Source organism: Diadema antillarum, unplaced genomic scaffold (assembly GCF_040938485.1).
Source record: "Diadema antillarum isolate AM-2024a unplaced genomic scaffold, OU_Dant_1.0 seq00000035_RagTag, whole genome shotgun sequence".
Lineage (NCBI taxonomy): Eukaryota > Metazoa > Echinodermata > Echinoidea > Diadematoida > Diadematidae > Diadema > Diadema antillarum.
The window spans coordinates 1424233-1555035 of record NW_027271149.1 but is presented as its reverse complement, the minus strand read 5'-3'; the positions used below and the strand labels follow the sequence as shown (position 1 = coordinate 1555035).

Genomic DNA, 130803 nt, shown 5'->3' with positions numbered 1-130803 from the left:
CCAGAAGTATTTTGTGGGTACTGAATTTCTGTGCTGCCTTCTCTCCCCCCCCCCCCCCCCCCCCCCCCCCCCACACACACACACAGAATAAGACACATCTATCAGGTTTTTGTTTGGATATTGCATTTTCTCTGAGAATACATTGTGTCAAATCATATCTATCATTGCTCTTATAACTGGCAGTGAAAATGGAACTTTTTGAAGGAATTTCTTTCAATTTCAACGGAAAACAGAAATTACAGTATACACCACACATCTCAATATGGAAGAAAGGTGTATTTTATGCCTGATGAATATTGTATTTAGAGTATGGATTAAGCACTATCACTTTATGCCACATATTCAATCATTACCAGGGCTGCATTGAACTCATTTTATATGACATTTGTATGGTGTTGCAAAATAGAAGGATTTTCTTTTCTTTTTTAAATTCAGATTTAAAACTCAAATCACTATGGCATATTTCATTTTAGTGCATCAGATACTGAGCCACAGTCATAGTCACAAGTGGAAATGGCCATTCTGCTGTAGGGGTTGTTTGAATCTCTCTCCCTCCCTTTTTCTCTTTCTATCTCTCCCTCTCTTCCCCCTATTCTCTCTGCATGTCCGTCTTGTTTCCCTGTCACTTTTGGAAAGTTACTCAAACTGTCTTCCCTATTTTGACCAATGGTACCTTCCTGAATTTTCTGCACAAGCGATTGGAGTGTCACCGCTGCGTTGTGAATTTTGTCAATTGCATGGCTTGTATCTTGTTTTGTCTGTGCTACTTAGTTATGTTTTCCACACCTCGTCTCCTATTGCATATTGTTGTGCTTTTTCACCAAAGATTCAAAAGCTTTTGCAGAATTTTGCACCACAATATGAAGAGATATACTCTGAAAGTTTGCAAATTAGTATGTATATGGATACAGCAGAGTAGGAAAGAATAATTTGAAAATGACTGTGGAATATGGATTGTAGAAATCTGGCTGCATTATATCATTTATGAATGTGGCAATTCGATTTTTTTTATTCAGAATGTGAAACATATGTGCTACAGGATTCAAATCATTCCCAAAACTGCCAAGGCACAAAATTATTCATTCCTGTGAAGTAGAAGTGCACCAAATATGGAAAAAGATACAGAAAAGTGTTGCATCTATGTGGAACATTCAAATGTCAAAGAAGTCTTTTTTTTTCTTTTGCTAATGGAGACAGGGAAAAGTAAGCAAAATGGCTGTGTGTTCTGTTTTCAAGAGTTGAAAATGTACCAGTATGTGATGTCAAATTTGTGTCTTCCATCGTAATGAACTCTCAGTTTTGAGCCAGCATGCCTCTGTAGATCATACGTATGAACTTGAATCGTTCTCACCACATTGAGTGATAGATTTAAACCATGGCTGAAATAATCAGTGCTTTGTCTTGGTTCCGGACAAGCCCCTAAATTTTCAATAACAGCTACATTTTGTAGCTCTGTGCAGGGTTAAGGCTGTAGCGCACCACAGAAATTCATGTGCTGTTTAAACCTTTAATCTTTTTGTGTATTTTGGCTGTCACAAATCCACCCACTTTCAATCTTTTTGATGCCTCTCTTTTTTATGATGTGCTTGATCATGGAAGAATAAATTCCTCAGTAATTTTGTTGTAGGTCTGCCATAGCATCCTGCATGTTACATTGTATCACATGAAAGCAATGTCATGCTTTGAAGAAATTGGAATATTGACATTCAGGATGAATCCTCTTTGTAATTTTTTTTTTCTTCACAAACAGAACAATTCTTCATAGCATCAGTGGCATAATCACGCTTTTGTTTTGTTTGCTTTATCACAAACTTCACTCTATAAACTGTACTTAATGCCAAACTTGTTATGGGTTACAGATCTGAACTATGCATGTGTACATAATATATTAACTTCGTACATCTATTTAATGTTCATGTCATGAAACAAGAAACAAACAGGGAAATATGGGACAGGCCTACCAAACTTCTGCTAGGTATCGCAGTATGTAAAAATGGTAGCATTGATGTATCTAGCATGCACCTTGTTTTTATTTTTGCAGCCTGTAGTATTTGTTTGCAGTGGTGAATATAAAATCTCATGTGACATTTAATCTCTCAATTTTGTATTGGAACATCAACATATTGGAAAAATCATTTTGAAGTTGGTTTATAAAGGATAATGACAGCAATCTGTCTTAGATCCACATCTTATAACACTCAGGCGAGGTATTCTGTTTTTAATGTTTATGCTTCTGTATAAATCATGTGAGTGGACCGTGATTTTGAGCCCGCTGTACATGTATGTCTATTTATTCGGTATCATGCAACTACCCCTTCGCCTATCAGCAAACCTGTTTGAGTCCATTATCCATCTTGAGTACATTCCCTCTTCTATTGTACATTCTTTGAAATCTGAAGGGATGAATTGTGCCTCTTTTTCAAACTTTATACCTATTGGTTATCATCATTCCCCAGAATTAGAGTCATGTTATGAAGCTTAAGCTGTCTGAGAGACACAGTGGGCAATGGGGCTATGTGAAGCTCTCATTACTGACAACAGTCAAATATTTACTGTGAGGATGCATATTAAACTTTCTCAAGAAGGGACATTGGAGGTTCTTCTTATTTACTATCTATAGTTCATTTGCAATTATTTAATCAATATATTACGATATTCATGTGCAACTTATTTAAGTAGTTTGTTTGTTTGTTTGTTTTTTCCGAGTATAATCTTCATCATCTCTCTGTACTCTGTGGCCATGCAGTGATTTAAAACTATGGTATTGTCAGGACTTTAACTACATGTGTACCTTGATGATGTGCCCAAAGTGCTGGCTTATTTTATTGCCGTAGAACATTATGCTGGTACAAGCCTGAGATGACATATTCTATATTCCAGTTACTGATGTGTGGGTTGACATTGACTGGTATATCCATTCATTTTTTTTTTTTTTTTTTTTTTTTTTTTTTTTTTTTGGGGGGGGGGGGGAATAGTTGAAACAGGCCAGGGCCCAGTCTTGTAAAGATATTTACAGTCACCGTATATTACAGCTACAATCTGGTACAGTTTAGTAGTTATTTTTCTTCTTCTTTTCTTTTTAAGCCCATGTAGGAACTATGATGTTAAAAACACATGTTTTAGGGTGTGTGTTTTTTTTTTCAATAACCAGGATGCTAGTATTGCTTGCACTTGAGTTACCTTTCACATCTTCAGTGCTGTTTTGGGTAAGAAAACATACTCTTGGGGAAACTATTCCAGATTCTAAACAAATTAGTTTACAGTCAAAATCTCATGAAGTATCAGAGTTGGTGAGAAGCCATCAGTAAAATAGGCTTCAGAAATTTAAAACCAGGTGTCTAACTCACATACAAGTAATGTCATCATATGTTAATGAATTACATTTTTGTTGTACTGAAAAATATTGTTACTGATTTTTTTTTTTTTTTTTTTTTTTTTTTAAAGGATGTGGTTGCTTCACCCCTACCTCATAACTTTATGTTTCACGTGACGTTTTGTATCAAGACGAGCCCACTTGGAACGCAGTAGAAAACTTTGCAAAAATTTATGCTGGTGGTAATTTCCAAAACGCGATGGTGGAGTTTTGGAACAAATATCTCTAAACCCTTGTGAAGTTTCAGTGCAGAGAATGCAGGTGTTTGAATTCACTGCTTATGCTGCGTTCACTCATCAAAGCATTTAACAAAAGAAGAAGAAGAAGAAAAGTTCAAAAGTCTGTTACATGGCGATACTGTAAATTAATTAAATATATGGTCTTTTTGCAACTGATGCTGTTTGTAAAACATTGGGGATAACTTTGGTATAGACTCCCACTCAATAACCCACATAACCCCCGTGTCTAGGCCCAGAAGAATGAGTTATATGCAGGCTTCTTTATTACCTTGAAAAGAAAAAATTGAATTTTGTTTTATCTGTGGGGTCATTTCGAATGAGGCTATTCAGATTTTCATTTGTTTTCTCTTACAAGAGCTGAGGGATATAAAGACATCAAGAAAAGTTTATTTGAAATAAGATACAAGTGTGGGTAGTGTTCGTCTGCGGGTACAGACACTTTGTAAACACCCTCTTGTTAATGACACGAGTCTAGATTTATGAATGCCAAAATCTGTAACTGTTAGTAAGGGTCTTGTTTTATTTCATGAGGAATAATGAAATGTGATTGTATGAGCCATACTCTATTGATGAGGGTGGATATCAGAATAATTCCTATGTGATACCATATGCCAGTTTATTCTTTGATGAGGTGCATGATAAAATCTTAGGCAGAACTCTGCCAGTTGTGTGTGATCACCCTTCCGTTTGTGGAGATCCACGTTGGCTTTGATTGTGCTTGTATTCCTCCTTGCTTGCGTGCTTTTTATGTGCTGCTGCTTTATGATGGCTGGGCAGCAAACAAAGGTGATGTGTGCAGTGATTTGAAGTTATGGACCAATTTCTCTTTTTATGGGAAAAGTCCTCCTAATTTCTCATGCATTATCTCATAAAAGAATATGGCACTTCATTGCATATTTTGAAAGATTTCTTGCACAGTTTCTGCTTCTTTTGTTTTTGCTTTGTTTGGTTTTGTCTTTTGCTACCATTTTATATGAAATGCTCATTTACAAGGCGTTTTGATGCTGAGATGTACCTTATTTTGTTGTAACTCATTCAAATTGTATTTATATTCTATTCAGAAAACATGGTAAGCTTGTGTTGCTGTTGTAAAGACGTGTGGCGAACACGGGATAATTTTTTTCCGTCTGAAAAAAAAAAAATATTAATTTGCAAGAGAATTCCAGCAAATATATGAGCAAAGCTTTACTCTTATTCAGCATTTGTAGCTGGCTTTATGTTTACAGGTGTCTGTACATATTGGGGTCTAACTGATGCGCCAAGTGTGAAATGTACAGATATAATATAGATAAATGATATTTCAAATTGGATTGTATATCATTTGTACGTGAGAAGTGCTCGTATTCTGATGGCACATCCAGCATAGAAGAAAGAACTATTGAAAAGTGAAAGAAAATGTTACCAGGTGGCTTTATTACAAATGAAAATCTTATATCAATTGTAGGTATGTATCAATTATGAGGTCATTTCTAGTCGATTGAGATTTTGTCTTTGTTGGTTTTGTTTCTTACTGTACCTTGCCTATAATATGACTAATCTTACCTTTATCTTGTGTTGAGGAGAAATAAGATGTATCTTCCTATGTGATGATTTTGTTCATAGCTGGTTAGTAGTGGCAACCATGCATTCAATTCCCAGTTATTCTGCAGATGGAAAAAATCTATTCTTATAGTCAGAAAATTAAAATAAAAAATCTGAGAAATTATAATGCTACCCAGTGTGCATCTCTTTTGTGGTGTGATGTATCCTGTTAGACATACATGGTTTACATGTTTATTTTTGGTTCATCCCATGGTGCTTGCACTTTAAACTCTTCTTGCCCATCACTTTAAAAATCAATACATTGTACAAACAAAATGACAGTAAAAAAAAAAAAGAAGATAAGTAGTATTCTTTAGTGTTACGAGCTTCTCTTTTAATAACAAGCTGTATACGTGTACTTAATTAACCTAACTAGTGATGGGATTGCTGAATTCAAACACTACCATATCCTAGCCGTCTCTGGTTATTTCATTGTCATTTCTGCTCCATTTACCAGTTCTTCCAAACCAGGCAGGTTGTCATTTTTCTCAGGTTTGTTTTTGTTTGTTTGTTATTTGTTTGAATTTTGTTGTTTTGTTTTGTTTTGATATTCTTCATCTCTTTGAATAAGCAGCGTTTGTAAACTTTTATTCACACAATTTCAATGTAAGGGGGGGGGAAGCACACACACAATCACAGACACAAATTGTAATGTATATCAGGGAGGTTTACGACTAGCAATTGTGGTGGAGATATGACAATTCTCTTTCACAGATTCCAACACATGTGGCGTGCATTCTCTCTGAAACCTTGAATGTACGGAGGGCAACTACATAATTGGGTCATTCTTTGCTAAGTGTATATTTTTGGCCTTCCAAATGAGTCTTTATGGGTTTTTTCCTCATTTAAAGTAACTTTCAATTTTTAGTGTCATCTCGTCACTTTTCGTGACGGAGATGACGGGTCTCATATCATCTTCCTAATCCATTCACCTGCGGTAAGAACTGTGTGTACTGGTAGAGGGTATGATCTTCTTTCCCGTTATGCCATCAAAATTATAAATTAATTTGATTTGATATGTAATGGAGATGATGCTGAATAAAGTTACGACCTGGCTTTTGTCACAAATTAAAAAAAAATATATAACTTTCTTGATTAAAATAGGGGAAAAACCAGGTGAGTTCTTCAACTTCAGCATGTAACTGACATGTAGCACTAAAATCGATACCTAGGGTACCCGAAAATTTTTCGTTAATGGCACCCTAAATGTTCGTGACGGAGATGACGCAAAATGGCGAGACACACAACTTTGGAATATTGATTTCATTTTTTTCTTAAATCGTTTGATATTGGTGTATCTTGTGCTAATAATTTGATACATTGTAGTATGCTCTGAAATGAAATAAATTAGCATTTAAAAACGTTTCAACATGCTTCCATCTTGAAATGCGACATAAGAATATTTATTTGTAGTACCACCGGGACATGGGGTTTTCAGTGGTACGGATACGGGAAAATTAAAATACATGTAGTAGGTCAGGATAAACAATTCATCCCCTTTTTGTATGTTATCTTAATTACATGAATGTAAATCATTGTAAACAGAACAGAAAGTAATGAAATGACTTTTTATTTTTGTACATATTACCTTTAAACTAGAGGGACACAGAAATATACACTTAGCAGAGAATGACCCATTTATGTACATGTATGTTGCTGTGACGGCTACAGTTCAGTTCCATTTTACGCTCAATGTGCACTGAAATCCAAACAGAACGTTTCCACATGTCTGACAGTTTCCCTGTTTTCTTTGCCCTTGCCTTGAATGCTTGCCCAAATACTTCTTTATTCTACCTCATATTATCAGGCTGCCAACTCTGAGCACAAGAAAACACCAGAGACTTCATTCTCCAAGCATTCAACATTGTTGATAACTTTTCAATCACAAGTGCCAATTTAGAGAGGTTCCAAGACATACACACACACACATAGGACGCCAGTGATATTCATTTTTTGATTTAGCATTTATTTACAATGTACCATAGTGTTGTACTATTGAGAAGGGGTGGGGTGGGGGGGGGGGGGCTGAATACAAACACATGACACATACTCTTTATATTGACCAAACCATTTCCTGGTGAGAATACACAGAACATACACTAGCCTTCTCCTAAAATCTGACGTGTGAATTAGCCACCTCGTTGTCAGAAGGCATCGAGGGGAAAGACAAACAAGCAAAGTGCACATACAACATTGTACATTTGCATAACATGCTGAAGGGGCTGTGGTTGCAGGGGGAAAAAAATGATATTGTCGTGAGTACAATATAAGGATGCAAGCCATACTACATTTGTAACATTAACTACACTATGATAGGGGAGGTGAGACTTCCACATACAGTTTATATATTGCAAAAATGCTACTGCTCCATAGAATCTTTTTATGTCAGATGGGCTGGACTGTTGTTGCTGTTGCTGCTGTTTGCTTGTTTGTTTTTGCATTTTTTTTTTATTAACTATGCCTGTCAGAATAGCTATAATCCTATTACTTGGCTTAGTTTATCCTTGCTACCACACCTGGTAGTTCAATAATTCAGTTTGTGTCAGCAAGTCTCAGTATGACTCTAAAACTCACAAGCAATTTGGGCATAACTGAGACAATTAATCTACCGTATCAGTATATTAAAAAATAATAAGAAGAAAACAAATCCATGTTTGACAACACTACTGTAGAGTATATAATGCAAAGAGTGTATGATCTTGAATGCATTATATAATAGATTACATGCAGGGTAAATATATACTGATACTCAGTCTTATTCAACCATGGTATATGTGGCAAGCATTTAACCAACCACAAGTCCAGAAACAAAGTACAATTTTAGGATGCGCCATTCACCTATTTTGCAATGACACAAATAAATGTGACAAATGTTTACAAAGATCTTTGCAAGGACCAGGCTTTTGTCTATATGCCAAAGAAATGCCCTAAATGGTTGTGCATTACGTCACCCTGGCAACAACTCACAGGATGTTAACGAGTTCCCTTCAAATGTCACGCATATCAGTACAGTACATGACACGCTGATGGCATATGTGCAACGACATCAAATTAGTCTGACAGGTAGCTCTTTCTTGCCAAGGAAACCTACTCCCTCATTATCTCAGGCCAAATGTCAGTCTGTCTTTGAAACTATCCCACCTCCCTTCCCCTTTACAATACATGTGATCCCACAGGTATTGGCTGTATATGCACCTTACAAGAACTGAATGTTACATTTAATGAGCTTATTTTTTCAGATTTTCCGTGAGCAAGTAAAGATTTCACAACAACAAAAGCATTAAACAATCACCGTATTTTTTTTTCCTTATGGATTTCCCACAGGCTCCATTTAGAACAAGCTCTGCATCTTCTCATCAGAAAGATACAGTTTTTTAATCCGGGGGGTTAACAATAGGTTGCCCTGCTATTAAAGACTGAAGGGCTTTTTACACTTGTAAATTTTTGCTTAGCCCGGACCAACGGTGGGGCTAAGGGGGGGCCTTAGCCCCACCGTTGGTACGGGACTATCCTTAGCCCACTTTCTGTTTACACTCGTTTTTGCCAAAGTGGGCTAGCCCCACCGATAGTACGGTACTATCTGGCCCTGCAAAATAGCAGGGGTTAGCACCGCAATTGCGGTGCCAAGCAAGTGAGTGTAAACAGAACGAAAAAATAATCCTGGGCTAAGCGACGGAGATGAAGTCCGACCCTCACTGACCAATCAGAAACGAGGTAATCAAGTGCTGCCGGTGCGTGCATGTACGTGTACAGTACACAGCGTAATTATGAATATTCATGTGGTTAGGAAAGTCCGGGGCTAAGAAATACAAGTGTAAAAAGGTCAGTTTTCTCCTTAGCCCCGGACAAGAGATAGTACGGGACTAATTGGCGAGTGTAAAAAGCTGAAAAAATTGGTACGGGACTAACGATAGTCCTGGGTCAGAGAAAGTCCGGGGTTAAGAAATACAAGTGTAAAAAGCCCTTGAGGGCACTACAACTGTCAGCTATCAGACAACAGTCTGCCATTCTTGTTTCCTCAAAATTTATTCAATATATTTTGCGATATTTCCATTAATTTTTTACTTAGTGCTTGCATTGCAAACGAATCTTTACAAAATACACAGATGCATCAAATTGATTAGGTTCATTAAAATGTGAAGAGCAATCTGGCAAGTGCTAGCCAGACCCAAAGAAGGCTTTTATCCAGTCCTCGAAAAGAACACAACATAATACTAAATACAAGTATTGCATCACGAGTAATGGTTATGAATTCTTTTTTTATGTTATGCACAATGACTTTCCTGAACACTTCAAAGACGATATACCATAACACCTCAGTACACGACACTCGACTTACTAGTAGCTACAACCAGTAGTACCTTCTCTACGCTGTTATAGGTAACAGGAATCTATAGTTTCTCAATCTTACCGATGAAATCGAACTCCACAATCAAGACCAGAGAATGGACGGAGCAAGCTAAGAAGCATCTTTACTGTTCTGAGAGATCAAACACATGAAGCATATTCGTGAATTATATTCACAACATCGCAATGCACACACGGAGTATGACATTTTTTTTCTTTTCTTTTCTTTTTTTTTTGTTTGTGCTCCAGTTTAGTTAGGAAGAAACTCAGAATTTATCAATGCAAGATACAAAATGAATTGTGAAATGACTGGCCGTTCTCTTGAGTAACAAAGCTGTGCTTTTGCATTGATTAGCCAAGATTGTCGATTTAGCAAACAACAAAACCCACCAGCGTGTTTCTACATCGGAACACATTTTACTGGCTACTGGCTCTTGGTGGGTACTGTAAAACCAGAAATTTTTGCGCGCATAAAACTTTCGCAAATTTTATGAGGAGCCAAGATGAGGAAAAGTAAAATGCACATAAAAGTTTGGTTCTTTTTTCTACACAATGCACTGAGTGCCAGAAACAATTCACGAAAGTTTCATGCCGCGAAAACAGTCGGCGGCTCCAATTCGCTAAAGTTTCATGCTATGAAATGGCTCTGGTTTTACAGTAGTGCCCTACAAACTTCTTAAACTACAGCATTGTAAAGATAACATGGGTGGTGACAAAACATGCTAATTTTTTTCTCTCTCTTAGCAGATCAGCAGTCTCACTACTTATACACACTGTGAGGGGAATACGTGAGGATATTTCATTTTATTCAAAGTAGAATTCCACTACATGCTCAGGTGACTGCAATGAACACGGTGTAGTCACACAAAAAGAAAGGTATGTGTTTCAACAAACTTGGCTATAAAAAAGCTAAGTTATGGGTTATAAATATAAATCATCTCCACTGAATATTTCATCTCATGACATAAAATGGATAAAGCATGCCTTACACTGTCATCCCTAAGTTTAGCAAAGATGGACAAGCGATAAAGGAACTTTTCAAATTCGGCACTGATCGTTCAAGCATTGCACCATTCATGTGGGCATAGTAAAGGCCATCGTATATATCCCAGTGAAGCTTCTCAGGCTGATAACACCACATAATACTTGCTTCAGCTATTAATTGGCTTTTGATCAAATTCAGAGCCAACTTGAAAATTCCATATTTGTATTGCCATCTTGCGTCAACTTCAGGATAGTGTGACAACAGCCAAAGGAAACTAGTATTTCTTTTTCTTTTTTAATGTAATCATTGTTGTGCTCTAATGATCAAGCAATGATTACTCAGTCGGATCATATTCACAATCAGTCACTCAAAAGGAGAGGTTACAAGACATCTTCAGACATCTTAGCATTTCATGCCATAACAAAGGAAATTGGTACGCTACATACGTATACTGCCAAGCCAGACCATAGGCTTGTTGAGCATAGAATAAAACAAAACAAAATCACAAAAACTGTAGTATTCCCCACTCCATATGTTGACAGATGTGAAGGATGCACCAAATGCAAGTACAGTTGAACCTCTCTTATCCGGCCTCCCTTTATCCGGATCTCTCTATTATACGGACGCAATCTCGCCGTGATTTTTTTTTTAATAATTACTGGAGGAAAGGGGGATTCCCAACTCCTTGAGAACTCCTACACAAACACACATGAATTACATATACTTGATACATTTCTTAATAATTATTTAGGTAAATCATCCCAAGAATTTATAAAAGAAAATGATTTCATTCTTGCAAACACGAACCTCTATTTTGGGGTCTGTTACTGAGTGTAACAATGAAAAGGTTGCAGTATACACATTACTACATGTGGTACTACAATGGGCTACATCAGTACATGTGTATGTATATGTACATGTATAAAGCATTGAGTCTCCCGTATCCGGCCAAATCCCTTATCCGGATGAGCCCCGGTCCCAACTTGTCCCGATACGAGAGGTTCAACTGTAGTTGAATCATTTTGCATCTTTTCAGGCACAGAAAATGACATGCTGGTACTGTTGAGATGACAATAATTGTCTGACACAGGTGAACTTAGAATCAATTATTTGTTCTGCACAGACACAGCACATGGCCATGTTGTGCTGTACTCATACTGTATTACACTATTATTTATTTTTTCACGGCAGTTTCATTTTTGCTAATTTTCAGTCAATTAATAACCTTGAATATCAGGACACAGCAATATGCTGCATCCCCTTTACCCAAACATGAGGGAATGTGTTCATAGCACTTTCAAACCATGTGATTCCTGGTAACGTTTTGAGAGCCAGCAGACTTTTCATTGGCTGTTTTAGGGATAAATTCTTCTATACAGCACTTCAACTTTGCTTCTCAATCATACTTCCTCCACCTGAAATCAGGCCTCTACTCTTTACGAGTTGCTCGCGACTTCAGTATGATCACATTTGCATTGGGGGCATAAGTGTTATGCAGCACTTGCATGAAAGGTCCAAAATACCCAAACAAGGTGTAAAGAAGGAGGAGGGGGTAGGAAATACAATGTATACACTCTTGTGATGAACACGGACAGACAGAACAAAACCGTAGTCACAGATACTTCCACAAATAACTAAGGCATCCAAGTTCATCCCCAAATATACCACATTTGGCAGATTCGACAATCAGCACCAAGAATTAATCAAGCGACAATCTGAAATAATTTTTCTCTTAACTTTTCTCTACATGACAGCACACATACCAATCAGTTTTCCTCTACTTTAACAGAAGTTTCATTTGTACTTCTCTTCTTTGATAATAAATAGAATATTTCTACTTGGTCACTGATTTCTACTCTTGAATACTACGCTAATTCATTTCTGCCCAAGCATGAATGCATCTATGCAAATGAAGCTCCATCTTGACAACACATCTGTTGCCCATAAAGAAACACCAATAGGAGCAAGTTTGTTCCAGAATGAGCCTTCACACGTAACATCTGTATCTATTCTGCCTCAAAGCTAGGTCTGGTACGGATATCAATCCGTAGTACATCCTACAAAAATAACAACCCTGCAGCTCTCAAGTCTACTCATACACAAGGTAAATGTAAGTCGCTGGTGCCTCTCTAGTAATTAAATACAAGTCTCTGAAGTTTATATAAAACTGTACATGTATTTACACAGTCTAGTACTTATTGCATGCAAACAACTCTCTACACACACAAAAAAAAAGAAAATCATGGAAATTAGCGATTATCAAATAAATGTATTCAATAACGTTACGATGCAAATGACATCTTATCAATTTTAGGCACATGAAAATAGTGAGGCAAAAAAAAAAAAAAGAAGAATGAGGATAAACCTTAGAAAAAACAAAACAAACTCCAAGAATACTTACAGTACATTTTTCTCTGGCAGAGTGAGAAAAAAAAATCAGAAAACATGCATCTCTTTACAAGAGATAATTCAAAGTGATATTGTAAAGATTACTGGGAGGGGGCAACATTTTTTGAGAGAGATATTTGCTTCTATGCAGCTCATCGTGATATTGTAATACAAACACATATTGCAGTCCACATTAGACACAGTCTGTAGGTTTCTGTAATAAGTAAATGTCTTACACATTCCATCTTTCCATTGCATCCACTGAAGACGGAATTTGTAGACTTGTTCCAGAACTTGCTCATATATTAATACTTGCAAAGCTTGCAGGAAGCTTGCCCGCAGCAATGAATATCGCACACGGTACTGCATTCCACAGCATCAAATACATTGAGTAACAACCAACAATCGATTACCCCATTGCCTGACCTCTTAGAGATAAAAGGATCTGTGTTCATATATTCACAGCCCAGTTTCTACATGCAACCTGTCAAAAAAAGAAAGAAAAGGAATAAATAAATGAATATGACTTGACAGTGATAAATACAAGAAGTGACAAATAAAAGAAAAAAATATATATAGATTGGGGTAAGAGAGGAGTCTTGGCTAAGGCTAATTTTTAGGTAGGCCCTATAATTTGGAACATGAACATGGTTCCATTGTGCTCCCTGAGCACACATCATCAGTGAGGTTCCCAAGATACAACGTAGATTGTACAACTTTGAATGTGTCTTCATCCTTGTTGAGGAAAATACAACTGCAAACAAAAACAACAACACTGGAGCACTGCTAACTTGCCATTTGCTCTAAAATATTTCAATCTGTTGTATGTTTATTTTAATAGTTACATTCATCTGGCTTGTAAAATGCCGGTAAAGTAAAAACCCACTAGAAAATGGCATTGGCACTGATGGCTGTGGAGTGCGACATAGACCACCCTACTCTCAGTATCTCAGCAAAACTGAATGTCACTCAATGCAAATCATTCTCAAATGCATCCAACACATAAAGGTATGTTTACAACATGGCATCACCAAAATGAGCCATAAAATTTTCCATTTATCCTATGAGGAGAGTCAAACTACAAGGCTGATATCAATCTCTGTACCTCTTACATGAGGTAAATCCACTGGGGATAGTGAGGGGTGGATTCAAATATTTCTTGAAAGGGAACTCGGCTCTACACAGGAGGACATATTTGGTAGTCACTGAGTGTGCAGCCCAGAAGTTTAATACTTTATGTCTGGTTTATATCAGCATTTCACATACAAACAAAAAAGCAAAAACAGACTTCATTGAAATGACCATTTAGATCAATCAATTTAGATCAGTGAATACGATTACTGTGATTGTGATTGTGATTATGATAATAATCAATCAACAAGGTTTCAAGGTGAACGGCAATTTTCTGCAATCAAGGTGGTTGTGTAGAAAGAGTAACCGATTCAAAGACCCAAATTGACAAGGTAGAGTAAATCAAATTCCATGGTTTAAAGTTATGTTCATGGACTAAATGAAGCACAAAATAGGCTTATCTTTAACATGCACGTATCAGCATGTTACTTATTGAATGTCAGTTGCCACAGGTGATCTGTAACACATATTTATGCAGATAAAATTTGCATAATCCATGGACAAAATTCAAACAAACTTTGTGAATATCGGCTAAATTGTTTGGTATTCTCTTGCTTCACCTTAAAAACAACAAACAATCTTTAAACCTTCACTCATTCTGCCCTTTATAAAACAAACCAAGTATAGAATTTTGAGTCCGCACCACTGAGAACTGAGCAGTAAACTGGCCTTGGTTTACACACAAGACACACCACTCCAGACCCATTTCCACGGTAACGAGCAAATTGCAATGGATGCGGTCCGACATTACACTGAACGATTCTTCTTTGTTCTACTGTCAAAATGGCACATTTGTGCATCTTTCTGATTTTGTGAAGATGTTATGGACTCTACCAGTCCCAACAAAAATCAAGGCAGCAAATGTTGCCAAGGATGCGAAGGGATATGTAAACAAGTAACTCATTTCCCGGGCAAAAATCAGATCTTTGAAATTTGTTCTTGGTGCATCATTGAAGCTTGGCACTCGTCACAGCAGAAACCACCTTTAAGAGGAACTGCATGCTAAATTGCCTACCCCTAACTGCATGAACAGACATTTTGCCTCAGACAGGTAATACTAGGAAAGAGAGGGCAAATTTCTCTGTCTGACACTTGAGAAAATGCAGAAATTCTATTAAATTCCATTAAATCTACTTACACAATTTCAAAATGTACCCTAGCGTTGAACAAGTATTGTTGTTTATTTAATGGTTTGATGCAAGCATTTGAAAGCAAATTGAGCAAAGTAAAAGTCTAGACCATAATTTGTTCATATCACCATCCTTCAATGTTACCTCACAAGAGTGTTTCAGGAAAAAATATATATGTGATATATATACATATGCAACACATAATTTTAAATGTTACTGCTTACATATGGTTGTCAAGCATTTTCAGAATGCAGGTTGTGTCATACGTCTATCAAGTCATAGCAACACTTTGTTAATATTTCCTTTTCACTACACCGCACAGTTCAAACGTATTTTAAGCCTTGGGAACTATTGATGTCTAAAGACAAGTTCTTCAAAGAGTTCAGTGTGATCATAATCACCTCACTAAGTGTTATCTATCACTTCTACAATACTTTTATGCAATGAAGAATGGCATTCCTCATACTGCATTTGAGCAAGTAATCTTGGCTTTAGGCAGCAGTGCTCCAAGAACCAACAACCAACCAACCAACCAACCAACCAACTATAAACATTGCCTTTGAGGTATATTTTCCTCTTTCAACCTCTTAGTGCATTGATAAGAAAGCTCAGTTGAATAAGTTGAGCCCTCTACTGCATTGGTTTTGTCTTTTACGAAAAAAAAAGGAAAAAAAAGATATGCTTCTACATCCACACTATTCCCTCATCATATATCTTTACAAAAGGGCATATTGATCCCAATTTCAATTTTCCTTGGTCAAAGTCACTCAGACTACACAAACCTAAGCCAAATGAAAAGTGGAAAGATTCTCCTACTATCAAGGAGCACACTTCCTTTAAAAGAAAGAAAAAATAAACAGATGAGACAAATATTATCACAATTCTGTTTATCGGTAGAGACATTAACAATCTCGAACATCTTTGAAAGGCAGGAACATTTCAACGCCGTCAATGTGACAATGCAATCACAAATCACGGAGCTGAACATTTTAGGATAAATAACATCGACAAAAATAGAAGGAATTCAAAACGAGTATTTCATGTTACAAAAAAGAAAAAAAAATGAGATGGTGAGACCCAAAAAAGAAAAAAAAAAGGATGTTGACACTTGGTTTTTGTTGATGGTTGAGGAAAAACACTGCAGATGAAACTTTTAGCTGTTGTTGTCGTCTGGTCTTCTTCCACTTTCCTCTCGTTGAATTTCTCGCCCCACCCTGCTGCTGTGGCAATACAGCATCTGGTATAATAAAACAGGCATGGGATGGCCCAAAGAGTCCAATTCTTTGCAGGGCTTCTCTCCGCTGACGCCTATCGTCGTCACGACGACGTGGAGGGAGCATCATTGGCACTTCCGTTCTCCTTGCCCTCTGAGTTTGTGGCTGAATCGAGGCCGCTGTCTGGTGAGAGCTTTAGGTCCTCCATGCCCTGTACAAATTGATGACAGAACAACAGAGAGAGAATGAGCCAAAGAGGACATGTGAACAGATCTATGTACCAATGGTCCTTAAGCTTGCTGCTTGTGCAGACCCAACCTAAGCCCTTCAACGAAAAAACAAACAAACAAATACACACACACACACACACAATACTGTATAAACTGTTATTTCCACTTTATAAGCCAAAGTCACATAGACATGCCGGATCACCCCGGATCTGATGTGGGGTGATCCGGGGAGAGATCCGTGTTGACACCTTGGACATCCTTGGACATCCGGGAGGTCAAACACATCCGGCGTCATCCGGGGACTGCCGTGTTGGCAGAGCGATCTGGGGTGGTCTGTGTGGCTGCCGTGTAGCTGCCATGTTGATCCGTGTAGATGCCGTGTTGATCTGTGTAGCTGCCGTGTCGATACCATGTGTACAGTCATATCGACGCTCGTCGACGCTCCATCGGGGTCGAAACTATCTCGGAACTCCCTGGATCATCGTGTAGATCCGTGAGGATCCATGTTTATATGTGACTGGGGCCTTACAGATATTTTCACGAATGAGGACGCAGACATTTTTGTGAGATGATGTTCCTGCGAATTGACACTGAAGCTATCATTAGTGCACTATGCTCACAGTGCATGGTGACATTTTCATGTGATCTTGTTAAATTCGTGGTCCAACAGTGATTTGCAAAATTCCCAAAAATCAAACCCTTGCGAAAATAACAGCTTGTACAGTAGCTTAGGGTTGAAATGAAGTATAGAAAGGTAATCTCAGAATCACATAGACTACCAAACATGAAGTGTATGACATTTGAAATAGTAATTGTCATGTGAAATGCTACATGTGTCCACTTCTGATGCAACACAAACTGGGGGGGGGGGCATTTCATGAAGCATTTTGTCAGATTTTTTTTTTTTTTTCTGACAAGCTATTATACAATTTGTAAGCTACTGAAATCTTTGCATCTTATTGGCGGAGAGCAAATTTGTCAGAATAAATATCTGACCAAAATGCTTCATGAAATGCCCCCTGGGCTTTCTCTGAACAGGTGGGAAAGAGGGCTAATTTTTTAATTTTCAAATATCTTGGATTCCAAAAGAGTGAGTTCCCGGTGAACATGGGTACATAAAAGAGGATATATGGTACCTGATTTGAAGGGAAATATTTACAAAGAAACCAAATATGTCTAGAAAATTATCAAAACTAGAGTCAATTCTTTGCCTTGGAGATGGGTGGAGTGGATACAAGATATCTAATTAAATAAAGACATGACCTCAAATTTGCACTTCGCAAATCACACCAGTGTTGTGGACAGAATATGCATATCATCTTTATATAATTACAAGTGCCTGTTCTTGGGTCAGTGTGTACATCATGCATAAATATGCACTCTGCAAGAAGCGGAAGACAAAACACAAAGAGAAAATGGGAGGACTGTAAATCGGCTCAAGTTACCTCTAGCTCCTGCATGATCTCGTCCATGAAGTCTGTCGGGTTCTCCTTGTATGACACAGCTACTTTGATGGCTTCACGGAAAAGCTGTAGGGGGTCAAAGGTGAAACACGATCCTCTTTGTCACCACGCACAGAGTCTCATGAATGTTTTGAAGAGGAGTCAATGTTCATTACTAGTAAAAATAGCTTGAGATGGTTCATAATAATAATGATAATATGATATGAAAACTTGTAATGTGCAGGAATCCATCGTAAATACATGTGTACGTATGTACATGCTCAAGGTGCAGAGAAAGGCAGATAAGATATCTTTGAAGAGAGATATGAAAAGAGGAAAAAAGGAAACATTTACAATTGTACAAAAATGCCTCTCTAGACAACCGGGTTTTGAGTAAAATCTTAAAAAGTTACTAGGAGTGGACAGAGTCATGTATTGTGGGAGTTCATTCAATAGGAATAGACCAGCATATAGTAATAATTGATCACCCCAGAATTATGAGTTTGTGGCACTGCAAGCAGGAGATGAGTCTGACGACATAAGGCTCTTATAACAATAATGATAAGGTCTCATTTATCCAGGGAGTCTCTTAGTGTTGTCACTGCTCTACCAGAGGGCCCTGCCATCATCATTACCCCATCGTTGCTAGGTACCCATTTATACACCTGGGTTGCGATGGACATAGTGGGTAAAAACATCTTGTCCAAGGATGTAAGCACTGGGCGGGAATCGAACTCGGGTCCTCCGAATGGGAGTTGGGAGTCGTATCCATTATGCCACAGCGCCCCCAACTACATGTAGTCCTAGAGGGATTGTATGAGATTATCAAGTGGATATTATCTCGAGTCTCTCCATCTCTGCCAAAATGAAGGCATAGAGAACTCAATGCAAGGGCATGCATGTGTGTGTGTGTGTATGTGTGTATGATTACAGGGGAATGTGTTGAGGGGATAAACATTAATTTTCACAGATTTATAGGCTAGAATTCACAAAGGTGTTTATTGTTGTTGGTTTTTTTTTAAATCAAATTCCATGGTTTAGATTAAGTCCAGGGACTAAAAACATATGCAAACATATTCACAAATTGAATGTCTGCTCCCATACATGATCTACCATGCACATTTATGCAGAAAAAATTTGCATGATTTGCAGACTGAATTTGAACTACACTTGTGGAATTTGGTCAATATGGCTACTTGTTCAAAATGGAGTTTGACCATGAACAGCATTTCTTGCAGTTATATTCACACTCATTTGGTAAGAGGAAACACATATCTGTTAGATATGTACACAGGCTGCACATGTAACTAACCTTCACGACATTGGTGCCATCCGCTGCCGACACAAAGAAGAAAGGTAAACTATGTTTCTTGGAGAAGTTGAAGTTCTTCTGCGTGATCTTGTAGTCAACTGTGTGGGGAAGAGATAAGTAGGGATAGGATCACGGTATGTTCTGCTCAAAATGAGATTCCAAAGTTCACCACATGCCATTCTAAGATTCTACCCTCTGATGATATCCCAATGAAGGATTTCAAAAATGAACAGAGTTACACGTATTTACAGAAAAATACAGCATTCAGTCTACTCGGATGCCTTCGCCTCCTCAAACAACAGCTGTGGTCCCTTACAAGTAGGGCCCTCCATTTGCATTGGATGAAGTTGCTTTATCTTGACCTTTGACCTCAATAGATTGACCTTCACCCCCTTTTGAATACAGCATGGGCTAGAAAATGACATCTCTAGACAGAGTTCAGACACAATGACTAGACCAACACTCAAATTCAGTGCTGGTAGATCTGAGGTAGCATTCCTGGGGGCATTTCATGAAGCAGTATGGTCGGATATTTTTCTGACAAACTGTTACAAGGTACTGAAATCCTTGCATCTGACTGGCTTAGAGCAAATTTGTCCGACATCTTTGTCAGACAAAATGCTTCATGAAATGCCCCCCAGTCTGGGCTAGTTAACAAGAAGACCTGCCACACTGGGTTTTTCTTATTTTTCCCCCTTTTTTTTTTAATTGTGTAGGGGAAATCTGGGACAGGAGGACAGACGAACAGACAGAAAACATACAGCCTCTGGCTTCCTTTTGGGGCAAGTTCTCAGCACTTGACCTTTCCGAATGTGCATTAGTGATTCAAAGGCTGCAAATGACGTCAGGCTTTGCTCGCACTTCTGTCATCTTGCATGATTACGGGAACACTGCATGTTTTCCTTCTAGTTTTATGTGGCCAACAGATACAACAACAACAAAAAAGTGACATTTTCGGTTTTGCTTTAATTGTGCAGAAGCCCCTCAAGTCAAACCAAACTGATAACTATATGGGAGGTGTCATTGAAATCTTACCAATTAGCAAGTTTCTGGCTTCTTTCCAGCTTCCTTCAGACATTTTTCCCTTTTTCCTATGGAATCTGACCAGCTGTCTGATAGGTACTGTATGCCATATATTTTGTGTGTATAATATTTTGCAAATTGGGACCTGTGAGATATTTCCTCGCATGTTTGAATTTGCGATTGATGTGAACCACATTGACAGAATGGGAAAGAAATATTATCACTTTCCAGAAGAAAACCGAATGATTCCTGACCCGAGTTTCGATGAGCAACACATTTTGTGTTGCAGGAAGAAATAAGTATCTATGTGGGAGCTGTTTACGTCAGAAATGCATACTAGTAGCTGTCGACACGCAAAATTTGAGCACGATAAGAACATCACAAAATATACCATTATAACATACAACTGTACCTCCTGGCAACATTTTCAAGCATTGTCCTTTTATCATAAATTGCACTTCATTGTTATCCCTAGGGCCTAGCCTCATGAGATTATATTTCATCCCACAATGTTGTCCCTTGCCCTTCCATCTCACCTATGTAAATGTCAATTTGTGTTTCAACTGTTATGCACTGTATTCCAGTATAAAATTAATTCAGTCCATCACTTAATTAAATCTTACAATTTACATGGTCATATGAGGTAATTACCTCCACCAAGAAAGGAGTTATGTTTTCATCAACATTTGTTTGTTTGTTTGTTTGTTTGACCGTGCGCAAAATAACTCAAACAATTAAGAACGGACTTGGATGGAACTTGCAGGAAAAGTTCATAATGACACAATGAACAGATGATTAAATTTTGGTAGTGAGCTGGGAATTTGTATGAATTATGGATGGACTTTTAATCTTTTTGGCATGCTTATTGTAAAGGGTCAATGAACTTGGGAGTTCAAGTTGCATATATTTGAGGTTTGCATAAGCCCTCTAAAGCACATGCTCTGCTAAGGCGAGGTGCCACACAGCTGGAAGCTGATGATGTAAACAAAAGGCTTCTACATGTATCTAGCTCTGATCCACCAAAGTCCTGGGATAGAGTCGCATCAGTCATTATTATTTCGTGATCCTTAGATTGGCAGCTCTGGATTTACTGCATATGTCATATTGGGGAAAGATTAGACGGGACTGGTTATATCCATTAAATCTCTGTACAAAATCAGAAAGACACGAACATCCCCTAATTTATACATGAACAACAAAAGGCTCAGAATGAAATAAAAAAAATGTTTGTTCTCTATTTCATGAAATATCACTAATAAATAGTAAAAGTTTTGATATAAAGACACAGAACAAAAAAAAACATGAATTAGGATTTTTGGGAATAGACTGTTTAAAAGTGAAAGTTTTAAGTGTAACTGTCGGCCTCTGATCACTGGCCTTCACAAAATTTTGCCCACGAAATACATCTATCGCTCCACTGCACTCTTTCCAGGTACATAATCCAATGGAGGAAAAAAGGTCTAGGTCTATATTTTGTGTCAACGTTGCCAATTTTATAAACTGCTCTTTGACCTGTCACTACTGCAATATGAGCAAAGTTCTCCCAAATTTATCGATCTCTTGTTGTCACGTCATACTCAAGCCTTAATGATTTAATATGACGATCATTCCATTTATTTTCTTGTTGTGGCAGAAAGAAGAAACGCCACAGACAGATAGGCATCAAGACATCATCAGAGCAGAGGCGCTAAAATAAATGACAAATTTCATGCCAATCTACACTTTGTAACGAGAAAACGGATGAAGTTTGCTTCATTGCACAGTAGCTGGGATACGAGGGCCCCGTTATCTTTACAATATGCCTGTCACAAAGTCAAGTATGATGTCTTGGAGTAAACACTTGGGCCATCTGGTCATCATCGATTCAGAGAAATTTATGGCAATTCTGTTCGTCATCATGTGGAACTCGACTACAGTGTGGACAAAAATTAACTCTGGACTCCGTTGACAGAGGGAAGGAGAATATGACATGAACTCAACTCGTCCGTGGACAAAATTAACTCTAAAGTCCACAGGAAAAACAAAAGAGAGAGAATATACTTGGCGTGGCAGTTGGGCAAACACTAAAAGATCATGCATTCTTGCTGAAGAAAACTAAACAGTGTAGTTACAAAATGCATGTAAATGAAAGAGAATTCAACGTTGACTTTTCATCATGCGATACGTGTAGTGGGGGGGGGGGGTTGGAGGGTGGGGATGGAGCGAGGATAAGACATGTCCCATACTTGTTGTTTTCACCATCCCCTCTCTTTACTACTCATCACTGAAGATATTAGATATATCCAATATCATCTAATCTCATCTCATACTAAACACTTTTGAGTAATGTCAGACCCAAAAAATGTACTTGTTACCTCCACCAAGGGAGGAGGTTATGTTTTCGTTTAATACCATTGGTTTTTTTCGTTCGTTCGATCATTCGTTCGTTCGTTCGTTCGTTCGTTCGTTCGTTCGTTCGTTCGTTCGTTCGTTCGTTTGTCTGTCTGTAGATAACGGATTGGGATGAAACTTGCAGGAAAGGTTGAAAATGACACAAGTAACAAACGATTAACTTTTGGTAGTGATCAGACAATTTTGGGGGAATTTATGAAGGATTTTTGATATTTTGGCAGGTAGGGTCAATGAACTTGGGAGTTCAGGCTGCGCGTATTTGAGGTTTGCATGCGCGCACTAAAGTGTGTGCTCTAGTTTCTGCTAGGGTGAGGCGCATTGTGCAGCTGAGGGTTTATGACATAACAAAGGCTTCTACATTGGGAAATCGGGAGACTTTCAGCACACTATTATAAACACTTTCAGCATGCTATAGTAAAAGTATGTATGGGTGGAAATCACTGATATATCTATGGAAGAACAAGATCAGTAATGGAAATGAGTGCATGCTTGGCGGAGGTCTGCGCTCTCAGAGTGCTTCTCTAGTAATGAAAATGTTATGCAAGCTCAACACTATACAGAGGTAGCTACAATCACACTGGCTCTCACCATCAATTTTATTGGCAGCTAATAGGCACGGGATTTCAGATCTGTATTCCCTCAGCTCCTTGTACCACTGTGACAAGTTCTTGTAGGTGACCTTTCTTGTGACATCAAAGACCTGGCAAGAATGGGAACCAAAAATCAGTCAATTTTTACATTAATATTGCAATATCGACAAATCACATCATCCTTTCTATGTATAATTTGAATGCATGAACAAAACATGATTGTTCTCTACCATATTATAGTAACAGTGATATATTGTGTCCCTCTTCCTCCTTTTCATATGAAATTCACAATGTGCCCTGACTGATGTCATTTGCTGACTATTACTAGTCACCTCAGGCGAACCACGAGGGGTCAGCATCATTTGCCCATTTTTTCGGTGTAGGCATGTGGACAACTTCACCGAGTTTATAGTACAAGCCTGCTCATTGCGAAGTGAATGAGCGAAGTGAATGACGAAACAATGACTGTAACGTGACTCTGGGAACCAGAGTGTGCAGACCTCATGTGGCAAGTTGAATTATGGGATTAAAAAAAAGATAATAAAATCTAGGTTTTTTTTAATGTGCTGTTATTATACACTGCAAGGGGCATATTATCAAAATTTTGTGTTTGTTTTTTTTAATCAAGCTCCACTGACTTTTGCATTAAGATGCGCATCAAAAGTGTTAATTTTCTTTTTCCTCCACACACAAGAATTGATAGATTTTGTTTGTTTTGTTTTGTTTTGTTTTGTTTGCATCGAGTTGCCAATACTGATCTTAAAAGACCATTTCTTTCTAGTGGGTGTGAACAAGACTACAGACTCACCAGTATACAGGCGTGTGCTTGGTGGTAATATGATGGGTGCATGCTGCTGAAACGCTCCTGACCTGCGGTATCCCAGAAATCTGTAGGGGGTGGGAAGAAAAACTTGTACAAGTACGAATGTCAAACAGGACTGTCATATACATTTTGTTCGTGAACGCGTAAGTAGTCCAAGATTTGGAGCAAGCCAGCTTACTTCGCAAGACAACAAATCTTGCATAGTCATTCAGCCAGTAGACAATATCAACAACTCACTCCCTCTCTCCTCAACTCCCTCAACTCCTGAAAATCCACACTAGCTCGACATCACTTCATTCCGTTATAACAATAGAAAAAAAAAGCCCTCACTTATACAAGGACAGTGGAGTAAAACCTGACGTCTGATAATCAATGGGAGATTCCCATTTACTAGAGAACATCTCACTCATTTTGATGCGGTACACCGGTACATGACAGGTAGCATTACTAATGGCGCCACCACTGGTTGCTAGGAGAACTGAGAATGATATTTACAGCATGTCAGGCTCTTACATACAGCACATCACAACTCCTAGATTCATTACACAGTCATGTCATCTCACCCCCCCCCCCCCCTCGCCAATTCCCTCATGTGCTGGTGAAAAAAACCAAACAAACAATGATAATTGTTTGTCGAAGAGCACTCTATCCATGTATGATGAATTGCAATTTCACTGACTGACAGGGGTATGTTATCTATCAGAGTACTTATATATGCATCACTATACGAGTTCTGTACTGGGCCGTCATGATGCTGAAAACATGAGTTTCACATAGCAAAAAAAATAGATCCCTACATCAATAGTATTCCTTTTACATCATGAATTATTTCAACCTCTCTGTGAGATGCAGTGTAGCCAAGCATATAGAACCATTCATTACAGACACAAATGCACGGTATGAAACCAGCTAAATCTCAACAACTGAAACCGTGGATTCTCGGATACCATGGCAACTTGGGGCACACAGAGAAAACAATATCAACACATGTACACTGTTGTAACCATACAAAGGCAATCATGTCTCATAAGCAGTTTCATGTTCACTTTGTTTGAGAGATGACTTATGCTTTTATGTACGGAATACATCACTTAAAGCAAAAATCAAGTTAACAAGTTTAAAAATGTCATCATCATCTGAGTAAGCTCATCTTTCCACTAATAATTTATATTCTTTCTGGTCAATTTATTCTTGTCTTTATTTGTTACAAACTCAAAAAGCTGCATCACTTCGGTGATCCCTCGCATTTATCCCCAAGTTGAATTATCCTTCTGGTTTATGCCAGGTTTACGTGTGTGCGTGTGTGTCACACACAAACACACTGCTATAGCTTCTGACCACCCGAGCATTGAGAATTAAGGGTTTCTGGGACGAATACTGAACTAGGGCTTTCTAGTCAGTAGAGCACCGGTCTAGCAATCCGGAGGTCTCGGGTTCGACTCCCGATGGAATCCCATTTTCTTTGCTGCTCATCTTTCCACTAATAAAAGAAAGACTTATAAAAGTTGCGGATTTTCACAACCACATGATGTTTTCACATAAAAATCAAGGAAATCACTCACAGTCATCTTGTACAATAAACAACAGAATTAAAAGACTACTTAAATGCAAAGGATACACCAATGCAAAGGTGTAAAATCTAATTTGCCTTTGGCACACTCTAAAACTTGATACAGGATATGGGTGATTTCGCTACGTGGGAGGGGGAAAAAAATGTTGGTTAAATGCAACCAAACAGAAGCAATATGCTGAGTAGATTACAAGTCAACTAAAGCCTACTGGGAGAATATCCTTCTAGATCTTGCATCACAACATCAGCCATCACCACCGAGGATTGGCGGGGAATGAGCTGTGGGAAGAGAGAGAGTTACTGTCATCTAATAATGGATGGCACAAGGGCGCTGAATAATGCACGGCAACAACCACTTTGTGCCACGGTAATTTGATGCTGCACACCAATTCATTGCATGCATTTCTTTTTCCTCCCCCCCCCCCCCCCATCTACAATTTGTACACGTGTACCTAACTATGAAGCTCACTGCGATCACTCTCTCATCCACAATGCACTGACTTTGAGGGGGTTTCAGACTGTCACAATTCTCGTTTGTTACCATGTCTCTGAAACATGTTTCTCATCATGTAATACAGACTTGACTTGCTGTTCACAGACTGCACTGAGTCTTCTCGCATTCAAATGATATTTCAATACGACAGGTTCTGTGTCACACAGTTTGTCAGCTGTCAAACAAAACATGAAACTCAGCACTCATATTCTCAGACCAGAGTTGGCCAAGTATGATTTGAGAAATTTAGAGCAGTGCATTTCAGAAACAAATAAAATTCTAGTTTATTTTCAGACAGGAAATTAGCATGAAACACATTTCTTACTCATTTGTTTGTTCTCTTGTTTGTTTGGTTGGTTGGTTGGGTGTTTTGTTTTGGGTTTGTTTTTTTTAACCAAACGGCTCATTTGCCAGTCTGAAACCTCCACTGAGTCTGAAACAGTGATATCCAGGATGATGCCAACTGCCAAATCTACCCAATTTGTTCTCTGGTACCTAGGTAACCATGTTTGCATCACACCATGGGTGGAACACTTGCCAGGTTTGTGCAATTAGCTACATAAAAGTTGAACTCCATCACAGACACATTGGTGGTGGAGTGTACACACCTGCATTACTGTTCAAACATTTGCAGTCATTACAAGCATAAAAAAACACATCTGTGTGATCCTGCTTCACAAAACCAACAAAACATCACCAAACACGGAACTTTAGCAAGGGGCAGATTCTGAATTGAGCAGACGGTAAGCTTTAATTGATACAAATGGATGTTCCAACCTATCTAAATAATGAAAAGAATGTGCACACTCTTGGAAAAGTATTTACTTTAAGGAAAGAGGCTTTGAAGTTTAGGGTTTATTCATGTTTATTCATGATAATGATTCCATTACCGTACATCAGTTCTAACATTCACGCATAATGAAGTATGACGTTAGAAAAATAAGGAACATGAAATGAGGACTAAAGTATCTCATTGTTCTTCACATTTGACCTTCACTAAAATTCCCCAGAAAGTTTATGAGCTTAATTGATGATCTTCAACCTCAGCAGCTGAAATTAAAATGTATGGACCTCTCACTGGACTTTGGAAGACTGAGAAAAGCACATGGTCACGGTAGCTGTAAAGTGCTAGTCTGATGCAAACATTTGCAATGCTCTTCACCCTTAAATGCCTCTTTCTATAGATCTCTGAACATATGAAATGCACTTTTTCATACCGTACAGAACTATTGTGCAAGTTGCAGGGAAATCATTACATGAGGCATAACATTACCCCCCACTCCACTCAATATGTGCTTCTGAAGAGAATGAATATACACCCATGGCCAAACGAAATCAGAATCAACCAACCGAATCAAGTATTTTTGGAAAGATTACACCCTCGAGTGATCACCAATTGCCTCCACATGGCGCACATGTTTTTAAAAATCAATCTACTCGTGATTAATTTTAGTACGCCGTGTACATCCTTCCTTCTTTTTGACCTTCTTAGTACCCTGTTATCACCAGGCTCTGGCACAGACAAGAGCATTGATGCTGTGAAGTGAGTCCATCACAGACATCAGAGTGGATCAATAATGCAGAGCTAGAAGCACGATGCATGAGCACGCCCTGCTCTTAACGTCTGTGGATAGCCCTTAAACGGTGATCATAAGTTGCCTTTAGGAGATGGTGGCTGAGTTTATTTTTTCTTTTTTTTTTCTTCAGAAAGGCACATTATGCATACTTCCACATACACTGTTCTCTCACTTGTGGGCATAGGCAGAACAAAAGCTTCTTTTCCTCACTACAGACTGTATACGACACAAATTTTTGCAGAGTATTTAACATTTTGCAAATGGAGACTTTTAAGGACATTTTTTTATTTTTTTTTATGCAAGAGGCTGAATTTGTGATTGAGAACCATATTGACAAAATGAGAAAGAAGTGTTACATTGATCATCTTTCATGAAAAGAATTGGCATTTTCCCAACTTTGACACACACATCTGTGTTATGAGGGGCTACATTATTGCGAGTAACAGATAAGCAAAAATCAGTCAACTCGCCAAAGTCCCATAAATAAAAAAACCCCAAAATATTGCATAATATACATACAGTATATGTTGCATGATATCAACAGGAAATATGTATGTGCAACTAGCATCATACTCTGGTTACATATTGACAATAAGTCATAAATCTGACCTTTGTTGTGGTTGTTGTTGTTTTGTTTTGCTACAACATTCTTGTCATTACAGTGCTCGTAAACATGTATTACGTAATCAATATTCACATGATCGTGACAAGGAACTCATGATTTCACAAACTTGGACTCAGTCACGGAGTGCTATGATAATACAATAAACACCTGAGTAACATTTCCACTTTTTCAACAGCTTTCTATAGAATGCATAAGGCCAGAAAATTCAGTTGATAATCTACTGTAGTAACATGTACAGTAGCCATAATCTACAGTAATCTTCTATCATTTTAGCATCACAAATCAAAGCATCGCCACATTTCCCCAAGAAATATTCAGGCTTACTATCTAAGAAATCCTAAATGCTGTAAGAAATGAAACTACTCACATACCTTAGCAAGTATCGAACACCAACATCTGAAAAATATTGTACAGATCAATAGTCCTCCAAAGTACCACTAGTAAGCAGTCTTGAATTGAGGTTAAAGGGATGGTATAGTATTGGCTGAGGTGAGGATTCAGCTTTTAACATTTTGCGAGATATTTAGAAACCACTCTATGAAATGTGGAAGAGCATAAAATTCTATGAGGAATTGAAAGTTTATCTGATGAAAATCAGATCTGAAATGACTGAGATATCCAAAAACAAGGTAAAACAAAGCAATCCTAATAAAAGTTGTGGCCTGTCGCATTTTATTAGGATCACTTTGTTTGGATATCTCGGCCATTTCAAAACCAATTTTCATCAAATAAACTTTGAAGAAAGAAGAATTACATGTTCTTTCATTATTTCATAAGAGGTTTCTTATTATCTCACAAACACACACACACACACACACACACACAAAAAGTTGAAAACCTACACACCATCTCAGGGGTCGCACTTAACTTTTTTTTAAACTAGCCAGGCGGACTACTTAGAATCAATTTTGACACTCAAGCAATATTTTGGCTAGCCAGACGGACTAGTAACTTCAGAATTTTACGATTTTTAGATAGTCCGACGTGATTTTGGGTGGCCAATGGCCAGCGGACCATCGCCAATTTCAAACCCTGCATCTAAACCAAAACTGTACCATCCCTCTAGAGGATGAATGGAAGAAAAATCAGAATAAAAAGAAGTCTAGCTGTACTCACCGACTACAATTTCTTTGCCACCTACTTTCGTGTTATACCTAAATAGTGTTAAAGCAAATGTGGACAGCTGCTGTGGTTGGCTGGAAGAAAGGTGGGGGAAAAAAACCTTGGTTAAGGAAAACAGAAAATATGGTACATTGTGTCTTCATCCCTTCAAAATGTCATCTTATCGCCTCCCTCTTAACAAAGTTACAGTTGTATGACGTGTGGATTATACCAACGCACAAGGTGTAACCTTTTCAAGGTGTAACCTTTTCAAGGCGTAACCTTCAGGCACAGATTCACACTCTTCCTAGTTAAGTGTATCTTTGCATTAGGATAAGGGTCAGGGTTATATTTGCGTGTGGAATTTATGTTTGGCTATAAGTAGTGTGCAGATATTTCATGGGAACAATTGTCGCAGGAGCAAATGTCACAGAACCACATTATGGTGACACGACCTACTACAATTGCTCCAGTCTTATTTTCTCCAAGAACTTAGGGCTAGGGTTAACGTTGTGATTGGGTTTTAGGTTTAGTTTGATGAGAGGATTAGGATGGGGGTCAGGGTTATGTTTGTGTGTAGAATTTAAGTTTGGTTTAGTGTGCAGATATTTCATGGGAGCAATTGTCACAGGAGCAAATGTCATAGAACCGTGCATTTTACGTAGGTATGCAGTGTGCACAGGTCATATTACATACCGGATACATATTTTTACGAGGGCTTACACCCTAAATTTGCAGTCTGCCACAGGAAAACCAGAAATATTCATGTCATAGAATTTTCGCAAATTGAGAGCCGATGGCCTTTATCACAGCATGAAATCTGTGCAAATTGCCACTGGCATTCAATGCATACTGAAGACAAGAACTTTGGCGTGCATTCTAATTTCACGAATCTTGACGAAAAATTCGAAAATTGAAATTGCACACAAAAAAATTCTGGTTTCACAGTAACTAAAAAAAATTTATTCACATTACTGGCAAGAATTTCAACTACATTCAGGAAATTCCTATGACAGCCAATTTATAACAACAAAATAATAAAGAAGATAGAAATAAATCATATACTGTATGTGTTTCCTGCAGTTGAAATTCTAAGTATTTGTATACAGCTTTGAGAAAATACTGACCATTTTCACATTTCTTTTTCCATTCGAATAATTAACAAATGTGTACATACCTTCATAAAAACATGATGCACATTCAAGGTAGCTACTAGGACAACTGATTCATCAATTTCCACTGATACAAGGATCCTGTTAAATCAGAGTTTTCATTGACTGACACAATAATATTAATACTGTAAAACATGATATATTCGCAGCATGAATTTTTCGCGAATTGGAGCCGATGGCCTTTTTTGCTGCATGAAATTTTCGCGAACTGCCATTTGCATTCCATGCATACAGTGTAGACAAAAACTTTCGCGTGCATTTTAATTTCGCGAATCTTGGCGCTCGCGAAATTAAAATGCACGCAAACATTCTTCGTTTTACAGCACGCAGAATCTGAATGGACCGTTGTTATGTCTTTTCAGGCAATATAAGCTATTGGTTTTCTTGTTGTTTTATTAACTTTTGCTGTCTCTGTATTTTCACTCAATCTTTCTGCAGTAGTGGCCTACAATGTTTTAATCTTTATATGTTATATACTTGTATGTATCTCAATATATTATTTATCCATTTATCTATCCATGTATCTATCCATCACATGTATATCACATTGCTCAGGAGTGAGGTATTGATGCTGATCATATATTGTGTAACATTAGTACATGTAGTTCAGCACCTCTTGTATTGCATGGTAGTGCAGCAAAATATAGAGCACATTCTATTGTATGTACTGTTGATGAGGAGGCCAAACAGTATTATAAATAGAAACATAATATCAATAATAACATGCCTCCCGGCAGCATGTACTTAATGGCTCTGCTTCTAATGGCTACTTAACGTCTGTAAGGAGCAGATGATGACAGGGATGTTACAGGCATTGCGATGCATTATGACAACTGGTTGATTGTCATTGCCCCCAGTCTATGAGCACTGCCCATGGCAGGCCAAGAAGAATATAGACATCGTGCCACTACAAAATTAGTTCCCCTACACAACCCTCCTTCTTTCTCTGAGAACATTGTCCTTCAAACGATATTTGCACTTAAGAGAGATTACATCCATCTTAAGTGAAATTGATATCCTGTGTTGTCGTCTTTGTTGTTGTTTTCAGCTTTGAAATTGCCCACACAGGACAAACTTGAATTTAATCTTCATTCCAGTTAGATTTTGATGTTTCATTAGTGTCTGTTCTTGTTTGTTGTATTCATTTTAAGAAGGATGAAGACCTCTCAGCATAATACTGCTAGTGCTATTCTAGTACCTCCTCATGAAATTTTACATAGTTTTCACTCGATGAAAATAAAAAGTTATGACTTTGGAAGAAGCGAAAAAATACCCGGTACATGTACTGTACCTCAGTTAGATCACACACAAATGCTTTTAGAGTTAATAGTACACAAGGTTTAATCATACGCACATAGTATTACGGAAATTGAAGTTCTCACATTTTCACTTAAGAACTTTAATCTACTCGCACCATGTATGAGCGAGATACAAGACCCTCAAGGTACAATTGTAGATTAAGTGGTGGTATTGGACTACAGGGAACAAAGATACCCATCAACAGTGAATAAAGCATTAGATCTTCTCTCCCACAATAATACCAAAGGGAGGGGAAGGGGGCATGGAGAATACACAACATGAACCTCATCACAAATTTGATGATGACCATGTGCCACCACTTCATATGATGAAATCTAATTTTGATGGCAAGGGTACAGTGGTTTGAAAAAGACACAGAGGACTACATTTTGGCATGTAATGACCCACTTCCTCATTCACACAGCATTACCATTCTCTAGTTTTTATATCTTTTTAGACAAGAACAACAATTTTATGCTTCCATCAGCCAAGTGCACTTGTGTACCATAGTATGCATATTTCAGTTCCAATCAACTTAAAACCACAATGAAGCATGCACAATGTGTCCTAGGTTTCTAATGTGAGGGGTATCACACTGATATATTTGCACACATTTTGTTCATCGGAAGTTGCTAGAAAACAGCAAGTATGTAAGCAAGCAAGCAAGCAAGCAAAAAAACAAAAACAAAAACATGAATATTCCAATTTTCTGGTGGTGCATATGATACATTGAACAATTGCATTTATTCCCACTCCCATTTTTTTTTTTTTTTTTTAGTACAAATGCCCCTTTTTGATGGAGCTGAAATGCTGAAGCTCAGTGACTGTCATAATTCTTTTTCCATAGCCCAAGTTCAGCTTTCAATAGGGTATGCCTTCATTTCAGAGACAAATTAAAACCTACAATGCAACCAGTCCAAGAAACCACAATTCCACCGTTTAGAGCGGTATCCTTTTTATCATGAATGATTTGGACTACTTCTTTTCGGTATTTCAAAGGGTAGATGAGAAAATCATTTCATTTAAGGTCTTCAATGTTCATACTTGTTTGGCTGCATTTATCTAACATTTATTACGATTACCAAAATTCTGATGCCAATGAGCTGATGTTACTTTGGAATACAGACAGCCATAAACTATGTACATGTTTACTATGTTTGGGGGGTTTAGATTTTGGTATACCATTCTGTTTTTTCAACAAGACACAAAATATCATGTCTGCTAATACACAGAGTATTCCTTTGCACTACAAAGTAGACATCATTTCTGCAAAGGATACTATCCGTCCATGAGAAACCGCTCCACCAATCTGAAACAATAATAAAAGAGAGAGGAGGTTAATAATGACAAATATTCACAGGGTACAATAATCATGATTCTATTCATCACAATGGAAAACCTTGATAATATCAACATTAAAAACCACTGAAGACAATATATCAGTGAACAGGCCATGCCATGTAAATGGGAATTCTAGTCCAGGTGAAAATCTGACTGAATAGAAAAAGTGGTACCAGCACAACACTGAAAATTTCATCTAATTCGGCTCTATGAGAAATTTGAGGGATTTCCTAATTTTTGCAAAACAGTTCTTGAACAGTTGACATGAAATGTAAATGAGTGGGCTGATGTCATTACTTCACAATTTTCTATTTACATGTGAGAGAGAGGGGAAAAAAATGATGAACATTCATTTCTTGTGTTACAAAAGTGTAGCAAATAACACACATGTAATTCCTGGCTGAATAACTTCAAAACAATGATCAGTCAGATACATTCCAGGATTTGAGACCGAGACATGGTTTAATTGCATATAAGAAAAAAAAAAGATAAATAAATAAACTGTAAATTTGAAGATTTCATACTGGTAGATGTACAAACAATGTAATAAGTTGTGCGGCAATGACGTCATTGACTGATAGTAGTACATCATGTATACTCATTCTACCTGTCCTAAAACCTTTTGTGAAAATTAGTGCAAGCTCACAATTTCATAACTTCCCAATGTTTGTTCAACATTGATCAGATTTTCACTATTGTGCTTGTCAAATTTTGCTCTTTCTTTTTAGGCTAACTCTTAACTGGTCTGGGAGTCCTCTTTTGATAGCACAACAAATTAAAGCACATCGGGACACATGTACACACTGATCAACATCCAACAATCACACACAGAGAAATATTCAAGAGTGCAGAGTTTAAATGCTGCACGCTCACTCTCCAAAGCTGATCCCATTCCATCCTCAATCAATATTTCAGCTTGCCGCTGGGGAAAGTGTGAGGCTGCCTTCGTGGACTAGCTCAGTGAAAATGTCAGAGGAAATGTAAGTGTTAAGAGAGTACAGTATTTTATTCTTTACTCTCAGAGAAAAAAAAAATATCACAAGTTCAAGCTTTCTTCTTTCTTGATAGTCCCCCCTCCCATTAAAACAAAACAAAAAAATTACTGTAGGTAGCTAATTTTCATTTAGGCAACAATAATAAACCATGTGTTACCACTCTGAAAAAAAAAAGACTGTGGAAGAGATACGTACATGGCAAGTACAATGTCATATATGGGGACTTGCATTTTAAAAGAACAAAATTATGGAGGAGCATTCACTCTTTAGTAGATCGTTGCTACCAAAAATAAAAAAATCTTCATTGCAGTTTCTTTCTGGGCAGCTGCAACGGTCATCTGAGAAACGAAAGTCACAGTGAAGTAATCAAATCAGCTGCAATGGTCATCGAAGAAACGTAAGACACAGAGAAGTAATCAAATCAGTCACTTGAGGCATCTGCAAGATACCTTTGGCATTTAGAGAAACTGAAAAAAAAACCTGAGAACTTAGTTTCTTCCTCATTTGTAGAACTTGGATGAGGGGGGGCTAAATCTAATATTTGATATCTGCAACTGTAACTTTTGTAACTGCACCCCATACTCGATATTTTGGTAACAGCCGGTGGGGTGGGGGCGTTCAATGGTGGAAAAAGAGGTGACTGGAAGGGGATTTCCAAAAAGTTGAGCAACACCTTTCAGTCCAGGCTTGAATCATCCATCAATTCATTGTGTGCTCTTGCGAATGCAGGGATGTGTGAACTTGAACAAACAGTGCATGGCATTTGATAGACAGAGTCCCCCCACAACCTCCGGGTATTGAAGTTAAGAGGAATGAAAAGCTCAAATTGAATCAGCAGACACAGACAGAGAGAGAGGGAGAAAGATCGGCCACGCGAGGAAGGCAATGTGGAACAAAGCGTGTCTCTCCATGGAAACTGCTTCCGTTTCAAATGCCTGATGCATAATGGCACCCCGACATGCGTGGAGAAGGCCACGCAATCGGCGGGAGATGAGCAGCTTTGTTGGCAGTCCAGAAATTCATGTGATACTGGTCACGTATGCTCAATGATCGGCAGCATTCAAAATTACAAATGAATTTGTTCAGTGGCTCCCATTCTCATGTGCTAGGCGACATTAGATTCATCATTATCAAACCAAACTGGACAAGTATCAAACACACAGTTCATTTCATGGTGCATTCATTAACATTTCTCGAACAATGAATTGACAAGTTCATAAATGATTGGCTAATCATTATATCACAAATCCTTTTCTTCTGAGCTTCACTTACAGTGTAGATGGGTAATTTTGTGCAGAATACTGTAAAAGTGGATTTTTTCACACGACTAATTTTTTTGCGCTCAGCCGGATAAAAAGAGTTTCAACTGTTTTTAATTTTGCGGAAACAGGACACCAACTACTGGAACATATGGCAAGCAAAAATATTTGCATGCCTTTATTTTTGCGCTAGCTTCTGGTTGCGCGAAATGCGCGAAAATCTCAACATTGCGAAAATTTCTACTTTTACAGTACGGAGATTTGAAATAGAAATCCCATATGAAGGATTTTCACTGATCAAAGCCAAGTCATCTTTTTGTTTCAACTTGTTATTTCAAACAATACCATTCTTATTCTATATACACCTGCTGTAAAGCTTGGCACAAACTACGGTATCAACTGCATACTGCAAAAGAAAGATTTGTGGTCCTGGAGAGATTTTTTATCACTGCTTCTTTACTGAAGTATAGAATTAAACAAACAAAAAGAAAAAAATGAGTAATGGTATGGCTTTTAACAACAAATCAAGTCCTCATGGCTACAGAAATTGCCAACTTACAAATAGTTCCAGAAGGATTTCATTCGTCACTTGCATGAGAAAAGGTGAAGGAAATGAAAATCAGAAAACAAGACTAGCCATGGACGCCCACACACTTTAACAGCATGAAAACAAAGAAGTCTGACCTTATGATGGTGAGCAATTATCAGCCAACTCAAGGAGAGTTCGTTCTGACATTAAAAAAAAAATAGCTTCCAACTTAAGCATTCTTGAGACATCTTTAGATAGTCATTTGAGTAGTAATGAGACCATGAAGGTGTTTGTGCAGTTATACATGTATGTCACCTGTCAGACACACAAATGATTGCCATGCAGTAACAAATTAGTGCCTTGATAGAAAAAAGTTTCTTGCATGATGTTGCTCTGCCTACAGCATACTTTGAAGGCAACATAATTTTTCTGAAGTACTGCCTATTTAAAAAAAAAAAATTACCTGCTATTTCTGCACTTCATAATGTAATAATGGGAAATACAACAAAAGTGAACAATACATTGTTGCAGCACAAAGTCAGCTTAGATGCTTCGGCCCTCTTACACAATTGCAATCTCTATATTCTGTCATACAAATGGCGCTCATTTACATATACAGCTGTATACATGTGTAGCGTTTTTCCCTATTTGATGGTGGCGAGGGTGTTAGGGAACAAACGCTATCAGAATAATTACTATTACGCCCTAATTAATGCTACAATAATGGCAAATATGCTCAGCGTCTATAACTTACCGTTTCTGAGCAGCTGCTCCAATTGCCAAGCGCAGGTACAAGGTAGTCAATACTTGCAGTAATGTCAGTGGACGGGGACGAGGGACAGTTGAGGTCAAGGGAGGTCCTGAGCCGTTCTCTGTCCTGTCCTGGGTCCGTCTGTCTCTCTGTCCCCAGGTTACCCTCCACGTGAACTTTCCGTGCGTGCGACCGGTGCGTGCACACACGTTTGTTGGGAGTTGTGCTGTCCGTCAGCCTGTGCTGGCACATACGCCGTTTACCGGAGGGTGCGCGGCCGTATGGCCAAGCTCCATACCATAGTGTATGCGTGGCGACGCACGGTGCTACGCACCGGTGAATCTAATTACTAGTATGTACCGCGGCACCGGTATTGGCTTGTATATTCGCGGTGGCAGATATATTATCGCCGACCGTATATGTTATATACTCCTGGTGGCCGATATATTATCGCCGACCGTATACGTCATATACTCCTGGTGGCAGATATATTATCGCCGACCGTATGTGACATATACTCCTGGTGGCAGATATATTATCGCCGACCGTCTGATATGTGATATATATTCCTGGTGGCAGATATACTATCGCCAACCATATATATACTTCGGGTGGCAGATATAATCGCCATCCATACAACCAAACCGAGTACCAAGCACGGAGTTCAACCTGTCTTACTACACTCCCCCCGGTCCTATAGATTGTCACCTGTATGGCGACAATCTTCACACAAAAAATAATTTCCCCCTTCTTTTTGCCTGTGGAACTTCAGTTTGCCGGAGTGCCGATTAACGGCAATTCTAGCAGAATGCCTGTTAACGGCCATCCCGGCAAAACTACATTTTCCATTAAAAAGCATGATTAGGTTGTTCTGCCGAAACCTTCAGTTCACTGGAGGAGGCAGATTTAAAGAAGAGTTACCTGAAGGGGAGTCCAGTGGAGGGAGACAGAGAGACATTTTCAGGGTGAGTAGTGACTGACACCCCGGACCTTCTCCTAACTGAGCATATATGTCTATCATATATGCGCAGTTCCAAGTTAACTTCTGTAAGCTTCTCTGACAGAAATTCATAACATATATGGACATATTTGTACTAATTACACTACAGATATATACATATATACAAGGCCAGATAGATGGAATTAATGGCCATAGAGGCGGTGCCCGTTGGCGAGGGTCTCCGCCAGCAGGGTCGGCAGAGCCACCCCACGGATGTTCGCCACCACCTGGCCCACATCCCCGACAAAGAGTGGAGTATTGTACCACATGTCGGGATGGGGTTTCAGGTGGGGCGAGTCCGTCTCCAGCAACAATCTGTTGCTGGGGATGGCCCGCACGGCCTCCTGCTGGACATGCCCAAAGGTCCGGGCCAGGCCAGTTATCCCAAAATAGGCATTCGGGAAAAACCGGCACCAGTCCCGGACGAGGGCAACACTCCCACCGAAACAGTGGAGGTGAATCCTTTGGAACCGCTGGCATCTCTGCCTTAGCAGGCGGAGAGCCAGCCGGTGGGGCACAGTGCTGCAGATGTCCGCAGCACTGCCCCTGAGGTGCATCACTAGGACGAACCCCAGGGTTCCCAGGTCAAGGATCCTTTTGAAAAGGTCCTCCTGGGGCCCCACCTGGTTCCTGGGCATTGACAAGTCAAAGCCCAGTTCGCTCACTGCAACAACCCGAGGGTGCTGCAAGTGGCGAACAAAGGATTCCCACTGTCCGGCGGTGAATTTTGCTGCCTTCTTTGGGTGGATTCCCACCGCCACTTTGTATTTGAGGGCCTGATGGAAATGGCCCTCAAATCCGGCCTCGGTGAACTTTTCTGGGTCACAAAAGTTCACCACCCCACCGGCCAGTCGGACCGGCATCCTTGGTGCCCTCCCTGGGGTCAGTGTCCTGTCCCCGGGGTTTTCCAGGGAGTCCATTTGGAGCCGGTCTAGATGGAAATGAGCGTCGTACGCCCAGACTGCCGGAGGAGATGGTGCTCTTTGGGGTGCCGGAGCCCTCCTTGGCTCTGCCACCTCTGGAACCCCAGCACCCCTTGTGTCCATTACGTTCACCGGGCCTCGGGCGGGGGGTTGGGCTGTCTCCTTGGCCGGCACCCCCAGCTGCTGCTGCAGTGTTCTGGGAAGCCGGCCGAGAAGAAAGGCCATTATACGCCAATGAATCAAGGCTGCCGGCGAGTTTATGGGGGAGATGGAGGGCACGACTCTGGGCCAGTGTTCCCTGGCAATCATGCTCTCCATTTCCATAAACACATCCACCGGTATGGTGGATGTGCCGGCCTGCCAGGATCCATTGACGTGGGCCACCAGGTCATCCAAACTGGCTCCTTCCCCCATCAGATGCCTGGCTATCAGCCCAAGCCCCTCCACCCGCCGAGTCACCGCCTCCGACCACCTTGGGCTCAGGTGGTCCTTATGGGGGCGGAAGTAATCCGGCAGGTGGTGGTAGACATGTCCTCGCAATTTTTGCGTGACATGTTCGCACCCCACCACCGGACACTTCCGCCCCCGCCCGTGGCGTGGTTGTTTTGGGGGGGCTAGGGGTGTGGCCTGGGCTTGTGTTACCCTTCCACGTCCCCTGCCCCCCTCTGTCACTACCCCACCCTGGCGGGGCTGCCCAGGCATACTGTGAGCCCGAAGGCTCTCAGCAGCCCGGGTCCGAGCCCTCTGTTGCCGCCGCACCTGCCAGCGCTTCCAGTTTTTGTATTTTTTGCTGCCTTTCCTTGAACCGACGAACCTCTTTATGCCTGTGGAATGAGGCTGTTCTTGGCAAAGAGTGAGGCCGCCGGCATAACCGGCAGGCTCTCGTTCGTCAGTCTCTGGGAATGCGGGGGCTGGCAGGGGCGGCAGGCAGTCCGTCGGAGTGGGGGATGGAGTGGGGCTTTGAAATAATTCAACCAGCCCCATCTCCATGTCCAGGTCGTCGCTGGCTAGGGTGGTCAGTTCACAAGTACCCGCGTCATGTGGTTCCATCTGCAAAGAAAGAAATTCATGCATTATTGTTGTTACTTAATTACTACTGCATCTTCTCACAGAATGGGCAATAGTATTTATCAATTACCATGCCCTCTTCCGGAGTTATTCTAATGCAGCTCCCATGGAACCACTCGTCGCATCCATCACACTGAATCATGAAAGAGCCATCGTCTGGCCTCTTACAGAAGCAGTAGATGTCCTGTCCACTGGTTCTCTTCTCAGGGACCGGGCTATGATCGGTGCACAGCTTCAGGCGGTCGTGGTTTACGACGTGGGCCATGTTGCGGTACACCACCCGGTACAGGTAGGGGGAGAGTTTCTTGATTATGACGGCAGGTCCTTTCCATGGGGATTGTAATTTCTTACTTTTTCCCTTGGCGACCGCCGAGTCCAACAAGTAGACTTTATCCCCCTCATAGAATTCCCGGAGATGAGTTTTCATGTCATAGTCCCGTTTCATCCGTTTCTGTGACGAATGAAGGGTCTGGCGTGCAGCTTCGTGAGCTTGCTGGAGTGTCTGCGCCAGAGTTATGACATACTCCTCCATTGATCCTGAGAATGCCTGGTCAGGTACTGGGTACATGAGGTCAGCTGGTTGATTGACCTCCCTCCCTAACATTAGCATGTTTGGGGTGAATCCCGTGCTTCGGTTCACGGTAGAGCGAATTGCCCCTGCGATTTGGGGTAGGAACTTATCCCACTGGTGTTGGGATTTACCAATGTGGCACCGTATTGCGTCCATGAGGGTCCGGTTGAATCGCTCAACTTGCCCATTAGCTGACGGCCGGTACGGTGTTGTTTTGGCCTTGTGGATCTGCAATACTTTGCATAGGTCTGCAAACAGGCGACTTTCAAAGTTTCTACCCTGGTCCGTAAATATTTGCAACGGACATCCAAATCGGCTGAAGAATTCGCCCACGGCTGCATGGGCGGTTGCCTCCGCCGTTTGGGTTGGCAAGGGGACACATTCTACCCACTTCGTGAACTGGTCAACCATCATCAGAATATATTCATTTCCGTTGGGTGTCTTGGGGAGGGGGCCAATAAAATCGAGATGAACTCTCTCCATTGGCACCCCTGCATGGTAATTAACCATGGGATGTTTCCCATACCTCCCGGTTTTCTTATTCTGATTGCACACTGCACAAGACTGGACATACCTTTTCACGTCTCGGGACATGCCGTACCAGAAGTACCGTTGCCTCAGTCTGCTCAGAGTGCGGTCGACCCCTGCATGGCCCGCTGATGGCAGGTTGTGATTGTGCTTAATCACTTCCTCCTGCAGGGACACGGGGATGACAAGGATGGGCTTGTCCCCATCTGTTCTGCAGATGAGGCCATCCTTTATGTCAAACAGGTCTCTGTTGGTCCATAGAAATTTACCAGCGGGGTTCAATAACATGAGAGTCCCTTCCTCTGGTTCTTCCCTGGTTAGTAACCAACTTCGGAGGTGTGTTAGTTCTGCATCGGTCTCCTGTTCCTGTTTTACTCTGCCGGAGGGGGTTTCACCGTCCAGGGCAAGAGTATCAGAAGGAACCGGCGCAGATTCGGTACTTACTGTGTCGCTTGCTCGTGTCACGCCATTGATGGAGATAGCAATATCCCCATTGATGGCAGTGATATCCATGTGTGTTACATGGAATTCGGCAGGTGCTACACTGCAGACCGTTACCTCTGAGACCTGTTTTGATTTGTAGGCTAGTGGAATTACATCATCCACTTCGTTGGCAAAGCTTGACCAGTTTTGGTGGGCCTTACGACAATAAGAGCAGCCTCGGCACGGGAGGTCATCAGGATGCATACCGAGGTGGTATTCTTCGCACATGAACTCACTTGTTGGGATTCGCGAGAGTGCGTCTGCATTCTGGTGTTTTTTCCCCGGCCGATGCTGGATTTTCATGTCGTACTGGGCCAACTCCTCCAGCCATCTTGCCAACTGGCCTTGTGGGTCTTTGAAATTGAGCAACCATATTAGGCTTCCATGGTCGGTTCTCACCGTGAATGGCTTGCCGAGAAGATAGTGTCGATACTGGCGTGTAAACCTGACCACTGCTAGAAGCTCGCGTCGAGTGACGCAGTATCTACGCTGCTCTGGTGACAGAGACAGGCTGGCATACGCGATAACCCTCTCTTGTCCCTCTTGGAGCTGCAGTAGTTCAGCACCGATTGCTGTGGCAGACGCATCAGTATCGAGTACAAAGTGGTCCTTGTCATTGGGTAGTGCTAAGACTGGGGCAGAAGTCATCAGCTGTTTAACATTGTCAAACGCTGCTTGGTGCTTCGCCTCCCAGTGGAAATCGTGCTTACCTGTCAATTCATACAGGGGACCCACCGTCTTAGCATAGTCCTTGAGGAAGACTCTGTGGTAGTTGACCAGACCGAGAAATTGTTCAATTTCTTTTGTGTTGGTCGGTACTGGCCAGTTTACCACTGCTTGAGTGTGGTCTTCTTTCAAGTGTAGACCTGAGCTGTCTACTTCCCTGCCAAGGAATTCCACTCGTTTTTGGAATAGTGCACACTTCTTGGGTTTCAGCTTTAGTTTGTAGTCCCGGAAGCGTTCAAGCACTTTCCTCAGGTTGCTCATGTGGTCATTGAACGAAGTTCCCAGCACTACCACGTCATCAAGGAAGGCGAGGGCGATGTCCCAATTTAGTCCTCTGAGAACGAGGTTCATCACCCTCGAGAAAGTTGCCGGGGCGTTGCACAGACCAAAGCCCATGCGAACAAACTCAAACAGACCATACCTTGTGGTAAAAGCTGTTTTTTCCCGGTCTTCTTTCTTGATCTTGACCTGGTAGTATGCCGAGTTAGCGTCCAGCTTCGAGAACCATGTGTTGCCCGCAAGCGTATCAAGGCACTCTTCGATGCATGGCAGAGGGTAGACATCTTTCTTTGTCACAGTGTTAAGACGACGGTAGTCAATACACCACCGAACACCCCCGTCTCTCTTCCTCACCAGCACCGGAGCTGAAGCCCACTCTGACATTGAAGGTTGAATCACCCCGGCTGAGAGCATTTTGTTCAAATGTGCTTTTTCTTCCTGCACAAAGTTCTGGGGGGTTCGCCTCATCTTTTGTTTGATTGGCTTCGCCTCCCCAGTATCGATCTGATGCGTTATTTCTTTGAAATCGCCTAGATCGAATTCGTCCTTTGCGAAGACTCCCTCAAATTCTATGAGCAACTCCCGCAGCATTTCTTGCTGTTCTGGGTTTAGATGTTCGCTTGACTCTGCCCATAGGTCCATTAACTGGGCAGGCAGTTGATTACTAGTGGGGAAATCAACTAATTGTACTTTCTTGCCCTCCCGAGAGGTATCCGCTTCCACAGGATGGACAATGGAGACTTCCATTGCCTCCCCTATGATCTTGTCCCGTTTCCAGCGGATATTATTACCTGTCGGGTTTAGGGCAAAGATTTCCATGTCTGCCTCAGTTTCGTGGAGTGATCGGGGGATGAACCCAACTAAATCCCTGCTTGGCTGTACCAGGAACTGATTGAGGGGGTGACTCATTCGGCACTTCACCCTCTTAATGGATCTTGGGGGGATTACCACAGTTTCTGATACACGAACCGTAGTCATTGATACTGTGGGTTGCCCCGAGTCTATAGGGATGTCTTCGCCTTGGATAGACAGTATGGATTCCGGTATGTTGATGTTAGCTTTATGTTTTCTGAGGATGTCTACCCCCAGTAACATATCGTCGTCAATTGGTGCAATGTATACAACTTCACTGAAATTGACATTGCCCAATGACAACTCTACCGGTCCGACTATCATACCCGTCATTTTCATGTTCCTTCCCGCAGTGTTGAGGGTTACATACCTCAGCACTGCTGGTTTGGGGGACAATGTGTCGTACACCCTATCTGACATGATAGTTACCTCTGCAGCTGTGTCCACAACTGCTCTCAGTGCTCTGTCACCGACCTTCACATCCACGCCCAGCATTGAGTTGGATTTCAGTCGGCAGACAATTACCTCGTCAGCGGGTGACATGTCCCTCTTCTGGCAGTCCGGGTCTAGCTCTACCTTGTCAGTAGGAGGGGGCCACGGTGGTAGCCGCCATGATTTCGACGAAGGCAGAGGTGCGTCCTCGCCTACCGTGTCCTTCGTGGCGCCACCACTCCCTCCAGCTGATGGCCATGGTGGTTGCAGCCACGGTTTTGACGAAGGCAGAGGTGCGTCCTCGCCTACCGTGTCCTTCGTGGCGCCACCACTCCCTCCAGCTGATGGCCATGGTGGTTGCAGCCATGGTTTTGATGGAGGCAGAGGTGCATCCTCGCCTGCCGTGCCCTTCGTGGCGCCACCACTCCCCCCAGCTGATGGCCATGGTGGTAGCAGCCATGGTTTCGACGGAGGCTGAGGTGCGTCCGCGCCTGCCGTGTCCTTCGTGGCGCCACCACTCCCCCCAGCTGATGGCCATGGTGGTAGCAGCCATGGTTTCGACGGAGGCAGAGGTGTGTCCTCGCCTACCGTGTCCTTCATGGCGCCACCACTCTCCCCAGCTGATCTTTCACTCACCACAGATGCCAGAAATGAAGGAATGAAGGCTGTCTCATCTTCTCTGGACTCTTCAAGTTGTGCCTGCAAACTCGAAGGTTTCTCCAGAGGTTTGACATTGGTGCCGGATTCGACTTCCGGCAACCCTTGACCCAGATTTACTCGGACCGGGTCTGGGTCTGATCCACCGATCCGCGACCGTTTCCCTGATCCTCGTCCACAAACGAAACTGACTTTTCTGTCTTTTTTTCTAGACAGTCTCGCTTGAAGTGCCCAGTTTTGCCACAGTTGTAGCACTGAATGGTCCTACCGGGCGAAGCGAGTCGGTTAGGGGACTGACGAGGATAGGCTGAAGTTGCCCTCGTGAGATCTTTGAGGGATAATTGAATTCCCTGGACGGCACTTTGGATTAGGTTGACTGCCTCATAGATGGAGTCTACCTTCCCTTCCAGGGTACTTACCCGTTTCTCCAGCCTTTCCACATGGTCTGAAGGTTGAGGACGCTGACTGGTGGTTGCTGGTGAAACCTGCCGGATTTCAAAGTCCCGGCCAGGCCCTTCCGTCATTGAAAGCTGCTTTACTTCCTTAGACGGCTTACCATATATTGCACAGTGAGTGTGCTTGTACCACCTCACAAAGTCAAGTGCCTCATCCAAAGACCTAGGCCTGGAGTTCATTGCGTACTGGCCGGCCTCCCGGTCCAGCGAGCCCTGACAAAATCTGAGGACTACTTGCTTCTGAATGTGGCTTTCAGGCAAGTCTGGGAAGGCATAAGTCGCGAGAGTCATCAAGCGGTCAGCCCATTCCACAGAAGTTTCCTCTGGGTTTTGTCTGGCGTAAGTGAAGTGCATTTGTGACACTTCTGGCAGATCTCTACGGGCAAACCTCTTTTCCAGACGTTTGGTCAGGTCCCAGTAGCTTATGTCCGGTTCCCTTTCGATGAGGAGGGCATAGAATTCACTAGCCCCTCCCTCCAAGGACCAGCATAGTTGACGCTGCCTCTGCCGGCTATTCCATCCACAGTCATCGGCGAAGGTATTGAACTTTGCCATAAAAGCTTGCCAACTTCCCTTGCCGTCGAATGTGATGGACTTCGGAATCAACGGCCGCGTAGGAGCTGTGGACCTACCAAAGTCATCTGGATATCTTGCTCTTGGTGACCTCTCATACTCCCGATAGTCTCGGGATGGAAAGGCAGGAGAAGACCGAACCCTGGCAACCGGTGGAGGTGCCACAAATTCGGTACTTCTCGCCTCTCGCTCATGGAAGTAGTGTCTGGGGGCATACCTATCTCTGTAGGAGGGAGGTTCATAAGGAGGAGCTGTCCTCCCATATTCCTCCCTGGGGTTCACAGACTGAGGCTCGCGCCTTTCCATAGCCTCCCAATCCCGGTAACGCGTCCTCTGGGTTAGTCCAGGGGACGGGTACCGGTCACGTCTGTGATCATCTTGCACCCTATGATCAAAATTGTAATCCATGGTTTGAGTACCATGGCTTCCTTTCCCATACATTTGAGCTGCATGGTACTCACCTTGCTTCCCTGCCACGCCGGGAGGTGCCGCACACCCATCCCTCCCTAACGATCTGGGCGGAGAGGTGCCGCATCCCCGGCTTACCGACTCAGGGTTCTCCCTAGTGGGAGATCGCCTCTCTGCAGGGGCTCTGAGTTGGGACTCACTTTGGGTTGTACGTGGTGGAAAATAATCAAAGGGATAGGGCATTGGATTATTCTGATCGCTCCCATCGGCCGCAGCATGCTTTGGTGACCTAAGGTCACGCTTGCCGGGACTAGATGGAGAGAAATCAAAATAATCCATCAAATTTGGAATGTTCCTCAAATAGGACATAGAGGAGAGCAAAGTGGGGGAAAGATCCCCCTGCGCCTCTCTCAAGTCCAAAATACGCTGGGCCAAAGCACTTCCAATCCCTGGCACCAGCGTCAATTCATCTTCCGTGCAAAAATTAATGCGAATCTTCGACATTATTACCCTGTGTACTTATACTATAGTGCAGAAAATAAAAAAAGAGAAAGAAAAAAAATGCAATATCCCGATATCCAAACAGTCGACAGTACTCAATAAATAACGACTGAGTATAATACTCGGTGAATACCGGTCAAATGAAGCGCAACTATGCCGTATACTCTTGATCAGAGCGGTAGAATAACGGCAATAATCGCCCGGTATACCACCTTAATTACCAACAATTACTAACATAAGGAAAAAGGAAAAAAAATCTATGCACGGTATCGAATATTCTGACAACAAATATATCTATTTGCCACCAAAATAAGAGGCCGGTAATATATATATAGGTCAAGTGACCCTAGTATATACCGATCACCTATGCGCCAAATAGTAAACAACAACAACAAAAAAAAAATCAAACAGTTCACTTAGGGCTGCAGTTCCTATCTGCTTGCCCAATTGGCCGCCTATAAAACTGCGAAGACGCACCACAAATCGCGGAAAATCACAATATATTACGACAAAGTAATAATAATAAACGTATTATATAATTATGTTTGAAACGCAATTACGTATTTTGATCCAGTGACCAAATATACACATCCGCCTAATAGCGAACAAACACTAACAAAAAATGCATCAGTTCGGCAGCACATTTACCCGCTATCCCGATGTCTGGCAGCCTCTTATTAGAAAGGCGCCGGACTGACCACGTGGATGTAATACGTGATCCGGAAAAGTCAGGTTAGGCACGCTAAATCCAAACTGGTTGCAAGAAATTAAGAGAAAAAAAAATAAAATACAAATTCAACGCTTTGCTTTCCAGTTTCTTAATGCGGAAGCAATTATGCGGTAAAGAAACAAAGAACGAAGGAAAAAAAAAAAATACCACGCAAATACGAACGCGCGATGTTACCAGCAAGGGGCTGAATTTACGTGAACGATGCAGAAAAATGTTTTCCAAAGTCCACGAAAAGTCAAAGGTGATATACTAGTACTTGGAAAAGAAAAGGAGAAACTGGAGAAAGAAGCAAAGCAAGACAAATACAGGTATACGATAAAGCAATCAATATATATCCTCCAATATTTGGATCATCCCTTATAGTGAAATTATAATCACTTTAGGACGTCCAAAATGTGGTGGAACGTTAACAAATGCGCATGCAAAAATCACTTTATGAAATCAACAAACACATAAATTATTTTCAAACAATTCTCGCAACAAACAGTCGCAACAACAAACAGAAATTGCGTGTGCAACATGTAATCATACTCTCAGCAAAGCATGCAAAAAACATATAACATTAGAGAAATAGGAATTGCATCAAGAAAATACATGTATAAGCGTCAAGAAAAGCATGAAAGAAGATTGCATGAAAGAATATAACGTATGTGTCACCAGCGATTCAAAGCAATCAAAAATCAATCATCAAACGCGCCAAACAAAGATACAACAATGTACAAATGCAAACATGCAAACGTATAAAGTATATAAGGATGCAATACAAATGCGAGAAACGAAACATATAAGGATGCCGCGATTGCCTGGTTTCAACGCGATCTATTTACCGCGGTCATTCCGAACGGCGCAAGCAACCGCGAAAATCCAACTATCCGCGAAAGAGAAAAAAAAAATCTATCCGAATCGGAAAACGAAAAACGCATATAAACATGTAAGTACGGCAAGCGTTGAATATGCTGCCGATTCTCACACTATACGATGGTATATAAACAGAAAGGGAAAATCTAACCCTTCTAGTTATACATGAGTAGCGAGAAAGACAACAACAAAAAATCACAAGTGACTATATAAATCAACAACGAGCTGTCAAAAAAAAAATACGATAATTCACAAAGAATTAAACGCTACTCAGAAAAAAAGAAACTACTGCTATACATCACATACAAATCAATCTTACCAGCCTTACTTCAACAAGAAAGCGAAGCGAAATAGAAAAAAAAAAGTGTACGGCGTACCGTATAAGCAACGAATTGGGTAGTCAAAATGTTCGTATTATTTCCTACCCCAGTGCGTTACTGAGCGGAAAAAAGAAAACAAAGAAATACAAAGCGAGCGCTCGACACTAAACGGTGCGACTACGCTAAAATCAGTCGGTTTAGTGTATAAGCCTGCACGTAAGGTGCAGTGAGAAAAACGAACAGAAAATGAACATGAATCTGTGTTACTACAAATCAGGTTAACGAATGTGTCACATTACTTATAGTACGCCACTTCAGCGAAAAAAGAGAAAGAAAGGAAAAAGCAAGAAAAAATAAGAAATCTCGGAACACGTTAAAGTGCAGTAGGACGACGCACCAACTATAACGATTGCCGAATATGCACAAAACGTCACTTCAGCAGCCGGGTATAATACGGAGAAAGTATAAGAAAGCAAAATACAAAATAACTCAAATTGCTACTTACATTCGTCTGGATCACCGGTGCTGTGCGGAATTGGGGTTTTGTTTAGCTCCCCAAACCAACAGGTGGATGCTCAAGAGGTCGGAGCTAAACAAAAGGAACTTGACCGCGGGATCGAAACCGGCGCGAATCTTAGGTCACCTGGTCTAAACGGCGCGCTTCCAAACAATAGCGGCATCCGCACGTGAACTCAAATGTTACGAAAAATCCCAAAATCACCACTTAACTAACATAAAACTAAACTTAATTTACCTAAATTAACAATTTCCTTTCTCCATAAACCAAAAAGAGAATTTTTTCCTGTTTCTGTTGTGACTTTCTGGTCTGCCACACCCGTACGTAATGGGTTGGCAAGACCAGAATTTACCACAAAATGTTACAAATTAAAGACAACCGGCAGCAGTAAGCGCCGGTATTTGTTCCCGACCGGAAAAAATAATACAACTAATTTGTTTAGAAAGAAGCCTCAAATGTTTGAAAAACAAACTCGTTAAGAGTCGGTATAAATTACTTGAAAAATACTCCAAAATACTAACATCCCTTAAGCTACCTTACAGTTTCTTAGGGTTTTCAGAGAAGAAAAGAAAAAGAACATATATCCTTGCCGCCCATGTAAATTGGCGGCAAATTCTAAATGTCTAAGATAATTCCCTCCCGGGTTCAAAAAAAGAACATCCTCGTCGCCATTGTAGCGTTTTTCCCTATTTGATGGTGGCGAGGGTGTTAGGGAACAAACGCTATCAGAATAATTACTATTACGCCCTAATTAATGCTACAATAATGGCAAATATGCTCAGCGTCTATAACTTACCGTTTCTGAGCAGCTGCTCCAATTGCCAAGCGCAGGTACAAGGTAGTCAATACTTGCAGTAATGTCAGTGGACGGGGACGAGGGACAGTTGAGGTCAAGGGAGGTCCTGAGCCGTTCTCTGTCCTGTCCTGGGTCCGTCTGTCTCTCTGTCCCCAGGTTACCCTCCACGTGAACTTTCCGTGCGTGCGACCGGTGCGTGCACACACGTTTGTTGGGAGTTGTGCTGTCCGTCAGCCTGTGCTGGCACATACGCCGTTTACCGGAGGGTGCGCGGCCGTATGGCCAAGCTCCATACCATAGTGTATGCGTGGCGACGCACGGTGCTACGCACCGGTGAATCTAATTACTAGTATGTACCGCGGCACCGGTATTGGCTTGTATATTCGCGGTGGCAGATATATTATCGCCGACCGTATATGTTATATACTCCTGGTGGCCGATATATTATCGCCGACCGTATACGTCATATACTCCTGGTGGCAGATATATTATCGCCGACCGTATGTGACATATACTCCTGGTGGCAGATATATTATCGCCGACCGTCTGATATGTGATATATATTCCTGGTGGCAGATATACTATCGCCAACCATATATATACTTCGGGTGGCAGATATAATCGCCATCCATACAACCAAACCGAGTACCAAGCACGGAGTTCAACCTGTCTTACTACACATGTATTGTACATTGTAATTGATAGACTTCACTGATTTTGAGGTTTTCCCCTCTGACCTCTGATCTTTTTGCACAAAGAAACTAACTCAATTGCATTTGTTTTTACTTCTAGTCTATGTAACAAATACTAGACTCTATTCAAGTTACAGCTCTAGACAAAGGCGTTTCTATACCAGAACCTATGACCTTTGACCTTTTGTCCCTAGCATGTCAACGAAGTAATGTGTACATGTTTCTTTCCTTCCTGTTCTTTTACAACCAAGGTAACAGTTCACTGAACTCTTTCTTAATTAGTCCATCTACATCTCAAAGACTGTATCTGCCCGCATTTCAAGAAAAAAGAAACCTAGGGTCTATTCAAAATTGTGTTGAAACATCAGAGCATGAAAGGTGAAAGGACACACATTATAGTGTACAACCACCCCTTGGACAGTTCTAAGCATTTTGAAAACAGGAGAAACTGAACATATATATAAAAGCAAAAATGTGAAAGACACTTTAGTGACACAAGACTACTATGACTGATTTCGAGTATTCATTGGAAATGATGCAGGCATTTACACTGAAAGTCATTTACCTTCCTCAGTACAGCTGTACCAGTATCTATCCATCTCACTCACAGGCTCCCCCATCATGTACACATATCTCTAACTTACATGTATATCACCTCATTGCAATTATTAACTTTACTTTCACAAACTCATATTCTGCCATGAAATAATACAGTGTGTACACATGTATGCATTAAATCTCAGTAATGTCCAAGAGTTTTATAAGCCAAGACTACTTACAATGAATATAAACATGTGATGTTTCATGTGCTAATTTACTTTAATATGACTTCCTTCTTCAACACAAATTATTCTCATGCTATGTTACAGTAGTGATACCTGGTTTAAAAGGTATTTTCATCTGTAGAGTATGCACAAGTGGCTTTTTTATCTCATAAGACATGTTTAAACTGTAGCTACGGTACACATACTAAAACAGAATTGAGCACAGATACCATGTACATTTGTACTACAGACTGATGGTAGTATACCACACAGATCACTGTGGGCAGATAATTCAAGGCTTTGCCTAATGAGGCATTAACGCCATCTCTCATCCTTACCCATCCTGAAATACCTTGAGTTGATCCCACAATTTAACTTATTCCCACTTTATTTAGGGCTTCTAGTGTTTTTGTGGGGTTTTTTTGTACTAAAGGAAGAAAGATATCACATCTATCTGAAATACAGACACCTTTCAAATCAGGAGGTAAACATTAACTGCCCAAGATTTTGTAAGGAACCATCTGGGTAGGTGTGTTAGTGTTTTGCTCACTTAAGTGACTACAAGATGTTAAAACAGAGATGAGAAATAGCAATCCCTACGATACTCTATGATTCTAGTTACTCTTGACTGGGTTCCCTGGCAGCAACAGCGCTCAAAGAAAACAAAAGTTGACTAAAAAGAAGCCAAGAAGGACCATACAATGCCATAGAACACTGTAATAATCTTCATAATGCAAAGTAGGAAATGATGTGCAGAATACTACTAGATCGAGATCTACAGTAGTCAGTCCTTTCATAATTTGCATGCACGAACACAGCAGCAGTTGGTACATTTGTTTTGTTGTAGCATTCTAATTCTAGATCTGATCTGATGAAGAATGAGAATGTTTACTCTTTTAGCCGAGGTGTGAATGTTTGCCCAATCAAAAGTCCCATGTTCAATTATCAAAACATTCCATTCACACTTCAATCATCCCCATGGCTGGGGCATGCAATTTACAATATGATAAGGCCAGATGTGACCACCGATAGTCATGCTACATGTACTGTAAAAGTGGTTTCTTTCGCGTACAGAAACTTTTGCGGTTTCCATCGGTGCGGACTTTTTCGCATGTGTTTAAATTCGTAGTCGGTAATGATAGCATTGTACAAGCGACGAGTTCAAAACATTTTCGCGTGATGTTAAATTCGCGGTTCAACCTCAAAGCGCGAAAATAAAACCACCGCGAAAGAAAGCACTTTTACAGCAGTTAGTTAACAGGATTGCTGCTTGTGGCACACGCCACAGAACTCTATGTGGTGCATGCACAGCGCACGTACAGCCCTGTCACGTTGTGTACAGCGACAGGGCTGTGTATAGTTAGTGTTCCAGTTCTGCAGGCGGGTGTGTGGGATCTCATCTTGCGCTGGATGTGTCGATACATGTGCGTAATGAAAGCACTTACAGTACGCCACACCGATGCTCTAATACCCTTCCCTGTGCGGTATGATCGAGCAGAGACAGGATGCTGTGCATGCATGGCACCCAATGCAACTCAACAGTCGTAAACTTTTGTCCCTCATTCATGATTTTAAATGAGTGGATACTCCTTTGCAGGGGATCACTAATTACTGTTAAAGTGGAAATTTTCGCGGTGTTGAAATTTTCGCGCATTTCGCGCAACCAGAAACTAGCACGAAAATAAAAGCACGTGAATATTTTTGCATGCCATACGTTCCAGTGGTTGATGTCTTGATTCCGTGGAATTAAAAACACACAAAAATCTTCTCGACCGGCCAAGCGCGAAAAATTAGTCGCGCGAAAATATCCACTTTTACAGTAACTTATTGCAGAGGGCATATATCTATTGAACTGTCCTTGGCAAAATTATTTTGTTAAATAATGAACAAACAAAAAAATCAACAAAATATCCACCGATCCACCGGTCTGCTTCTGTCTGCACAGTTACCGATTTACAGGCAGCCATTATAACTTTAAGTACACACACATACACACACACACAGAGGCAGTACACATACACACAAGCCTCTCCGGCCTGCGACAGGTGGTTTGCACGCATTGTGTTGGCAGCAGACGGATGAAGGAGACATTAAAATACCGTATTTGCGTATCTAATTTAAAAGATGTGACTAGCTAGCTAGGATGATCAAAAATGGAAGCTACTGACTGGTAGAGGTCTACTGTAACGCAGACATCTTCACACTTTGCACCATGGCCATAGCAATTTTCTGCAAGAACATTGTAATGTTAAACGTAATTTAAGCAAAGCTCGATAATCCTGCACTCTGACTGCAGTGGATAGCAAAGACACGCAATATGGCGCAGTGTTTGATGAGTCAAAATCGCAGGGTGAGGACAGCTTTAGACTTGACGTAATCACTTGTCAAACGGCGTTCCAAACAACAAGAGCAGCTTACCGGCTGCTCAGTGCGTGGTTCACGGGATATCACCTTGGCACACGCACACAGGGAATGAGGTACCCGGTACCGATAATATCAGTTCGGGAAACCCACTCACAAGGGGGGCCCCTCCTTATAAGTAACCCGTCCCCCTTATAAGTAACCCCGTCCCCCTTATAAGTAACCCCCGAGGCACCCCTTATAAGGAGTCTCCACGCTTTTTTGCAATGCAATGCAATGCAAAAATGAAAGGACTGCGGCAATTCGCTTGATTATGTCCATAAAGCTTCACAAGTTTCCTAGTTACTCACGAAATTTGAGCAAAATCGGTTTGAGGCATCATATCTAAAATCATGGATTTAAATGCGATGTCAAACGACCCATGCGAATGCTGAAATGCGAGCGATTACTGGCGTGAGTGTCGCCAGGCGCGGCGGCGCGGCAATGCTTGAGTGCAGACGTGGCGACCGAGTACGGAGACTTTCGTACTCAGTCGCCACGTCTGCACTCAAGCATTGCCGCGCCGCCGCGCCTGGCGACACTCGCGCCAGTAATCGCTCGCATTTCAGCATTCGCATGGGTCGTTTGACATCGCATTTAAATCCATGATTTTCGATATGATGCCTCAAACCGATTTTGCTCAAATTTCGTGAGTAACTAGGAAACTTGTGAAGCTTTATGGACATAATCAAGCGAATTGCCGCAGTCCTTTCATTTTCGCATTGCATTGCAAAAAAGCGTGGAGACTCCTTATAAGGGGTGCCCCGGGGGTTACTTAAGGGGGACGGGGTTACTTATAAGGGGGACGGGTTACTTATAAGGAGGGGCCCCCCTTGTGAGTGGGTTTCCCGAACTGATATAGGGCTTGAAAGTGCATGAATGCCACTTTATTATGAGAGACAGAAAAACTAAAAATACTTCCGCAAGTGACTGACAATAACATCTCCGTCTAGGACAGGTAAACTGGACTAAACGTAACATTAGTAACAACTTTTACTAGAATTCTAGCAGTATGTTATTAATTCGGTACGAGATCTAGCTAGACTCTAGAACAAATTATCACAAATATCACTAGGTTCTAGTAAATTACTAGGCCTACTACACTAGCAGCGAATGACTCAATGGAATGGCAAAGCCAAGGTCTCGCAAGGACAAGACAAGGGCCACATCTCTATTGCCACTGCTGGCTACCACCACACAGGCAGCAGCAGAGCGAGCAGCGGAGTATAAAGACCGGTAGAAAATTCCAGTGGCAGTGCAGTGCAATGAATGGGAGTATGCGTATGGGTATGGACAATGCATTTCATCCGTGATAGCGTGATTAGCAACGCACGAATGGCAACCGTTATCTATCTGTAGAGATTGAATTTCTTCGTCACTCTAATATACAATGGATGAATAAAAATGGCAGAGCGATACTCACTTTGATTTACCAACAGCTGAGTCTCCTAGGCATATAATCTTCACACCATTTTCGGCTAATTTACCGTCCCCTTCCGGGACTGTCGGCGACTTCGCATGGTTCGCCATCTTTACGTACGGAAATATGTTAGTAATGCATTTTGGGACAAGAACATTGCATAATCGGAGCGGTAGTCTACTGGACGCAAGATGGCGCTCGACTAGAAATTGCTTCGGAACCGTTTTGGCTCTGGATATTGCTTCAGTGCTACGTACAACAAAAAAAAAATAATAATAAATGAGTAATAATAATAATCATGTGTGATATATGACTATGAATATAAACATGTGATATTCTCTTTATATTTTCATGGCAGGCTTATTCGGGTTTGTTTTTTCCTGTCAAATCGTGAATTGTAGTTTGTTTGTTTTTATCTATAGTAATGATTGCACGTTCAAACCAAATCTGTAAGTTCATAATACGGTTGAACGGATGGTCAGATATTTGTTCAAATTTCATTGATTTGTTCCAACATTTTGCACTAATTGAATCCATATACAGATAGATTTCCCTTTCAGGAATGCAGCAAAAACAAAAACAAAACAAACAAATAAAGATGATTATTCCAGTGTCATTAAACTCGGTCCCAAATTCGGAGTTATGGAATCTGAAATTTCACTTGTTTTCACATATAGCCTCAGAATATTCAGATGAGCATGCAGTTATAGATGTATTAAGGTGAAATGCAAGGAGATTGTGAATTTGCCTGCATGTCTCGCAAGTTTATCATTTACCAGCACACAAACCTTTACTGAGTTTCCCTTTCTTTCAATTAAATCGAAAGGGAAACTTTATTTTATTTTATTTTTTGTATTTATTTATTTCCCTTTTTATTTTGCCTCGCATCAAATAATCAAATATAGCGAGCTTTAGGTCTAATAGAGGTAATGGTTATGGCGGGCCTATACTCCAACAGGCTCTGTCACCCGCATGTGCTGAACAACAAGTTAAGCCTAATAGCCGCGGCGTAAACATTTAACAGCGTCGCAGATTAGCAGCTCGCTAATTACTTTCAGAGGAGAGGTTGCGGTTGCTAAGTCATTGACCCAAATCATGAATAACTACCGAGTATAATATTTTCTGTGCCCTCTCTCAACGTGATTGTATACATTGGAGAGTTGGGATCGACGACTACATAAGCTCCTGAACTTTGTAGACGTGCATATTTCCATATTCGACGCGAACATGTAAACCTTCATTGTGTTCGTAATATGACATATACTCACTCTTTATCGGAGTGTGATGGAACCTACACAAACCCGTTCTCCCGATTTCACTTTTTGCAAGTAAACGTGATCATTATACTGTTTTTTAATTTATTGGGATTGAACAAACAAACAAACAAACAAACTTGGCAAACAAACAAACAAACAAACAAACGAAACATTATTAACCAGCAGTGCAGAAAAATGAGAGAGAACAAAAACAGGAAGATGATAGTGTAAATTTTAAAAAGTGACAGGCCCGCTTCATTAATGATTTGGATAGGTTTATCAAACAATGAACGGGGGGGGGGGGGGTATTTCTTAGATATCGACAAAAGCGAACGGACTGCGTGTCACATATAGAACAAAACAGCAACACCCTAGCGCAACGTCATACATATAGATACTATATATTGTTACAAAAAACATTTCCCACTTTTTATCTTTTTGATAGTTCGAAAACTATATATCAGATAACGCTGTCTTTGATATGAGCAATAGCTGAAAAGTGTACAATTTAGTTGGAAATGATTTGAATATGAAATCATAAATCAGTTCATTAGATCCACGACAGGTTCCAGATTTTTGTCAAATATTTTAAGTCTCTGCACAAAATTTGAACTTTACACAGTAACCGCAATGATGTGTATGTGAGTGTGAATGGCCCTGAACAATAGACATGAATACTACCTTTTCAGAGCTTTGCTGGTTAGGTTTCTGGTCTCTTGCTCCAAGGCACTTGAATGTTTTATTGATAATTCATGATGGATTGTCCTTGGCAATGCTAGTCTAAATTCATGGTAAAGGGTAGAATGCATGCACATGAAGAAAGAAAGCACATGTTTTCATGTGCTTTTGCATAGTTTGATACACTAAAACATTTCAGGATGAATAAAGACTAGCCGTGATAGTGGAATTTCTCATCAATCATTATGTAGGCCTAATACTTGGCATTCAAACCCTGACCATCGTTCAGGACCATTGTCTGGGTGTTAACCATACACTCCCATACACACCGTGACCTCTGTGCAAAGTTACAGTTCTGTACAGAGGGTTGAAAATCGAGCAAAATCCAAACCCTTACTTAAAAATTAATATTGAATTTAATGAAACTGATTTATGTCTTAACTTTTAAATCACCTCCAACAAAATTGTACACTATTCAGCTCTTGTTCATATCAATGTCAGTGTTATCTGATGGGTTTTTTTAACTACTAAGGATCAAAAGTGGGGAATGTTTTTTGTAACACTTAGTAGCTACCAGGGTATTCATCTTGGTACCGACGATATATCGCAAGCACTTTGTCTATTCATGGAGCTATAGGGGTAGCTCGATGGTCCATTGTTATGGTAAAGCAATTACCGTACACTGACAGCTGGACTGACCGGTACATCATTGCCCATCTCCTAACAAGGTACCGAACTCTCAATGAATGAGTAGGCCCTACGCATCTCACCAGCTACATTAGTACACCAAGGCCCTCTGCTTGTTGAAAAATTCATTAGCGCCATCTTGTGGTCAACTCGTGAGTGCCTGCTGCATACGTCAACCGAGTGCGACACGCATTATTATCTACTCAGTATATGCAGAAGGATATTGCATGCTAATTTTGTACGAAAATCGTACATTGCAATGGGCTGTACACGACTCTTAATCGTGATACTTAAACGGATATGGAATTTTGGTTGTGTAGTAACAATAAGCCAGTTCATAGTTCCACTTTGCGCGTGAGCAGAAAAAGATTATAACGTTTCTTAGGCCCTGTTAACAGACAAGTTGGTTTTCATCTTCACTGAGATAAACAGCTGTGGTTTTATTTTTATTCATGTAATCTTTATGAATGGTACTTGCCAGCACGTCCACCTGATAGCAACTGAATATCGCCCAGCGTTTGGCAATATTAATAGAAAATGTTTGTTAACGCGTATTCTATAAAATATTGAAATGGATGTTTCCCCAAGTGTTAATTGACTGACCATTCTGGTCACAATGGTATACGCAAGTTCATTCTTTGTTTGAACATAAATTTGATGATATTGTTATATCGGGCAAGCCTATGCATGATATTACGTCTCTTTAAAAAACGAGTGAAGTGCATAACCAACTGAAAGAGAAAGGTCATTATACACTCGAGCTAATTAAGAACTGGCTTGTTTCAGATTTTGGATTAATTGATCCATCGATTTTATTTCGGCATTTCTTTTTCATATACCTGAATGCAATACAAAGTCAATCGAGCAAACTAATTATTGAGTACAATATCATTAGAATCGAATAGTCAAGTTGCCTTGATGAATTGAAAATACTCAGAAGAATAACGTGTTAAAGGTTTTATCAAAATCGGATCTCTAATACGACAGTCATTAAATTCTAACGTTTCAAAATTAATGTCGTTGCAAATAAACTATTATTATATCAAAATGGCCGACATGGTTGACATCGATTCTTTTATTGAACTGTTCACAAATTATAATCAAAATTCTTAAAGGGACTGTACAGTACTGGTTGAGGTAGGGATTCATGTTTTGAACATTCCTAAGTAAGATAATGAAAGGCCTCTTATGAAATATGAAAGAGCATGTAATTTTAAGAAGGATTCAATGTTTATTTGATGAAAATTGGTTTTCAAATGGCTGAGATATCCAAAAAAGTGCTAATAATAAAAGGCGACATGCCCCAACTTTATTAGTATCTCTTTGTTTCACCTTGTTTTTGGATATCTCAGCCATTTCAAAACAGATTTTCATCGAATAAACTTTTGATACCCCGGTAGAACCGCATGCTCTTTGACATCTCATAGAGTGGTTTCTGAATATCTCACAAAACGTTAAAAGGTAAATCTTCACCTTGACCAGAACTGTACACACCCTTTAAAAACATGAAATCAAGAGTCATCCAACAATCTAACAATGAGTGGGGGGGGGGGGGGGGCTGCAGTTTCTAAATCATCGACCACTAACACTATTTTCACGTGGATTGTGTACGTAGGCCTACCATAGGATGGCTTCATCGCCTCGCCCAGTGTTCGTGTGGGGTCGTGACCGATAAAACGCACAATTTAGCGACAACACAATAAACATGACTCTTACTCTGCCACATAAGAACGTCCGTAGTCTATAGCCTATTATGAATGCACCCCTCCCGTTTTGTTTGTCTGAAGAAACTCTGCAAGTCTTTAAAGTCAACTTTAACATGGTGTTTGAAAGCAACTTTTATTTCTAATCAAGAAATCATTCTATCATGAGAACTATTTCATCACCTGCATGACAGTGACAAACCTACAACGCAGAAATCTTGCATTCACAATGGAAATGACCATTGGATCTATTTCTCAGCCAGACAAAACTTCTAAAAGTAATAGCTGATTAGACAAACATTAATAATCACCAACTTTGCAATGGGTGTGACGCACCCTCTAAACGAAATGGAAATGGAATGAAAGCAAAAATGCATGTCGAATTGATTACTATATTTCGTCAAATGTAAACCTTTTTTTAAGGGGGAGATAATGGCAACTACCCCTCCTGTTGGTGTCCCAATTCTTTTTTTTTTTCAAATTGCTAGTTGATTATAGTTTTGTTTGAGTTTGTTTGTTTTCATTTTTCATTTCAAAATTCCATTTATCATTTCTGGTATTGTTTACCATACCGTATTTCCCTTTGCACATTCCCATAATTTTGATAACTTTCGTTTCATAACTTTCGTTTCACCCGACAGGCGTGACGCCAGAAAGCGTGAAAAGCTCCTGAAAATGGTAACAATGAAATCGAATGTGTTCAGGTTGCTTTTTTGCCCAACTGAACACATGGCATGTGCTACGATGTGTATATCGAAGTGTACTACGCGCAGGTAACCTGACAGTAACGGCTGCTTGCCATGTCCTTGAAAAGTTCAATGACCTTCATCTGGCAAAGAGCTTGATCGACTCCGCACATCAAAACATAAAATCACGTGATCATAACGGGGGAACCCCCTAAATGACCGCGCGGTGTCAGGTACTCTTGTACGATGGGAGGAGAAATTCTTCGAGCGCGTTCGACCAATCAGAAATTTGTGGAATATTGTCTCACTCATGCACCGGAGTCATTTGCATAAGATACATGCTTGAACTAACAGCTTACCCTGGATGAGAGCCCTTCGTGTGTGTAGGTATGGACACACATAAAATACGTGTGCGTGTGTTTCATAGTGGGTTATGTCTCATGTGTGTCATACCCCCTTGGTGTACAACGTTCAGACTCCGCTCTTATGCACCCACACATGTGTAACGAAAATGACTGAATGCTGGAACGGCCATCGCCATCGTAAAACACGTATTTAAGGATCCTACTAAATCATTTCAGAGTACTACCATCTTTTCAATGCACTTGGAGAATGATACAGTGTATTATCAAGAAAAAAAAGACACATCAAATTACAGAGGAGCATATTATGATTTGGATACCCAAGGGCATCGCCATTTCTTAATTCTTTACTCCATGCCATGGCAATTCTTACCTCGAACTTTAAAAAGCTATTACAGTATACTGAAAGCATGAACAAGTGAACAAAAAGAAAACAAAAATAAAACGAAACGAAACGAAAGCTTTCTTCCGTCAGACTGAATCTGTACTTTTATACTGTTGTTTATGTCCCTATGGGTCTGACTTCATATCACTTTTGTACAGGAAACTAGCTGTACGTATATCACTTCTCCAGTTCCATGTTTAGGCCTATGATCCAGGAAAAAAAAAGATAATACACGTGCCATACAAGTCTAATTATCAAATTATGCGATATCGATTGTTCGTGATAATTATTGTATTAGTCTTGATCTAAGCTGCGTAAGAGGCATAATCATATAGGGTGATTTGGCAGGTGGTGGTGGTGGGGGGGGGGGGGATACAGTTATTGTATCATGTACGTAAAACCGGCAGAAGCCACTACGTGCGAAGTGCGCTCATTCTACTCCCTCAAAAGTTGCCGACATTGAACAAATACTCGAGAACGTTTGGTAAACGAATTTCCCAAATCAAGCTTTGGACCCAGCTGTTTTATGTTTCTGTGATGGCAAATCAGAGCTTTCGTTTTATTTTCGCTATTCATCTAAACGGCATTGTTTAGTCGAAGTAAGTTAAAGGGATGGTATAGTGTTGTTTGAGATGAGGATTTCTGATAAAATATTACACAGCATATACAATTTTAAGAGGAATTCCAAGTTTGAATGATGGAAGTCGATTTTGAAATGGCTGGGACATCCAAACACAAAGCAAAACAAAGTGGTCCCAATTATAATGATAATAATAATAATGATGATGATGATGATGATGACAATAATAATGATAATAATAATAATAATACCACTACTACTACTAATAATAATAATGATAATAATAATAATGATAATAATGATAATAACAATGACGATGATGATGATAATAATAATAATAATAATAATGATAAAAGGTGGGCCCCGACTTTTATTAGAATCACTTTGTTTTGATTATATACCTCAGCCATTTCAAAACTAATTTTCATTAAAAAAAAACCAACAGCGCTGAATTCCTCTTGGAATTACATGCTTTTTTATATTCTATACAAAAGAGTTCTCATTATCTCACCAAAAACTATACGCCATCCCCTTAAAAGCTCCATACATATAATTTCAGTCGCCACCATAAAATTAAGATTAGAACATAGTTACGCTAAATTCACACACACACACACACACACACACACACACACACACACACACACACACACACACACACACACACACACACACACACATAATTATATGATATTATATTGTCGATTATGTATGCCATCTTTTTCATTGCTAATCTTGCTTGTGCAAGATCGGATGAATTGACAGTCTCCACACACACAATAGCCGGTATACTATAAAATTTGCGAGAAATTTTCTTATATAGCCAATCGTCGAAGCAAATTTACTTGTTGTGAAAATGTCGTCTTTATATGTGAGCGGATTACAGGAGAGATGCACTCCTGTGTGGGTCGTTAAGATACCACTCCATTCCCCTCAAGGAGGATGGCGAAAACCAAGTAAGCAGTTCGTGTAACCATAATTATGATCAAGAATGTGGAATATCATGAATGATTATTTAGTGATTACTTCTGGTCTTTATATTTCTCTGTATCTGTATATGCACACTGCAATTATAAAGGAACCACTGCCAAGTGGTGCCAGTGTATAAGACAATAGATACTCTCAATCGTGCAATGAGGTCCAGGTCATGTCATTTTGAAGGGACTTATCTATACAGCTATCAATTGCTTAGTTGCTTACTCAAAGGAATTAATTTAAGTGCTTCTTTGTTGGTTATGTTGTGAAGTAAGTAATCACGATAAATTTCGCGTGGCAACTGATTTGTTAAGAGAGTACATTTTACTCTAGAGGAGACATGAACTGAAAGCCACGTGGCCATAGCTATTATTCAGGCAGCAATGATAAAGATAAAGAGTCAGACTGAGAATATAGGCAGATGTCTTTCCCGTCTTCTTCCCCCCCCCCCCCCCCTCCTCCTCCCCTTCCACCCCATGTATTGATTCGTTATTTTACTTTCAATTCCAGAATGGCGCATCCCTGCGCTCTGCATTCTGCCGCAGCCTCGGGTAATCTTATGCCTCGGACTCATAACAACCCGTTTCGTTTCACACAGTCACCTTCCGGGAAGCGAGGAGCGAACGATTTCCGAGCCCCGTATATATGGCTCACCCCCCGCAGGTAAAAATCTGCATCTACGATGTGTAATTTTAGAGCAGAAGAAAAACAAGCCAAAGAAAACAAAGTAAAAAAACAAACAAAACGAAATCATCATTTACATGCAATCTGCATTCATGTTGCTAATGGTCATTATACCTTTACTGCAGATGAAGATAGCCATTTGTGAAATATTCTGCTCATCCTTAGGGCGAGTGTAATAATATAGGGCTATTATACAAATCTATGAAGGCCGCTTGTTTATTTTCGGTTGGAGTATAGCCTGTAATCAGAAGATGATAGCCATATAATTCTATCCATTCTAAAATACCATTCGTCATGCAAGAAGACAGGATTACACATTTTCACTATTGTTTGTTTAATGCTAAACATGATCTATTGTATAATACGTATAGCTAGTGAAGTGATGAGATAATAACGACTGCCCAGCCGAGGACATTAAAATACACATTAACGCAGCCCGAGATTCCCATCTTTCGTTTAGAAGTAGTAGATTCCCATCTTTCGTTTAGAAGTAGTTTGCTGAATGAATGAACTATAATATTCAGCGATCCTCGTGAATCATTTGACATCATCTTCTTTTTAAGGTGAATTCCATGGTCACAAACTTAATATCTAAATATTTTGCCACTGCCTAAGATGACACGATCCATCACTCCGGTGACTGCAGTGACTTTTTTTTTTTAAACCTCGGAGTTGACTCGAGTTGATAACGGTAAAATATTTCGAAAACAATATCCTCGGTAATCTAAGCCCTGGTAATGTTTTAGATAATAATCAAGAAGAAAAGTACTCAAATATCTTTCTTTTCAAGATGTTATGGAAAATTATCTAATGTACACTTGTAAACAAATCTACAAGAAAAATTAAACTGCCTTCATGTCGGATTCAGATAATAAACTTTCTGATATAAATGTTTCAGAACCGTCCCCAAGTACCTTGCCTTTAAATGTTTTCAGCGCCCATTGTCTTGTAACATCAATAAAATTCCGTTAGTCAATATGATAGCAATAATAGACAATAACTAATACCGGAGTTCTATGTATGCAATCATGTAAAAAAATAACAACAACAACAAACAACAATAAGAAAATGTATTGAAGAATATAGGCCTAGGATCTCACAGCGTTGTTAAAGAGTTGCTAAATCATCAGTGGCGGATCCAGGGGGGGGGGGGGGGGGGCGCACCGGGTGTGCGCCCCCTCTTACTTATTTTTCATTTTTAACAAAAGAAACAGAAAGAAAAAAGGGGGACGCGTTTGCCCGCCTTTTGTAAAGGAGCCTCCCTTTCCGGAATTCCTGGATCCGCCCCCTGACTATTGTGATGACTCGACTAATGACTAATTACTGTGTTTGGCGCTCGTCTATATCTTATTACATACGCTATATTATTACAATGGAGTCAAAAGGGGCCTGAGCTTTCGATCCTAGCAGAATCTTCATCAGAGGCAAAAAAAATTAATGACAAACAGGCAGGGACAGCAATCACCTTATAAGGGGCTACGCATAACAAGAACAGTCTGGGTAGGGCTAGGGAGACAGAACAAAGAAAACAAAAGGGGAGGGTTGAAGGTCTAGGGCAAGGAGCCCAACAGGTAAAGGGAGGGGGATTAAAGCAGGAGGGTGGACAGACAAAAGGCAGAGGAGGGTCAGTGATGATCCCGAGGACCTGGGGGGGGGGGGGAGGAACCTTTGAAGGATAAGGATGAACAAGGAGGCAACATCAAACAAGATGAGGAACAACTGAGGGATAAAGAAAGGAAAAGAGTGAAATAGCAACAGGCAAGAGTGGGGGGGGGGGGGGGAGGGGGGCTGAGCAAGCAGGGAGCCCTAACCTGGTGTACCAAGAAGAGGCAACAAAATGAAAGTAAGAGTTAACCACAAATGCAGGTTGTCAAACATATTAAAGTGTATATGATATAATAATGATAATAACAATAAAGATGATGTTGATAATAGTAACGGTAAAGATAATGATAATAAAACTTATGAAAAAGGGGGAAAAACCAAAGGGGAGAGATATGCATAATTATGTAGATATACATGCATGTATGTGCATAAATGTACGTGAATATAAACACATATTACAAGTATACTGCTTTCGGGTGAATTTCCCTCCTATCCGTGCCTCAGTCAAAGTTTGATCCCTCACTCTGCTGTGGTCATTGAGATTTCGTGATGTCGTTGCAAAACATCACAACACGTAAAACGTTCAATGCGGAGTTGTTACCAGTTAAAGTCAATATCGTTTTCTTCCAATTCATCCTCTTCTTCGTGATAGCGAAATTTTGTCACTCCATTTTGTGCTCTTGAGCTGGTAAGACTCGCTCTGTCAGCGAGTGGTTATCCCCGAAACGTAGCGAGTCTACGACAGTGCCATGACTACATAGAGTTCACGACTACTAGTATAGTCACCCTGTTTGGAAAGGAGATGACTGACTCTGAGCTTGAGCAGAGTACTGTACATTGTACAATCAAGATTGTGGCTACCGCTGTGCGCGCATGCGTTATTATCTGCTCTATCTCGGTCTCTTGCCGTCAATGAAGATGTTGCCTCCAAATCAAAGTTCGATGAACTTGGGCCCAAACAAAAATGATACGCCAAACGAGAGCCCGTGTAGGGGAACCCCCTGAATGACCGCATCGTGTGTGGGAGAAATTCTTGAGGCGCGCTTTGACCAATCAGAGCACTCCGATCCTTGCTCACCGAGTACACAAAGTCTCCACCCTCATTCTCACTGCTCACACATTTTACGGCAGTATGTGATTTGCATAATAACACGCACCATGGATTGTACGATTTCTCAGCATGGGGACTTGGATAGTTGTGTTTAATCCAAAAGGCTCTTCGATCGAGACATATTCCCTAAACTTTCGATATGCATTTTGCATCTGGCGCAGCAAAAACTGACTAGCTCACGTCAAACCAAAATAAAAGCATCTTCACTCCTCCTTCTATCTTAGCAGAAACTGATTGCTTTATTCATCAGTTTGACCGTGACATTTTACGTGAAAAAAAAAAGATAACAAAAAAAAAACCATTACAAAAAAAGAGCTAACGAAAAACTTCAAACTTTATTGTATCACTACATTGTGCTGCGTTAGAAATTACATTCCTATTAATGAATGGAACCAATACTAGCGCCCAATGCTGATGTGTGTGTTCATGTATTTCATAACAATGAGGTGACTTTCTTCGAGCGTTAGTGACGTTCTTTATGTTTTGATCAACCAAACAAAACAAAAACACCCCAAAACGACTTATAATGATAGTCCTGTTTCGAGCCATTCGTTCTTTCCTTTTCATTTCTATTTTTTTTTTGGCACGATTACAAAAAGAAGAAAAAAACTTTCCTGTCATTCAACCACTGATGAGGCTGTGACGTGATTATCTCACGTACAATGTGTGGGGCCGCAGCAACACATCTGTTTTGCGACTCTGATAGGATAGCGCTCGTTGTTTTCTAAAGACTTTGGATAGCCGAGTGTCTATAGAGGAAACGAGTCTCGAATAACAACAGGATGCCATCGGGCTCTCTCCACTCATCGCGCCGATATAAACATACCCGTACACACAATCACACATGCACACTATCTCTGATGTACTTAATATGTATACATGAAAATAATTAGGCCCGTGGATGCACTGCCAAAAGATGATGAGCATCTGAAAAAAAAATGAGACTCATTATCTTATCAACTCATATTATGTCATTCACGCTATGTACATTTCTTTTTTTTATACAGTCACATACTTTAGCGTAGTGTTGTCATTGATTTTGTCTCCAGATGCCCTATTCAGAATTTCAGAATCGCCTTTAGGACCCTTCCTTTAGTCGACTAGACTGTTCTGTTTGTTTGATGGAGGAACAGTCATTGTCTGTTGTGTTATTTCTCATTTTCAATTATTATATTTCAGTCCTAGAGATGAACGACTTGTAAATAATGCGTGATAAATCGAAACAATGACAGTAAACTGATTTTGCATCTATACGTTAACACATGCCCTTTCACAATCATGTTTCAGGTTCGTCATGAAGCTATACACACAACTTACCTTACGCTATAACTCACTGTTCATTATATACTTTTGAAATGAATGTAAACTAATGCTACACGTAGAATAACGCATGAAGACAATGTCATGTATCAGTGTGAATTTTACGTATTTTGCGTCACCGCAAATTTAAGTATTGTTTACTTTACTGAGAAATATGAAAATGACTTAACTGAATTAAAATGAAGTTACGAGTATATATTCGTCACGTTGTTGTCTTCTGAATTCTCGTTCGATGGGATGTTCATCATATTGTCTTTCCTGTTTCTAAACAGCATCGGCGCTACTTAATCGTCGTTATCTTCATTATCACTATCATTATCACAACCATCATTGAAGTTATCTTCCTGCGCATACTTTCTCCTGCCTTCTTGTTCTTCTTATTTTTCTCGTTTTTTCTTCTCACCTCATCATCACCATCATCATTAAGTTATCTTCCTCTGCCATTTTCTCCTTCCCTTCTTGATCTTTTATTTCCTTGTTCTTTTGCTTCTTCTTCTTCTTCTTCTTCTTCTTCTTCTTCTTCTTCTTCTCATCCTCCTCATCAATACTCTCAATTCATCGTAAGCCTGATGCATTCATCGCTGTCATCATCCTCATCATCATGATCATTATTACAGTCATCGTTAAAGATAAATATTCCTCTGCTGATTCCTCTCCTTCTTGTTCTTTTTATTTCCATATTCTTTTTCTTTGTCTGCTTCTGCTTGTTCTTCTCATTCTCCTCACCAATACTCTGTTCGTATATTACAGAACAGTAATTATTATCATCATCACCATCATCATCTCGCCTAAATCATCAGTGCGGAAAACAAACATGCAAGACTGAGTGTTGATGATACAGTCGGATGTTTTTTTTTTTTTTTTATATCAGGCATATTTCGGCTAACCTTAATTATGTACCGCTTTGTAGCCACAGTGCTTCGTTGTCAATGTGTCTTGGTACATAAGACCTATATCTAAAATGTAAACCATCAGCTAATAGGGAAATCACTGTCTTATAATCATATAAGATACAATGGATGCTATTCCACCGTGAAAACTGTCCGGTAAATGACAAGCTAAGTTACTCACTGAGTCAAATAGGATTGTCTCAGGATTTCCAGCATACAGCGAAAAACAGACATCAGCATCCACAACAGGTACATCATGCTGCTTGGGATAATGCCACAGCTCGTACGCCATAATTTTTCCCATGTTGGTGGTATAGATTGGATGTCATCCAAGAGTCGTATAAAAACTTAGGCCTGCGAGGGTAGAGCCATGAAGGTATAGTGGAAATGTGACGGCTACGATGTGACAGTGTGATCAAAACATGATGTAGGTCCCTATAACTTGCAGGCGCCTTACACTAACCACATCCTTGGAACAGTAATGTAGAGCTCGGAATATACCAAAGTGATGTGACACGATAATGAATATGAAGACATAACATGGTAAACTACTCCAGTCACTGACCATGTCTCCAGAAGGTATCTCCAGTAAGCATGGGTGCCCGACCATTTCTAATATCCACTGGTGTGTGGATAGGCCTTAGTGTATATGTTCTACGGACTTTTCATGAATAATGAATTTGTGTTGAAGTGGTGGTGTGCGTGTTGTGTTCATGAATAGAGTTGGCTGGCAGGAAGGAACCGGCGCACACCGTCCCTTAGTGCGTCTACGGTATCGGGGTGGATTGGGCTGTCGCATCGTCTAGATTCTGTACAGTGAGGTTGGCTGTATGCTCTTTTTGCTCTCCCTCTCTCTCTCGTTTAGTTAGAAACTCGGTCCAGTGTGTGAAGATTACAAACCCCGTTATGATGTCATTGTGGGTAACAAGAAGGGTTCGGGGGGAAGCCCCGACTCATGAATTCTACCGCACACGTGCAAGGCTTGTTCGCGCAGTGTTGTTGTTTTCTTCATTAGTCTCAGTTTGCATGATTTTAAAAGAAAAAAATAGCTCTTTCTCATCATCATCGTTTATGCTACTACTTTCTTTACAGTGCTCTTGAGGTATCCCAAGGGACAGAATTCGGTAATCAACAGGAAAAATGTTAAATGTTTCCTGTTAACAATCAAGATGAAAATAATGTAGAATTATGCCTGCCACTGAGGTGTAGATCATATAATTTTTGTTTACATAGGCAGTGATAATAAAGTCGTATGATCTGACCAAAAACATGAGCAAACTAGGGGTTAGACAAGAACATCTATGTGTGTACTGTAATTTGTTGTTAGATTTTCGGTTAACTTGTGTTCATTTGCTTCATCAAATTTTCTGTATCGTGTTAGAAACAGATGATCTAATCTTGATTACATTCGCAACAGAGTACTCGTATACATCTCGATTTCCTTTCAACCTTGAGGGGAACTAAATATTTTCAATACGAAATAGTCTTCAACTTATTAAAAACAGGAAGATTTATGGGATGTTGGTCATTTCATATGAGAAATGTCCAAGGCTTGTCATAAGTTCACTTGCAAAGCTATTTCACCTTGAAAACGAGTGATTTATATAGCGCGATGGCTGAGCAGATCAAGGTTTTGATACGTTCCCTTTATGGAAAATGCAAATATATATCTCGACTTACGTGGAAAATTTGCATGCCGAGGAGTCCTCGTGATAGATTGTAATAACGCAATCGTAAACTTCCTGTTTGCCCTAGTACCAGTATCACTACATAGAAAGGGTTACCAGTCTTAAGCTCATGGAGGCCGCCATCTTGGAAAGGGTTATGGGGAATTGGGCATTACGCGTATCCCCTATCGAGAGAATTGAACTGTGCATGAGTTCCCCACATTCGGCTCGAAGCTTTTTGTTAGCGTACGAGATTTCATGGACCGCTTTTCCGACGGTGTTGAACTTTGAGTAGATTCGTTTCATCGAAAACCTTCGTTCGATATTGGAACTCGGCGTATCAATAATCAGCGCGTTTACCGGTCTATGCTTTAGAAGCAGAAATCACTCGTTTTTCGCCAAGAAAGTCGTCTAATCGAATGGAATTCAACCTGTGCACATTACGTTGAAATCGTGTGAGAACAATCGAGTGTGCCACAATTTCAGCTCAGTTTGTAGTTTTCGCAGCGGTCTCTTGTTCCGAAATTTAAACCGATGCGCCACTTAAAGCAGCAGGAAATTCATTAACAAATGACCTAGCTCAAGAAATTCTCCCGAAAGGTGCACGGGAAGAGCTGGAGGATAATATGGCTAAGTTTCTGGACAAAGATCCGTATACTTATGAACGGGAGAAAAAGACATTTCTCCACGGTCTCCGACAGTATCATGCCACGAAAGGGTAAGTTGTGTATGGTTTGTGTCTCGTTCTCTCGCTCACACATCCCTCATTCATTCTGGCTGAAATTCTCTTCGCTGACTATTGTTTTTCAGAGAAATTCTCACGTGTGTGTTCTTGTTTCTTTTGTCTCGCAGTGTTCAGCCGGCTATGTTTCGTACTCCTAAAGTGTCGGGCAGGGATCTTGACTTGTACATGCTGTATTCCAGGGTGACATCGTTGGGGGGAATTGTCAAGGTAGGTACACGAGTCGTGGTACTGTAACAATGTCAGCCTTTTTTGCCTTGTGTTCTGAATGCATGGAGACTGTGAACCGCACCGTATGCGGCATTGAAGTAGTTTACCATCACTATGTCTACCAGGCCAGGCTGGAGTAAACCACTGTGCACGGACTGCGACTGGGCACGAAGTGTTGACTGTTATGATGACCTGAAATTGATGAAATGCTGAATTTACTGAGTGAATCTAGTTATAGAGACTTCAACAGAGTATGGCAGTGGAGACTATTTTCAGGTTGTATCCGAGTACACTTCTGAGTGTTGTGTCAAGGCAAAGGACTTTATCCAGAAAATGAATGTTCAGAAAAATTGTGTTATTAACGTAGGTCCTAGTACTGTAACGTTACGAAGAGGTGGAAATTTTCGTGGTGTTGAAATTTTCGTGCATTTTGCGCAACTAGAAACTAATGTGAAATAAAAGCACGCAAATATTTTTGCTTGTCATACAAGTTGTATGTTCCAGTAGTTGAGGTCTTGATTCCGCAGAATTAAAAACTCGCGAAACTCTTTTTACCTGGCCAAGCGCAAAAAATTAGTCACACAAACATATCCACTAGACCTATATAAATAAGCTTTTAGTACAGTAACCAGACTTATCTGGCTTAGCCAGGGTCTATGTCTGCTTGTCCATCGTTTGTTTTTGTTCTTGTCTTTCCTTTTTTTAAGGGCCATGCTATAGTTTATACAAATTTACTAAAATAGCCTCTGTTAAAGTATTATTATAGAATCATTTTAAATGCTGGAAATGTTTTGTTGTTTGAATACTGCCTGGGTCTCTTTTGGCTATTGATTTATTGAGCCTTTTAAAAAGTTGGTAGGTCTACTGGAACCTGGAATCACTAGAATCACTATGGAATAATTTACCAGGATCTGTGGTACTCACTCCAAACCCAGCCATATTCAGAGAGGTTTTCCTCCTCGTTTGGTTCCAGACGGAACTTTTTCCTGTTCTATGTTTTGAGCTCAAATGCAAATATGCAACATAATTTATATGAAGGTGACGTTGATGCAACATAATTTATATGAAGGTGAAGGTGATGTATGTCATATGGAGGTGTATCCTATTACCGAACGATTTTTGTTTTATTGCTCCAAACGGGCAACATTATGCAATAATTCAGCCAAAAATATCCTTATAGATAATTGAAATGCTGATGACTTTAGCTGTAACGAAAATACTTGAAAAATAAGCCAACTTCTAGAAAAAATCCGTATTTCAAATAACCCTTCCACAAAAGTTTTCTCTTTTTACCGACGCAAATCGTATTGTATTACCGAACGTGCGCCCTCTGTATGGGGAAAATTGTACATTGTATTTTTGGTCAATGTTTATTAACGCGCAGGACAACGAACATCGAAATTTTAGCAATTATTACGTAAATTTGAGGTAAATTACGTTTTGTTTTGTTTTTTGCTGCAGTTTAGCAATTTTCGGCACTGGCTGCCCCTGTCTGCCTGTGAGATAATGCACTTGTCAATGTAATGACTCACCCTACTACCCCCGGACATGGGTGCGTCATTTCCTCGTTTGGTCCGTCAAATTTGTGACCCAGGTGTTCGTCATTTTACCAGCTTTGTCCGTCAAATTTTTGACCGAGGGGTGCGTCAAAATCCCATCATTGTCGGTCAAAATTTTGACCGAGGGGTGCGTCATGGTACGTCACTTGGCTATGGAAAATAACACGCATTTTTGCACGCTGGATACACGTACCGCGAGTGAAATTACAGTGAGCGCTTTCCCGCGGCAAGGGAAAATCAAAGTCGGGAAGCGTTTTGGAATAAGAGGAAAAAATGCTTGCCAGAATCTGGCAAGCAAAGAATTTAAAAGCCACCCTTTCTCCTTACATTTTCCCTCCAACAAACCCATGAAATCATGCATACTCAATCTCAAACCAGGGACTGTTCAGCGATGTAACAACTTAGTTAAATCTTTCCTGTCGAAACGGCAGCAGAAGAACTGCTTGCCGCATGCCATTTTCTGCTCGCGGGATAGCCCGACCAGCTGGCCAGACGCGCGCGCGACGCTGTTAGCTGTGCGAATCTCTACGTACCGCGACTTGGCTGTAGTTACGCAGTACTCGAGCGGGAATATGAATGCCGTGGCGTGGTGTGTACCTACCTGCGCTGCAGCAGTATGCATCCACCGCACTAGCAATGGCCGCGCACACACAGCGCATTCTGCACACATGTGATTGTCATGTATGGATTGCATGCACAGAATACATACTACTGCACGGAATATCGTAGCAGCAGCGTGATGTACGGTGAATGACAATACGGTGCTTACATGGTAAGGGAAACTTGCCGAAACTTTTACAAATTATGTGTACGAACCAAAAGAAAATGAAATTGCTTGAATAAAACGTATGCAAAAATCGTTTCAGTATTTACGGGGGTGCGTCAAATGTACCGAGGATGTCCGTCACAAAAGTGACCGAGGTGTGCGTCACTTTCAACGTGTTGTCCGTCAAAAAAGTGACTGTGGTGTTCGTCACTTGCAGCGTTATGTCCGTCAAAAAAGTGACTGTGGTGTCCGTCAAAAACCCCGTGTGGTCAGTCAAAAAATGACCATGACGCACCCATGTCCGGGGGTAGTGGGGTGCGTCATTACATTGACAAGTGCATAACAGCGCATAGTGCAATGAATGCGAATTCGAGTTGTTGTACGCGCTCCATTGACAAAGTACGCGTTCGGTAATAGGATACCGTTCGGTAATAGGATACCTGACTATACTGGGATCTGTGCTTGCATGGAATTTGAATCAGTGTTCCAATTCGTAAGAAGGAGAAATATTTCCATTCACATGTCAGTGGATTATGACAATGAGAATGTCTTAGTGGGTTGTGTGTGTCAGTGTATAGTAAGTTTACTCATTCAGTTGCAGATGGCATTTAGTATATTTTCATTTGTTCTTATTTAGTAATTGATTTAAAGGGACTGTACAGTATTGGCTGAGGTGGGAATTCATGTTTTAAACATTCCTAAGTGAGATAATGAGAAACCTCCCATGAAATATGAAAGAGCATGTAATTTTAAGAAGGATTCAATGTTTATTTGATGAAAATTGGTTTTCAAATGGCTGAAATACCCCAAAAAGTGATGATGATGATAATAAAAGGCGACAGGCCACGCCTTTTATTAGGATCTCTTTGTTTCACCTTGTTTTCGGATATCTTAGCCATTTCAAAACCGCATTTCATCAAATAAACTTTTGATACCCCTTCCAGAATTGCATGCTCTTTGACATCTCATAGAGTGGTTTCTGAATGTCTCGCAAAACGCTAAAAGCTAAATCCTCACCTCAACCAGAACTTTACACACCCTTTTATACATTATATGATTTAAGATCTGATGGGAGAGTAGTATCTGAAATATGAATTGGAATATGACTGAACAAAATGAGAAAAGATAATGAAAATACATTACAACAGTCTAATGAATACCTTGGATAAAGAAGATTGTATCATTATGGTACAGATATCATGCATCAGCGCATTGTATACAATTGTATCTTGATAAGAGGAATAGCTCCATCGTCTTTCCACACTGATTTCTTCACATCTCTGTTAATTGTGGATCATACAGACATTGTGCTCTGAATTATGAGGGTGATGACCTTTAGATTCTACTGTATTTGAAAAGGCTGAGAGTAATTTGTCTGGTAAATGCTCCTTTATGGCAGAACTCAAAGACCTTCCTACTCACCCCCTTCTGTGCCAGTGGAGGACAGAAGGGATTGGTAGGGACTGGAGCTTTTTGTAGTAAGAGCCCTGCAATTCTGGACATTGACCCTTGACCCAACCATGAGCACTGCCCCTGACACCCCCCACCAACATACCTACACATCTATTTTCAACTTTCAACTTTATTTTCACCTCCATCAAAATGAACAAAGAACTTTATGTACATTGCGTATACACGGGATATTTGTGATACAGAACAAAACTTGAAAAGATACATAAGAAAATTATGAAAGTGAAAAGTAGATGTGATTACATCTTTGTTAAATACATAAAGCGTATAATACAAGTCAACTAAGGATGAGGATGGAAGTGGAGGGTCCCACTAAGAAGCAAAGCTTGTACGATATGGGACCCTCAACTAGAAACATTGTGCTGCTCCTTTTGCCCGTGTCTGTATATCAACATGTTCTGTGCATGATGACCTTTTTTTTTTGAGAATGGGTCACTTTGAAGAAAGCATGCCATTTTTTTCTGCATTTGTAATTTTGATGATTAAGATGTTATTTTCTTTGCATCTAGCTAAATTCATTAAGTTCAAGGGAAAGCATTATAAGTTGCTTCCAAGGTTTGAAGTAAGCAATTTTCAGTGGGTGCATTTCAACTTTTGTGGCAAAAACGTTCACTTTGTGCAGGTTATTGTGTTATACCCCATGCAAGCTGAAGACATTTCCTCTTTCACTTTGTTTATAATAACAGCATATGATTCATGGACTAACTAATCAAAAAGATACATATTTTGTTAACACATGTAGCATCATGTCGAAATAGGTGCATCGTTACAAATATACTTTGATTGTTGCTTTTGCAGGTGACCAACGAATACAAGTGGGATCTTGTGTGCGAAAGCTTAGGATTCCCTTCTCCCTGCAGTCAGATAGCGTATGTCATTCGACAGCTGTATGTTCGGTAAGTGAATGCTTCTCACTGGAATATTGCCATAACAGGACGAGGTACACACACACACACACACACATACACACATGATATTCATCACGTTTCTATAGAATTTTGTAATGTCTCATTTATTTATTTTGTGCAAATGCATTGCTGATTTCATAGTCCTCAACACATTTTTCTGTTAGTCTGCCCTGTGTAACAAGGACACTGCAGAAGATATGTTATTTTCTATCTTTCAAAGCAGTGGCAGTTTTGGCCTTCATACAAATCAAAGGAAGAGACAAGCAGACACATAAATGTGTGAAAATCTGTGTTCAAAACAAGTGAAGAATCATACGTGTAAATGTGAATAGTATTGTACTGTAGTACCAACATCTTGTTTCGGAGATCAATACCTTTTCTTTTCGAGCTCAGAGAATGCCAATGTTTCAATATCATTTGAAACACTCAACATATCTGGGTTTTTTTTTTTTTGTGTGTGTGTGTATGTTATGTGGTTTTGTTGTTCACTGAGAAAGACAGAGGAAAATGTCAAATCTGAACATACAATGTACAGGTACAATCTGCACATGTATGGCATGCAAGGGTAAGTTGATGGAATGAAATCACAGAAATTGAATCAATATCATGAAAAACTGGAAAGCAATCATCCAAGGCTTCATTTGCCAAACAGAGACATCGAAACAGCAATCTTGGTCACACAACTGTGACACTTGTACTGTAAGAATTCATCTTTTTGGCAAGTGTGTACTGTATGTACATGAAGACCAAACGAGGATTTTTCTTGAATCATTCAGAAGGATTTGTAAATAGCAACATCTTTCTTTTTTTTTTTTTTTTGGTAGGATAAATGATGAAATCATGATATGAGTGAATCTCAATGAACGGGTATTAAGCAAAGACTTACAAGATTGCCTTGTAAGTTTTGTCTTGTATGTAGTGAAGTTTCACCAACATTTCTTAGATGTAACAAAAGGTACATATGAATATTCAAATGATGCCATGGTCATAGTCACACTACAAGGAAGTATGCATACTGTATACGCCGAATATTTCGCAAGGTTTTTATTTTCCTGAATATAAAAACATGAAAATATTTACTCTGATCTCGGCATGAATATGAATACATTTCTCCATTCAGTAATGCACTCCACAACTGCAAATTTTTCCACCCGTGAAATTGTTGAGAAGTCCTGATTTGTGAAAAATTAGACCCGCTAAATATACGGCTTGTAGTCAGTTTGATTCCTGATAAATTCCAGAAATTTGAGCACGCGACCACACTACCGACAAAACGACACGTAAATTTGAGTAATGCGTAACAACCCGTAGTTTTGCTCCTCACAGCCAAAAAACTGTGTGCCATCCTTGAACATTAATTGAATACCAAACATACAGACATGCAACAGCGTGCAAAATAATGTGCTCAAAGTTTCAGCTGTGCATGTTCATGCTACAATGTACATGAAACTGGTATGTATGCATACAATTTATAAGAAATAGGAAACTTCCCAAGTGCATGCATGAATTTTTGTGGGAAGTTTGGCTGGTAAATTCTCAAGAAGTTTTCATCCAGACTGCCCAAACTATGCGAAGCAAAATGCCGGGCAGTGAAACTACACATGGTTTCGCATCGTGTGACTGCAGCTATTGAAAATTATTATCCTTACAGAGGATTTTTAGAGCCCAAATACAAGTGTTATTTTGTCGACGCACCTCATAACCTCCAACCCACTTAAAAAGTTTGTTGAACTCGACCAATATTTTTTGCCGAGGCGACCAATATTTAAAATATTGGAGGGCAAGAGGGGGATTCCCCAAAGTTTTTATAAACTGCACCGTGATTGGTTGAGACATATACGAGATGACCTGAAATAAGAAGTAAAAACGTCTGTGATTGGTCAATCACGAATTAACTAGAATATTGTTTCTTCTAAAATTCTGTGTTTATACAAACAAATTTCATATATCAATAAGTTGAAATTGTTTTTCACACAATTTTTCAAAATATCACTTTAATAACAGGAAGTTAAATTTAGGTTTGATGAAAACAAGTTGCATTTTTTTTGTGCATGCAGGCGCAAGGCGACGATTGATCTGCAGCTCTGCATGCTCAGCGCTAAACTAGATAGCCCGCGCCCGATATAATGTAGCCGGCCGCCGCCGCTGCGCTTGCATAATTTGCATGCGCGATATGCATATTACAGTTACTGTACATGTACGTACGTACGTGTGTACAAGTACGATATACAGCACAGTAGGACTAGTTGTGGTAGTAGTAGCATAATTCGATCTTTCACGATCTACGGTAGATGTGACGTGAATTGTTTCTCAGATCTCGGATACAAATACATCTAATTCTGGTCTAAATTAGCTAGATCTCCGTCTAGCAGTAACATGACGGCTACCTTGGATACATAGATCACTGTTTTATCAGAGACTGAAGTGGATTAACTTGCACTGAAGAGTGTACATGTACCATACCCCATGTCGGGATCACTACACAGTAGGAACAGCACTCGGAGTCGGAGACAGAAAGGGTAGGCCAAAGTGAAAACATTCTTTGCTAAAATCCTCTGTAGGATAATAATGATGATATTGAATGTCCTATTTTCGATTAATACAAGGAAATATTGGACTCGCTAAGCAAAATATTGGACTCGTCTTCGACTCGTCCAATATTTGTGCATAGCTCGTCCAATATTTCCTTGTATTAATCTCAAGGCCATCCAATATTATATAAATATTTGTATGAGTTTGTTACTCACTAAACAATATACAAGTGGACTTCACTTTTTAGATAATGTGTGTCAGGAGTATTTCCTCAGATAAATCAGGGATCCATGTGTTTGTATGTCTCACAAAAGCCATTAAACATAATGTTCTTGTTTGGGGGTTTATTTCCTTTTATATTCGAGACTCCCCCCCCCCCCCCCATGTGTTTTTCCCCATGGAAACTCTGCATTGTTGGTAGATACTGAATGTTGTTTAAAGGCACATGGTCGCGGTGGTTTAGTCAAATGCGTATGCAGGCGCACAGCGCAAGTTCCCTATAGAGACCTGGTGTACGCTATTGACTCCTCTTTAGCACTTACGCTGTGACCCATTTCCCTGAGTCCGAAGAAGTCCGATCCACTGTAGTCAGTGGTCTGATCACAGTTCGGCTCATGATTGGGCTGAGGGGGATGACAGCTTTTGCATACTTCTTTCGTGATGTCATAATAAGAAGCACATACATGCACGCACCCTGGCATTACTACAGACTGCGTGATGCACAAAGAAGACAACGAAGGCAATATTACTTACAAACATGTAGCAACACCTACGCGCTTTACTCTTGATGACAGCTCAACTTCGGCAATCTTCATATCATTGCTAGCGGTGATTGGCAGTATCATCAACAGTGCCCTGTACACTACGGGGACTATGCGCCATAAAGTTTTTATACAGTCTCAATAGGACCCTGCAGGAATCATTAGCAGGGATGTATGAAAGGAAATATAAAAACTACCGTAAAGTTCCGTGTATAAGACGCACTATTTTTTCGTCGGAAAACGTTGAAAATCGGGGGTGCGTCGTATACACGGGTACAGTCGAATCACGGAAAAAAATCCGTCATGTACACCCAATTTTATAAGGCCAACTTGGGGCCATGTATGCCCATCGACGTTTGGAAGGTAAGCAATCACTAGAACTTACGGATAAAAGAGCGATCTTTCAATCTGGACACACACAAAAGCTGCAAATACGAGATAAACTTACATCGGCCTTGTGCAGTAACGATGTATCAATCTGGCCATAGACAACAGCTGTAACACTATACAGCACTGCTGTATGCTACCGATGTCAGTCTACCAAGCTACCAACAGCCAACCTAGTAGCTGGAATACGCGATGTACAGGTATCATTACTAAATTACCGATACCGTAAAACTTATCAATGTACTAGTATCAATATGGCCATAGACAAAAGCTGTAAAATACGGAGTAGGATCGACACTATGTCACCGTAAATATGAACGATGTGTGAAGCATGCATGCATATCCATGTCGTTCGTTTGCTCTTCATTTCACGAGTGCAAGACCAGCTAGGATAGCATAGCTACACTGTGCTGTAGCTAGCTAGCTAGCAAGCCTTTGGCAAAGGCAGCAGCTGCATGTTATGCAGAGAGGCTTTTGCAATGGACTCGCGTGCACACAGCGATCGGATCGAAGCGCGCTTGCCCGTTGCGCGCTGTGTGTGCAAGTCCATTGCTCTCTGTGTGCTTGTGCTGAAATTATAGCGAGCTGCCTTTTGCAAAAGGCTAGCACTGTGCATACAAGCATGGTACAAGAGACACACATGTTACTGGTAACAGTGCATGAGTGTAATTACCGTACGCACCGTACGTCTTGCCGTATGATCCCTCTGCTACACTTGTTGATGTTTTTCTTATTTTTCGTAATGAACCTTCCACTCTGACATGCGTCAATATGCGAGACACCCTCTGCTATGTATGACAGCAAAGATCGTACTGTTACTCATGAGTATGATATGCATGACACATATACCACGATTGAAAGGCGAAACAAATAGCTAGTGAGTACCGAGACAAGTCTCGCATTTTGCGTCTTCCATATTTTGTTGATATCCGATGAATACCGTTAAAAGAAAATATAAAAGGAAACGAAAAATAGAGCAAATACATGCTGCATTCTAGGGAAATATTGAGCTGAAATAATATGTAGGACACACGCAATATTTGCGTGGACATTTTCGTGTTTTGTTTTTTTTTTATAATTTTAGGTCCGAAATTAGGGGTGCGTCTTATACACGGGTGCGTCTTATACACGGAACTTTACGGTACCTGGTACATTGTAGGATCCTTCATGTTGTAGAAGCCCAAAGTTATTGAAATGTACATGTAGAGATCCAGATTTACTGTATTGTCCTTGACTTGAATGAGCATTATAAAATGGGTTCAAGAATGTAGCCAATTGGAAGCGCTGAAGTGAGTCACGTGTGCGTGCATTAATTTCTCACTAACATGCACGGCCTGACGTCACAATGTTTGCACTAGCAGTGCGCACTCAATCAGTTGTTACAAGTGCGTCGCGCGCTACTGTAAGCGCTGTCAATCCTGTAAACAAGTTCTAGTTCGGGCTGCCGGCGGGCCTTTCTTGTGTGCATAACATGTGTGGCGTACGTATACTCTTTTACGTACTGTACTTATATGTGCGACGAGTGCGACGTGCGTAAATGTTTGGGACGAACATCTTCGGACATCTTGACTCTTGAGCAAGTGCTACATGTAGCTGACTGGTATTGACCCACAAAGGTACGTGAAAAATGCTGTTATTTTTCGACCCATTTTATAAAACAAATGATGCACAGGATTATTTACAATGTAGTGCAACATGCACTCGGCCTCGCCTCGTGCATGTTTCACAATTGTAAATACCCTCGAGTGCGCTACATCTTCACTAACGCACTCTATCCTGTGCATCATTTGTATAACGGCACACAGTTTTGAATTGTGCGAAGTCCAACCATTCTGTACAAGTTTATTTACAGCTCAATTTTTGTTTGAACAAGTAGCATCATAATGACAAAAGTGTTTCTAAAAAGGGAAAAAAAATTGTTTTAAAAAAGTCTTGTCGGCTGCATATTTTGTTGTTGTTAGACAGTAAATTTTAACATTCCAATTACTCTTCCACAAGTGGAAAGGACTTTCAACACCCCTGATATGAATGCTGGACAGAGTTGAAATCTACATCGCAACCATAGAATTGTTTAAATGAATTTTGTTTGGTTACCATAGTACCGTAGATCAGTAAAACCTGTGTGCATGACATCATTGTTTTGTCTGCATTTTACAGCTTGTAAGGAGATTGACTACACATGCAGTATGATTTATAGATGTGGGGGGGGGGGTACATGTATGAAGGCATGGGATATCTTCAAACTGCTGAGGGAGCAAAAAAAGTACAACAATATTATTTGTTGTTTTATATATAATCACCCTTTCTCATTAAAGGAAAAAGATAGATCTCATATGCCTGCAGAACTGTCGATTTTTGCTCTAAAATATCCACATGTGCAATGCTGCACACTGGCACTGGTCCAATTGTCCATGACCAGTAAAAGTCACTATCAGTCAAGTAACTTTTTCATGAATGGACGAATTGGAAGAAAAAGGAAAAACTGGGAACTTACTGGTCCGACAGACAGGTCGGACCAGTAGAAAAAATGAGTTAGTGTGCAGGCCTGACATAATGCAAAAGAAATGTGTGAAGAGTGCTGAAATAACACAATATGTGAAGTGAAGAGTGCTGAAATAACACAATATGTGAAATATTAAAAAAAAAAATGGCAGAAGTACAATATACTACAGTCTTAAAGTATACCAGATCATGGTTGCTACTAATGTTTTATAATCGATTATCGATAATTGACAAATCAGGCCTCGGTAGAACACACAAATCTTCCATGCAGAGTGAATCACATGGAGCTTGTTGGAAAATATGATTGCTAGGGCACGATTAGTCATCACATGATAATGTTCTACCTACCCACTACTAACTGAATGGGAAGGGCACTTCAGAAATAAAAGTTGTATGAATGTGATTGAAATCATTTTCCACTTTTTAACTCAAATTACTCCAGAACAAGTCAATGTCCTGGCAAATTGCATCAGCCAGACAAGTTTCTTGGTACACAGACTCTTTTGATTTATTAAAGCGATGGTACAGTATTGGTGGAGATGAGAATTGGGCTTTTAACTTTTTGCGAGATACCAAGAAAACACTTATGATATAGTACAGAGCATACCAATTTCAGAGGAATTCAAAGTTTATTTGGTGAAAATCGGGTTTGGAATGACTGAAACATCAAAAAACAAAGTAAAACAAAGCGATCGTAATAAAGTGTGGGTCCCACACTTTACTAGAATCGCTCTTTTTTGGATATCTCAGCCACTGCAAAACCAATTTTCATCAAATAAACGTTGAATTCCTCATATAATTACATGTTCTTTCATATGCCATAAGAGGTTGCTCATTATCTCACAAAAAAATGTTAGAAACCTGAAATTAGGTCTCAACCAAAACTATATGATCCCTTTAAAGCAAGTTCAGTGGAAGGTAAAAATTCTGAGCCCTTCTGAAAATTATGTTACAGCTTTAGTCAGTAATTACCACATGCACAATCAATGTAGACCCAAAATGTGAGGAAAAGTCTCGTATAAGTTGCAAGACTCACTGGTACATGAGTTTAAAACCCTTGAGCCATGTTGAACAGAACATATCCATGAGTTCTCCTGAGAAAAGACTGTGAAAGCCATTCCTCCCTGCACATGAAACTTATCTTGCAACACATGAACACAATTTGCAATCTGCCCTGCCCTGAAAAATAAACATGTTGATTGAAAGAACACGCAAATCTTGCCTCAACTGCTTCACCTCGCCACTGATGAAAGGATGCTTTATTGTGGCGTCAAATGCACCAACTTCAAAATTTTTGTTGACACTCTGTGCAAGTTTGATTTCATGGTAACATTGCTTCACACCTTGTCTTTCTGCCGAGGGTGTGCTGCATGTTTATAGTACTAGTAGGTATACGAGTATGAGATTGAGGTCTCATGTATTAGAGAATCACAAATGCTATCACACGAAAGGTCCCTTTATAACTTCTTGCAAAGAGCATGGAGCGAATAACACTGGAAACACACACACAAATACCCACAGAAAATGGGAGGATGATATTTACCGACCTCCTGTCCTGCAGTTGACCCCGTTTGGCCAGCAATAGCCTGCAAACTCCATCATACATGTGACGGAATGATAATATTACTTGCAGCAGATGATAATTAACGCACAAATTGCATATGTCTATAGAGAGCTGTGAAAAGAAAACTCTGATGTGCAGACACAGCCCTTCAATCATACGCATGTAGATACTATGATCATTCAGTTTGAACTGTGTTTTGCTTTGTGATGAAGAAAGAGGCCACCATGTACACACGTGTAGCTTGATGCATGTTAATCTCTGTGACTGGATCAGAAAATATTTGATATTTGATATTTGATACAAGCACAATGTTTTGCTAATGAGTGAAAATTCATTAGTTTCTATCACTCTGTGGTAAGGACACTTTCAATGTCGTGTTCCTGAAGCCTACATTCCACACCTTGGTCAAGATCAAATATGTCTTACTAGAAGTGTTGCTTTTCGTACATGTTTACAACATCCTATTTATAGAAAAACACATTCACCTGACACACCACTCCAGATACGGTGTATTGTAACTCTTATATTGCTGTGATGTTCATGCATTATTCCGGTATTCTCTTTCTTCCCTCCCCCCACATTGAGCCTGTGTGACATGATTACACAGATAGCAGATGTGTTGACTGGCTTGACAAAAGATTCAATATGCCAACAAGGTCTATTGATAACAAAGAAGGCCCCTTTGACCCATTCAGGCTGACACACTGGGGTTATCCCCTCTCTTCCAAGAGAATAGCCTGGCACTCCTCCACAATAGGTAGCCAGCAACAAAGAGGAAATTGGGTGGCTTGGGGTATTGGTCATTAGCACTGTCTTTTTTTTATGAACTTGGTAAATGAGCTCAGGGAGGCTGCAGTTGTATAATGAAGGGATTGTTTTTTTATCTTCATCATCATGGCTTCAGATCACTGATAATGGTGGAGTTGTGTGTATTGTGTTGGTACATTGTATGGAATCTTGTAGTCAGTAATTTCACCTTGTTTGATTGAGAGTGATTCAGCAGGGAAGTATGCATCTTAGGGTGCGTTCGAGCGCTCTCCAAAAGCGAACTGTACCGTACCGTACCAGCGCCAGAGGAGCACTCGAACGCTCCTAAAGTGGACCACTTCTCGATGTGCTCCAAAAGCGTACCAAAAGTTCGCTGTAAAGCATGCGTGTATCATGCACATACATCACAATGCAAAGACATCATTCTCTTTGTTCGAGACAGCTGTAAGTAGTTCATTAAGCGCCAGGTGGATGACATTCTTGCTACAAAAATGCAGGACCTTTTCTAAAAATAACTCGTGAGGTACGCTTTCTCGACAGAGTGCTCGAATGCTTCAAATCTGACACAGTTTGGTACAGTACACTTTGGTTCAGTTTGCTTTGGTTCGCTTTAGAGCGCTCAAACGCACCCACACATTATTATGCCCCTCATGTGGCATCGCACTCGCATGAACAGTGTGCTTGCATATATTCCAGTCACATCGAAAATTATCCAAGTTTTTCTAAATTAATTGAAGTACAGCAACCTGTCCATTGTGACAGGCATTGCTCATTATACCCCCGCCAAACGAAGTTTGAAGGGGGTATATAGGAATCAGCGGACGGTCGGGCGATCGGTCGGGCGGTCGGGCGGTCGGGCGGTCGGTCGGTTGCAAATCTTGCGTCGCGAACTACTTCCTCAGTTTTCAACCGATTCCCATAAAACATGGCACAGATGTGTGCCTTGGGTTGTAGATGTGCTAGACGTATTTTTTGACAGTACCCAAAAGTATGTTGCCATGGTAACGGCATATTATGGGCAAAAATGGGTACAAATCTTGCGTCGCGAACTCCTCCCACAGTTTTTGATCAATTTTTATGAAATTAGGTACAGATGTTCATCTGAATATGTTAATGTGCAAGACACATATTTCCGCAGTGGCAAAAAGTGCGTTGCCATGGTAACGGCATGTTATTGGTAAAATATAGGGCAAAATGCTTCATGGCAAAACTGCTTCATCAGTGCCTTTCCAATTCTCATGGAATTCATATTGAATGTTTGTCTTAGGATATAGGTCAGCATGACACATTTCTTGACAGTGACAAAAAGTATGTTGCCATGGTAACAGCTCACATATTATGAGCCAAAATGATGGAAAATTTTGTGTTGCAAACTACTTCCTCAGTTTTTGCCCAATTTCCATGAAACTCGGTACAGATGTGTGCCTTTGGTTGTAGATGTGCAAGACGCATTTTTCGACAGTACCCGAAAGTACGTTGCCATGGTAACGGCATATTAATGGCAGAAGATCAAGGAAAGATCTTGCGGATTTAACTACTTCCTCAGTTTTTTGACCAAAGCTTATGAAATGTTGTTTTGACCAAAGCTTATGAAATGTTGTTTTGACCAAAGCTTATGAAATGTTGTTTGGCGGGGGTATAACCAGTCGCTGTAGCGACATTTCTAGTTTCATTAGCAGTGACCGTAGGAAACAATGTACAACATTTAAGTGGCAGCTGTGAAGAAGTGAATGATCCAAACTCATGAAATTCTTCCGTCGAGTTCTTTTTATTGCAACTGATTAACAAATAGCCCTGCATTGATGTAAGTAAGCACTGAATTTCAAAGAATACTAATTTGATTATTCATCTGTACATGTAGATACTGTATCCCCCCACATACCCTTTTGTGGCTACAGCATGTTATTGAAATTATTTTTTATTTGCATAATCAAATCTCACTCATAAAGATGTTACATGGAGCCTTTGTTCATGCATCTCTTTAAAAAAAGAATAAATCAAAGTGTTGCATTTTTCTGTTACACGTACAGTATGTATGTATGTGAGTTTAATTCACTTTTAAAATGCAACGTGTTCCAATTTGATACAGCTAGTGTATGGTGTCCAGGACCCATTACCATAATGATAAAAGGGTATCTATATACAAATCACATAAGGTATTACATTGTATGCAACCTTGCCTTTACAATTGTAAAAATATGGCATGTCATATTGATGCAATATGGTCAAGCAAGAAATTGATTGTAGATGCACAGTACTCGTATTTACCAGTTCTTTTTGCAAGTCCAGGCTTTGGTAAATACTGTATTTGCAACCTACAGTACATTGTATGTTAAATTATAATCATGCTTATGTTACTAACAGTTGTAGGATTTCATGATAAATGTTCAGGGCAGTTGCCAGTCAGTTTTTCTTGAAATTTTGCCATCTTGTAGACTTTATTACAGGTAAGTGGGGATTTTTGCAATGAAACTTTACATGTACATGCTATTTTTTGTTTGAATGGCACAATTTGTCTAACTGTAGGATTGTTTTGAAAGGCCAAATTTATAGATACATTTTAGCATACAGATGTGTGATACAACAGTGCTGTACTCTCTAAATAATGTCTGTGTCAGTCCATGCACATGTATCCATACACTGTACATGTAAAAAGGTATAATAGGTGTGTCTATGTATGACACATACAGTTGTACAGTATCGTGAGAACTGTTCATCCAACTTGTCACAGAAGTTCATATTTGTACATTCATTCAATAAATTGTAGCCTGCAGGTATAAATGTCAAGGATCCTGGCTACCAGGTATACTGTAATCTTGTCTGAATAGCGGTACAGTTGTACCAGAATATGAATCTCTTTCGTACTTGCTCTCTCATCACAACATCTGACTGAAGCATAATACATTGTCAATGTTTGAGCAGTAATGATTTGTTGATGTAAGGAAATGCATTTGCAAGAAATTTTCTGCTGTTTTTTTTTCTAAAAATTTTCTAGTTGTTTCCTCTCAATGTGAGCATAAAGTGTACTGAAAATTGAAATTTATATATTTACACATAAATTGAACACATAATGTGATGCTGTATCTGATACACATATTTATACAAACGTACAATTATTTACAGTTAGTGGATACATAAAGGTTAGTTTTATGTGTGTGTTTCTGAGTTGGGCTTGTTTGGTAGGACTACTATAATTGCATTGCTGTATTGTATGTAGCATTTATTTGGGCTGCTTAGTGCTTACAATAGATGTGATGGTTACTACAAAATATGATACAAACAGCAGAGGACACTAAAATGAGGTCTTTCTTTAGGCAATGATTCCTCCCCCCCCCCCCCCCCCCCCCATTTCTGATAGTCAAAACCTCCATCCATTTATTGTGGCAAGTGCTGCATTTGTAGAGCCTAGATATTAAATTTGTCCTGGAAGAAAGGTCAAGCTTCAGTGCTGCTTTACAATCTGTACAAGTAGCTTGTGGCCAGGAGATGTCAGACAGGCCATTTGTGAAGGGGCTCAATTATCATCCTGGCAGGAATTGGGCCTCATGCTTGCTGGTGTGTTTACTCTCTTTCTTTTAATAAAAAAAGTTTGTAGTTTCTGTTTTTCAGTTCCATATCCTATTCATAGTGAAAGGACCTTGTAAGTGCAATTCACATGAAATGATTGCAAGTTGATGGCATATATTTGCACAGTGTTAGTCTACACCTGATTGAGATGAAATGAGCATACAGTTGTGAATCATGTGCCATTCAGCTACCAGTAATAAATACCAAATTGGTAATGGGATTGGTGTAGCTGAACCACGACCAGCTTGAACGCAAAGTATTCAGGCTGCAAAGGTTTGCATTTGAGAATATCATAGGTGGTATAATTTTGACATGAAATTTAAGCATGAAAGATTAAATTATTGTGATTTGAATATGTATAGTTGCATGTACATTGTAGGCCAATTATTACTAACTCATCGGGGGTAAAATTTGGTTCCTCAAATAGGCCTTGTCCTTTACTATCCAAATTGATGATTTTTCTTGATTCAGTTAATCTATTACAATGTAAACTGCCGCAAAATCTTTACACTTCGATTAAATGTAAAATAAGCGATGTGGAACTTATGCGCATGTGCTCGCTGGTCATCGCCTGTTGAAGCATCATAGACATTCAACACTTGGTGCTCTATTGTGAATCATGGAAAGAAGATGAACGAAGAAAAATGTCTTTCCAAGACCACGGGAACAGTCTGGATATGTGCAAATTAGTGTAAGGTAACAGTTAGCAATGAACATCTATTGGCTTCAATATTGTATATATGCTGGCCTATTGCTGGTGAAATAGGGCACTTTTAGAGGTGTCTAAATTTATGTTTTTTCTCACCTACACAAGTAGCCTGCTATTTATTCAGGGTGCTCCCACATTGTAGACAGTGGAGCACCCCAGGGTTAGGTGTAGGCCTAGTTGGTACTGGAGTGTAATGATATGGCATAATAAGAGGCTCAATTATTTTTGTTCCATGTCCAGAGGGGACCAGAGATGCCAACTGTTACTCTTTTTTTTTTCAGAATCCCCCCCCCCCACCAAAAAAAACAAACAAACAACAAAAAAACCACAAAACTACTGCATGTTTCATGAAAAATACTGTTCTACCCAAGTTGTATACACATGTCTATTGCATGAACGGTAAAAATACTCTTTTCCACCAAAAACATACCATTTAACCCATCCACGTACGGGCCTCTGTGTAATCTGTACTATCGTGCCTGCCTAGTAAGTTGGCCATGAACTTGGGCGCGATCTTCCCTACGGCGCGATCTACACGCGAAGAGCATTCATACGTCATGGAAAAAACTGCCTGTGTCATTCCCACTAGGCAGGAGGGATGATGCGTGTACACTCGTGCTAATATGCACTTAGATGACTCAATACAGCACTAGTTTATGTGAATTTTATGAAAAGAAATGATAAATTGTGCAGGAATTATGAAAAAATATTGTTTCTGTGTATTTCATTGATAAATCCTCTTCATTTCAAGCCATCTGCAATCACATCTTACCCACTTGCGAATCGACGTGTCCATAATGTCCTCGAGCCCCACCCCCCGCCCCCGAGATAGCTCTGGAACATTCCATTCAATGACGGGGTTTTTATTTTGCAACGTTATCTAATAACTCTCATGTAAGCAAGTTCTTGCTATGGCTAATCTATTTTGTAATGTATCATAATCTATCTATGCTGAGATAGCCTAATTCAAATTTGCAGAGACATACAAAAAGATTTGTTTTACAATCGTGATACGTTCAACTACTCATTTACCCTGTGCTGAAATCCGCATGTCTGCTCCGCACATGTTATCGCTATCGCTCAAACTTCGATCGCGATGGCTTGTGTGTGTACACAGGTACACAGTGCTAGTGTGACGTGCATGTGTGGAGAAGCATGGGGCTGAGAAAACCCGGGAATCCACGTGGTGTAGTGAAAAACAAATCGGACGTTCGAAGTCGTACATTCAAGAGCTAAAACAGACAAATAGCGAATTCAAAGTCCACTGAAAAGGTCTTGACATTGTAATGTATGTTCCAAAATCATGTCTGGCTTAGTTTTGAGAGAATTTTCTACACGCACGAGATCAGGAATGAGATCGGTGAACTGGCTAACAACGTGTGTACTGTGAACATGTGACTGGCTTGTGCACATGGCCTAGCTAGGTGATCGTGAGAGTGCGGCAAGAACGCTAGGAATGCACCCGAGATGCGGTGTGTTGCAAATTCTTGGGGTGAAATTAGACTTCCTTGTTCAGCCCGTCTAGTATCTATATTTTTTTAATAATTCTAATTCTTCATAAAATCACGATAAAAAGACTTCATATATTCATTTTATATTTTAGAAGCGTAATATGAAATATTTTGGGTTTTTTTTTTATTCCAAGAAAAAAAATAGTTTGAATAAAAAAATAATAATAAATAGTCATTCTTGACTCAAGTCTAATTTCCTGCGCCTTCTTGCAGTTACCCCGCAGTTGCCCATGGATACGATGCATAAATAATCAGCTGTTTACTGAGTCGTACTACTAGTGTACCACCCTACTGCTCTTGTTCAAATTGAGAGGATTGTTATTTTATCGGCGGCACTTAGTTTTATAACCTCATCCAATAAAAAGACAAATTCAAACATCAAATGGTGTGACAGTTTTTGTCAGAATTCCCTATCAATTTCAACTTGTTGCCAGGATAGTTTTCAGATTTCACTTGCTTCATTATCGAAGCTGTTTGACATTTGAAAGAACTGCTCCATAAGAAATCACCTTTCATTTGTTATTTATTTTCACAAACAAGTATTTTGGTCACTTGAATATTTCTTATTATTACTTCAATGTCATGATATTTCATGATGGTTATGTATTCTGTCTTTACATGGCAAGATGGGATTTTTTTTTTCCATCCAGGGTCAAAGAAGAAAGTGACAGGAAGGAAACCAAAAGGATAGGGAGGAAATGAAAAGGATACAATGAAACACCTGATCAGCAGGCTCTTTTTTATTACAATGGTGAATGCAGTACATCAGAATTTAAGTACAGTTCTAAATAATTTATCAGTTGAAAAATGAGCAAAGAAAATGGATTTCATCGAGTTCTAAATGAAAACTAAATTAGCATCGCCATTATGATTTAGATCTAGAACCTAGTGCTAGTACTACAGAATAGACCTGATGCAAACTTGTTGTCAAGCTTTTGGTTGAGTTTCTTCAGAGACACGAATTTTGGTAGCACAATACCCGAGTGAATAAGAAAAAGGAAAAAAAAATAAATACACAACTGTAATGCAGGTCTCTAGACCACTCCCGTGCACGAGCGAGCATCAGCCCCCGTTTCTTCAGTGTCACTCTAGCTCTCGTCATTTGCATTGGCCTAGGCTAGGTTACTCGTGTCGTAGTTTTACTCGCCATCATCAATGTCATACATGGTTACACAAAATAAATTACATCTTGCCATCACCTCAACCACAGCAAAACCCTGAATATCACTCCCATCATAGTCACTCTCAGCTCACAAAACATATCAGCAAACGATACAGACATCGCAGACCTAGCTAACTACTAGCTCTAGCTCTAAACATAGTTGTAACTACGCCACGTCAGACATTAGTTGTACACAAAAATGAAACGGAGGTGAAAAACTAGTAATGAATACACGAAGATCATCAACGATGGCATATTACCGTAGAAAAAAATACACAGAACATCTTGCACCCAAAAAAAATCGAGGTAAAAAACTACGATGAGAAAAACTAGGGTGAAAACACGATGCTTGGAAGACGAACGATGAAGACACTACGGCAAAAATGCTTACACGGAAAACAAACGAGTGGGTACCACACAAGCTACGATGTTATGCGCACATACGTAGATAAGCTACATCGTGTTCAATCAAAAAACTCAACAAACACTAGGACAAAAACTCACCTCTAAATTGTTGCAAACGAGATAATCACTTAGAAAAAATGAACAAAACACTCTCAGAAGTACGATTGTTCTCTGAGAATGAAAGATATAGAATGATACGAAAGCAAAAGAGAGAAAAGAGAGAGAGAAATGGACGGGAAACCTAGAGAAGTTACCCACACTCACTAACGTAAATGGAATTCGACACACACACCCCCGTGCCCGCCCCAGCATTATACTAGCATAGCATAGCAGTACACGTACACACACAAGGAGATATCGTCAAGCACTCTATGAGGAGATCGATATCACGATACCGCGCGTAAGAAATCACTGCAGTTGCTGGGGCAACAAAGATACATGCGCGCTGTAAACATGAATATTGATTAGTTTCTCAGCAGGCTCGAACCCCTGGCAGGTGTTTTGGCCAATAAGAGACATTCTAAAATATGTTTCTTTGCATAAATTATTTTTCTGAGTCCCAGTAAGGATCTCTGTGATTGGCTAAAATTATTCTACAGCTCCTGGCCAAGCCTGAGGTCCTAGGACGCCCTCTTTTGGTCATAAATAATAAAAACCACGTTTTTTGTGGGAGCTGACGGGGATGGGTTAAGCCCCCAGAATACTTACATTGTAAAAAGCTGTTAATGAGCCTGCTTGTTGCCTCACTGATTTGGTATAAAATTGTACAGGAAAATGTCAGTTCTAAAAATGTCTTTTAACACATTGATAGTGCTACAGTTTCTCCCTCTTTATCTGCTTTCAAACTGCATGGAATAAAGCACACTACATATATTCAAATGTATAGATATGAGGCATGCGTTGGACTGTGGATGGATACAGTCATTAAAATGCAATGGCATTCATTTCATAGTCCTCTACAGAATTTACATGATTTCTATCAAAGTACACTGCCACCACTGTACATGCATAAAAATGTGTGAATGAAAACATTCTGTACCTACAAGACAAATGTACCTGTAGTCTGTGTTTGCAATCAGCTTTTTTATTGTCATTTGTAGAATTTCAGTAGATTGTCATACTGTAGCCACAAATCTGTGTAGGTAAAATGCGCTCTGTCATTCCTGAAACTGTAGACAACTTATAGATTTAGTTTTGCGTGGCAAACAAATGAGTTTTGTACCCTGGTTGCTTCATTACCATCCCTGTGGATGTGACTTTGCCTTTTTGCAATGTTGATCCACACTCAGCAGTGGCAGATCCAGAGGAGGGGGCACCAGGTGTGCCCCCTCTTTATTTTTGGTGAAAACAAAAGAAATTAAAAAAAGGGGGTGCATGTGACCCGCCCCCCCCCCTTTAATTTTGCAAAGGCGCCTCCCCTTTACGGAATTCCTGGATTTGCCCCTGCTGAGGTATACAATACATCACAATTGTAGGTTGAACTTGTTTACAAAGCTCCAGTATGTCAGTATGTTGTCATACAATGTACAGTATACAGAAACCCTTTTGTGTACAACGGAGATATGTTTGCGTGATGAACACAATTCAATCCACTGAACTTCAATTCAATTTATTACGTCCTCATTCCAACAGCACAACAGTTTGGACATTTTAGACATACTAAAGTGAAAAGAGTTGGCCTAAAGACGAAAAGACCTTTAGAAAAGCAGACCTTATGTGGAATGGTCCCTCTCACAAGCAGCAAAAAATTCGACATTTGCAGTGGATAAAACATATTCCCATTGTAAGCAATGTGTACACTCGGGTGAACTGGAAGGGCATGGGCCTGCAATTTACCTTGTACAGTCTGTAATACGTACAGTTGTATTAAAAGTAACATGTATGTGATTGCTTCTTGTAAGATTTTTGGAAAAAGACTGCAGAAAAGCTCCCAGTAATTGACTCATGCAAATTTGAAAGTGGTGGCTTCCAGCTTGGGTAACGCAATATATCACATCATGAATATTTGGTAACCTCATACATTTATTCAAAATCTTGATTCCTAAGGGAAGGACTACCAGACAAAGTACCAGTTTGAGGTCATGTGAAATGTGACCAAAACAAGGTGTCCATGCTGAATTTACAATGGATGGTGGGAACTGCCCATTCTATGGAATGAGTTGGCCATCTGTCTTATTTTCTGTTCTTGTTTTTGTTTGTGTGATGAATATTGTGCTGAATTGATTTAATTTGTGCAATGATGCTAATGGAGGCCACATTTTGAAGAGTTTCAAAACCTGTCAAATTCTCTGTGACAGTTAAATTGTCATGCCCAACTTCAGACTTTTTTTAAACTCTTAGTTTCAGTAGATTCATTAGCAGAAGTTTCTTGTAGAAGGTAAATTTCCTGCTAACTGCGTGCTCCTTAATGATCAGTATATTAGATTACCGTACCATTTAGCATGAAAAAGAGATGCATGTAAATATTGTAGCCAACCTTTAAAAATTTGAGTTAACACATTGTATCTTCTTACATGTAAATGTCTACACCTGCAGTGGTAGTTTCAAACAGTCTGGCAAATAATTTTCTCATGGTTTATGCACATGTTGGTACAGTGTGTTCAGGCTAAAGGCTCTAATCTAGGACACGTAATTATGTCTTTGCAGGGAGACGTCAGCTCTTGTAAACAACGTAACTCACATTGCATGAAGAGATGCAGTTCTGTTTTTCCATTGTGTTGGATATTCTGTAACAGTTTCTCCTATTAGTTGTACAGCTGTAGGCACTCTGTGCTTCCGAATGCCAAGTTTGCTGACTTGAGTCCAAATGCTACTTTTCCATTATGACTAGATTATCATATTTATTAAACTGGAAAGAATACACTCAGAATATAAAGCAAAGTCTTTTCTTTGTTGTTTAGTAGTTTGGGTAGAAATGCCAGTACAAATACCAGATATTGACACTTTGAATGGCACCAGGAATAAGATTTCCTGTTGTATTATTATCATTATTCTTTTTTGGTTCGAATACAGTAAACATGCTGTGCAAGAAATTAACAGAATTCTTCTGTTTCAACATTTAGTCTGCATTAAATTCAGCCATGGACTGGTTTATGTTAAGTGACACAATCAAAGCAAAATCACTACCAGTGAATATCTTTGCTGAAACACCAAAGACCACACATGCCAATAGGTGAATTGCGTGCAAATATGCACCGTGATTATACAAGTCAGGTTCACTGATTATCATTTACTTGCCCAGCAGCCTTCACATTTCAGTTTCGGAACTCAGTGTTTGAATGACGAAAGGGTGAAAAAAATGAAGCGTGCAAATTGTAGTGTTACGTATACTCTATCATGATGGCAATCAAAATATCCCTGTACCGTTTTTTTTTAAATGAAAGGTGGCTTCGTCACAAACATGTCAAAAGAAAGGAGGATTGTTATGAGGTAGAACATCTTATTGCACAATTCAAAGGAGTATATCCCTGTACCGTTTTTTTTTAATGAAAGGTGGCTTCGTCACAAACATGTCAAAAGAAAGGAGGATTGTTATGAGGTAGAACATCTTATTGCACAATTCAAAGGAGTACAGCGTCTGAAGAATGTCATTCAGCAAACACAATGCAAAATCTTTTACCTTCGCCTCCTACAAGGTTTCATAAATTGTCATCGCGTTTGTGCTGCATGTAAAGGTCATGATCTCCGCCTCTTTTTTGTTTGTGCACCATTCTGTTCAAGATATCAATTATCCAGGGTTTCGTGGCAGACATTAGAGAACTTTCATTTAGTAGAACCGAAACATTTGCTGCGGCACCGTACAATGTGTCCCGAGGATGTATCGTGTATGACAAATGTTTGTGTACATTGTATTATACTCTGGATTTTTATCTTTTCTTCTGTATGTGAAAACATATACTCTGCTTTGTTTACATAATGAACCTAGAAGTGCTAGAAAGTAAGGTAGAACTGTAACAGGTGGAGATCCCTTCCTCTACACTTTTCTTCTGTGTGTTTTCTTTATATGAATGTTATCATGTTGTCCTGAACTGAAGCATCTCCATATTTTAAGTATTTTTCATTTGGTGTAACAGTGCCATGACTATCCTGTGGCAAAATCAAACTGGCATTTTCAAAGAATTCACTTTTATCAGTATTACTGAGGTAAAAAAAAAAAAAAAAAAAATCATGAGGTGAGGTTGTTAACTGAAGAGCAGAAAAGATGCATACAGAAATAAGAAGAAATTTTGTGATTAGCATATATTTTTGTAGGAAAAAGTAATTTTTTGTGGCAAGATGTGATGAAAAGAGCGTTACAGTGCATAACACGTCTGAAAAATTAACTCCACTGCACACAAATATGGCATTATAAGTAATGCGAAGAAGGAAGCCATAAAGCCAACGCTCTTTACACTCTACAGGTTGCGCAGGCCAGGGATAAAATCATATTGTCTATTACCGCCGAACAGTTTGGTTCGAAAATGGAACAGTGTGATGATTGCATCGCGAAAATCATTACACATGTCCATGTATTCTTTGCCAATACAAACTGCTATTCTCTCCCCACACTACTCTCCGGCTGGCTGTAGGCAGACAAAGCAATGTGTGTTGTAGCAAGCGCTGCAGCCCCTCTGTACATTACAAATTGTAAAGTATCCTGGTACCTTCTTTGTGTGGTTGTAGCATGTGAGACACACTGTACACACAAACACACACACACTTTCTTGTATTCATTCTTGTGGAGAGAGACCCAAGTGTTCACACACAAATACACATACACTCGCAGACACACACACACATATACACACACACTGTGCTGAGTGCATTGCAGCAGTAGGGATACAATGTAGAGCTGGGTGGCACTTGTAATACAAGCCACATGCCAGGATAATACACTGACTTTGGGCGAGACTAGGAATGCCTGAGTGTGTGTGTTTGTGTGTACAGTGGCGTTCAATGGCATAGCCAACCATGCTGCGCCCTATTGAGGAGGCATGTAAACTGTGCACAAGTGTACGTACAATGACTGACTGCCTGTGTACCTTCTATCCCCTGTGTTTAGTCAGTCTGACGCGGATTGCCCCTATTTTTGCCTGATATGATCATGTATTGTGCACCTAACTAAGGCAATTCCTGTGTTATCCTCGGGAGTGATTCAACATGAATTGTTTCCACTTAGTGATGGTGAATCGGTTTAAAGATTCGAGTGGTTCAGGGGATGACTTCTGTAGCATGCACTGCTTTTCTAAACAAGATTCTGAGAATGTAAAAGAGATTGTTTTTGTGGGGAGATGCTGCAAATGGCTTGCTTTTGAGTTAGACCTTTGATTATTGCTCTCATCATGCTTGTATCACAGTATGATATAACAAACTGCTGAACAACTCCCACATCTCAAAGGCCCTTGAACAACGCAAATTTGTGACTTTGAAAACTAGTGCAGATGAGATTGAAGACATGTAGTGTCAATCAGTCACTCTTGTTTTGTATTATCAAGTTACACAGGATATAGTGTGCAGAAATGACCAGACTGGATTATGATTAGGTAAAGGCCAACATTTAAAGGGAAATTCCATCCTGATTTTGTGTTGCTGTGTAGGAAACTGACATATCTGAGAATTAGATCAGTAAAAAATTTTTTGGGAAAATATCAGACACAAAAAAAGGTATGATCTGTTTGAAGTCTAGAGTACTAGACAGTAAGATGAAATGGCAAGACTTTAATTGTGATCTAGGTAATTGTGCAGCTCTCCATTCTAGTTTTACACAAAAGATCACCAATTTGAATTTCTATCCTGAAAATTGTTGTCATTTTTCATTCCTGTTTTTGGTACATAATGGACATATGTTTTTGTGTGTTCTCAGCGAATAAGTTCTGTCTGTGCACTAATACGACTGTATAAAAGAATAATAAAATTAGTGAAATTTTGTCATAAAACAAGCGGAGAGCTAGTAAAGCATGATCACACAAGTGTTGCCATTTTGTCTCATGCTGTAGGCCTACATTTTAAGAGATCATCATTTTTTTTGTGGATTCCAAATTTTTGTCGTTTCGTAATTTTTGTGGATTTACTTTTTGTCATTTTCTGTTTCCATATAAAGCAACATAATATTAGGATGGAATTTTGCTTTTGAAGTTTGCTGTCACTCTGAAAAAAAAAAAATCCTGTTTAGCTCTTGTGGGCAGCATTGAAATGTGCAAAATTGCAATAGTGAAATGACCTCTGCATTGTAGGAAAAAAAAAGAGAAAGAAAATTTGGTAACCAAGTGAAAATCTAAGAGTGAATACCTTCCCAAAGAATGTAAATAAGCATACATCTTGTATGAATCAGTGACAGAAAAAGGAAGCAACTCGAACTTTACATTGGTAGACAAAAGTATCATATAGAATTGAATTTTGTCTTTACAGTTAGTAGGCAGCTTATAAAAGAAAAACACAATTTTTGTTAGTGATAATTTGTTTGTGATGTCAGTTTTATGGAAGTATTCCAGCAACAAAATGTGATGCCCACTAAGGATTTGGTTGTCTTGACATCAACCTTTGGAGATTCATTGGGCCTTTATTATAGTTTGTGGGAACCACTATGTTGCCTTATTTCAAAAACAGCTGACAAGTACAGTACAACTGAAATCAACTGATGAAATTGATGATGATGACAAACCTGCGTCTAATCAAAATCATGGTGGGCAGGTCAATGTCATGTTTGGTGACATCATATCTGCAGGGGTTTTCTCATGGGTCAGTTGGGGTCAAAGGGGAATAGCCTCACCTTGTACTATGAGAAAAGTGTTCACATGAACCCTTCATTCAGACCAACCAACTGTGATTCAGTATTCACACATTGTCCATTGACAATAGCCCGAATGGACTCTGAACTTGAACTGAGCACTTCAGATACAAGGCGTATGACCTCTAATAGACACATACAATTGTAAGTATTGTGTATAATACAGCAGGGATACGATGTGACGTGTAATGTAAAGAAGTTGAAGCTTGGTTGGCTTTTGCACTATTGCAGCAAATGGAAGAAAGTAGGCCTATTCCACAGATTCCGGAAAAGCATTTTGAAGGTGATATTGAAAGTTATCACATTTCCTTTCTTACATTGTATACATACAGTGTATACTGTGGATTTGCTCTTTGAACACTAGTAACAGCACCTTCAATATGTTGGATATTAGGAAATGGCAGTCTGTTACATTTGTAACATTTTGTAATTTGTGGGAGGTACAGCTGTATAGTAAGAGTTAGTAATGAATTGCTTATGGCTTGATAGGGGAGGGACTCAATGACGTCCATCTCTGGTAATCAGTAAACATCATTTTGTATGCTTTTGGGAGAAAACGATGAGGTAAAATAAGCAGCAGAAAGGTCACTGTCTCACTTTTTTCCCCCTGCCATATACTGTAAAACACAGTAGATTCGCGGCATGAAAATTTCGCAAATTGGAGCAGATGGCCTTTCTCGCAGCATGAAATTTTTGCGACTTGCCACTGGCGTCCAATGCACGCTGTGTGTTGCAAGAACTTTCGCGTGCATCTTAATTTCACGAATGTTGCCGCTCGCAAAATTCACGAAATTAGAATGCACACTAACATTCCTCGTTTTACAGTATACAATATACATGTACCGTATTGCATGTGAATGCATACAAATGTCTTTCCATGTATATTGGTTAGTTGTATGCGTGGATATTTCATAGAGCACTATGAAAGAGGTAGGTTGTCCTACTGCATTATGTACAGATTTCCTTGATTGGTATTCTTCCAACACTGAAGTGACACAGGTGGTACGGTTAATATGTTTTTGTTTTTGTTTTTGTTTTTATGTTCTTCTTTTCCTTCTTCTTCTGTGCAGCATGTATCATTTCACTGTCTATGCAAATGATACGCTTGCTTTTGGTAACATCCAGGTACTGTATGAGCTGAAATTTTCTCGTACAGATATTTTCGCGAATTGCTACTTGAAGGACATTTTCGTGTGTTGTTAATTTCGCGGTTGCGAGGGTCTAACTGAACTTACTTATTCAGGCATTATTATTTTCGTGTGTTGTTATTTTTGCGCTTCAAAGGCGATTCGTGAAAATAAAACCACCGCGAAAATTTCAGCTCGTACAGTAACATCTTTTACTTGCCACTGGCTGAATTACATTGTGCGCAGTGTATCGCCATCTCTGACTGGTGAACATTTTCCAAATTATGCTAGAATATGTAGCTACCCAATGGAAAGTACTTGTACAGTATGTGTGTTATTGCTTTTCCTGGGTATACAAAATGAGCAGAAATTTTGATAAAATTTTTTGTCACACTCACTTTTAAAATCTGCAAGAATCATCAGGATTGAGGGAAGCAGATTACAAAGATGAAGAAGAAGGGGGGGGGGGGGGGAAGAGGAGGAAGAGGTTGTGCTGTTACATGATCATCTATTACGTACCCCCCTGCCCCCCCTCCCCAAGAAAAGGAATTGCAGTGGGATTGAGGATGAGCTTGAATTATGTCTTTGTTGTTTCCATTGAAAAAGCGAGATGCAAATTTGTTTTTTTTTTAAAAACCATCGCTTGATAGAAATGAATATTTTGGCTTAACTCTCCTTTGTAAAAATGATGATGTGAACAATGAATTGTGTGTATGTGTGTGTCTGTCTGTCTGTCTGTCTGTCTGTCTGCGTGTGTGGTTATTTTTATTGAATACATAAAATAAACAAAACCAAGCAGACGAAAGAGTATAATTCTTACTCGCTTGTTGAAAGCTTAACAAAGAACAGAAGGGATATGGACAATGATTGTGGGTCGAACCATATTTCTATCTATGGATAAAGAAAGGAACGTGGTTTTGATACAGCCGGTGGGCTTGTTCGTGTTGACATTGTACAATGTAGGTCTGTCAGGTGCTGATATTCATAGAGCGCTCCACTTTTCTCCCACCATTCATTGGGTCCATCCAGGCAGAGTGGCATCTTTTCTCGTAGCAGGGGGCATTCAAGGTAACCGCATAATGGTAGTCTGTGGCGAGCACGATCCGCAGTGCCGTGGAGATGGGAGCGCTTACCCGAACTTCCTCCGCAGTAGCCACTCTCGCACATGAAATTGGATCGCGGTGGAGATCTGATCATGTTTTCATTAATTTCTGTAATAATGTGCTTTTGTAGCTTCCTTCATCTGTGATGGTTTTATCTTTTATAGAAAAAAAAAGAACACGCAATAGTGATTGCAATTTGATTTCTTGTACACCAGGAGCTAAGGAGATATTGAATGTGTGTGTCTGCTGTTATTTCTCGCCCAGGAAATGCAATGTACATTTGTACATATGTGAGTCCTTCCTTACTGAATCTATAGTACTATTTTTGATTCACCTCGGCACATAGTTTTATAAAATCAGAAACTATCAAGGCAAGGTATACTCGTATAATATTCAGGAAACTGTGTTCAGTGCTAGAATCACTTTCACTGTGGACCACAAAGTCAAAATTTTATTGGGGGGGGGTAGGATTGTTTGTGTGAGGATATTCAAAGTGGATGGAGAAAGATGAAACCCAGTTACTTTCACTTCGTTACTCAGATCAAATTTGTTTTCTGCAGAATCTTGAAACTCAAACTAGAGCTGAGGCGCATTCATTTCATCACATTCCATTCATTCATTCTTTAGTGTTGTAACTGTGTTAAAGGGATACTTTCTGTTATTATCCAGTAAAGGCTGAATCAAATGATATGGATGCAATCATTTCTTCTCGTTCTGTGATAAAGAGTCAAAGAAAGATGAAAGCATTCACCTAGATATATCTCTAAACAAAGTGAAAAAGTAGTACACTGTGTTATTTTCTTCATGTCACATGAACATATTGATACACAAAACCACATGCTGACAAAAGTTGCACAAATTATATCAAGAAAGACCTGTACGTTCAATGTAAATGTCAAAAAGCCACCTCTGCTACAGACAGACTGTTGTAGCAGTAGGTGCATTCACATTAAAGGACAAGTTCACCTTCATAAACATAAGGATTGAGACAATGTAGCAATATTAGTAGAGCACATCATTGAAAGTTTGAGGAAAATCAGACAATCCGTTCAAAAGTTATGAATTTTTTAAGTTTGTGCGTAGTAACCGCTGGATGAGAAGACTACTGCAGTGTATGAATAACTTAGATGTCACATGCGTACAACAATATAGAGAAAATATAAAGAGAATTTCACAAAATTCCATCTTTTGAAAAAAGTACACATTCCCCTGACTCGTTACCGACAAATGTTATGGGTAATATTATTCCCCCTGCCTTTAGAAAGAGGGAAGTCAAGAGCTCTTTTATTATGCGAAAAAAGTGAAAATATGTTGAATTTTCTTTTACATTTTCTTTATACTGTTGTACGCACATGACTCACCAACTATAGTAGTCTCCTCATCCAGCGGTTCCAACACAAAAATTTCAAAAAATTCATAACTTTTGCATCGATTGTCCAATTTTCCTCAAAGTTACACTGATGTGTTCTACTAATATTGTTGCATTCTCTCAATCCTTATGTTTATGAAGGTGAACTTGTCCTTTAAGAATTACTGTGGTATTGCATCCCAAAGTACATGTAGTTTGTGTGTCTCGAAACAACTGTCATATTGAATACCACACTAATTTGTTGGCACCGTTTTCATTTGTGAAGTACTCCTGTAATAGATACTGTGGTAATTCACTTGGTACAGTTCTCATTCATGACATTGCATACCATGGTATTTGTCATAAGCATTGCGCATGGGCATATATCTCCAACTGGAAAAGACACAAAGTGTGTCGGGTCACTTGAGAACTACACCACCACGCACTGTATGATCGGTGGTACTTCGTGAAAAAATCTTGCATTGTATTTCATGCTTAGTTTGATGTTCCCACCCTAAATGCCACATTATTTTGTGATGTATTTCCCCTATGTTTTTTGTTTTCACATTGTGAAATACTGTGCAAAATGCCACAGTATTTCACAGTCAATGTGACTGTAACTAAACTTTTCCCCTGATTTCTTTCAGCAATGATTCTGAGAGTGATCTTCACACCAATAATACTCTTATATTCTCATTGATGTACATATTCTCATGCAAACATACTGCAATTTGGTCATCATCCTCTTTTTTCCTTATCTTGTTTGCTCAGATACCTTGAGGCCTACGAAAAGGTTCATTTCAAAGGGGAAGATGATGACGACTCGAGAACGAAAAGACCCCACACCCCTATCAGCTTCGCCTACAGGAAAGAACTGTCAGGTATGAATGCTCATGTATGAATGTTCATTACCATTTGTAATGGTTTTGGCTTTGTTTGTTTGTTTGCGAGATAACTCCAAAAGTTGTGAATGAAACTTACAGGAAAAGTTGATAATGACACATGGAGCAGATGGTAGTGATCCCGGAATTTTTATGAATCTTTGAAGGGTTTTTAAAAAATCTTTTGGCAGATAGGGTCTGTGATCTTGGGAGTTCAAGCTACGTGTATTTGAGGTTTGCATACTCGCACCAAAGCACATGCTCTGCTCAAGGCGAAGTGCAGCAGGAAGCTGATGAGGTAAACACAAGGCTTCTTTATCATCGGCATATTGGGCGATTTTCAGCATGTGTTGTGGAAATAAACTGCTTGGTGGAGGTATGCACTCTTTGAGTGCTTTTCTAGTGCTGTTATAACTTGCCAGTCAGTATCTTTCATTGTAGCAAAAAAAATAAAAAAACAAAAATAATCCAAAGCATTTGCATCATTCAGTTGATGATATGGCTGTTGAATAGATATATTGAACATGCGTAGTTGTGTCTCATAGGACATCATAATTCTCATTCTTTCTTAGATCACTGAAAGCCATTCCTTTGCAAGACTAGCTCGAAGCATTTATTTTTGCACTGAAAAGATGCAGAAACTCTCAAATCTGCTCATTTAATATACAATAGGTGTGCAAAGACCCACAATCGTGCTTCCAGTGTGCCTTGACATTTTGAGCAAAAAAAAAAAAAGAAAAAAAAAAGAAGACAACCAAGAACTCCAAAACAAAACATTTCTAACCGAAAGGTCAGCATACGTGCTCTACTTCAACTTTGAGTCACCTGTTGCACAGGACTGTCCAGACTCCGGGCTCAGGGCTTCCTCCCCAGTTATAAGTTGTGACAGCTCTCCTGCTCTGTGGCAGTCAAATGCCTCCGACTATGTTCCTCCCAATTCATGTAGATGAGGACGAGCCATGTGAACAACAATGTGGATGTCTGTGCCTGTGTTTGTCTGTGTGTGTGTGTGTGTGTGTTGTTATTGTGGTTTTGATGTATTGTTGTTTATGGGGGGTCTCAAATAGTTAATGTTGACGCATACATGTGTTATGCTGCATCATGACATTACGTTTTGCCACGTTGCACACAAGAGGTTGCACTAAGTTCACATTGATATTAGGCACGGGGCATAAGGCTTAGGGAGTGTTGTTGAGCATTAGGAGGGATTTGTTGTACACTGTAGATGATGATAACGGCAGCTTAATTGGTTATGGATCTTGACAGAACCTCTCACTGTAATGAAAAAATAAATGAGCTCCTCATGCCGACTGATGTAGCTACGCAATATCCAGTACTAGTCAGTACCATTCGTTGACATGCCACCACTTATCTCTTCTTCCCTGGCCTGAGCGTGCCTTTCAACCTTTTCAAGCATTTATGATCCACGAAACCATTGTGCGACGGGCGACCCCTCAAGGCAATCACGACTTGTCCCTTCTAGTAATGCCAACATCATAATGGCGAGATTTATTCAGAGATACATGGACAAATCCACAGTCAAAAGTGCCGTACTGCGACAAAACGAGCAACACCCAGCTGGCAGTCTCAAAGAGGGGAAATCGACCGGAGTGTCGTATAATTTAAGTTTTCAAATCACGATTGTATAGTCTGAGCTTTTCCTGAGACAGGATGGAAGCTGTGTGTTTTGACAGAGATCAACGACCAAGGTTTTTAGCGCAGTCGGCGATGGAAGGATTCTAGTGCAGGGAAAGATTTGCATGAAATGAGATGTTTGAGAACAATTTTTGTGGAAGTCCAATTCTGTGCTGCTGAAGCAAGTGGCGTGATGAGCGAAACAGGTAGTGCAGTAATTGCCTGCAACAGAAACTTGAGTCCTATGCGATGTAACCACATACGAGGCATGCTGTTTGGGGGGGGGGGGGGGGGGCGTGAGGAGAGAGAGAGAGGGGGATATTAATTTTTCCTGAAGCGTTTCCTTTGAGTCTAATAGGAAATGCCTGTAAAAAATTGAATTTCCATTCGTCGTGGTTCAGTACCTATCTGAAGCTCCGTTGTGCATTTGATTCGTTCATGCTTTGAATACGTCATTCTCATGGCTCTGCTGTCAAGATATTTTTGGAGCCAAGATTAATGCAATATTCAGAAATCTCCACAAAATGTACATGCCAATTGCAGTAGAGCGTTAGGATATGAACATCTAGTCATTCTCTTCATAACTTCAATTTTGGGCAGCCTCAAGGTTTTTTTTGCCCTTGCATAATTATACCCAAGTAAAGCATTCTCATGGGTTGACAAACACATTCTCGAGCCAGTAATGGGAAATGACATGATAGCGAACTTGAGCAGTTGAAGCACTTCTATTGGGGCTAACTCTCACCTCAAGGTTCTTTGCCTTTCCAAGATATTGCGTGCAGGTTGAAAACACAATCTTCTCTGTGCTTTTACAACAAGTACGAGGGACTGGAATATGCAAGAGAGTATCATCTGAATATCAGTATGACCTGTGTCTGTATGGTCGGCTCATTTACTTCACCGTACTGCCAGACATTAATGTTTTTGTTTTTTTAGGGTAAATTTTCATTTAAATGTTTGCAGATTATATGAGGCGCTTGCTTGTGAGAATAATCTTTTACAGACCTGACCTGGTACATGTGCAAGTTTCTAATTTTGTGTTTTGTTACCGGGATATCAAAGATCAACTACTGCAAGTGTGAAATCATGTAGGCCTGTAGTGAACATGTGAAAAATGAACCCCAGTCCACACTGCCACCCCAAGTTTCACATCTGCAAAACGCACATGATGGCAGTGGAGTGACTGTGCTTCATTTCCTGTGGTTCGAGGATGTTAACATTGCTTTCAATCTCGGATGTGTTTCAATGCCAGTTTAGATGCCACCAGGCAATGATTATCAATGTTGTAGGGTCACTAGGATGCACATGTGTATAGCTTGAGTCATATGCTTGAGAAGGTCTCACATCTGTGGTGAAGAGAGCCATACTACTTGAAGTTTGAGATGAACATATTTTGTATGCCATCAATAAAAAACAAAAAGTAGGAAGATGATGGAACAGATCCACACCTCTCCTTGTTTCTCGAAAACTTTCATGCAGACAAAGTCAGGCAGACGAATGGCTTTGCGATGGAGAAGTGCCGCAGTTCCGAGTACGACCGGATCGTCCACTCGCTGCAGTCCGGCCTACCCAACGAAGTGGACTTCGCCATCAACATCTGCACGCTGCTGTCCAACGAAGGCAAACACGTCATTCACCTGGAGAAGGCTCCCTTGCTCATTGACCTCCTCCTGGCACATGCTGGCGTCTTCTATGAAGGTTTGTAAACAACGGTGTAGCACTGAAAGAGCTGTTATTTTTTTTCGAGGGTTTAATTTTTGCAAGTTTCGTGAATCACTGCAGGTATGTGAATTCAAAGACACATGATAATATTGGTACCTGGTCTTGATCGCATTAAATTTTCGAATAGCTGTAGGTTCATGAATTTAACTGCACGTGATAACGTTGCCACTTGATCTTAATGGCATTTAATTTGCGAATTAGAAGGACAGACACTACAGTAGTGCACTTACGATAGCTGCGGTATCAATCGCGAAAATCTCTGTGACCTTGTTCACGAAAATATCTGTTCGTGAAAATAACAGCTTTTACAGTATCTATGTTCATAACATGAATTTACCTTTGTTGGTTGCGTTCGCTTTTTTTCTTTTGGTGAGATTCTTCACACCTTAGGAATCATATGATATAAGTGAATATCAAACAGTTCCTTGTTGCTTTACAGTATGTGACATTTTCATGTTCAGTGAAGGAAGTGATTTTCCTGTGAGCAAATATGATGGGGGATCAACGTCCAAGTCATGCTCAAATCAACATCCAAAGTTCAAATGTAGGAAGTGTAATGCCTGTCTCTTCTGTAATGTATCAGCCTTTTTTTGTTGTTGTTCTTCATTCATCCATTAACCATCAGGTGTCTTAGTGTTGATGGTTCTGTGTTGATTGGATCAGTATATGGAATGCCTATATTTTGACTACATTCAAATGTTGTCCAATGTGATTTCCCTGATTGATAGACAGTCATTGATGTGCACTTTGAAGTAGAGGTGCATTTCTGTACTGAGCCTCAGACGTTGATGAGTCGTAACCTTCAGATACGAGGTAGTTGCAACTTGCATACGTTGCTTCTGACCTTGCTTGGGATTTAGCCGTACAAATGCCTCTCCAGTTTGCCAAGGCGAGACCTTCTCTCCGTCTGCAGAGTCAGCAGCTAGACCCGTGCTTGACAGTGTTGTTAACGTGTCGTAAGAGAGCTGAATGTCATTGCTAATGCCTTCCATAATCATAAAAGTTGAAAAGGATTTGCTGCTCAAGCATTACTTCCTGTCACTGTAACCATGCGGGGAATCCACATAATAATTAATGCAGTGACATCATGGACATGATCACTTCCAACATACGTGCCTGGTTGAGCTTGAGCATAGCGTACTTTGTATTTCACTTTTATTTTCCCATTCTATTTTTGTTCTTTTTTTTACATGTTTGTGTTCATGTACCATCTGTTGAAAGTGCCAAGATCAAATACCCCCGTCTTGCAGGATTTTCAGCTTAATTATGAAGGGTTTGTGTGAAAAAATCAAAGCAACAACAAAGCAATAACAACAACAAAGCAAAACAAAAATGCCCGTGGTGGCAAAGTGGCAGATTGTGGTGTGAAGGTAAAGAGAACATGAGCTAAAAGCTTTCCAAATATAGATGCTGAAATGCACCCCTGTATCACACTTCCAAAGTGCCATTGTTCAGTACCATTGCTATGAGCTGCTTTCAGAGAGAAAAAACAACAAATATGAACCAAATAAAAAAGAAAAAGAAAAGAGATAGAGATGGGGGGGGGGAGGGGAGGGGTAGATTGAGAAGGAGGTCAAAAGAGGAATGGTTCCAGTCTGATGTTGGGGATAGGGAAGAAAAGAAAGTGCAGCACTAATGGCAGCTCTTTTTTTTTTCTCCCTCTCTTTCTCCAAGATGCCAGATTACATTTTAGGGGGAAGCAGCGCGTGATGTATGTGGCCATCCCTGGCACTTAGCAGAGCCACCCTGTCAGCCTGGCAGTGGCTGTGATTGAAATCAGGCTGTGCCCCGCTTTGTAAACGCTCCCACTGCACAGATCTCTTGTGCATTTTATTCAAGTATGCACTGTCTGTACAGCTGTTGATACAGGGGCTGCCACAAATCCCACACACCAGCATGCCTAGGGCAGAGGCAAGATATGTAGCGAAGATATGTCTGTCTTTGGGGGGGGGGGGGGGGGGGAACCAGAACATTCAGTACATGTTTGCATAATTGTCCACATTGCCAATATTGGGTAAATGTGTTTATAATGCCCTGTTCCAGACATGCAAACATTTACTTATGTAGTCATGGATACTGTAAACGCTGTTATTTTCACGAATGAGAAGGTCATAGACATTTTTGTGAGATGTTGTTTTCGCGAACTGACGCCGACGCTAACGTAAATGCGCTATTAACCTAGCGCATGGAGACAATTACGTGTTGTTAAATTCGCGATCCAGCTGAGATTGGCGAAATTCACAGAAATTAAACCCTCGTGAAAATAATAGCTTATACAGTAAGTGATGACACTCCTGGTGCCCTTTAGAGATAACCTTTGACCCTGTCAGAACTGCAGGGATTCAATATGGCATTGATCATATATTGCACATCGTAGTGCAGTATGGATCAACATATTAACCTGTTACTGGAATGGGGGCAATAGAATAAGGAATATGGTGAATACTTTCCAGACTGCAGCTTAATCCACTGACAAGGCATTTGGTTATTGCATAGTCAGTTCTTTTGAATGCGCAAATAACCCTTTCTGCCTTTTTGTGTGAGGATGTTCTCTCCTTGGCCCGAGGGCAGAGGCGACACCCGTCTTCATGTGGTATGTGCACTTGCACTCACATTAAACAGCTATTAGTTATCCACATTAATGGAGAACAAACTCATACATGTAGTCATACTGTGTTTGTTTGATGAGTTCAGACACTTTTTTATGTTTGCAAATGGAAGATTTTGAAATTGATGTACTGTCTCGCTGCCTTCCTTATTAGGCCAACGTGATGTTAGATGAGGGAAGGTAAGTCAGAAACCTGTGGATTTTCCATTTTTGAGGAGGGAAAGAGGATCAGGGAGAAGAAAATGGATCGGCAGCTTAATGGAGACATTATTAGGTTTATTCATAATTCATGTACCCTCATGCCATGTACAAATCCCAGGTGTTCCTTTTAACTGCTGACATACTCAAAGAATGTGGCTGTGCTGTTTGTCGCCATGGTGCTGTCATCATTCATGCACAATTGACGCAAATCACCTTCCATCTCCCACCCCCACCCCCTTGTCAAGTAGGGTGACCCCATAAATTTTGTCTCCCACGCTGATAGCATACAGTGGGACTAGGTAATGCCCCATAACTGAGCAGACAATCGGAGTTAACATGTACAATGTAATAAGGTCAAAGAATGGGTGAGAGGTGTGTTGACTCAATATGATAATGATAGGTAGAGGTGGGAACACAGGTGAATCACTTGTTATGTGCCGAGTATTTGTGATAAGCGATCACATCAACAAATACCCCCATGAGATCTTGTTAAAAATGCAATCAGAGCTGTGTGTGAGAATGTAAGGAGCATACATTTGTAATTTTGCTCAGAAGTGTTTGCTCGTATAAGTTTGTCATTGTGAGTCTGTAATGCCTGCGATTCAGCATTTCCATGATGATTGAATTTGTGGTTCACGAATTAAGTCTCTCTTAGCGACACCCAGGGACAGGTACAGCATGCATTTGTTGCAAATATCACGATCACATTGTAATTCTCAGAGTTCCTCCCCTTCCATTGCTTGGCTTTTTGGATGTGGTCCCAATTTTACACCAGTGCCTGGTTCCTATTAGCTCCTTAGATAATTCTGCAGATATATAAGCAGCTTATCTCATTTTAATATACAGGTGTGAATACCTGCTTGTACAGTGTATGTAATGTTTGCGCAGATAGACATGTCTGTGGCCTCTTATGGGTGATGTTGCTACAAGGGAAGATCTTCTATTATATTGTCACAAGTATTTGAAAAAGCAAAAAAAAAAAAAATTAAGATAAAGATCTTCTCCCAGCAGCTTAATGGAAATCAGTGTAAGGTTACATTAGCTGTGATACAATGGCCTTGCGTTTCGTGACTTTGTTTATATCGCTGCTGTGTATCCAATTGATTCTAGCCAAGAGATTAGGGTCACTGAAGTACATAAAAAAGCTTGCCTCTTTCTCTGCGCACACATAAACAAGCTTTAATAACACTCACAGGCATGTAGTTGCGGTAATACCCAGTGTCTGGGGTATGTGCAAGGGCATTTCAATCACAAAATCATAGAAAGAGCTACAACTTTTTAGTATATCTGCTCCTTCACCATTTGCTAAGGCCAAGAGTCCCTTTGAATGCAGCCAGCGCTGTTGGCTCTACAAGCTGTAGATGAAATGGGATTGGGAAGGAAAGTCAACACTCGCCAGGATGATAGCCCCAACTCTTCGTGAGGGACTGGCCACAGCACTTGACCTCTGATCACTTGAGAGTAATATTGACATGCCCAGGATTGCTGCTAGTGCACCGTAAATTAGGAGGGAATGAATTCTAAGAATTGTTCCCCTCACCCCCCCCCCCTTCCCCTTTTGAGAGTAAGTCACTGCAGAGACTTATCAAATCTGAAATTTGACTCTGTGTGTATGTGCCTGTGTGTGCTTTTATGTTTCTTTTGTGTGTGTTTTCTATTTATTTGTTTTATTCATTTTTTTTTCTTTGCTCTCCTCTTTTGGTCATATTCATGAGCTGTTTCCATCATTTCTTCTACTCAGGACCAGGCAGTCTGAGGAAGTTGTACGAAGGAGACTGGACCGAGCGCGCCAAGAGGAACTTTGTCCAGTTCTGGTATGACACAATAAGTGACCGCGAGGTCCGCGAGGTCATAGGGCCCAGCTCCAAGAAACCAGATGGTGAGTTTATTCTGCTATGTGTTTTGAAAAGTTGTATATTTGCTGTGATATACTGTAAAACCCCCATTTTTTTTTTTTTTTTGCGAGCATGAAACAGACAAATTTCGCAAGGAACCAAGATTCGCGAAAGTTAAAGCGCACTAATGCTTTTTGTCTACATGATGCATTGAATGCCGAGTGGTAATTTGCTAAAGTTTAATGCTGCAAAGAAGACTATCGGCTCCAATATGCAGAAGTTTCACGGTTTTACAGAATTGAGTTTGTCACAGTTACAGATCTCAAAAATTGTTGTCATTGTGCTTTGCAATGGTCTGGCCATTCTGTGTGTCCATGTATGTGCCCCTGGCATTGTGGTAGTTTTGTGCCTGGAAAAAAAGGGAAAAAAATCAGGGAGAACGTCTTTGTGAGTGATGTGAGATGAAGCAACCAAATTTTTGATTTCAGATTCACATAGGATGCCTTGCAAGATGATGCTTTAGTGTTCAAGCTGTCAAAACTTTATTATCATTATACTCTATGCTCTTTTATTTGAACTATGGCTTTTGAAAGCACCAAGAATTAATGATGGCAACAGATCTTGTTCAGTATTAAAAGTCTGGGGACAATTACCGACCAGACTGTGAGAAGCATTTGCATGGAGCTGTTGTTTTTCTTGGGGGTTGGGGAGGAGGTAGTGCACAACCAAATGTGAGCAGTTGTGCTATACTGAATGAAGTACTATTCTTTGAATACAAACTAATGTTTCTTCTTTTCATATATACTTTTTTTTTTGTGAATAGATAAGCGACACTTCAAAGATCCAGAGCTCTTCTCAGTCAGGAAGCTTGGTCTTTCAGACGTTGAGGGGCAGAGGATATTGCAGGTACAGTAAATCCCTCTTTCACACACACACACATACACGCATAAATCTGAAGTTATTCTTTGTCCGTCTAAATGAACAAAGTGTGAGTGGAAAATTCATATGCCATATAGATGTTTCAAAGATGTGTCTATGCAAAGCTGAACGAATATATGCAATTTCTCCTCTTTGTAAAATTCTCTCTGTTTAACTTTGTCCTTTGGGATCAACAAAGTGTGAGTGGAAGTCTCGTGACTCACTGTATAAGTGCTTCAAAGATGTGTCAGTGCAAAGCTGAAGAGCTGTGGCACTTCTCTTCTTTGGATTGCTTGCATTAAACACTCATACATATTGTTCACTTTGTACACCATGCATTTTGAGACTCAAATTTCTATTGAGAATCAATCTCTCCACTTCAGTGTAACATATTTGTTGTGTATTGGGCCAGTCCACACAGTACTGTACTTCCCAGGAATGAATGAATGTTGCCTTGTCTGACATGGCAGATTATATCCCAAGTAGAAACTGAATGCACGAATGGAAGGCGGAACACAAGATAGGTGAAAGTGAAAATGAGGAAATGTGTGTATACTGTTTACGCCATATATTTTGCGAGTCTAAAAGTTTGCGAATCGCGACTTCCCGACAATTTCGCAAGTGGTTAAATTCGCTATCATGGAGTCTGTACTGAACGGAGAAATGTATACGTGTACCTCACATTCATATCGGCATTAGAGTCAATATTTTTGCGTGTTTTTAATTTCGCGAATAGCACCTGACTCGCGAAATTTGCGAAAATAAAAACCTTGCGAAATATTCGGCGTATACAGTACTGTAGCTCAGAAGTATGTGCAGCTTGGCCACGTTGATATGCAACTGGTACATAATGCACTGAAATGTTTTCTCCCTTTTTCCTCTCCTCCCTGCCCCATGACAGATTGCCATCATCTTCCGGAACTTGTCCTTTGAGCCGCACAATCTGGCGACCATGGCGGCCCACCGGACGCTGTACCGCTTTCTACTCCTCCTGTCCCACAACAACTGCACGATGCTGCAGCAAATTGGCATGGATGCCCTCACCAATATATGCAGTCATGTGAGTTTGCATGAATTCAGTGCCAGCATATTGTCCCCAGGGGTGACAAAGATCTTGTGTCTCAAAAATTCATGACACTTTCATTTTCGGAGCATTCGTGCAAAAATAATGTCAGTGTTGATGTCAAACAATGTAAAAACATCATTTTGGATTGTGTTAATAGTTGTGATGTTTTAAAACTCAAATCAGTATTTTTGATATTTAAGATTGAGTCACATGAGGTTTCAAAATGTGTGCCAATTGAAATACAAAGTCAAGGGATGATATGTCATTATTACTACTTTTCCCTTGTTGTTGTTGTTTGTTTGTTTGTTTGTTTTTAAGGGATGGGGAGCAATGGGAAGAGAAATTATGAATCAAACCAGACTTGATATCTTACTTAAATGAAGTGTGTGTTTGTATGATGTGAAGGTTTGCAAAACTGGGAGGAGTGTCTTGATGCATTCATAACTGAGTAGACTTGGGAGGTATTTGCTTATGGAAGATATGATCATGGTGCTGGATGTCCATTTGAATTGGCTATATGTTTATAAAACCTGAACGCTTTCCTAAACCCAAATCAGTGCACATGATTTCATAGGGTGCATTTGAGTGCTCTCCCGAAGAGTACCGTACTATACTCTCCCTGCGCCAGAGGAGCGCTCGAAAAAACATTCCCAAAGTGTGCTGTACCATACCATGCTAAAAGCTGACCACAGTCACCACTGTGCCACAGAACGCTCGAACGGAAAGTGGTCCAAAAGTGTACCATACCAGAAGTTGGCGTGAGAAGAATGTGCTTGACACATGCTATGTCATGATGCAAAGAGTTCATTCTCTTTGTTTGGGATGCCAGTATGAGCGTTCAGTGCACCAGGTGCATGACCCTGGTGCTACAAGTGTGTGACCCCAAGTGACTAGTGTCTAAAAATACCTCATGAAGGACTCTTTCTCCACAAAGTGCTCAAATGCTCCCAATTTGGCATGGTATGTGATGGTACAGTATTGTTCGGTACAGTTTGGTTCGCTTTTGGGTGCTTAAACCTTGCCTTTATGTTACTTCAGTCTCATGTCAGTCAGCATTCATGGTTCAGTAAGAGTTCCCTCATTCAAAGCAAATGATGATACAATTACGATTGCCATTAGAAAAGAAAGAAGTTGTATTCATGATTTATTCCATTTCCTATTCTACTTAGAAGTTCTATTTGTGAATTTCTGGAAATCCACTGAATTTTATACTGCATCTGTGCTCCTGTGTTTGAGTGGGGTGTGTGTGTGTATTTGTTATGTCTCTGTGGCAGATTTAGTGTTTCAGAATATGTGTATGTATTTAGCACCTGTGGAATCTCCTTACAAGTTAGTGCAGTGTGGAAGAGGAAATGTTTTTAACGGTGGGTATTCTTGCCTCATTACAGCTTGTTATGGACTCGGTAGACTACGTCAGTACACAACTCATGCTGCACACCATTCACAAGGGACTAACACACAAGGACAAATTTGTCATTCTCAGGTGTAAGTATTTCATCTTTTCTGCCTGCACTGTAACGGGAGCTGCAGGCAATTGAATTGTGAAAGGGAAGGTGATTCATGATTTGCACTTACTGCACCTCTATAGCTCTATGTAAAGTTGAACACAAACTCACACTGTATGACTCAGTCTTTTTGGTTCAGATGTTGTTGTTTTTTTATAGAAGATATATTCTGAATGATGTGTGTGCTATTACTTTTACATGTATCCTCTACAGTAACAGCAACTAAGGTTATTGTATTAGCAGTCAGGAAACTGTTGATCATGCACAATTTGCTGCGACAAAGTTACTGTGATTTACTGTGATGTTCCATGAACACTAAGAAGCAAGGTTAATGCTTCATACATGTATGGTGTGTTTCTTTTTTAGGTGATGTCTCACATTATGATTCAATGTTATTTTTGTCTGTATTGTGTGTCAGCCAGAGGTTACTGACTCCAATGTTAAATTCTGCAAAGTTTGTACTAAAGACAGGAAGACCAAAACATGACCATCCCTCTGTTTAATTCTCAAAAGGCTTGCCATTTATTAGGTGCAAACCTGTCTCTCACCTGTCAGTCAACATTCATAGAGATCTGGCCCCTGTTGTATAAGAAGATGCAATCCAACATAAGTAAGGAAATTAAACTTAAGTCATGCATAGACCATTTAGAATTGATTGTTCAGAGACGTATGCTTGATTTCCTGACTTACATGTTATCCCAAATTATATGCAACAGGTTCCTGGCTTCACATTATCCAAAATCATTTACAAAAAAATGATTCATGTCATGTGATATAAGATGTGTGCACATTAGTGCCAAAGATGCCATAGACAGACCAAGAGAGAAATCTTACATGAATTGTTTTTTTTTCTCGTGCTCGTGTCGTTGCCATAGCGATGGAGCTGATAGAGAAGCTGATGACGGTGGACAACAACCTGGACACGTTCCAGCGCTGCCTGGAGCCGTCCGTCTACGTCCGGGTGGTCACCCTGCTGACCATCCACGACATCCAACTGCTGCTCGGCGCCCTGGAGGTCATGCTGGTCATGTCGGAGCGAGAGGAGCCCTTCTGCACGCGGCTGTCTCAAGTCCACCGCAGCATAGGTACGCTACCCCCCCCCATCCCAGAATCCCTCTCGTTTTACTCCTGTTGCCACGTGCTTGGTCCAGAAGTGCCAGGTCACGAGACTTCTTTGAGACTACTGACTAGAGGAGACTGGTCAAACAAGACACCTTATTGCCCACTAATAGCTAAGAAACTAAATTACTCCCTTGCTGTTTGGAAACAAAGCATTCAGGAGGAGTTAGGCACTCTTGATGGTTTCAGGTAAAAAAAAAAAGAATCACATCAATTTGAATACTTAATTCAATGTTTTTTCAAAATAAAGAGCTTTCAATTTGAATATTTCAGTATATGGTAAAGAATTACTTACTTGTTGTCGCTGTGAGCATCAAATTACTAAATGGGCATCAGATGTATGTATTAGACAAATTGAAATCATGTTTTCATTTTATCAAGTCAGAGGATCACAGTTAAATGGCTATAATCTACCACTGATGATAGTGCTACATGCAGACTTTCCCAGCCCATGGTAGTTGTTTGTTTCATGCATTTCAATTTATGAGAAACCAAGTTCTAAGATGAATTCATTGAATCCGCTTCTTTTTTGATAAACAAAATCTCATGACACAGTAACGAGATATCTTGCACTTACTTTCGTCAGTAAGAAATATGAAGTTGCAGCAAGGAATGGCCTGCTAGCCACTGCATGCTGAAATCAGTTGCATTGTTAGGTCACTAATCATTTTGAGCTTATGCTAACAAGGTGTAGTCATGTGTAGACAATTCCCTGAATTGACAGATGAAATTAAAAGCATTCGATGAGGATACTTTTAAGATTGCTTTTCTGTGTTTTGACTTTCCTGGAGTGTCTTACCATATCATTCCTTCCATGCCATCACACCGTGGAAATATCGCTTGTTTGATAAGGTCATCTATGATACGAATGCATTTGCAATTCTCATCCTTTCCAGATGTTCTAGTATGCCTTGTTACCCTGGATGCACAATCGCTGGGTGCAGACGCTTTTGTTGGTATCAAGATAGTGGACCATGCACCGGATGGAATCCACCACCCCATCGTGACGATGGGCAGCGCCCATGGGACGGCCACGAGTACGCCCCCTCCTCCCCATTCCACCAACAAGGCTAACACACCTCCCGTACCCCCAGCAAGTGAGTTTTCTCAGCGATTATTTCATTCATTCGTTTCATTCATGAATTTATTACCTCCACTTAGGAAGTTATGTTTTGTCAAGTTTTCAAGTGTGTTTGTTTGTTTGCAAAATAACTCAAAAAAGTTGTGAACAGATTTGGCTGAATCTTAGGCTGCGTTCACATAGAAGTATTCGCTATTCACTATTCGCTATTCGCTATTCGCTATTCGGGCACCGAGTACACCATCACCCGCACCGTCAACTCACCATCCCATGCAGTGAAGATTTCTTCCTCCTACATCCTAGCAAATCTTATTAACAATTTCTAAATTGCATCAGAATGTCAGTCTTCATGCTTATTTTTGCTAAAGGGCAAATCCAGACCAAAATTGTCATTATTTCATCAACGAGAGACGGTATACGCTGCAAGAAAATCAAACAAGCTCGATTCCCACTTTGCTATACTATTCGCAGCTATTGGGTACGTTTGAATAGTGCCCTCTTATGTGAACCGGTGTGAGGAAATCCTATCGTTCCGATTCAAGCTATTCGCGTGCCCTCGAAAACAAGCCCCAAATACCCGAATAGTATACTTCTATGTGAACGCAGCCTTACAGGAAAATTTGATAATGACAGAAGGGGCAGATGATTATAGTTTGGTCGTGATCTGGGAATTTTTAATGAATTTTTGAAGGATTTTTAATCTTTTTGAAAATAGGGTCAATGAACTTGGGATTTCAAGCTGCGCGTAGTTGAGATTTGCCAATGAGCACTGAAGTGCGTGCTCTGCTCGAGGTGCAGCGCAGCAGGAAGCTGATGAGGTAAACACAAGACTTCTTTATCATCGGGAAATTGGGCGATTTTCAGCATGGATAGAAATGAGCTACTTGGCGGAGGTCTGCGCGTGAGCTCTCTTGAGTGCTTTTCCAGTTTTCACGTAATAGAACATGCATACATAGAGATTTGGCAACAATATGAACAAATGCTATATGAAAATGTGACAGATAAAAACAAAGTTATTAAGTGAAGGGACTAATGAGAAGGCAGTGTAGCCTTATTTAAACTGTAAACTACCTGGGGGGGGGGGGGGATATCCTAGTGTTTTTGTGCATTGTTCGCACAATGCATAATGAGCTCAATGGCAATACAAGATGCGTACACCGAGAAACATACCCCTGTCATGCTGAAATCATATCAGTGCCCCAGTGTGTGTTCATTATTGGATGAATATCAGTGTATGCTGTACAGTAGGTATGAGGGATGAGATGGTCTATGTAACTCTTTGATTACACTGTTACAACTGTCTTTTTACCCATGTGGCTGTGATGCATGACTGTTCCAGTGGAAAATTTCACACATTTCGTGCAACATTAAATAGAAATACATGAACTTTTTAGTTTGTTATGATGCTACTTCATGTTTTGATACTGTGGAAATATGAACAAAAGCAAAATTCCTCGTACCAACCCAAGCGGAAAAAATTATGTGTGCAAAAATGTGACATTTTACAATAGAACATGGAGTCACAAACAGTCACTTTTGACTGTGTGTATGCATGTCATGGTGATGGCTGTATACAATTGTCTGTCACGTTCTCAGGACCGTTTCCTGCTGCTTCAACGTCATCAGCCTCACCTACCCCGCCCCCACCTGCCCCACCGCAGGGAAGTGCACTCAAAGAGGCCGACATGGAGACTGTGGCTTGCCAATGGTGAGTAATGTCTCTTTCTTAGAAAAGCAGACTGCTCAGTCATGTTCTATCACTGTCAGTGCCGTTGTAGTGTCAGCTCCATGCACAATGAAAATATTCAAGAACATTATGGTCTATTTCTTACTCCGCTGTTTGAGAATGATTTCAGGAGCAAACTGCATGAAGTTATTGCTTTGAGAATAAAAAATCTAAAGTAAGTTTGTCTACCTCTTAGAATGTTGATATAGAATATACGCATGGTGTTTTATTGGGAGAGACCATTACGTTGCAGGTGCTGTACAAACCTGTCGGAGACTTGCACGTCATGAAAAGTCAAGTTTGTTGCATATGCTTTTCCCCCTTCTTTTCTTTAATATTTATAGTGGCATCATTCAGTCACTTTGAGTGAGTCAACTTAAATCTTAAGTGCACAAGAAGAAACAGATTAGAAATCTGATTTCTCTCTTTCTTTCTTCATTCCTGATGAGATCACAGTGCCGAACTTTGTAGCATATTATATACCATGGGATAAGTGATTGTTATGTATGTGCAGTGTGTTTGTAGTGTATACGGACACTGATGGATGGCAATGTACAAGACCATATGTCATTACTTTGCACTCTTGTCAATGTAGGAACCAGAAATGTTGGGGCCTTGTGTCACCACACAGCCTCTGGTCACAAACATTTGTGTGAAAGTATCGATAGGAACACTGGATTGTAATAATCTCCTGTACTATGATGTATCTTCAATACAGGCTGGTCGCACACTACGACTCAGAACCGGAAGCGTCCATTTCCAATATCGACATTTATGCGGATTACCTGTCGTCCTGCGGCAAGATCGTAGGGCGGAACATCCTCAACTCAAGTGACTTCATGAGATGTGTCAAGTAAGTCGGATCTTCTCTCTCTCAACTAAACTGTGATCAGTATTCATTTTTATTTCTTGCATTTGGTCTGGCATCTGATAGTAAACTATTCATAACATTCTGTATTTAAGATTTGTACTTAAGTGAAAGTACTTTCACAGCTTCTTACATGAATAGTTTCTGCAGCAGATATATACATCTTTCTTTCTCTGCAACATCTTTGTCAGCCACTTCCATGTATGCATAGGAATATATTTGCAATACTTTATCTGATTTTACGTTCATGTTGTAAGATACAACATGTTCCTTGTTCTCTATTAATCTATTAACTTTTGGTCAGGACATTTTATCTATTAACTTTTGGTCAGGACATTTTATATATTTACTTTTGGTTTGTACATTTTATCTACAAAGCCAGCCAACAAATATTTGAAAATATGTGGCATATAGTTGATCTGTTTTGTTTTGTTTTGTGTGTCTTTTTTTCGTAATCTTCATTATTATCTGTAAAGGATAAAAAAATGAGGGCTGCTCATCACTTCCCATGGCATTTTTGTTGATGTAACTTTTTGGAAAGATAAATCACGATATGAATTATGAAAAGTGTCACAGCATCAACTTTGGTGAACTTTTTTTTGTTTTGTTTTTCCCCAAAGCTAATTCAAATTGGTCAATTGGATTGATGCCATCAGCAGTCACAATTTGAAAATCGCTGCTTTGAATTGCAACATTTCTTGGATTAGGTTAACCTTGAAGTGCTCTTAAGATTTCTTCAAGGACAATGTAGTGTAGGTCTTAAGCAAAAAAAGAATAAATAAATGAAAGAAAAAATAATCATAATAATGAAAAATAGGAAAGAAGAAACCTAATGTTATGTAAATGTTTAAAAATGTTAGTGTTTTATTAAACCCTATTGTGGGTACATACTTGTGTATTTCATAAATCAAGAGATGAGTTCATGGGGACCTATTACAGTCAGGCTTTCTGTGAATCATATGGAAATGATTTCCTCGCCTCATCTGTACAATGTCAATTTAATCTTGTTTTGCGCTCTTTGCAGGATTGTCTTCCCCACAGTTGAGGGCAAGAAAACAGAAAACGAAGCGGGGCCCCAGTTCCTCATCGCTGGAATCAAGAGAAGGCGTGCCCCGTTGCCATGGAAATACCAGCAAGCCGGTCAGTCTGCACCTTCTCCTGCTGGTGAGTTTTGCCAGGACATACACTAAGATTGTTAAGACATTATATCAAGTGAGCTTTGTAAGCAGCTTTAAAATGTTAAGTCCTGGATAGTCATCAGAAATCTTGACAGCTGTAACAGGTCATCTGCAACTCACATCCGTTTGTTTTAATTTTTTGATTCAACTGGTTTGGCCTTGATACGAAACAGCATGTGGTAGCTCGTTCTCAGTGGGGAAAATGCATGTGTTGAATTACATACTTCAAATTAGAGTTTGGTAAGGAAACAAACCAGTATGTTATAGTTTGTATGATGTAACATGAAATACTGTGTAAGCTGTTATTTTCGCATACAGATATTTTCATGAATTGACACCGACGCTATCGTAAATGCACTATTACCCTAGCGCATTGTAATATTTTTGTGTGTTGTAAATTCATGATCCAACTGTGATTCGCAAAATTTGCAAAAATTGAACCCTCATGGAAAAAAAAAAACTTATATAGTATACCTTGAATTAGTGTTTCTGTGTATATTGTTCTTATCTTTTTTATTTGTATATTTATGTCTCATGCAGGTCAAATGGCAGCCTCAGCTATGATAGCAAGGATGGCTCAGCGGCATTCGCCTTCCCCTACTGTCTCACCCAGTCCACCCCCACCCAAGGGAGGCATCTTCCCGCAGGCTGTCCCGCAGAGGCAGAATGTTCCACTCCCGGGACAAGTCAACGGGCAGATTCCCGGCCACATACATGGTGCAGCCATAACTGTGCAGAATCCTCCCACTGGGCCGAGTCAGGGACAGGTGCCAGGACAAACCGGTCAACTTCCAACGCAGGTGCAGCTGCAAGTTCAAGGAGGACATGCAGGCAGTCAAGCAATCTCTTTCACTGCTACTAACCCGACAACAGGCGCCCGTGCTCTGCCCCCTCCTTTCACTCAGGCACAGCTTCAACAAGTTCTGCAGCAACAGCAGCAGCAGCACCAACAACCACAGCAAGTAGTGCAAACGCAGCATGCAACAAACCAGGCTGTCGTGCAACATCAGAATGTGATAAACCCACAGGCTGGACCGACACTGATGCAGCAACAGCCTCAGCAGCAGTTGAACCATCCACCACAACATCAATTTCAACCTCCACAACCACAAATACAACAGCTCCAGCCTCAGCTTCAACAACAGGCACAGCAGCAGCAACTTCAAATTCCTGCAACGCAACCACATCTGTATCAATCACACCAGCCACAGTTCACACCAAATGCTCAGCAACAGTTACAGCCACAGCCAAATGAACAAGTGCAGCCTCAGCTCAGGCCGCAGTCACAGTTACACCAACAACAACAACCACACCCTCAGTTTCAGCAGCATCAAACTCATCCTCAGTCACAACAGCATCAGCCACAGCCTTCATCACAACAGCTGCAGCCACAGCCTCAATTGCAACAGCAACAGCCACAACACCATCAGTCACAGCCTCCACTGCAACAACATCAGCTGCAGCCTCAATTGCAGCAGCATCAGCCACAACCTCAACCACAGCAGGTGCAGTCTCAACCTCAACAACAGCAATCACAGCCTGAGGTACAACAACATCAGCCACAGACACAATCACAGCAGAATCAGCCACAACAGCAGCATCCACAGGCTGTCCAACAAAATGTTGGAACTCCACACAGTGGACTCAGCCAGTCCCAACCTCAAGCAGGATACACAAGTATCGCTGTGGCCAGACCACCCCAGCAGCAATCAGTACCGCATATACCTCAGGGAGTTAATAGTGTAAGTGTTGCTGATATTGTAGCTGGGAATATGAGAGTGCCACAGCAACATCTCAGTTATAACTTGCAGGAGAATAACTCAAAGCAATTGAACGGACAGGCATTACAACAGCAGATGCAAGGAGCAGGACCCACTGTCAATGGCCCTCAGAACTTTAGTGGTACATCACAGTCATTGACAAAACACACGCAAGTTGTTTCAAACATCAGTGAGGCGACAGCTAGGACAGCACAAAGTTTACCTACAGTTGTAATGCAAGCGCACAATGGATCTCCCTCAGTGCTTGGAAATGCTGTTGAAAATCAGTCTCATGAACACTATGTATCGCTTCCTGGACAGAATGGTACCAGCCAGCATGTCCAATCTTCTGATAGCATGTCAGAATCCAGTACAGAGTTGAACTCTAAGAGCAGAAGCAATAGAAGCAGGAGCAATAGTGGGAAGAAGTCTTCGGGGAGGAATACCCCTTCCAGACAATCTAGCAGCCCCAATAGGAGTCCAGGGGCAGCGGACAAATCGCCAAAGCCATCAGCTGAGGATGCACCCACAGAGAAGTGTCAGCCCCCTTTGAAAGTACCACTGCCAGACGGAGAGGTGCGGATCGAAAAGATCCCTAATGTCCATGCCATGGGAGTTGATGGCGATGATGATGATGGGGATGACAGGACTGATGTAACGGAGGGCATCATTCGCCAAATTGCAGGATCCCCAGTCCTCAATCAGAGCTCATGTCATGTGCCAATGGAGGAGAGTGAAAGCTTGGTGTCTGAAGTGGACACAAACGATGAGGAAGGCTCTCAAACGCCTGACATGAATGGTGAGACTGCACCAACGCCTGAACCTGCACAACAGCAATTATCCCAGAACGCGCAATCAGTTGCACCAGGAACACTGCCCAATCAACAAATTGGAGTGCTGAGTCAGCCACAGCCACAGGTTCACATTAACCATCACTACCAACTTGCAACAAACAAACAATCTGGAACTACGATCACAGTGGGGCAATCACAACCTCAGCCACAATTTGTGTTTCAACAGCAAATGCCAGTAGTGTCAAGAAGTGTTGTCAATGTGCAGGTGCAAGGACAGGTGCAAACTGGACAGGCTATCTTGCAGACCCAGCAAGGTACCTTGGTTCAGTCTCACTCTGGGAACCTTCAGGCTGGCACTGTGGTTCGAAACGCGGGAACGGGAACTGTAATCCAGACGCAGAGTGGCAGTTATGTGCAAGTGCAGCCACAAATTCAGGTTCAGGGTCATCAAGCGGTTATCCAAACTCAACCAAGCTTTCAAGGACAACAGTTCCAGGCTCAGGTGCCTTTGCAAGTTACATTAGTACCACAGGGGCAGGTCCAGCAACAAGTTCAGCAGCAACAATTGAATGTGGTGTCAGGTGTGCCACACTTACAACCTGGCCAAACCATGATAATGACAACCAACTCACAGCAAGGCAACATCACACAGGCTACCATCTTGTCCCAAAATTCTGGTCAGTTGGTTGTGCAGAATGTCAATGGTCCTCCTCGCACCGGTCCTAAGCCAATCCTTCCACAACCTCCAGTGTCCAGCATGCCCCAAGTGCAGACGACACAGAATGTCCAAATCAACAGATTGCCTGGTCTTCAAGGACTGCAGAGATTGCAAGGTCCATTGAGTCCAACTAACCGAGATTCACCACTCATCAAGCGATTGCTGCAGCAAGGTCCTGTTCACCCAGCCCCTGGAAATACAATTTCCCAACAGACTCAGCTGCAGGTCATTCAACCACAACAAGGTCAGATTGTTCTGAACACTGTTGGACATTCTCAAGGTGCACCCATGACGGTGCAGACTCAGGGACAGACGATGCCTCTGTCTCACGTTCAAGTTGTTACACATTTGCCTACTGGAGTATCTGTTCAGACTGCTCCAACCATCGCAAACATTCCACAGATTCAGTTGCATCACCAACCGATCTTACCAGCTCTCCCTGGCTCACCGAGTCCAAACAGAGTCTCCAAAGAGGCCAAGTCAAAGAAGAGTAAATCCAAGCACAAAAAGAAAGACAAAGACAAAGACAAAGAAAGGGACAAAGATAAAACAAAAAATGGGAGTTCAAAGGATGACCTTGCAAAGTTCAGGTCACTAGGGGGACATGATGATGGACAGAGTACACCTGGCAAAGATACAAGCAAGAAAAACAACTACTCCATTCATGTGATATCTGAAGAAGGGGATAAGAAGGTCATTGGCGTTGTGTGCAATGGCCTGCCTGTTCCTCCAAGCACAGAAAGTGGCGATTGCAATAATTCCGTTGACCTTGCAAGGAATCGAAGCCAAGACTGTGTGGCAAAGCAGGGATTGCCAAATGGTTATATTGGAGACACCTTGCACAATGATGTCAAATTGGCAAAGGATAATTTTGTCTCACCACTGGCTTCCAAGGACATTGAGAGCCTGCTGAAGAAGGCTCCTCAGACAATTGGCGATAAAATGGATAGTCTTGTGGGAATGAAGAGGGACTCTGCAGAGAATGGTATCCTGGCTGATAAGCTAGGCAAGCCATGTTTAAACCATGTGGTGAACGGAGACATAGATCGTCCAACAGTGAAAGACAATTATGACGGCAATAATACCGTCAGCGATAGACTGGACAAACTCTTACATGGGGCAGTACCAAACCTTAGCCAACCTAACATTCCAAACACCAGTACTCCTAACCCCAAAACAGCAGGACTTGTCGCTTTCTGCCGTGATATACGCTCCAGCTTTCCCATCCCCAGTACCGTGCCTTCAGTCACTGTGGGAGCAGTGGCAAATGCCAATAATAACAACCAACAGAACACTTCTCAGTCAGTGCCTGTCACAAACTCTCAGACACGGGATGTCCCACAGTCTGGCAGCAGTGCTTTGAACGAAAGGACTCAGCACAGTGCGAATCAGTCTGGCGATCCTGGCCAGGATGCGAATCCGACGTGTGCGACCAGCTCTCAAGGAATGCCACCAGCAAATCCCACGTCAGCTACCTCAACCCAAGCTTCCTTGCCTCAGCCCACATCATCCCTCTCCTTGCCTCTCACCGTACAAGTCCCCAGTCCAGCGGTCTCTCAGAGTCCCTGCTTCAAGAGACCCATTGACGACGTCCTCCAGTCGCCGGACGGGAAGCAGTCCGCGCCATCCAATCCCCTGGCTTCGCCCTCACACTCCGCTGCAGCACCGCCCTCCCCATCAACACCTCGCTCCACCAAGAAGAGGAGACATTCGTCCTCATCCTCGACGTCGAGCTCGAGCAGGAAGTCGTCCAGCAGCAGTGGAAAACCAGCTCCAGTGCTGAAGTATGTCTGTGAATGGAAGGGATGCATAAGGTAAGTTGGCATATTGTATACCTGATACTTCTTGGAGTACTGTCATACATATTTAAGACTAATGGGCCATGCTTTAATCTTAGGTGTGTATGTGTGTGGTATTTTTTTTATTGGTTCATTTAGATGGCAGAAATCTGGTGAAGTTTAAAAAAATAGAATTTTTCTGCTTATCAATGTAATAATTGTAGCCATCTGGTGATGTTAAGCATTCACAATTTTCAGAGGACTAAATGTTACAAAGTTTCTTTAAGGTAACCAAATACCAAATAAAAGTAGACATGTGCACAGGATTTTAATTGCCTATAATTCACTTCAGCAAGTTCTCCATCATCATGATATGTACTCTGTTGTCCTTATCCAGAATCTGCCATGCTAAGCTTTTTACTCTTTTTGTCATGCATTGACATGGTTCTCTTGTACACAGCTAATAAGCCATTTAATTTGTATGATAGTTTGTGACAGGCAGCTTCTTCCTCTAACACCCCACACTTTTCCTTTAAATGATTCCAGAGTACTCAACAGTAGTTCAAGTGAACATTTTTGTTCATATGGAATGGAGTATACAATCATAAGGGTTTTCTTTCTGTCCATAACTGCAGGGCTCGACACTAATGGTGGCCCGGTGGCCCGGGGCCACCAAAATTGAAAGTTGGGCCACCAAATTTCAAAAAAAGGGCAAATTTGGTGGCCGCCTCGGGCCACCAAAATGTTTTGAAAAGTACGTCAATTAATTCCTAACTTTTTGCGCCGGAAATTAGCAGTTATATTTGTTTAAAGGATGGATGAAAACGGACTGAATGAGTGCCTGAGAGTGAGTTTTGCGAGTTTGTTGAGGTTTATTTATGAGTAGATGTATGTCCAACTTCCAATTCTTACTATGACTGGATAAAACTTAGCTATTTGACTCACTAAAAAAAACAGGACTTTTAATGTTTTTTTATTGTTTTTTTTTCGGGGCCACCAAATTTTTCTCTCGGGCCACGGGCCACCAAACAAAAAAGTTAGTGTCGAGCCCTGTAACTGGTATCGTCGATGTCTTTGATTGCCCGTATGGGGCTCTATATAATCTCACACATTGCAATTCATTCAGAGTTTATGTGTGCTAATCAATTCTTGAGATAGATTCATGTCAGTCATGCATTAGTCTAATCACAAAATGCTTTGATGTGGGATTAATCATGTTATTCGCTTCTCGTACCACCAGGAAATACCCCTCGGCCAAGGCTCTCCATACTCACACGTGTATCAGCCATGTACTCTCCATCAGCTACAGAGGGCTCTGTGAGTGGGAAGGCTGTGACAGAATACAGAGGCAACGCTGGTCGGTGGTCAGCCACATAATGGTGAGATTGATGAAACTCTTGACTCCCTTGTGTGTGATCTTCCACATTAGCAATTGACTAAAACGCCCCCAACGGAAAACAACAAAGTATCACTTGATTTTTTTCCCCCCGTAATCATTCCTCCGTCTGTAATTTATGTGTCGGGCCAACTTGTCTATGAGATCTACTTTGGTTCCCTGCATTTCCTTTTTCTGAAGTAATATGCTTCTGTAGCTCTGACGTATGCGAATGTTTGAAGTGGATATGTTAGTTAGCAAGAGACCATTCCCGCGTGGTATGAAGGGGTAAAGTGGAAGCGTCTTTCATTATTGTCTTCAGAGCTATATTGATGGATGGATGTGTAAACTTTAGAGCTCACCAAATGGATGAGTAATCGTCAACATAGAGTAGGAGAATGTTTTTGTCTGAGTTAATGTAAGAAATTATGTAATCTACATACACTTTTCTTCCACATATAATTCTTGATGTGCCAGTTGATCTTGTTGATAAAAAAATAACCATTGCCTTATTTCCATGTACTGTAAAGGACAAGCACTGCTCAGAACAGGCCATTCAAGCTGCCATTGAGAAGCGGGGGCACAGCGTGCGGCACAACCCACCCCACCCCCATCGCAAGACCCCTCGCCCCAACCCCCTCCAATCGTCTACAACGCCCACACGGCCTACCATGCGATACGACGCAGCCTCCACACACCATCGCTCAAGGAGCTGTTGGTAAGGATCACTTCCCTACTTGAAACATTTAGTTAGCTCGCAGGCAGTTGGAAAGACTGGTCACAAAGGGGATGATTCATTGATAGCCGCCAAGGTCTACTCTGCATGGCAACTTTGACCTTGCAGTGAAAGAGGCCATTGTTGAGCTTCAGGGGCCGGAGCGTTTTCAGCTCCAATTTGTGCACTTGCATCATGTCATTCATTGTTTTATCGCCCTTGAATCAGCGAAGAGTAACATTATTGACAGGTCTGACGGGCATAATGAAAGGAAACATCTGACTTTGGTTCAAGGATGCCCGATCAGGTGTGAGTTCAAGCACCAGAAGCTGTAAGCTTGAAGGAACAGAGCAGAATTGGCAAAAAAACAGAAAATTTTTTTTTGAAATAATTATGATTGTAGAACATCTCTCCACCTTATCAAGCTCAGGTAGAGAGTCATCACTTTCAAGTCCTTTCAAGTTACGCAATTCTGCTGCTTTAGAAGCATGCACATAACACAATACAGTTTAATCTGATGGGTTTAATTTCCTGTCCCTGAAATCAACATATGGAGGAATGCAAGCATTATTTGGTGGATTACATAATTGCATTCAACTTGTATTTGTGAGGCAGCCTTATGTGTACCTCAGTCATTCAAAAAGTTGTTTGAATGGTGATATATGTGCATTTTTAGTGTAAGGGAAAGTAGCATGTTCCTTAAAAGGAAGACTTGTATTGAATGAATCACTCAAAGAAACAAAAAATGTAGTCCAGCATAAAAAACAACAACAAACAAACAAATATTGTTGATAAATGTATAGCATTTTTGTACTGATTGTCAAGTTGTGTATTTCCTTCTTTCTTTCTTTCTGCCTTGTGTAGGGCTGAGAATGAGGGTCCAGTCACGAAGAGTATACGACTGACAGCAGCGCTGATACTGAAGAATCTGGCCACTCACTCAGGCGGTGGGAAGGAGGTAATGATGATCCTCCTTTAGATCAATGTTTCTCACTTGAGGGGCATTTTCACAGTTGAGACTGTCCCACAATGCTGCCTGCCACATGGACGAAATGGCCAGTTATTCACAATACAGGCCTGTCGTCACATACATTTGTGTACGGATACTGAATAATTGGCACTTGTTCAGTCATGGTCTCTTTTTCTGCTCTCAAGAGTCATTAGCAAGGAAACTCATGTTGCTTTTGTTGAGACACACATCTGTTTATTAATTAAGGAAGGAAAGATGACAATTTCCTCGGCAAGTGGATATTCTTCTCCCACTTGGCTTTCATCATTTCCATTCTTTCTTTTTCCGTGTCTGTCATTCATGCATACTTGTCCGTATACCCCTTATGGTCCATACATAGATATGGTTAGCATAATAATTATGTTATTCTCTTGATGAAAATAACTTGTATGGACAAGTTATTGTTGTACTCATTTATGTTCTCATTTATTTTGTTCAAAATGGAAGCTCTGCAATTTCAGGAGAGTTCCATTCAATCAGCCATCGGGAAATGATTTTATATTTCTTTGCATCAGTTTACTAAATGATGTAAGAAAGATGTACAGTGTACAATATACATTACTCTCCGCGTAATCGGGTATCGCTTAAACGGGTACTCCGTTTAATTGGGTAGAAATGTCAGAGTCAGTTCCAATGCACATTAAAATTACCTGATAATCAGGTTGCCTCTCCGCATAAAGGGGGTAAATAATTTTCTTCTAATCGAATTTCTACCCACATTTTATTGCATATAACACTTTAAAAAATCATGCATGTCAAATTTTCCATGGCTAATCGCGATTCTCTGCTTAATTTACAAAGAAAACCGATCATTTGGGGGAGTGATTAAACATGAAAATATATGTACACGTACTGACTTGGACACGTAAACGAACATTACACATGTAGCTGGCACTCACAATTGCATAGACAGACAGGAGTTGAACACACTTGCGCTCCTCCCTTGCTCTGCAACAACATTCACAATACGAGAAGTTTGCAACGAAAATCAGGCCATGCACCTGCTCCATAATTTTGCTTTCCCAGTCAATTCTCGAAAAGTAACCCGACGTCTACGTTACTAGTGCACGCAAAGAGACGTGTTCATTTCGGGAAAGCCCCTGCCTGGTTAGCGAGGAGTCTATTATCATAGTCAAACGACACAGATTTCTGAAGACATATTTGTCCATAAAAAGAGTGTAAATTATTACTCGTGACTGAGCAAGTGTAAGGTGTGCATAATGTGCAATGCAAGCACGCATGTTAAACATACAGTGTAGGTGTTTGGTGGAGTGTACAATGCATATAAATATACAATTGTGTGTGAATGAGACGCGTATTCTTCTGTTAATCGGGTACCTCCGCTTAATCGGGTAAGAAACGCTCTGCCCGAGCCTACCCGATTATGCGGAGAGTACTGTATATCAATATTTTAGCTGGAAAGTTGTAACAATTCATATTTTTAGTTGATTATGAAGGGAAATGTATTGTGAATATCATTCATTTTGTCATGAAAATTCAACACTTTCAGCCATGTGCCTCTTGATGGTATGACTTGCACAGGATACTTCCTTCTGCTCAAGATGTGTCTGTAAATAGTCAACAATAACTTGTTGGCTTCTTTTTTCTTTAAAAAAAAAGAGAAGAATTGTAACATTATAACTCAAACTCACTGTATACAAAGTTAACAGTTACTTGGATGTTGAGCAACATTTTTCACCGTCTGGTTTTGTTGTTGCAGAGAGATCCGCGAAGCACGAACTACTCCTGGCGCGGCTAGCCATCAGCAACATGGGAGTCGTCGACGACGCTGGCCAAGTGTCTGAAGGAGCTGGACCTTGACTCGTGACACTAGCTGGACGACCAACAAAAGAGTCGCGGAGCACAAACCCGGACAACTCTTCCTTTCCTCTCTGCCCCATCTCTTTCTCTCCATGTGTGGCCCAACAGAGTGACGTGTGTGCCACTGAGGGAGCGTGTGTCGCGTGGACTACCTATAATGACCAAGAAGGAGGAGGAGATAGAATGCGGTACAGAGGTGCTACACATCCATGGCCATAGAGCAGCTTGGTGAAATACCTGGGCAAAGAGATGAGAGTGCTACAAGAGAGTTAGCTGCATTGCACCGTAAATGACTGTCATGCTGCATCTTATTGATACAGAAAAATGTTGTCAGTTGGCACTGAGTGATGGTTTGGTGCTAGGTGTCTGATTCCTCGGTTATGAAATGTTCAGGGCATAGGGAAGAGTAAAATTTAGAAGGTGAATGTGTCTGCGTGATGACCGTATTTCAGAAACAATGCAAGAGGGTATTGAAAGACTTTTAGTGCTGCTCTGAGACGGATTGGGTACCTTGTGACAGATTCTTTTCCAAGTCTCTGTGAAGTCAATCAAAAGGAGCATGGTGCTTGTAGTTCAGGCAGACTAACTTCATTTTTCACGTCCCATTGTTAGAGGCGCACCCTGTTGCCATGTGAGGTGACATTTGTCTCCAAACTTTTGACAATCACATTTCTTTTAGAGACGAGAAGATTGACGGTAAAGTGCATGGATTAAAATGCATGCACGCACAAAGCAATCATGTTAAAGTGACAAATTATCCAGTGTTTAGCAGATAAGGTTAGCAACATCAGGTTATTTATTACCTGTCAGGATCATGCAGTAGTTCTGCGCTCCATTTACTGTTTGATTTCTGGTTTTGTTGTGTTTTTTCGTGAGAGCTTTTAGATCAAAGGGTTTTTCAAGTTCTCTGAACGCCTCCCTGTGGTTTTACCACATATTTTTTTTGCTTTTCAAATCTATCTATTTAGTGTTCTACAGCAGGACATTCAATCTCTTCCTTATCAGCACCAGAGCATTCCAGGTGTACTCGAGGCTTCCTTGCATGATTTAAGCCGGCCACTAAGGTTGTTGTGGCAGTTTCTCTTTCCCCTCCTTTTGTTTTGTGTCTTGTATTTTTATTTTTTCTTCAAATTTCACTGCCATGGGGGAGCAAGAGACACTGTTCCATCA

The 130803-nt window shown here is 40.5% G+C and overlaps 1 protein-coding gene and 1 pseudogene across 1 annotated transcript; one reads left to right on the top strand and one right to left on the bottom strand.

The window, feature by feature from the left end:
• Nucleotides 1-15931: 15931 nt before the first annotated feature.
• On the bottom strand, nucleotides 15932-54974 carry LOC139725340 (rab-like protein 2A). Its single transcript, XM_071636428.1, has 8 exons — nucleotides 54868-54974; nucleotides 33316-33345; nucleotides 29581-29660; nucleotides 24185-24264; nucleotides 23375-23486; nucleotides 19373-19470; nucleotides 18064-18147; nucleotides 15932-16599 (listed from the first exon to the last, which is right to left on the bottom strand). The coding sequence occupies exons 1-8, from the start codon at nucleotides 54972-54974 to the stop codon at nucleotides 16492-16494; spliced, it is 699 nt and encodes a 232-aa protein (XP_071492529.1). The 3' UTR covers nucleotides 15932-16491.
• Nucleotides 54975-69708: 14734 nt separating this feature from the next.
• LOC139725371 (uncharacterized) lies at nucleotides 69709-129633 on the top strand (annotated as a pseudogene).
• Nucleotides 129634-130803: the final 1170 nt, after the last annotated feature.

Bases quoted from the DNA above. Each gene is read 5' to 3' on its own strand.
- LOC139725340 (XM_071636428.1), bottom strand. From the start codon at position 54,974: ATGGCGAACCATGCGAAGTCGCCGACAGTCCCGGAAGGGGACGGTAAA. The intron at 24,265-29,580 runs GTGAGTACAGCT...CACCCCCTACAG, and splicing joins TGGCAAAGAAATTGTAGTCG to ATTTCTGGGATACCGCAGGT. The intron at 23,487-24,184 runs GTGAGTCTGTAG...CATTCTTGCCAG, and splicing joins AAGCACACGCCTGTATACTG to GTCTTTGATGTCACAAGAAA.